The sequence below is a fragment of the Syzygium oleosum genome, unplaced genomic scaffold, assembly GCF_021117445.2.
Source record: "Syzygium oleosum isolate NSW1041296 unplaced genomic scaffold, Sole_v2.1 Sole_v2.01, whole genome shotgun sequence".
Taxonomy (NCBI): Eukaryota; Viridiplantae; Streptophyta; class Magnoliopsida; order Myrtales; family Myrtaceae; genus Syzygium; species Syzygium oleosum.
In genome coordinates, this window is record NW_026607485.1 from 26,795,392 (window position 1) to 26,902,956 (window position 107,565).

Sequence of the window (107,565 nt, forward strand, 5' to 3'; positions counted from 1 at the left end):
TAAAGAATGGAGGAAAACATTGTCCGGTTGTTATATCTATTATAATTTATTTTGAAGAAGTGTTCGAATTTCTATTGAGAGTGGTAGTGTTAAATTTATCGAAAAATTAAAAAACCTTGTGCGGGATTTGAAATCATAAATTATTTTTTAAGTTAAGCATTTTTAATACTTAAATACATGAAAGGTATAAATTTCGAGCTTAAATTACTAAGTATGCAAAAATTACGTGAGTCAAAGAATTGTCGGGGGTGCCACATTGATTGTCTTGTAATTTTCTGCATTTTTTTAATATTTATTCCACCAAAATTCACGTCTACACCAGCATTTAGAATAATCTAACAAATATAGTCTTCAACCCGTGGAATGTGCAAACATCTTCCTAATTTTTATAGTAATTCAGACCAAAAATCAAGGGACCGGGGTTTCTCATGTAAGAGCATTGCTCAAGTCAATCCATTTACCTCTCGAGCCTAGGGGGCTTGGAAGAGCCAAATGGACCGCCCGCCCATTCGTCCTTTGATCACCTCCAGCCCGTGGAGCATGTTGTATTCTCGAGCCCTAAAATTACTGAAGTTGCCAAGATCCTTCATCTCAAAGGTTGTACTCAAGGTAGCCTTAAGCAGTTCGATCCCCGTAAAGTCATCGTCATTTTTCATAATATCATCCACATAAAGGAGAAGAAAGACGGTGCTTTATGCAGAATATCATAAAAAGCAAGGCTGAGTCATGTGGATTGGAGATCAAAAAGCTTTTGCTACAAGAGAAGCTTTTTAGCACTGAACATTGCCATGGCATGGTACGGTCAAGATATACTGATATAGATAAACAAAAATTTAGCAAGAAGTTTTGTGTAATCTTAAGCATTTGCTCCTTAATATTTAAGGGTTGTCTGTCTTCATACGACTTACAATAGGCAAATGTCCTATCCAACTTTAATGATGTATTAGTGCTGATATGATCACACCTAGTACGACTTACAATAGGCAAATGTCCTATCCAACTTTAATGATGTATTAGTGCTGATATAATCGCACCTAGTGACACTTATGGTTTCCATCATTAAAGCAAAATAAATGGAAGACATGAGACGTTGAGCAATCAATCATGGTTCTGTAGCCATTTTGTCCCTTCAAATTTGAAATTTCTAACAATGGTTTTTCAAGGGACTTTGAGAAGGGAAAGGAATGTGCATTCGTCTTATATACAGTCCAGCATTTGCTCTTCCTATGAAAGGAAGAACTTTAAAAAAGAAATCACATATCGCAGTTTCTTTTATCAAGCTGTCTAACATGAGATTATATGGTGATGACACTCGATCGTCTGTTAATGTGGCGTTAGTAGTTTCCATCACAACTAATGGAGATACCTGATTACACTAACTGAATAAGTTTTAAAACTTTATTACACTTTTAGAAAATTTAGGTTTTGATTCACCGTAAGAAATTTGTCTTGTGGCGGAAAAATTAAAATTTGCCGCTAAAAGTACCCCGTAATGGCGGGATTGGTTTTTTGTCACTAGACTACGGAATCCTAAATACGAAATTGGAGTTCTCGTTGCCAAAATTAAAAGTACACTTTTAGCGACGAAATTAAGTTAGCCGTTAGAAGTCCTTTAAATCTTCTTCAAATTCAAGGCATCGAACCTGAAACTTCTTATCTTCTTCCGCCCACAGTCCGCCAACAAGAGTTCCAGAGCCACCGCCAGCCGAGGCCCAGACCACACCAGTTACGGCACCCCCACGCCACGAGGTCCAACAACATCGATCACCGACCGTAGTCATCACCCGCCTCACCAATTTTAGGTGTGCTTCTATCCTATAATTTTATACGGCACGCTACGAATTCTGCTCAATTCAGTTCCTCAATTTTTCACAATCATTATTATTAGAAAAGTTTATAAATTGCCGTCTAATATTATTATTACGACCAAACATGTCGACATCGTAAAGTCCATCCATTTACATAAATGATTGTGGTGGAAACAACTCGAGCCTCATTTACAGATGTGGTGGAAAAGTATGTATTGAAGTGATGAGTGACAGGAAAATTCTTGACTTTTTCGAGCTAGGACCACTGAGGAACTTTTGCATTTTAAGATGCATCTTATCCCACTATCGCCTTCGCCCTTTGCTAAATTATCTATCTTGTCGTCTTCTTTAAAAGTATGTTTGGATCGATCTCCATAATCTGGTGGCTCTCCGTTCAACTTGAGTTTTGTCGGAGCAAGCCTCATCGCAGCCAGTCCAGGGATTCAGGCATGTGGATCATGGGCTTCCACAAAATGTTTGATCCTAGAAATTATCAAATGAGTGTAGTATATGTACCGAATAAAATCTAGACTATCGAAAATGGTGGATCCGACGGAGCAAGTTCCCACGCAAGTCACATCGGATTCTACTGTTTAAGTTCATTTTTAGTACATATAATCGATTCCCTAAATAATTTCTCATTCAACTGGCACAGATAATGAGGTCAACGGAGGATAGGCCGACAAGACGAACGGATGATAGGTTGACATGGCAATAGAGCTGGGCTAATGAGGTTGTGAAATTCAGTTGGTGTTTGGAAAAAAAATCGTATGGTGATTTGAAGTAGGAGTGAACATGGGTGCTGGGAGAACCGGGAACCGTACCAAACCAGCCATAGGAACCGGTCTGATTCCAAGTTTCCACAATTATCGATCCGGTTTCCGGCTCCAAAAAAAGAGAGAGCACTATTGTGAGGTCTGCCTCCCGGTTCCTGGATAAAAACTAAATCATGAACTGATGGAGCGAAGATTATATATTGTGAGTAAAATATATATTGTAGTTCATTTGTATATCTAATGAGTGAATATTTCTTTAATTTCTCTTTTTTTTAGATATGGATTGTCTTAATGAGATTATTATCATTGGTAAATAGAGTTTATGAATTGAAGTAGAATATATATATGCGGTGAGGTATCTAATAATTAGTTTAATTAATAGTAATTTTAATTTAAAATTATAATTTAGTGATTAACTATATTTATTGTTTCTTTTGATTTCAGGTGGTTGGAATTTGGAGCAATTTTTCATGGATGATTGAGGATTCAAATTCTATAATTTAGGTTTTAAGTTACGTGTTTTCAATTTGTTACTTTTTTTATGTTACATGTTCATCTTTTATGAATTTTTGCCATTGATAAATGGGGATTTTTGTTGTTATGTTCACTTTCATTTTATTTAACTAAAAATGAAAAAATAAAAGAAGAAAAAATGAAACAAAAAAGAAGAAGAATTGGTCGGTTTCACGGTAGGTTCTGAGTTCCAAAAAGTGTGGAACCAATTCCAATAGGGTACGTTTTAAGTTTCAGATGAAATCACGCCTCCCTAATTTGAGGATGACAAAATATTCGAAATATACTAATGTATGAATTGAATGTGCCCTAAGAAGTTTGACTCTACATGCACAAAGGTCCATATAAGGATGATGTTAGCAACAAAACTTCTACTAGTGTAGAAGAAGGGTGTTGCTTCAGGAGGTGAATAACCCATTAAATGAGAAGTGTCTCCAAGAATTGTAAAGACTTTGTAGAAGGAGAACAAGCTTAGTGCCATAGAAGTTATGATGGACCTACATAAGATGAGCATATCGAAGAACGGGTTATCGACGAAAGTCCAGGGATATCGTGTAACAGAAATTGTCTATGAATGAAGTGGTGGTTCTACTATGAGCATCTATGTCTTGGAGGGAAGACCGAATCTCTTTGTCAATTTTATTTTATTTCAAATTGATATTTTATCCGGTATAATATTTAAATATTTAAATATTATATCATACTTTCATCTAACAGCTTAAATTTTTATTAAAATTACTAGCGATCCAACAAAATCTCACATTAAAGTTGGTCTCGGGTGTTGGAATAAAAATCAGACTAGAGAAGATTAGAACACTTTTACCATATGCTGTTGAAATAAGGTTAGATTTTCGATAAACAATGGGTGGGTATTTCATTGAATTTGTTATTCATTTTCATTTAGAAATACCCTATTTAAGGGATAAGTGCACTAAAAATCCTAAAACTTGTCACGAAAGTGCAATTGAGTCCTAAAACTTACAAAAAGTGCAATAATGTCCTAAAAACTTATCAAATTTGGTGCAATCGAGTTCTTTTGTTAACTCTATCCAACTTTGTTAACTCTTTTTAATATTTTCTTTCTTCTACGAGGCGATGGCATGGCTAAATCATGAAACATAAGACTAAAACAATATCATTTTGGTCCAAATATGATTTTTAATATAATTTTATTTAAATTAAATTTTAAAAATAAGCAAAATAAAAAAAAGAGAGAAAAAAAGGGCTTGTCGGCCATCCCCACCCTCGCCGGCCCTTCCTAGCGATGATGGGGTGGCGAGGCTGCCTGAATTTTCCCCTTTTTTATTTTTATATTTTAGCTTATTTTTTAAATTTAAGTTAAATAAAATTTATTTAAAAATCATATTTTGATCGAAACGACGTCGTTTTATCCACGTCGTCGTCATGTAAGATACAAAAAATAATAGCAAAAACCACGTCAATATTTTCTAATAGCCAAATTGGACAAGTTAACGGAAGAACTCGATTAAACCAATTTGACAAGTTTTAGGACTTAGATTGAACTTTTCGCAAGTTTTAGAACTCAATCGCACTTTTGTGACAAGTTTTAAGACTTCTGGTGCACTTATCTCCCTTTTTAATGAGCCAACTTCTTATTCATATACCAAAGGGATTGGCCCAAAGTGTCAAAGGGGTGAGACCTCAAGACCTTTCGGGCCATCAATTCGTACATCGATGCCACATTCATGTGATTATTTTCCTTAAGCCAGCATCGTCATTTTCAAAAGGGTATTCGTGCATTGAAATCATGTTTCTGTAACGAGCCTGAGAATTGTGTAATTGCACATTTTGAGTGTTTCGCACATCAAATGTTTAGTATGACCGATTGAAGCCAATTGAACTATCATGTGGATAGAATTTAAACATAGACTAAAAATATTCTAGCAAAAAATAACTTAGACTAAAAATAGTGCACCGGTTAAAATAGGATGTAGATAGAATAATTCGCCAAATAAATCGATACTGTGATTAAATTAGGCACTCTGTTGGGATGCACATGTGAGTTATGTTAAAAAAATCACACATCAGAGAAGTGGTGTGGTGTAGAGCAGTTATTATATCCTAGTTAGCCCATAACTCATGGGCATAAGTTTTTTAGTGAAAGTGGGTATGACTAGATATATTAACAGGCTCGAACTTAGACTTCCTCTTGGTGATTTCCCCAGGTAAAAGGTATCGGGCGTCTGCTGTGCGCTCCCTAACAAATTGGTATCTAGACATAATTTCCGGGTAGTAGGCATTGTGGTGTGACAATGTAGGTCAAGCTTACACGTGAGGGGGAGATTGTTAGGATGCACGTGTGAGTTATGTTGAAGAAATCCCACATCAGAGAATTGGTCTGGTGTAAAACAGTTAATATATTTTAGTTGGCCCATAACTTATTGGCTTAAGCTTTTGAGTGAAGGTGGGTCCACTAGATATGTTAACATCGTCGAACTTAGGCTCTCTCTTAGTGATCTCCCCGAGTGAAAAGTATTCGTGACATCTAGAAATTTTCATATTTGATAATAGTATTTATGACTAATTTCTATGACCAAATCGCTAGAAGTATGAGGTGTTAAAGTTCAGTTAATAGATTTCGACGTGCACATTCGTGCTGTAGGACGACAATACTTACTTTGCCGCCGAATTATTTGTAGAATAGGGCTAGTATGCTTCGAATTTCATATTTGATGATATTTAAGTTTTACATTTATTGAATTGAGATCTTCTAATTTTTAATATCTTTCATTGATGATTTTAGTGGATTCAAAATAATTTCGGACTCACCAAGGTTCAGAATCAATGTTCAAAACAAATATCGGTTTCCTAAATCTCTATTTCTCTTCAGTTGGCACGCCCATTTCTTTTTCCCTACCCAAAATTTTTAATCCTTACTTTGTTTTGAGACATTGAACTTAGTAGCTTTGACATCATGCATGACATCCTCAATTTTAACCATGGTCCATCAATACATGTGTGACTCATGCCTAAATTTCATTAATGCTTTGAGTGACTCATGCCTATAGTCATTGATGTATTGGTGATTCATAACACACTTGGCCAATGAAGAAAAGGTTCCCTCAAATATCTCCTCTTGTGGCCAATACCATCAAGCCATTTGCACCTTAGCTATTAGCATAGGGGCCACGTGATACAATTTCATTGGAACACTTACCCCTTCATTTATTAAGACAATTAATGCCCTAATTATGGCTAAATTCATCTCACCCTTTCCTTTCTTACCTTGATCAATGGAGAGATTTTAAAAGGAATGCAAGACCCCATTTCATCAAACTTCCAATCCTTGCTCATCAACCTCATTCCATTTACCTTCACCCACCAACTTCTTTTGGCAACTTTCATTTTCAATCCACTCGTATTTCTAAAGTTTCTAGCCCGCTCTTACGAGTTGGACAAGGTGACCAAAGCTTTAAACCGCTCAATTTTCTCAAAGTAAGCGAAAGCTCTAGGGACTAAGTTAGGTTATTCTACTTAATACTCTTGACTTGATTGTATGATAGTTGAGATTTTAGTTTGAATTCGAATGCTATGTGCAAAAAGTTCTCATGATCGGATGTTGAAAGATTATGTTTTGTTTGAATTGATTTTATAAGTTCTTACATGTTTTTGAAGCATTCTAGTGTATTACATAAGAATTGAGAGCATATTTGATGGGAAAAGTGTGAAAATGGAGGAGTTGTTAAATTGGAAGTGTTGAAAATAATTTAGAAAAACTTTTCTGAAAATATCAAGTCGTAGTAATGAAGTTGTTGATTTCTCTAGAAAGTTGCCGATAGTCGACAAGCCAACGATCTTACCGATATTATCGGTATCGCCGTGCCGAAGATTGTTCGAATTAGGCCATTAATTCGGTCCTTGAAACTAGTAAACCAAGGAGACCCACAACCGATTAAAGTTAATTCTCATATGTTCAAGGTCTACTAAGTGTTGTCGATTAATCACATGGTCGATCTTTGAGTTGTCGATGTTTATCTTGCCGATCAATTGAGTTATGGATGTTTATATTACTAATTCTCTAAAAATGTTATCATGACTTGCATGAAAATGAAAAGAGGTAAGTGTGTTATCATTACTTATGTAAGTGATGCATGGAAAAGACGTGACGATTGTATTTCGGTATTGATTTGTATAAGATGATGTCGTATACCGAATGTTGGTTGTGAGAATGACTATGCATAAAAGGATGTTGTTTGTTGGACGTTAATTGTGGAAATGATGTGAGTATCTCATATTGATTGTTGAACATACGCATGTGTATGAGAAATGTAAATAATGATGTGATAATGATCCGTCGTCTACGAGATCGTAGCGACGGTGCCCTATGAACCGGGATGCCTTGTTAGATATAAGGGATGCCTCGGAGTTGAGATGCCCCGCGAATTGGGATGCCTCATCAGATGTATGGAATGCCTCGTAAATTGAGATGCCCCGTGAATCGAGAAGACCCGCAAATCGAGATATGATGAAATAATGAACATGATGCATGCTCATGTTTATATGTACATTCATGATGATAAGATACTAGGTGATACTGGTGCATTATGATATGATATGTCATCCGCCTACAATCGAGTGAAAATATTATGTACTAGTATATGTCACGATGATAATAATAATAATAAAAATAATGCGTATGCTCATGCATTTAAGTGTGGTTTGATTGCTTGTGCATGTTAACGTCGGGTTGAGTGTGAAGGTGAATTCCTACCTTAGACTTAGAGGTTTCATTTACTGGGTTTCCGCTCATCCTTTATTTTTTAGTTTGTAGGATGGTCCTCCTTGACATGACCATGGAGGGGGCGAGATGTTATCAGAGGCCCTTAATCTCCTGACTTGATGGTGGCTCACTTTTGCGTTATTGTGGGTAGGGGTGTCAGAACCGAACCGGAAAACCAAACCGAGATACAAACCGAACCGAAAATTTCGTGCATTTCGGTTCGGTTTCGGTTTCGGTTCGGATCATCAAAATTAACCACTTTTTTTTTCAGTTCGGTTCGGATCGAACCGAACTGAAATAAACACTCTTCCTCTCGCCGAGACCATCCTCACGGCCCTCCACACTCTTCCTCTCGCCGCCGTCCCTGCTCTTCTTCTTCTTCCTCCCCATCGACTCGCTCGAGTCTCAAGCCTCGACCTTGCCATTGCCACCCCCGCCGCCGCTGTTGCTGGTGACGACACTCATCTCTCTCAAACCCTAAACGCGGAAAACCCCCCAAATCATCAAACCCCACGAGGAGGCCCAGGAACCCCACCGCCCCTACTCCAATTCGGAACCGCGAGGATCACAACCGCTAGACCTCGAGAGCGTTGAGCTTGTCGCCGCTGGTGCGGGGCACCTGAAGCGTCGCACAGCCGACCACAGAGCAGTGAACCCAACCGAACCGAACCGAACCGGGGGAGGGAGAGCTGAGATCACGAGATCCAGATCACGTCTCTCTCAAAGCAACAAGCCTCCAACAATTTGTCCAAGATTCGGCTCCTATAGGTCACCTCTCTCCCTCTCTCTCTCTGCTTCTCGATTTTCCTACTGATTGTTTTCCCTCTGATGGGTGTAATTGCTCTTCCCTTTTTCGCTTTTTGAATTCCGTTTGCCGCTGGTTGTCTTTGCATGATGATCGATGGGATCGGCGTGGATTTCTGTTTCTTGGCAAAGTGGGGGCCGTTCTTATGTATGCATTTTCTTACTGTAGGGATTTGAGAGGCGCGGAGAAGGTGTTTGTCGAAATGGCTGAGAGGGACGTCATTTCGTGGAATACTATTATTGGAGTCTTTTCGGTGAATGGTTTGTATGAGGAGGCGTTTGTGTTTTTCAACAACATGAATTCGAGGTCTGGTACGAGGCCTAATACGCTGAGTGTTATTAGTGTTTTGCCGGTATGCGTCGGGCTCGAGGATGAAGTCATGGCGTCTCAGATTCATGCTTACACAGTCAAGGTTGGGTTGGTTACAAATGTGACTGTTGGGAACGCGTTGGTGGATGCATATGCAAAGTGTGGGAATGCAGTGGCTTCGAGGCATTTCTTTGACGAGATGGTTGAGAAGAATGTAGTTTTGTGGAATGAGATCATAATGGGCTTTGCTTATGGGGAGCGCAATGTAGATGCTTTTGATCATAGATGTTTTTTATTAGATTTATTGCTTTATTATAATCGTGGCTTTCATACTTCATTTCCTCTGAGATTGCAAATGATTCGATAGATGTCTCTTGGTTCCAATAATGTTGGATAATGAACCAACAAGCGTGTAGAAGCTTGTAGTTGTTTGGTAAGATAAATGGTCTCTTTGTTAACCTGTACCAGGGCATCGAGAAGAAAACTGTGAAGTTGCAAGGAAGCGAGAAGGCAGTTGTTGCACGCCATGAAGCTAGTCATGCAGTGGTAGGCACTGTTGTAGCAAATCTGCTTCCTAGACAGCCACGGGTTGAGGTATATTCTAGCTATGACTTAGCTAGTCCTGGTCTTTTTGTCAAGGCCTTTGCTGTCATGAAAATTGCATGGTTATATGCGGTGCCTAAGAATTTGATTGTACTGCATATGCAGTGGGTTTTCTTTCTTACTATTGTTCAGTTTTTTCAAGCGAAGTTTTTAGGGAAAATTTAAAATGACATTATTCGGAATAGAGTTATAATTCCTAGATTATTTTTAATGGAATTGCAGTATTTGCCTTACCCAATATTTTGAGATCATGTTTTGCTGGTCACTAATGGGTTATATAGGCTGTATGTTTCTGTTTTTGCCCTTCGCCTTATCTTTTTTCTTTTCTTTATGGTACTTTAATGGCCACCCCTTCTATTAAGTATTTGCTTGTCATACAAAGTTTGTTAACTTGACACAGCCACTTGAATTATAATAATTTCAGGTTTTAATTGTCATAGATTGGTAGATGTCTACTTCAATGAGTGAATCTAGTGGCACAAATAGGAGGAGGACGAGATCTTCTGCGTGGGAACACTATAAAAGGACAGAAAACCCAGACAAAGCTGAATATTTATATTGCGGGGCTATTATTGGTTGTTCTACCTCTCAAGGGACTAGTGCGATGCGTAATCATTTAGGTAGATGTAAGGAATTTCCATATGCGAACGTTGAGAAAAGGCAAAACAGTGTCTCGGGTCAACTTGATGGGGTTGGTAGTTCTAGGTCATTTGGTCCATGGAAATTTGACCAAGAAACTAGTCGAAAAGACCTAGCAGCGATGTTCATCATTGGTGAATTACCCTTTAAGTTTGTGGAAAATGAGGCATTTCGGCAATTCGTGAGTAGGATCCAGCCGAAGTTGTCAATCCCCTCAAGGAACACATTGAGGGAGAACTGTTATAAGTTTTACTTGGAGGAAAGATGCAAATTGAAAAAATATTTTTTCGATACATCTCCAAGGGTTTGTCTCACAACGGACACGTGGACTTCTTGTCAAAATATGAGTTACATGTGTCTCACTGCTCATTTTGTTGATGGTGATTGGAAGTTGCAAAAGAAAATCTTGAATTTTTGTCAAATCCCGGGACATTCTGCTGAAATTATAGAAAAAGCAGTGGAGAAATGCTTGACTAGTTGGGGGATTAAATACGTTTTTTCTATAACCGTGGATAATGCGAGCTCAAATGACTTGGGTGTTCAATACTTGAAAAAAAGACTCCACTCTTGGAACACTCTAATTTTGTCGAGTGAGTTACTCCATGTGAGATGTTGTGCTCACATATTGAGTTTGATTGTGAGAGAGGGTTTGAAAGATATAGATGATTCTATTGTTAGAATACGCTCAGCTGTGCGTTATGTGAGGTCTTCTCCTGCGAGGTTGCAACGGTTTAAGGAGTGCATTGAGCTAGAAAACATCGAGTCCAAGAGTCTTGTATGTTTGGACATGGAGACTCGTTGGAACTCAACATACCTGATGTTGGAAGCAGCTTTGAAGTTTCAGAAGGCTTTTATCTTACTAGATATTCGGGATAGCAAGTTTGTTGAAGAGCTTTCCAAGGTGAGGGGGTTGCCTACTAGTGATGATTGGGAATATGCCTGTCAATTTCTTCCTTTCTTGAAGTTGTTCTATGATACGACTTTAAAAGTATCGGGTTGTTCTTATGTCACTAGTAATGATATGGCGAAAGATGTCTATGAGATTTTTATGATGATTGAGAGATATTGTGTGAATGAGGATAGGAGTTTGCAGGAAATGGCCAAGAGAATGAAGACCAAATTCAATAAGTATTTTGGCAATGTGAACAACATCAATCTAACATGGTTCATTGCATGCATACTTGACCCTCGACATAAGTGGGAGTATGTGAAATGGATGATTAATCAAGTTTATGAAAGCAAGCGGGCAGAAACTTTACGAGATAAAGTAACATCATCTCTAACGTCATTGTTCGAGCAATACCGCACCGGTATATGCCCCCAAAGCAATTTAAGGTCAAAGGGTACAAGGACAATGAACGTGTCAATGTCTCCTGTGGTTGGTGCGGACATTATGACTGCAATGTATCTTAGCCAAATGGGACAAGAATATTTGGAAGAAAAATCCGAATTAGATAAGTATTTGGAAGAAAGATGTGAACGCTATAGCGCCGACTTTGATATCTTAAATTGGTGGAAAGTCAATTCTTCGAGATATCTTATCCTCTCTTCCATTACTCGAGATATTTTGGCCGTGCCCATCTCAACTGTAGCATCAGAGGCTCCATTCAGCACAGGAGGTCGTGTACTTGACGTGTTTCGTAGCTCCTTGACCCCAAGCATGGTGGAGGCTCTTATATGTATGCAAGATTGGCTACGATCCACACCACTTTCACTTTCGATTGAGGAGGACTTAGAAGAACTCGAAAATTTTGAGTCAGGTGAGAAAAAATTATCGTGGAATATTTTATATCCTTTAATATTGCAATAGATACTTCAATTCTCATTTTTATTGTGAATTTAATGTAGAGTTGTCAACTGTGACCGCGGAGCTGAACTCGATATTGGTTTCCCTTGATGATTGACGAACAAAAGAGAAGTAGTCATCTCCTTGATGTGTAAAGAAAGCAAGTGAGTACTGGAGATTCTGTATTCTTTTTTGCAGCTAATCCATTATTCAATTATTTTTAAAAAAGGAAGGCTCAAAAACTGCACATTTCTAATTCATCAATTGAAAAACCAAATCTACAGTGGGGTTGCAGAAAATATTATCTCTCCTAGAGTCAGATGATGCCAATGTACGGATTCATGCTGTGAAGGTGGTGGCCAACCTTGCTGCTGAAGATGGATTTCCATCTTTCTCTTGAAACTTCTTATCAGATGTGAATTGAATGTCATCCCTTTCTCTGGGAGCATGTTTGTATCTTCTTAAGTAAATTTCTCAATCAATATGGCTGGGATGGATATTCGCCGAACTGATTGGGTTCTGAAAGACCCTTTTGTCTTTTTTTCCAGAACACGTGAATTGGTCTCTGCAGCTCACAATGATTGATGGTGGTTGTTTAAAGAGAGTTGACTGGCCTCACTGGAGGCCATAAATGTTCATGTAGGCCCGCCAATAATCTCCATCTTCAATAATTGCAGCTCTTCATTTCTCTATTCCAAATAATGCGATTGACGTGATGAAGTTAGGCGCACCGAAACTGGGGGGAGACTAGAGAAAGGATCGAAACGACCACCTGAAACTTTTGTTGTTCAGAGACACCTTAGCCAGCTTAGGGTATAGATTAGGATGGATGGCGCCAAATAGTCATCTGAGGAACAGGAGAAAGAAAAGATACAGCGACAAAGAATTCCCAAAAGCTTTTGAACAATGGACAGTTTTATCTGTTCTGCAAACAACTTTCAATTTTTATCACCATCAATCTCTTGCAATTAGTCATTTTGTACACATCATGTGGATGCAATTACAAGAAGAGCCATGTCAAGGGCGATATCAAAACAAGAATCCTCCCATGGCGCTATTGAACAAATCACCCGATATTACAACTCCCCAAGTAGAAAAGCAGAAAAATTCAACCTCGACTCAAGCAAAGACAATATCGCTCAAAATGCCGGCTATGTAGCAAAACTCAATACACTCTGTTGTTTATAGTGTGGTAGAGAGACTTCAGTTGTGGAGAAAACCATCTAAAATTATCATAAATACATTTTATTATCAAGAACTAGTAATTAAATATTAAACATCTTTTTATGTGAAATTATCATGCCAATTCATGCATATTATCAAAATTTTTCTGGTTTCTTTCTTCTTCTTCTTCTTAAATTAGCTATGCATAGATCAAACTAAGTATACATAATCTACTGAAGCCATTATCTTTTTCTACAACGTGATGAAATTTCTAGAGCTTTCTTAATTTTTTATCATAAAATTATCATAAATACATATTATTATCAAAAAATTATCATAAAAAAATTATCATGAAATTTTTTTCATAAAAACAGAAAACCGAGCCATGAATAAAAAAGCAAAAAAAAAACAAAAAAGAAGAAGAAACCGAAAACCGAACCGAACGAAATCGGCTTATCGGTTCGGTTCCAATTCGGTTTGGTTCCTATTTGGTTCGGTTCAAGGAGGCACCCTTAACGGTTCGGTTTTTCAAGAAAACCGAACCGAACCGAACCGTTTACACCCCTAATTGTGGGGGTAGTGTGCTAGTAGACCCAACTTTCTTCCCAGAACTATTTATTATGTTGTGTTAATAACTACTTATGTATGTATAAAGTTGAAGATATGTATATTATGAAACTCGTGCAATTTTCTTGTAAGGGATGTTGTGAAATATTTGTTGTGCTTCCGCATGCGTAATTATAATTATAAAAAAAAAGGAAAGGACACATGTCGCGCGTGACATTCTAGGGCATTACAATATCAGGTTTTTGCTGCGCGCTCCCTAACAAATTGGTATCTAGGCATAATTTCAAGGCAGTAGGCCGAGCTCACACATGAGGGGAAGATTGCTAAGATATACGTGTGAGTTGTGTTAAAGAAATCCCACATCAGAGAATTGATGTGATATAAAGCAATTAATATAACCTAGTTGGTTCATAACTCACTAGTTTAAGCTTGTGAATTTTAAGGGACATATATTCTTTGGTGTCTCAATCCAGGGGTAATCTTTCATCATTACTTAAAATTGAAATTCATCAATAAACACCACTCTCCACTTCTCTCCATTTTCTAAATGTAATTAGGCAAACAAAAATAGTAAAATGGTAATTACAGGCCCCGGTTGCGATAACGCGCATCGATTGTGGCCAAGATCGTGACCAAGTGCATCATGGGTCATGGCCCAAGGTTACAATCGAGGTAGTGACCGAGTGCATCGATTGTGGCCGAGGTGGTGGCTCACGGTGCAGCCGAGGTTGTGACCAAGATGGCCCAAGCTTTTTTATTGTAAAGGATCAGGACAACAAAATAAGTTTGGGAGGACACATTGAAGAAGTTGGAAAAAGTACCTCACAATGAAGTTGAGAAAAAGTTGAGGATAAGCTACAATGCTCTAGATCACTAGCAGAAGCAGATCTTTCTTGACATAGCATGTCTGTTTATTGGATTTGACAAGAGAATTGTAGTTTACTTATGGAAGGTAGGTCTAACTTGATATATTAACATGCTTGAACTTAGGCTCTCTTTTGGTGATTTCCCCGAGTGAAAAGTATCGAGTTTCTGTTGTGCACTCCCTAACAAATTGGTATCTATGCATAATTTCCGAGCAGTAGGGCGACTCACACACGAGAGGGAGATTGCTAGGATGCACGTGTAAGTTGTGTTAAAGAAATCACACATCAGAGAATTGGTGTGGTGTAGAGCAGTTAATATAACCTAGTTGGCTTATAACTCATTGGCTTAAGCTTTCGAGCGAAGATGAGTCCGACTAGATATGTTAATGGAGTTTTTTAGTGAAGGTGGGTCCGACTATATATGTTAACAGACTCGAACTTAAACTCCCTCTTCATGATATCCCCAAACGAAAGGTATTGGGCTTCTGCTGTGCATTCCCTAGCACACTCTGATCGAATTATCATGTTGAATGAGTTGTCATGTTGGTTGATGATTGAACTTGCATACATGTTGACTCAAAATGAATGCTGATTTTGAGGGAAAAAATTATCGATGTTGATTTGATCATTGCTTTGATTGATTTGCAAGCTCTTGTGATATTTAGGATCAGAACTCATTCCCTTAATTTTCATTCAAACTCGCGCGTGTTGGACCGGACTCGTTCCTTTGTTCCGTTAAACATTCAAACGTTTAAGGGGATGGATAGGTACACTTTAGAAAACTTGATTAGGAATTTTTTTTTTTGTCGGAAGATCAAGAATTTTGATCATCGCTACTCTACCCTCTTTTGTTTTAATTACTTAAGATAATTTTTTCCTCATTTTCACAGTTTTCACATGTTAATTGCGCACATGATATCTAAATGGAGCCATCCGAAACACTAGACTCAATCTTACCTCACCCGATGCAACACCAGATGAGCATATGTCATAAATGATATGTAAAACAAATTTCATGCATACTGTATCAAAATACCCAAACAAAATTAGCATAACAAAGCAGAAGTCGTTGATGCAATCAACTGAAGAAGTTCTTCCATTGTCATTTAAAGGTTTCTCGAGAGTCATTGGTAATTTCGGGACTCCAGTACATGCATAGTAGGTTCCGGTCTCCAAAAAATAGGAAACCTGTTCCAACGGGTAAGTTTCATATTGCAAGGTGGAATCTGTGCAGAACTGAAACCGCTCGCGCTCAATTTAAAGGTTTCTTAAGATCTTTTTCACGAAGCTCCAAATTTAGTTCCCTATGGAAGATCGAAGATTCATTTATGTTTAATGAACATCGCGGGATAATATTCTTGGTAAAAATACTCAAACTGGTGCCATTGAACCTTGGCATTAAATTACGAATCTGCCAGCACAATAAAGAAATCCAGACCTAGTCCCCGCCAAAAATGGAAAAAGGGGCCCACCATTCCCGCCAAATCAATCCCTCCTTTTCCCGCCAAATCTCTCCCTCCCTCCTTTCCTCTATCCTCCTCGCTTCTCTCTCTCTCTCTCTGTCTACCTGCAGCAGCGGCAGCAGCAGCAATGGAGACGCCCCGCGGCTCGGCGAAGCGGAAGCGCCCGACCTCGTCTCTCTTCGCCCCCCTCTTCAGCCTCTTCACCCGCTCCGAAGCTCCCGCCGCCGACCCTCGCCGCAAGCTCCCCCGGCGGAACCTCGACCTCCTCCTCCCCGACGACGCCGGCGGCGGAGGCGGCGGCGGCGAGGGCTCGTCTCGCGCCCTCCTCATCAAAGATCTCCGCAGCCGGCGCGTCTTCTCCCTCAGCCCGAAGCCGAAGTCGTGCGGCGGCGGCGGCGGCGGGGACCGGTTCGGTCCGGATCGCGGGGAGGGGAAGCTCGAGGAACCCGGCTCGCCGCCGCGCGGGGACGAGGGCGAGGGTGAGGCCGGTAAGGGCGATGTGGACGCGACTTTGTCTTCGATTATTAGGGAGTACTGCTCTGAGGAGGATGGTGGGATGGATTTGTACAAGGATGATGATGAGATGTCGGGAGAGGACGAAGGACTCGCACAGGCGGATTTTTGGGCCGAGCGCGGTGGAGCGAACGACGAGGAAAGCAATCGGATGCCCCCCGATTCGCCCGAGAAGGACGTCGCCGCCACTGAGACGGCGAAGGGATCGGACGATTCCGGCGACGACTGCGTCCAGACCACTCCCCCCGAAGCGACGGATGTAATCCTGAGCCCGGATGTGGAAGAAAGTGGAGGCAATTGCGAACTCCAGAGGGCAGATCCGCTTTCGGTTGAGCCGCCGCAGGAATCCTCCCAGGATGAAGGTTCTGGAGCTGAACTTAGTAAAGGAAACGACGACTCCGCTTCGAAGGGCGAACCGGTGAGATTCTAACATTTCTCTGACTCTTTAATCGTGTAGTTTACTGGGTCTGTTCTGTTCATACCAAAGAGAGAACCTGAGGTTTTAGATGATTCTTCTTGGGTCTTATTAATGATGGAGATTGAGTGAATGGGTTTCTTTAATAGGGTCTTAATCCGCGTTTTAAATTGAGAAGAAGAATATACAAGAGGCCTGGCTCGATCAGCTACAGGCGATTGCTCCCTTACTTGACAGACATGGCAATGGAAGATTCCTGTAATTCCTCTTTCCTCTCCTCTGAATTGCTCTTTGATTTGATTTCACCAGATGGGGACACTGAGTCTCCACATTGTGTATTGTATGGTTAGGCACTACTAGAGATTCCGGGAGTCAAAAGCATGAAAAGGGTATGGAAGAAAAGCCACCACACGCCTCTATCAGCTCTGGCTACAAAGATATTCCCATGGATGAATCTAGTAAGCATGGATCTGACAAACCTATGGCCACAACTGTTCCCCTGGTTATGCCAACAGTCGATATATCGAAGGATAGAAACTGTCCTGACACCCCTGCTATGGTGAACAAAGACTCGGGCAATCGAGTTATTGATGGCCAGATAGATATTGGAAAGCCTGAATTGATCATACAAGGCTCTACTCTCTGTGCCGATAGTAAAGTCGGAACTTATACTGATGTTGGAAAAGAAAAAGGAGAGGCGGAGGTAATTGATGGTAGGCTTTCTGGAATGGCTGATGATTTGAACAGTGTAAAATCAGTCTCATCTTTGTCTGAGGAGGAGAATATAGTTGATCAATGCTTCCATGAACAGAAGCATACGATGGATGGTGGAATGAAACGATTTCAGCTTATTTCTCCACCCAATTCCAGCAGCGGAGAAAATGGCAACTCAATTTTCGCAGAAACCAGAGGTAGTGATCGTGTTGTGGTTTTGAATCGGACGATTGATACAAATGAAGCAAGATTAATCCCCTCATCAGATTCAGGGATTTTTGGAGAACCAGGGGTAAATGAAACTGAAGGTAACAAAATTAAAATTGTTACGGCTAGTGCAAATGGGGTGCCACAGAATTCTCCTAGCAATACCAGTAACGTGGGCTACTCCATTCCTGACCAAAATAGCGGAAATTCTACAAAGAGCAAAATGGTGAGGCGCCATCTTTAACAGAAACTTTAGAATTCTCTACTACACGGGAGAAGAAAGTTCGCATCTAAAAGTTGAAAGGAGACGATATTCTTTGCAATTTTTTTTATCTCTTGCTTCCTGGCTAATATCGGTTATTGTGACGTTGGAACAGGTGCTAAATCCATGCTCGAGACTGAAGGTGTTCAAAAATCCAAATTCATTCAGTTACAAGAGGATGCTGCCCTATCTTATGGAAATTGCAAAAGATGACTCTTGTAATCACACGACCTCTGCTAATGTTTTTCTTCTGTATTACTTTATTTACATCAAAATATAATTCCCTTTAAACGTTCTGTAGGTACCCCAGGAAATGGTCAATGCTTGAAACTTCTGACTAGGTCTAAAGAGGAGTCTTCTTCACCACCTGTGCTCTCTGACTCTCAGAACTTTCCAACTGATAAGTGCAATGGTGATCGTGGTTCAGCTGATCTTAACATTAGCTCTCCAACATCAGTGGCACATGGTACTTGTTTGCAAAAGGATGAAGATATTCTTGCCGAACATGTCATACAAAGTACAGATAGCGAGTACGAATCTTCTTATGGTATTGTGAATGCGAGAGATGAAGGGCATCTGCAGGCAGCATCATCATATCCTATTGCTGTTCATCAATTGAAAGAGGATTCCCACACTATGTCACGTCAGTCATCTGAACATGTTGGGGGGTTACATGGAAATTCAACACCAGAACTTTCTTCTGATGCAAAAGAAACAGGAGCAGAGGGACCAATGCAACATCTTTCTCAAATTGGGGCTTCAGATCTGTACGGGTTTCCTGATGAAGCTTCAAGAAGGGGAATTTTGAAAAGAAATCCGCGAGGATGCCGTGGGCTGTGTAGTTGTTTGACCTGTGCTTCCTTCCGGCTCAATGCAGAAAGGGCATTTGAGTTCTCAAGGAACCAGATGAAGGATGCTGAAGAAATGACTTTTGATTTGATAGATCAACTATCTCAACTAAGGAGCATAGTGGAAAAAATCAACTGTGGTGCTAGCAATCTTGCTATGCTGCAGGTAAATCACCAAACTGATATGCCGAGTCTACTTTCATCCTATCATGTCTTACAGCTGCATTTAAGATGTATTATCTGGTGTAGCTTGATGTTTGATTTTTCATGGGTTATATCATCACATAGAATGTTCTTATGATCCACTCCATGATCCTTGTGTGTGCATGCTCATGTGCGTGTCCCCCCAACCATGTAACTATGCATGGTTTTATGGCAAAACGTTTGTGGAGTAGTTTTTCCAGTTTTTTATATGATTCTGTTGTGGATGCAATCAATTTAGTTCTTTCATTACATTTTTTTCTTTACTAAAGTACTTGTCGGAAGAACAATCATTAAACGAGATACGATCACGAATATCTCACAAGCACCTGGATGTCTTGAATCATGTAAATGAAGCTCCATTCTCGGTCATCTCAGGTGCTTGGCTTCGACAGAAAGGCATGAAGCTGGTTGTATTGCTAGTTTCTGTGTAGATCCTCAAATGTAATATGAGTATTTATGGTTTTTTGCGTTTCCTACTCATACCTCGTAAAAATGATAAATATGTCTTGTACATTTTGCTGAACGAGTCGTCATGGAAGCCTTTTAACTTTTTAGAAGTACCGAGAAAGATGGCTTTGGTCACAACAGTCGCATCTGAAATGCACATTGACAGTGCCAGAAGTATTTTTCTGCTTGTTTATAAGGTGGGAGAGACATCATTGTGTTAAAGGAATAGGAAGCTTGGTGGCTTGTCATTTCATTGTACTTGTTTGCTTGATCAGATGATTTTAATAAGGTATTAAGCTTCTGGTTTCTTTGTGCAATTCCCCTCTAATGTATGAAGATCATTCTAGGAATCTCAGGTAAGAGAAGCTTGTAGAAGAGCATCAGAAGCTGAAGAAGTAGCAAAACACCGCCTTTCTCAAATGAATGATGAACTCAATATCCACTGTAGAGCTGTTGTAAGTAGTAGTCTAAACCATACTCTTATTGTCTCGTGATTCTTCAAATTACCTAGTTCTGACAATTTATGAAACTGATCAAGTATTGTTGATCTCAATGGTGACAGCGCTTGCATCGCCCGAGGGTAATGTTCAATGACAGCACAGAAAACCAACTGCAAAGCAAAGGGTCTTGAGTAATGTCCTTGTTGATTCTGTTCTATTTGTGCAACACTAGTATCGTTTGAAGATGTTAGGAATTATTTGAAGTAGCAAGGTCAGAGATCTGATCGGGTCAACGTGAGTTGGGTGCGCTTTATGGAACCTGGAGATGAGGGATGATACTGGCTTTGACGTGGTCGGATGTAAAGATTTCCCATAGAATATGGTTGGAGCATTGAGGTGCACATTATGCAGTCTTATTTGGCCAAAGCACGATAGTACGGTTCAGGGGAACGAGTTTTAGATTCAGAGTATGTTAAAGCGAGGAACTTCCTGGGATACTGCTATCAAGAAGAGAATTTCCAAAATGATGAGTGTCCTGTAAGAAGAGATCCACTTCCGTGTATATTTTGTTGCCACGCTTTGACGACATTAACTAATAGGATATAATTATAAGATTGTTGCATATGAGTTTACAGATTGCCATTCTTGTTTTTCTGACCAGTTTCCTCTTAACCAGTAACACTGTACACATGTTCCCTTAGTACCAATTTAAATTGGTTTAATACCACAAAAAATACACGTGACAAATTTATTCCAAATAAGTGTACTTGTGATAAATTTACTTCAAATCAATATCCCAAACTAGTATATTGTGATAAATTTTTCTTCCGTAAGTTTCCGTTAAATCTTATCGTCAAATTGCTAAGTTAGACGACATGTGACTTGACTGGTGTATTAGTTTGAGATTTTACTTTTTGTTTGTATCAGTTTGTGACCTTTCGTGAGTATTAATTTAGTTTAACGGAAATTAATGGAGAATGAATTTTTCACAGGTGTACTAATTTGGAGATTTTAATGGTTGAAAAACTAATTTGAAGTAAATTTATCACAAATATATTAATTTAGGGTTTTTCGTGATATTATCCCGTTTAAATTATTCTTTTGACCGATTCAAGCACCATCAGTTTTCATGAGCAAGACACAGCTGTAATCACGCAAAATGGAAGAGGGAGTCGTTCTGGGACACCTTTGACAAGCCCACAGGCTAGGATCTTATGGAGTTCAGATCTTGCTCTCGTTCAAAATTTGTCCTATCTAGTCCTTGACGAGGGACTTTACTTTTACTGTATCTTGTTTCCAACTTGGTGTTTTCTACTTTTCATTCAAAGCATGGATCCGATTTGCTTCCCCCTGCATCACAATATTCCCCGAATTTTCTGCTACTGCGAGATTTACTACCATCCTTGCTGCTCGAGCTTCATCCTGACTAGTTCAAAAGAACCACAATTACCTCTATCAATCCCTTCTGGGGACCCCTCTTTATCGAGTTCGTTGTCTACCCTGCTAATTAAGAAGCGATACTCGAACAAGGCAGAACTTTTTAGGCTGCTGTGTTAAATCCCGTCTACTTTAATCTGAATTTTTTTTATCACGAACACTCAATAAAATGCATCTTTATATGAGCTGTCTACGATCGTATGACATGTTCTACAGGTGGACATATATGGTTATATTAAGACCGTGACAGTAATTGAATTTTTCACTATGCAGAAACTTCCTTTTATTTTGATGGTAAAGATCACTTCTAGATCTTATTATCTGTTTGCTTAATTGCGAGTGAGCAAAAGCATGGTTTTCAAATGCTCGTGAACTATTCTTGACAATCTTTCTTGCCCACCAAACGGCTTTAATTGAAAAGGGAAAAAGAAATGATATTCCTGTGCTTAGTCGTTTAATGCATCAAGTGTTGGATTGCACTGGGAGCCGCTTTGCATCAAGGAATGTCCGTCTTTCTTTCGATATTTGCTCTGAATATCACGTTCACGTGGATTATTTTCCAAAGCCGAGAGCTAATTGATTTTCAGGAATGCATGTTCGCAATGGTTACCAACTTGATTCATCCGGATGCCACCGTCAAAATCATAGAAATGTTTCGAAGACCGATGATTTTGCCAGCTTCTTGATCTCTGTGAGACCGTATTATATGAGACACTGAACAAGAAAAGAGAATGCAAAGTTTTATTACATAAAGTAGAACAACTGCTCCAAACATATCCTCATGTCACAACCGTGGCTTTACAGAGTCGGTGATATGGCAACATTCAATCCCCCCCAGCCTTCAACAAGAAACAATGTACAAAGGCCATTTATTATTATTTCCCCACCCCAGAATCAAGACATTACAAGCGAGTCGTGACTTGAACATGTGAAATGAAACAAAAGACTTGAACATGTGAAACGAAACAAAAGAATCCATTAACTATATACCGCCGAACAACCTTCCATTCGACCAAGTCGATTTCCCCCTTTCTTTTCTAGAATCGAGAGCGCTTGCATTCGACTGGGATGCCTTGAGGGAACCTACTGGTGTCCGCGCAGTAGTCGTAGATCATAAAGTACTTGTGGACCCACCTGAGCCGCCTGCGGCTGTTGGCGTCGAGCTCATTGGCCTGCCACGTGGTTCCGGAGGAGGAGGAGGGCCGCCTGATCTCGCAGGACGAGGAGGCCGAGGACCAGGTGCAGGCAGTGGCCTGGAAGTTCCTGTAGTACGCCGTGAAGGGCGCTTTCGACCAGTCCGTCTTGATCAGGCCTCCTCTCGTGGCCCAATCATCAGCATTCCAAAGGCTTGAGTATATCTTCATGGGCTGGTTCTTGGGGAAGGGCACACCAATTGACTCTGCATTCTTGAACACTCTAATCGGAGTGTTGTCCACCAAGAAGCTGAAAACCAGAAAGAGGGCATGTCAAAACATTGAGTTTGTCACAAAGTTAAATCGATTCAACTCACGATCCAATGTTTTTTTTTATTTCATATCAAGACGCGATCGATATACCGCTTTTAGCGACACTCACATTATGTGCTGGGGCTTCCAGATGACGGAGTACGTGTGGAAATTTCTGGTGGGGTCAAACCACAAGTAGAACTGTTGCTCTCTGTTGCCCTTCCCTTGAGTGAAGACGTTTGTGTGGAGGATATAAGGGTCGCCGCTCAAGTTCCCGAGGAACTCGAAATCGATCTCGTCGTGAGTCGGCCCTTGTGAAGACAGCTGCAATAGCAACAACAATCGGAGTAGCTCATGTCAATCCGTGCACCGTCTCGGAGAGTACGAAGATCCGTAAGCTATCGATAAGTCGCCATAAGATATGCAGGCAGATGATATCTATGGATGACTTGCTTTGAAATATATTTCACCTACTCATTGAATTTGCTTGGACTCAAAAAGGAATTGTTTTGGAATGTTTAAGAGATTTTATCTTTCTTTTTCATTGTAATAAATGGAGACACGGTATTCATGTGATGGACATGGTCCGATCTTTTTATCTGACAAAATTTCATCACCAAAACGTAGAGTTGTGCGTTTCAAATTGGTTCCAGCTTTCTCTTTCACCAGCTGCTTTTTGCCTTCTAAAGATGTCTCATGTGAGCCAAACCTTAATGATGTCAAAGCGCCAATATACACAGTCAAAAAACTATTCTTCCACTCAAAAAGATGCAGAAGAGAAAAAGAAGTCGTGGGCGATCATACGCTAGCTTGAAAGGTGTTGGTCTAGAACTACATAGTCTGGTAATCTAAATCAATCGCAAACCAAAACCGAAAGACAAAAAAAATTGTCATTTTTTTCCAGCTAAAACGACCTCGTACGTACGTGAAATTTGTTCCCTGCATAAAGTTCGCATGATACGATACAAACGATAAAGATACGTACGTAGTAAGCGGTAACGGTGCCGGCGGAGTTCCCGGCGACAAGCTTGAGCTGCATGTCGATCCGGCCAAACAGGTACTCCTTCTTGGACCGGAAGCCCGACCCCGACACCTTGTCGAGGGAGAGCGACAGGAGCTGACCCCCACCGAAGATCTTGGCCCGGTCGCCGCCACCCCACGTCACATCGAAGTCCTGGTAGAAGTTCCCGGCTCCTGCTTCAGCAGCAGCCATGAATAACAAGCTCACGAGCACCATGTAGGAAGCACAAGGACCTCCACCTCCATGAGCCATGATTGAACTAACACTTTGGCTTGAGAGAGAGAGAGAGAGATGGGTGATGTTGTGAGGCCTTTGGTAGGGCTTATGGGGGTATATAAATGCAAAGAATGGACGGGTTGATGTGAAATATAATAAAGCAAAAAGAAGGAATGGGATGGGAATGATGCTTGAGAGAGAGAGAGAGATCAAAAGAGACGCGTGAGGCATTAAGTTGGAGAGCCAAATTTTAAAAAAAGAGCTGGTGCCAGCTGAGCAAAATAATACCATCAAAGCTGGAAACTTTTGTTTTGTGGTGGTGTTGGTGTGGAGTGGTCTTTCCTCATGATTTCCTGGTTTTTGATTCCTAGGAAAAGCAAAAGGAAAACACAAGCGTTTGAATGCTCACAAGGTGTGGATGTTAAAAATCTAACACCAAAGGGTAACCTGAGTTGGTTGAGCATCCACATTAAATTGCGCCTCAAGAAATGCGGGCATAGATTCGAGTCCCGACGAAAAGCAAGTTCGCTCCTGAGCGACGCGATTGAAGAGCACTGTCGTGACTCGAGAAATCGGCTGCGCTCGATGAGAGACGGGTCTTACGATGCTTGACTTGTGCTGATGAGGGAACACGACGCGAGTTCACCGAGAGAAATTCGGCGTGCTTTTCGTCATGTAACGTTTCGGTGGCGACACGAAATGATATCTGCCTATCAACATGAATGCGACGACATAACACGACACGACACGAGTTATGTCGGCCGATGAAAAGATTCAAACAACCAACCTCATGAAAAAGTCGTAGATTTTCAATAACAAATTTAATCTCGTGACCATCTTACTATTTGTTCATCTCGTCGCCTCGAGATTATATTTTATCAACTATGACAAAAATCCCTCTCTTGATATGATCCTACATTAAGTAAAGGTTGGAGGCAATTCACATCGTGTCAGTCGATTTTAACTTGATTTGGAGTGATCATTTTCTGCAAATAATTGAGTATAGTCTTTTGAGATGATCTTATGGAGGGTGCATTATTTGATGTAACCTTTGTTTTGGTGGGTTCTATTCCTAGGGTTTTAATAGAAACCCGTTGTCTCATCATTTTGTTCCCAAACAATCACATGTAGGGCCCCTTTTTCCCTTGATTCAAAAAATAGGAGGTGGATGACAACCGGGTAAGGTATGGATGAAATATATGTTACAGAAAGCTTCAAAATTTCTCATGTTCCATTGGACCACCAATCATATGTGGCCTCGGCCATTCACGGCGCGCCACCTGGCAGAACGATATACGAGCCGCTCTCCGAGAAAGGAAATCGCCTATGTAATAATCGGAAAATCACTAACGCGTGTGGATCTATCTATACATTAGTGGGTTTGCATATGCGATAATCGAGAGAGAGCGACCGAAGAATAGTCGTCACGCTTCTTGCGATATCACCGGACGCACCCGTGTAGATGCGTGTTGAGTTTCCACCCGAGAAAAGAGAAAAAGGCAATGACACAGTTGGCTCAACATGTAAGCAAGATGATTCCCTCACTCAACAGAGATTTTTTACACGATGCTCGTGAGCAATTGGAGAGGACTAGAGATGGCAAAGTTGCCCCATTAACAAGGGTCCCGAGAGACCAGATGAGTCCATTGATGTCTTGTCGTTGAGCAGCGGGAGATTCCTCCCTTCCTATCCACTTTCCTTCGCCTTGGTTGCATTCAGAAACTCATCGCGACAGAAGGCAACGTCTTGTCTAAAGATGACCTCCAATGGAAAAAATAAAATAATTGCTCTCCATCGAAATGTCAATGAGTTTTCCTGTTGTCCTTGATCTCGTGTGTGTGTTGTCCCCTAGCTCTATCATTAGCTGCCTTTGGAGTGTGATGGGGTTTGCAATTTCGCTTCCAAAAGATGACGGAGGTACTTTGTAATTTCAAGGCACGCGGCGGAAATTCGATAGGGAAATCGCCGCGAGAAAGCTTGAGTCCGAGCCGGTTAATTCGTCCGGTCGGACGCACATTTACTCAAAAGTTCAAGCTAACAAGTCATGATCTTACTATGATGTATCAGTTGCTCCACACGGTAACAAATCTTCGATACAAGACTTTTCTGACATAACTCGCACGCTCACCCCGCAACAAAATCCTTAAACTCTTCGATCTCACGTTTTATTCGATATCTCGGCACGGCAATGGCCTAAAGAAAAGGGAAAGATATCTTGGTTTCACGTTTGTAAAAGAGTCGCTTTTGCCATCGTCGTCTAAACAAAAATTCAGTATGAGACAAGTGACTGTGCTTAAAAAGAAAAGAATCAGGGTTCAGAGAGAGAGAGAGAGAGAGGGACGAAAGGGTGGTTGAGACTTGAGAGAGAGTGTAGGGGAAAGGGTGGGCAATGAAGAGAACATCTAGCTACCGTCATAATTGATAACCCTCGCTTAGATTGTAATGAAATTGTTAACAAGACGCGAACGTTGAGATGTTACAAACAAAATTAATGGAAGAAAGTCGCGGATTTTGCAATCAAGGCTCCATCTGTTTCGCGGAAAATAAATGATTCAGAGAATATGTTTTTAAAAATGATCGCTCGTATCGCTTATAGAAATGAACGAACGAGACATATTTTCATCGTCCACTATAATGTTTATACATAGATTGTCGTCGATAGTGAAAACTTTTGTTATTTACTGCTTATTTCAAGCTATATAAGTGATAATATTAGGAAAATGATTCTTAAATCGTTCATTTTCCACGAAACTAAAGGAGCTTAAGGATAGAGATAAAATGGATGGGAAGCGGCTATTAACATGGAATTCAATACCTTCAAATGTCACTCGGCATAAATTGACTGAAAATACCATCCGATCGCTACGAAAGAATTAAAGAGCTTCGTTGGTGAGTGCCCTCGCAGTGCCCGTTAAGTAATAAAAATGAGGAAAGTCCTATAGTTTTACCTGGGCAAAAATACACCAGAAGTGCCACAACTTGTGTACGGAAATCACTTTGGTGTCATAATTTTTTTTCGGATCACTTTGGTGCCAACTTTTTTGAAAAACGATCATTTTAGTGCCAATGCTGACGTGGCTCGTCGGAAATCCGATGTGGCGCTGACACGGCTCGCTGGAGAGGTCCATGGCTCGCCGGAGAGGTCCAGTCAGCATTAAAAACCAAAAACGACTCCGTTTAGCCTGCTGACATGTACTTTTTTTAAAAAAATTATATTTATTTATTTAAAAAAAAGGTTGTAGCAGCGGCGAGGGCTCTCTCGCCGATGCTGCAACCTTTTTTTTAAATTATTATTATTTTTCTAAAAATTAAAAAATTCGAAAAAAAAAAAGCCACATAATTTTCACGTGTACAAGTCAGACCATTTTTTTTTAATATAAATGCCAGGTCAGCTTTTTGGCCGGAATCACTAAAGTGATCTATTTTCCTCCGACTTGGCAGCAAAGTGATCCGAAAAAAAGTTATGGCACCAAAATGATCGCCGTACACAAGTTATGGCACTTATAGTATACTTTTGCCGTTTTACCTGTAACGTTTCCTTCGGGTCACACGTAACAACAACTAAATAATCTCAAACCAAATGTGCTCAATAAGTGCTCGGAAGAAACTCGTTAATGGGAAGGAAAAAAACAAGAGCGGTCGGGGTTGCGTCTTTGACCGATTTCGTGTTGAAATAGGCACATCAAAGGCCAAGGTGGATCATAATCAAAGCTACGCGACAGCAGAAGAACAGATGAAACCCGTGAAGCACTCGAGAAATGGCCATTTTATCAAATTATATGAGCCCCTCTCTCTGTCTCTGGTCATTATATTTATGCCATCCACCATAAGAAGTTCTTCCTTATTCAAGCGAGAATTCCGTCCATCGAGTCCGTGTTGGAAACTTTACACCGACCCATCCACTGTTATCCACTGAGATCACTTGGACGATAACCGTAATTAATTTAAGACGGTCAAACTTTATTTTATGAAACTTAGCTAATTGGCGGTGGTGGAAGGAGACTATATGTACATAAAGATCTACACCCCACTCAAATGCAAGTCGGGGTGGACAGACATGCGAGACACGGATAGCACCGACTCTGATACCATGTTGGAAAGTTGAAGTGGAGGAAGATCATATGTATGTAAAGAGAATACAGAACCCATTGTCAAGAGATGTGAGATAATATTTCGACAAGATTTAAGAGATCAACAAGTTACTTTATGATACTTTCGGTTAATATATCTAAGGTAGTCTTTCCCATCGTCAAGGGGAAAAAAAAGTAAAAAGACAAAGGTTCGGATACTTTTATGAACATAAAAGAGAGTTTTGTTGTTAACCATGTTTTACTTTTAATTGCTTAAGTGGCCCATTCGGATACAAAATTGAAGCTCAAAACCTGCACCAACCCCATTCACTCAATAAAAAACAAACCCTAAAATCCATGGTAGAAATATAAAGGGCTCAGCCCCCAACAACTGCAGTTTTAAGATTGTAACGTGTCAGGGTCGATAAATAAATGGCGGGTGTCTCGATATACTTGTTAAGCATACTAAATACCGAATGTTTGTTATTTTAAGACTTTGAGAATAAGACGTTGAAAGCAAGTGTCCCGAACTGATTGTTAAGCATAGTAGACGCTACTTAAGCACGGCAATCAAGATTGGAGAAGTGAGCATGAGGTCTCTCTCTCGACCCGTCGTAATCATAGCTTCCGCCTTTTCCCCGTGTGATAATTAATCATATGAGTTCAAGCATCGATGCCTATAGATTCTTTGATCATTAGCTTTGTGTATAATATAATCTCGCGGTCTCTAAACAAATTTAAAGTAGCTTCATCAAGTAGAATATATTCCTGGGATTATTGAAAAGTCGATCAAAGGTGGTTGTGTAAAGCTATAATAAATCCTTCGTAGCTGCCCGAAAGCCGGCATGCAATGGAAAGGTTCTCTTGCGGCAGGAGAGATGGGCCAGTGGGAGCGAGTGGATGGCACTGTGAACACGGAAACAGGATTAGGATCACCACCATCTAAGTCCATCAACCGAACAGTGATTGGCGGTGCGAATCGCGCCGGTTGGAACCGAGCTAGCCCTCTAAATGTTGATTATCAGATCATCAAGGCTTTTCGCGGGACCATGCCATTTCATGCATGAGATGGAGCGAGCTCATATGCTCCAAACCGACGTGTGACTAGCGCATTTGGCCAACGATGGAAGACAGCCCTACTTCTGAGTGCGCCCGCCTGAGTTGTTCTTGTGTTTTGGCTTGTTGGGAGGGGAACTCCTTTTTTCCAATTGGAATTATCACAAACACATCCAGCCAATGATTTGAAACTCCTTACCAACAAGGGTTGTGGGTATCTGGTGTTGTAAAAATTTGAATGGCTTCGAATCAAGAGAGCAATCAAGTCGGACTTTGAGGCGTGATATCACTTTCCTTAAGGATTTATTTGCCCCACAATTGTTGCTAATGGTCACCGCAAAAATCCTCCATGATACAACAAAGTCTCAAAATGAGAATACTAGATAACAATTTAGTATTTCTCCGGGATCTCTCTAGGAAACAATTGAAAATGATGGCTGTAGTTTTTCGAAAGAAGACTTGAAAAATTGAATGATTTTCCTTCTTGCCAAAAACCGACATATATAGAAATCGGTCTTCATAGGCAACTCTTCACGAAAGGTTGCAAAGCTAACAAAGATATTCCTTCGGAAGAAGTTGCAAACCGAACAAATGCAACCCTTCGGAAAGGTTGAAAACGAACAAGTATAATCTCCAAAAGTTGTCTTGAAAAGACACATGTAAAATTCGGAATAAAATAAAATAAAAATATATATAAATAAAATTCCGAATTTTCATACTTTCGAAAATTATTTAATAAACAAAAAACAACCTTTCAACTAATAAAGATTAAGGAGATAACCTTACGAAATAAAATAAAAAATAAAGGGATCAGAGCTAATTAAACCGCGCAAATGGCCCACTTACCCAAAACTTTCCTATGTGGGATAAAGGAAAAAAGCATTGTTTTGTTTGTTTTACAAACAAACATCCAACATCTGGCATCCGGTAGGGTTGAGCGGTGATCATTGGGTAGGGCTGGCGCCCGAGCCTAAGTTACGATGTGCACCAAGAAAGGAGAGGCTTTTAGGTTTTGTTAACACACAGATTTCACATGCCACGTTAGGTTCGGGTGCTTCATGATCCTATTCAACTATTATAGGCCTGCACAAAATTTGCCTACAACAGGTTTACTTTTCACTAAATGCAACCTTTTGCTACCGAGCTACAAAATGATTTTTCCGTAAGAATCCGCCTACCCCGACACAAATTGTCTATCTTTGATTAAATTGAATAGATGAAATTCCACCATGTTTATGAAAACTAGCCCAAGATATCACCGGTCCGATAGAAAAGAGACCTTCTCGAGGGAAAATCTTAATTCCAATAAAGTAACATATATGCTTATCTACTCGTGGGTATCAGAGAGATATGATGCATGGCCCTGCCTAAAGTCATGATTGATTCAAATGCCATGAATGCATGGCAGTTCTTAGAGTATAGGGATTGATTCAAATACCCCCGTGAGGGTTGGTGAACGGATCCACTTATGTTAGTATATGGGACTCCACCGATTTTATCATTGCATGACAAAGGATAAAATCTATTGAGCTATGTATTGGTTGAGTAGTCTTTATAGGTATGGAGAATATATTCCTCTTGAGCAATGTCATGTCCTTCATCACTTTTTAACTAAAATTAGTGGCAAGGCAGCATATAGGAGAGACCCATCCCTATCTCCAATGCTTATAATTACATCTATATAACCACTACTTCTTGGCTCCACCCAAATGGATTTGTTTTCTATACACTCATTGTTGACAAGGGTATAGAATAAATTAGTCGTCGACGAATCCTTTTTAACAAAAAAATATCGACGGTTCTTCTATAATCTTGATCATGATAACTTTTTGGGAAATTTTCAATTTGGGCCCCAAAGTGAGCCAAAATTTTTTACCCCATTTTGAAAAAATGGGCTCACTTTGGGGCTCAAATTGAAAATTTCCCTAACTTTTTTACTTGACTAGAAGTAACTTCCTAGGTTTAACTAAATATTAAAGGGCTATAGTGATAAAGATTCCATTGGTGCAATGTATATAAGTGTTATTTGTTCTGATGATCAAGGATGACGATTGAACCATATTAATATGTACAATATTCATCGTCACAAAGCCTAAAGCTAGTTGAACAGGGAGCCTAACCCATGTATAGACAGCGCACATTTAGGAGCAAAATAATTAGCCAAAAGACAGGACAAAGCGAAATGATTTCTTAGAAGATTTTGTTAAGAGTAAAGTGACCACACGAGCTGTACAGAACACAGTGATTTTGACACAATAACAACCACGGGTTTACATGGAACATCTCCTCTGAGAAAGAGAGAGATGGACACAAACGACTACAAACTAATGAATGACTTCGCATCCAAAGTGCTGAATTTCAAAAAAATACAGCATTGGTCATTCATGGAAAAACTACATTTACATCATCAACTAATCGTCATCTTCATCAAAGTCGGAATCATTCGACTTCTCGCTCTCAGAATCGCTCACCACGTATGTTGTCTGCTTGCGGGTCACCCTCTGAGGCCTTCCTTTCGGAAGGGCCATTTCGAACACTTCTTCAGCTTCATCAGCGGTGGAACTATCTACTTTACTTTCCCTTCCCAACACGGAACTACTTTTCTTATTGAAAGGAGATGCCCTCGTCTTCCGTACTTTCTTTTCCGGCGAAACTCCAGTGCTCTCAGCTGGCTTTAACATCTCAGTCAAGAGCCGTTGGGTCGTTCCCCCAGCCTGTTGCTTGTTGGCTTGACCTTTCTTTGTTGCTGCAGGTGGCTTTGATGTCTTCGCAGCAGCAGTTGGTTTTCTGCCTCCTTTCTTCTTTGCCACCTCTGCTTCAGAGTCCACTATCTCGTAGTCGTCATCATCTCCACTGTCATTACTATTATCTTCCTCTGAAGTGTCCGAGAGGATAACCGAGGGCTTCTTCTTCGAGGCAGCCCTTTTGCTAGGTTCTTTTGCCTTGACTGGTGGTATATCAGGCACTTTATCCTCTAGGGCTGCATTGCACGAAGAATGTGTTATGCTAGAATCATAATGACCAAGTAAGTCCAGGCTACAGCAAAAGGATACAAGTCTCAAGTAAACTTTGGGCAAATATGGCACCTGTTCCGTAAAACATCGGGTGTTCCCTATTCACTGTCTCATGTAGCCACAGTATCTTTACGGATGGAATTGACTTTTAAGTCGAACAAATCAAAGTCACTCTGGGAAAAGCTCTTACCTGATGAATTATCTGGTGAAGATTCAAGGTTATATGCAGCAAGTCGTTCTTTTAAGTCGAGCAACTCAAAGTCCTCGTCGTCATCTGAAACTGAGGCACTCTTTCTAGGCTGTATAAATGAAAACAGATATGTGAATATCATCAAAGACAGTTGCCTTGATTTTAATTAAAAGGAAGAAACCAAACACACCTTTGGAGCTGGAGCTTTCCCAGCACCGGCACCGCGTTTTGGTTTCGCAACATCAGCAGCATTTTCTGAAAGAGAAACACATCTACTGTCAGTGACTCCATATAAATAATAATAATAATAATAATAATGCAAGCAGTTAAGTTATAACACCAATTCCATATTAACCTGCTTCCAATGCAATGGTTGATCCTTGAGTGACGTCTGCTTGAGCTTCTGAACTGTTAGCTTTAGTGGTATTCTTGCGAGGCTTTTTTGGTGCCTGTCTAGAGACTTTTGTGCCTACTCCATTTGTTTTGCTTCTAGCCTTTCTCGCTTCCTCTGCTTGGGCATCAATTTTTTCTTGCTCCTGCATAACGCAGCAGAAAGCATTAATCAAAACAGAAGTTAATGGAGTAATGTCAAGAGGGCATCGAAAATCATACATCAAGCTTTTCCTCTAGAGCAGCAAGATCTTTCAACCACAAATTCTCTGGAGTCGCTTTTCTCAGGGCATCAACCTCGTTAACAAGCTTATCCTTATCAGCACATAATTCCTGAACTTTCTCGAGGGTCAGTGTGCCAATTGCCATGGAAAGCAGATATTCGTAATCACTGGCTCTCACTCCTTTGGTAGTGGTCTCTGAGTTCTCTTCTGTTTCTTCTGAATCATCTGTTGACCCAGCCACTACTGTTTCAACTGTTTTAGTCGCCTTCCTAAAGGGAGCAAAGCCTTTTGCTTGCAGCTCTTGGAACAAATCTGCTCTCTTTCTATTGCTCACAATGATCTCTCCATGGACAACACCGAGAATAAACCTAACCTTATTGTCCAACATCGCTAACTTTAACTCCAAGTTTTCCAGCAAAATTTTCTGCGAGCGACATATATAAAAGTACTCATAATATGCTATTTTCAACCAAGTCACATAATAAAAGCCTGGGAGCACAAGTAAATAACTGAAACCATTTCATCGCTTTCACTGAGATTACCTTTCTTTTCTCATACGACACGAGCCTTAAGTGGAAAAACTCCTCTAGAACTGCAGAAAGAAAGATGATAAATTTAAAATGAAACATGGATTATAATGACATTTATAAGTTATAATCCTACTAAAATATGGTGGAGGACCTAAGCAGCAAAATTAGCATACTTTGTTCAGGGCCGTCATATTTCTTAATCACTCCATTTGAGTCAAACAGGTGCATGTTACTCGTGCTGATTGATGAGGTCAGCTTAAATTTCTTCAATAAACCCTCTTGCTTTGCTATCATCATGTTCTCCTCTGACAACATAACTTCAAAATGTACAGTTACATCGTCACTGTGCTGCCCAAATTCCTGCAATTGGCAATTACATTTTAGCGACGATGTTCAAAGACAAGATGTGATGCACTAGGTTTTTGAGAGCTCATTACCTTGACAAAAGGATCCTTTGTTTTCTCTTTCTCTCCAGTTGATAATGATTCCAAAAACTCCCTGTAATCCTGAGTCCATCGACGTATTGGAAGCTCTGTGATCCTCAGTGTGGTATCATTGACTTCCTCAATTATCCCACAAACAGTGTAGCTGACACCAGCTTCCTTGGTGGCAGTTTTCTCGATGGTTCCTCTAAATCCACGATACCAAGGATCCATCGGCTCCATCATTTCACCATTCAACAAACGTCTCAAGTTGGCAATAATATCTCTTGGATTGTAATTGGGGATGTAAGAACTCCATCCAGTTCCGATTCCTTCACTACCATTTACAAGAACCATAGGTAAGACAGGCATGTACCTGCATTACATGACCAGTATTAGTTAACACTTTCTTATTGGGTAAAACGAATAGCAAGGGTCCTATAATGAGTAATTACCAAGTCGGTTCAATAGATTGCCCATCTTCATTCAAGTAGTTCAGGAGGTTGTCATCATCCTTAGGGAAGAGGAACCGTGTAATTGGCGAAAGCTTTGTGTATATGTACCTAGGGCTAGCATGATCTTTTCCTCCCTGCCGAATTAACACGGTCCATGTAAGTGGAAAAAAAGAAATTGTAGACAAACTGATTATCTTCAGTGAAATATGAAATACTCTCACCATGTTGCGGGTCCCAAATTGGCCATTTGGCATGAGAACGTTTATGTTGTTGCTGCCAACATAATCCTGTGCCATTCCAATTATGGTACTAGCAAGACTTTGCTCGCCATGATGGTACGCTGAATGCTCGGATACATAACCAGAAAACTGGGCAATCTTTGCTTCTTTGATGAAATTCCTTTTAAATGAGCAGAAAAGAATTTTCCTTTGACCTGGCTTGAGGCCATCGACCATGGAAGGAATTGATCTTTGAAGATCAGCCATCGAAAACAATATCAGCTCCTTATTAACAAAGTCGCTGTACTTAATGAGCTTCTCCTTCTGATCAAGAAAAGTGCCAGGCTGCGGGAAACAAATCCATAATTCCATTAAGTCACATCTAAAAATGCAATAAGTACTTCATGTGCTTATGATTCAGACCGCACTTCCAACCTCGAACTGACGAAGCCAAGTCTTCCTTGCTTCGATCTTCTTCTTGCTAAAAGCAAGCTCAATTGCATCTCCGTCTTGGTCATCAACCCAGACAAAATCCTTCTTGTGCATTTCAAGATTTTGGAAGTATTGCTTCCCCTCTTTTGAGGTGCTTGTTCCCAACCCCTGCAGAAATCATTCAACTACTGATGTTACCCAGTACAAATACTTTGGCAATAACTGAGTTATACTTCAACAGTGTAGGCAAACCTTATAGTACTTGATTGACCACCCACTTGCATTGCCCCTCAAACTTTCCTTCCAAGACTCATATTCCGGCATTGTATAGAAACTTAATTCTCTTCCATTTTTATGAGTAGCCTGTAGTTACAATTAGAGAAGGCTTTAAGCTTTTTTCCCATCTACTAAGAACGGTTTAAATGATCGATTTAATTTAATCATCCCTACCTTGACAATTGGAGTGATAAATTCCACTAGGAAAGACGGAACTTTGAGCAAGGATGGCCAGAATGAATGAATGAAGTTAATTAAGAGGCCTTTAATGTGGGAACCATCATGATCCTGCAAATGTACATCCAGAATGCAATTTATACACAGTGACTATACCATGACAAGCATTGGCAGTAGTAGCACATGCTTGACAAAAAGATCATACAGAACAAAATTTATAGAATAGTGAAACCTGGTCTGTCATTATCATCAAATGACCATATCTTAACGATTTGACACTGTCATAATCCTTATTTTGCTGCAACCCAAGAATCTGCTTGATGAATTGTATCTCTTTGTTTTCCATTATTTGACTATGGCTGGCTTCCCTCACATTAAGTAATTTACCTCTCAAAGGAAACACACCATAACGATCTCGACCGACAACAGAAAGCCCAGCCATCTGCATCAACTCAGTTTGGTTAGCCAACTCTTTGAGAATGTTCAGCCACAATATTAAGAAGTAACATATCCAAAAGGTTCCAGCACTTACTGCAAGGGCCTTTGCTGAATCTCCTTCTGTCAAAATCAGGGTGCACTTATCAGAGTTTCTACCTCCAGCATCATTAGCATCCTCAAGCTTGGGAATCCCACGTACGTTCTCTCTCTTCGCCCCATCAGTTTTCTTCAGGTCTTTGCTCTGCTTGAAATTTGCCCATGAGAGGAGAGACTCAACAATTCCAGACTTTGCCACTGCATTATAGCAAGCATAAAGAAGAGCCGCCTAAAAATTAATCGATCAACTTCCTTAAATTCACTAAAGAGTGTCCAACCTTTTTGTAGGAACTTGTCAGATAGTTCACACTTGGACCCAAAGCTGCTCTGACGAAGTGTCAAAGTTTCCTTGGTTTGAGAGTCGAATGCAGGATTGTCAATGAGGGAATTGACAAAAACCCATAAATGGCTCTTAACGTTGTGGGCTTTGAGGTTGGCATTCTTGTTCTTCTTGTTCACAACACTCATAACATGGTTGGCAATCTGATTGGTCACATAATCAACATGTGTCCCTCCCTTAATTGTAGCTATCCCATTCACAAAGCTGACCTGTTGTAGGATTCACAATGTCAAATTCGTTCAGTAGCAGTAGCTCTATATTTGCCTGTTACGAAGAGAAATATTTCAAAGTACCTGTTGAAACTGTCCTTCGCTTAGGCTTACACAGACTTCCCACCGATCATTCACAGTCTCCTCAATCCTGATCCAATCAAGTAAATTTAGCATTCAGAATACCAATTCAAACTACAAAACGATTATAATCAGATGAAAAAATAAAGGAGAGAACCTTGGGAGGGAGCATTCTGGTCTATTTTTAGATGCAGATTTTAGACAGAGGCCGACATATTCGGCAAATGTTTTGACAGGAACCCTTTTCCCGTTCAACTCGACCTTCACCGTTTTTCCAAGACACCCAGCCATGTCAACGACGCGCTTTTTCATCAAAGCAACCACATCATCTTCAAGATGGGTCATGTTAAACTTTGCCAAGTCTGGTTTGAATGAGACCTTGGTCCAGTTTTCGCCCGCCTTGCAAGGCTTAATATCAGGTGCACCTTTTACTCCCATGTTCTTTGAGAAAACCTATGAATCATAGGAGCAGATCATTATAGGAGTTCAACCAAATTGATTCCACCAACCCAATAAAAATGGCAAGAACATTCCACCGAAAACCGAAATGAGTGTGCTTACTATCCTAAAACGAAGTAGCAACAACCTTGAGCAGAAACTACTGCAGGACGTCCTGAAAAAATAAAACAGCACCATTCTGACCAAACAAGGGCAGCTTAAACAGAGACAGCAACCTTCCCAACAGAGCAATGTACATAACTAACATCAAGAAATAAACCTGAAGGAATCCCACATCATGAAATCTAGAGGAAATGGTAACACAGGCGCATCCAAGACCCGAATAAACAGAAGCCTAACTAGTCTAGATAACGCAGGTTCTTCCACTTCATAGTACTTCATATCGTTTTTACCTGCTTGTACTTCAGGCCATTCTTGCCATCCGCCGTCTCAATGTCAAACTCCGTCGAGAATATGTTCGTGAGCTTAGCGCCATACCCATTTCTCCCTCCCGTCGTCTTCTTCACCGTGTCGTCGTAGTTGCTGCTGGTCAGCAAGTGCCCGAAGATCAACTCCGGCACGTAGACGTTCTCCTCCCGGTGCATCTCCACGGGCACGCCATCCCCGCTGTTGTACACGCTGACGAGGTTCCTCTCCGGGTCGATGGTCACCTTCAGGGAGTCCATCCTGGGGTCGCGCTGCTTGTTGTCGGCGGCGTTGACGAGGATCTCGTCGAAGATCTTGTAGAGGCCGGGGACGTAGGTGACGGGTCGGTGCACCATCTCGTCGCCCTCGTACACCCAGAGCGCCTGGGTGTGCTTCTCGACGGAGCCGATGTAGGTGTCGGGGCGGAGGAGGATGTGCTCCAGCTGGGACTTCTTCTGGTAGGTCTCCTCGACGGTCTTGCCCTTCCGCCCCCCCGCCGCCGCCGCCGCCGCCGGAGGAGCGGCGGTGTTGGCGATGTTGCTGGTCTGCAGGGGGAGCGTCTGGGCCATGGGTGCTGCGGCGATTGAGAGGGTCTCGAACCGGGGCAGGAAGAAATGATGGTTTTACCGTTTTAGAGAGAGAGAGACAGAGATTGAGTTTGAATTTTGAACTGAGGCGCCTTTGCTTTTCGGTTCTTGTAGTTTCGCTTATTACTCTACAGTACTTAAAACTTTGGCTAAATAAGCAATGATGTCCATGAACTTTTAAATTTGCTCAATGTGATCCTAAATTTTAGTCCAATGTGTAATGCCATCCATGAACTTTCGATTTGTTCATTGTGGTCCATGGACTTTTGGTGTCTGTTCAATTAAGTCCCCAGATTATATAAAAATGTTCAATATTGTCACTGAATTTGAATTAGTAGAAGGATGACACCGAACACATTTTCGTACAGTCCAAGAACTAAATTGAACAAGTACCAAAAGTCCATGGGTCACATTGAACAAATTAAAAGTTTAGGAACGACGTTACATACTAAGTTAAAGTTCAAGGACTATATTAAACGAACTTAAAGTTTAAGGACTATATTGCACATTTTGACAAATTTAGGAACCATTTATGTCATTATCCCTTTTTTTTTATATTGAACTTTTTTTCTCTTTTTCTTTTCTTCTTTCACTTTTTCTAAATCTTGCTATTCATATAATCAGATTTTATTTTTTGATTCTAAAAGTATGCGGATGTATATTCACTCACAATTCTTTTCATAGCTTTTTTTCTAAAAAATTTTGAAAAAGTATTTTAAATTTCGACACGCGCTAGATGGAAAAACGAGCATGATATCGATTAAAAAAACACTCGAGTGCTTCCATTTCGCTCGTTGCTATTTCAGTTAATCGCTCGATCGAGCGGACTCGAGAGTACGGAACTTGGGTATGGGATTTAAGGACATCGCGAACATTCGGTATTCAGCACGCCAAACAATTCTTCTTCTTTATTGTTTGGTAATGATATTCATCCTATTTATCGAGTATGCGTACATTGCGAGAAAGAACAACCAAAATCGAAAGTATGCAGTTGGTTGTTTGATGTAATTCTTTTTGGGTGACGCTAATTCCACCCCCCTTAAAATAGCTTAAGCCGCACACCTTTAAATTGAATCGTCTGAAATGCCTATGAAAGATAAACATGCATATTCCCCTACCCCTTTTCTCTCCTCTTTCTTTTGCTCTCTTATCGGACAACTTTCGTGCCTCCATCTCTACTCTAAGGCTCCGTTCGTTTGGCGAAAAATATTTTTCAGGAAAACATTTTCCGGGTTTTCCGGTGTTCGGGGGCGGAAAACATTTTCCCCCGGAAAACATTTTCCCCTCAATGAGGGAAAACATGACCAAATTGGCGGAAAATGATTTCCGCTTCTCAAAAAGAGGAAATCATTTTCCGCCAAACTCCTCCTTCCCCCCTCCGGTTGCCGCCGCTGCCCCCTCGAATGTCGGTCACCGCTGCCGATAGCCGGTCGCCACCACCGGCCGCCGCCAATCGCCGCCGCCGGTCGCCGACCACCGCCGGTCGCCACCGGTCGCCAGCCCCCTCCACCGATTGCCGGCGGCCGGCGAAAAATATTTTCCGAAACTTTTTCATATTGGTCGCCGAACACCGGAAAATTATGTTCCGGGAAAACAGTTTCCAGGAAAATGACTTCCGGGAAAACATTTTCCAAAAACACAATATTTTCCGCCAAACAAACGGAGCCTAAAACTTACCAAATGATACACAAACAGTTCCAAAATTGCATGAAATCGCCTACGTTTGCATGATGCGCGGTGTCCTCTCCCATGGCGGAGCAGATTGAAACGGACTCATAAATGGCAAATTCCATTTGGTTAGGAGAGAAATGTGAAATTCGGGAATGATTTTTTTAGAGAGAACGATTTCTTGTTTTGGATTTGGAAAAAGATGGCTAATCATCAAATGTCATGCTAATTATCGCGAAATAAATTATTAGAGAGAGATTAAACTTATATTTGCAGTGACGTGTGGGAGTTGCACTTTAGGTGTATATAAGCTACCTACTATACTTCCATGATAGTTTGATTCCTTAAAAGTTTGTATGGCCCATTCCTCTTTCTTTTAATTCTCTTTTGCCTCAACATACTAGCTAGTATAGATGTTTATTTTTGCACCTTTTTTCCTTGCAACTTCTATCTTTGCTAACCCAATTGAAAAAGGAACTTTTGGTCGGTTTTAGAATTTGTCGCCGTAGAGTTTTTGGCAGTTTCAGTTTTTCTTTCTGCATTGAGCGTCAGCACAAATCAAATCTCCTTCACTTAAGGGAACGATGAATGTGTTTGTGTTTGCCCTCCACAAAAAAATAAAAAAGAAAGCTACAGTTTTGAGAGAAAAGGGCTTCGTTTTTAAAATAGAGGCGCTTTTGTCGATTGAATAAGAATTGTGTGAATTAAGTCCGTATCCTCGATCTATGTAGACGGCATTGACCCATAACAGTTTGCACGCAGTTTGTGGGATTTGAATGGGGGATATGCAGTTCTTTAATTGAAAATCTCCTATCGCCCCCAACTAAATACATCAACCTAGGAGTTTAAAAAGAAGAAGACAACAGGGGCTGGAGCAGCATTCATTGTGCAAACATCGCGCTCATCCAGTTCAGCTAGAGGCATCAACATAAAAACAGATGTATCAAAGTCTGTGTATCTGAGTAGGGAGATTCAATTTCACTTTCTACTTTAAGATAACTATTTAAATAGTTATCTCTGAACGCCGCATTCTTCACAAATTTGAAATCCTTATCCTCTCTCTATATATTTTCTTTGCAAATTATTTAAGAACAAGTCTATTTTATGAACTCCTCGCATGAGCCATATGTTGGTGACATTTAAAAAGAGGAAGTCAACGATTGTAAACGTTCATGTTGAGGGTTTTGTAGACCCATCAAACGGGTGGATCGAGTAAAAAAAGTTCGATCCAAATTGACCCATTTTAATCTGCTTTGACTCATCCCTATGTAAATCTAGTGACATATATCCAATCCATATTACTAAAACACTTTTAATATATAGCTCAATTAAGGAAAACTCGTACCTAAAATGAGGTGAAAACATGGAGTGAGCAAGTGTGAAATCAAGTGAGGGCGAGAGTCATAGAGATGAGGTGGGTTTAAGTAAGTCGTGGACCTATTTAGCGCCCATATTATTTAGGTTATAATATTCCAAACCAATTTATAACCCATTTACTAAATAAAACTAGCCTATATAATAACTCAGTCCTTTAAATATGAGTTTATAAATGGGTTTATGATCCGTTTTGACAAGTTTAGGGCTTCGTAATCGTTGTGATATTCTCAAATAATATAAAAATGAGACTAGACATAAGAGTTGTCGAAGGAAGGAAAATAAGAGATAATGACTTTGCAAAATAACTATTGGCCTTGTATTATAGGGGCCAAGTAGGCCTTATGGTTTACTTTCCATCTGGGGATATTGGCCAACCTCTCTCTGTTCACGTTTCAAAACCCACGTTTTGCATATCCCCAATTTTGAAAAACGATCTCTATGCCCTTATGCACACCAGAAATTTTCACCCGAAAAATAAACCCAATGTCGAGGATTGGAAATTCGGAAAAGAAAATGACAACTAGGTAGATTTTTCTAGGGGCGAGAGATGTAACTTGAAATCCAATGCGCAAAGTGAGGAGGACGATCGGAAGTTTCGACATGTGACAGAGAATAATCAAGATGGCAAGGGAAGCCGGGGATGTTATTTCTAATTTCTATCCATCCTCTAATCAGAGAATAAAGAGCCCTCGCGCCAAAGCTTGTGGCGGTGCTTGACCGCCGCGATGGGGCCCTCGATGTAGCGCGGCGGTGGGCAGACGAGTCGCGAGCGAGCTTAAGGGCAGAGAGCGGCGGACCGTGAGGGAGAGCAGAAGAAGTGGAGGGGGGTGCAAAAGGATCATAAAGAGAACCGAAGCGTTTTCCTCTAAAGATCCGATTGGCCCGAACCAGGAAGTTCATTTTCGAAGCACGGCAGCCTGACCCGGGATAGCTAGACCCCGAGAATACCGGGCCCGATCCCGGTTCTCGGGGGTCGCGGGGTATTTTCCCAGAGCCCTACACATGATAAATGAATCTTTTACAAATCTTGTTCATACCTACAAAATTAATTTGAAAACGATGCGACGCAATTTATACGACGTGGGCTATGGCCTATGGCGTCGCTATCTTTGCCTGGAAAAAATTAAACCGCTGGGGGCTCCTCCATGGTCCCCAGTGTAAAAAGAACATCGTAGGGGTCACCAACACTATGATATGATTGCGATCTTATATGGTACAGATGAAAGATTGCCTTAAAAAAGCTATTTTGCAAAGCCCCTGAGCTGGAGAAAGTTACCCCCCAACTCTCCCTAAAGTCCAGATTTATCTAGTTTTGATTCTTGTCGTAATTTTCTATGCAAGTTGCTATTCGAAGCGTTCGTGCAGTATGGTATCTTCCTTGAGAATCACAGCATCAATTACTATGTGGGACGATGGGGATCGATTGTTAAGAGTGCGAATGGTAACCATTCTGCTCCAGAAATCAAATTCTTGTTAGAAATTGATTTCTGGAATTCTTGCCAGAAATTGATTTCTGAAGGAGAAATCTGTTTGGTAAAACATGATTAATTCTGCTCCAGAAATTGATTTCTAGAACAAAAATATGTTTTGATTTGTTAATTTTTTTTGCACCTAAAAAAATTTAAATTTTACTCAAAGTGGGTGGCCACAGGTATTATAAGCCATTCTGTAAAGTTTTGAAATTTTTGATTTTTTTAAATTTTTTTGGGCACCTAAAATAATTTAAATTTCACTCAAAGTGAGTGGCCACAGGTTTTCTAAGCCATTTTGTGAAGTTTTGAATTTTTTTATTTTTCTGGGCACCTCAAAAAATTTAAATTTTACTCAAAGTGGGTGGCTACAGATATTCTAAGCCATTCTGTGAAGTTTTGAAATTTTTTATTATTTTTTATTTTTTTGGGCACCTTAAAAAATTTAAATTTCATTCAAAGTGGGTGGCCACAGGTATTTTAAGCCATTTTGTGAAGTTTTGAAAATTTTTATTATTTTATTATTTTTTGGGCATCTCAAAAAATTTAAATTTCACTCAAAGTAGGTGGCCACAGGTATTTTAAGCCATTTTGTGAAGTTTTGAAATTTTTGATTTTTTTTTGGCACCTCCAAAAATTTAAATTTCACTTAAAGTGGGTGGCCACATGTGTTTTAAGCTATTCTGTGAAGTTTTGAAATTTATGATTTTTTTTTATTTTTTTAAAAAAAATTCACCAAATTTCATATTTTCCCGAAATCTGACTTTTTTTATTTTCTGGAAATTTTTATGAATCTTTCTAGAATTTTTCAATTTTTATGTATTTTCTGAAAAAAAATTTGTGAGAAAATAGAGAGAATGCATTCCGGAATCAAAAAGCTACAAAAAGTAGCTTCTCTTTTTCTTGCCAAAAACTCATTCCGGAATCAAAAATGCATTCTGGAATCAATAATGCATTCTGGAATCAAATATTTTTAACAAACGCATTTTTATTCCAGAATGCAAAAATCGCTCTACAATGCATTCCGGAAATTTTTTAACAAACGCCATTCTGCTCCGGAATGCATTCCGGAACAGAATTTTTATTCCGGAATGCATTCCATGCGCACCCTAAGGTACCATCGAACACTCCAGATTGATCTTAGTCTCTATGTTTCTCACCGGTCAAAATGCGGTACAAGATTTAGAGCCTATTTGGTTCAGCATTTGAATACTGCTTTGGAGCTCTAAAGTCCCTTGAACAAATACAAAATTGTTTGACAAATTTTTTGGAATGCTTTGAGGATATGCAATTAGCTTGGAAAGGGCCTTTAGCTTAATGGAATCCATGAGGAGCATTGGAAAGTTGCATTTTCGGAATGCAATCGAGCGCTGTTCATCGCGCATTGTTCATCATCTTCCCAAATAGCTGGTCCGGCGACCGCCGCCTGAGGGCTAGCGCCCCGGCTACCACCGCCTGGGGGTTGCGCGACCCCAGCGACCCAGGTAACGCCTAAAGTCCGGTGACCCCAGGCGGCGGTCGTCGGGATCGTGCGACCCCTAGGCAATCGCCGCCTAAGGTCGCGTGACCCAGACTCACCTAAGATCGTGTGACCTCAGGCCGCCTCGCCTAATGTCAGGCGAGGCTGGCCGTCGGTGGTTGGCCGGCAACCAGATCTGGCCAGCGGTGGTGGGCAGTTGGCCAACCTTTTTTTTTTTTTTTACATATCAGCAAAAGTCTTTTACAAATAATTTTTACCAAACGGCATTTAGGCCAAAGTTACTTTCAAATGTGATTTTAAAATACACATTACCAAATACTACTTGCATTTCGAAAAACCCTTTTAACTCAAAGGCCTTTACATTTTGCCAAAGGCATTCCCCCTAAAGCCGAACTAAAAAGGCCCTTACTTTTCGGGATACCACCCCGATATAGGAAAGGGATGTTGGTCGAGCAAGGCAAAAGATTCGCGTGGAAGAGATGTAATATGACAAGTTTCGGAACATCAGTGTGACTCGCTATGATACGGGAGTTTTTGTAAGGTTGTGGCCATTGAAAACTCCATGGTTTCAATTATTAATTAAAAGTCCAATTGAGGATGTCCGGTAGCCAATTAAATCGTTGAGTTCGATTTCGAGTTAAAAGCAAATGGATTCTAACCTGTCCTGAAGTCACAAATGACGTTGCAAATTTCGAATTAACTAAATAATGCGCAAACGTCAGCTTGGAAACTAACACCGAAAAGCACACGAATTTTATTAGAGTGGAACACATGACTCGCGTTCTCGATGGTCTTGTTTGCTCGGCGACCGCAACCAAACACGAGCTGAGCGGAGAAAGAGACAAAATATGCAACGAGTTAAATATGCAATTGCATCATCAAAATGCAAAGGTTGACTCAGGGAGGTCGATAAATCTATCTGATCTACGTATACATACACGTATTATATATATAGTGTATAGATAAATAATGCGCGAATATTGTGTAGTCAAACGAACTCGAAGCGATGCGCTAGCGGGGGGGGGGACCATATGCTGAAGTGCGCCTCCGTTGCCGTCCTTGTCTCTCTACATCATTTCATCTTTCGACCCTACCAAATAAACGATGTGGGACTGTTCGCACGCTGTCTCTCGCTCTCTCTGACCGACTTTTCTCCGGCACGACCAAAAACAAATGACTCTTGCCTTGTCTTTTCCTCCCTCGAAGTCGTCCTTGGATTACTACTTTTCTTCCCGTTTCCCTTCCCTCAGTCCATCTCTCTCTCTCTCTCTCTCTCTCTCTCGCTCTCGCTGCATCTTTTCACTTGCAACTGCAAACATGGAGAGTCAAGAGCAAAGAAAGGATCACTCTTCCTCAGGTTCTCTGCCTCGTTGCTTCTTCCCCCCCTCTCATAATTTGCTTCCCACTCGGCGAAGTCTTGATCTTTGAGGCATCCTGGCTTCGTGGTCTTTTCCCTTTTGCTGCAAGATGCGCCATTTTTTGGTCCCCATTTCTTGTTTTTCCAGTTTGGGTCTCGACCCTGGAAGGGGTTTTTTAGACGGCGCGTATCCTGCTTTTTCTTGGTTGGTTCTTGGCTGTTGAGGGTTCTGTTGTTCTCATTCTTGTTTGGCTTCCTGTTTTTGCAGGGCACGAGGGCCATGGCGTGCATTTGTGCCACAAATGCGGATGGCCGTTTCCGAACCCTCACCCGAGTGCTAGGCACAGGCGCGCTCACAGGCGGGTCTGTGGAAAGCTTGAAGGGTATAAGGTGGTTGGTTCTGATGAGAACCCCCATTTGAATGTTTCGGATGACGAGCGTTCTGACGACGACCACAAAACCCCAAGTGAGCCTCTTTGTTCTCACTTGCCGTGTCTTTTGGGCTTCGTTGACGTGACTTAATTGAGGTCGGGTGTGGTTTTCTGTCTTTTTTCCCCTCCCCTTTGTGTGGGATCCAAGGTAGTGTGTGTTTGGTCAGAAAATATGTGACTAGATGCAACGATTACAATGTCGTGAAGCCAGAGTGCTCACTACAGGAAATAGGAACAGTAAGGTTTGGTGTTGAAGTTGTTTCTTCAAACGCCAAGTTTTTTGTTTGGAAGTGTTGCTTTGTTAAAGCTAATTAGATGTGTCGTTTTGCCACTAAATGTGAGAAGAAAAACTGTTTTGGAATTTCATAGGAATAAATGTGCTGGGAAGATGCTAATTTTTGAACACCCTTCCTTAGTAAAGGCACCAGTGTTTGAACATGATTTGTTCCTCCAGGCCCAAAAGTTGAAGAGGGAAGTCAAGTCGAACTGGGTAAAGGTGCAACTGCTGAAAGATCGATTTCCGTGGAGGAGGAAGTGTTTTCAGATGCAGTTATGAACTTTCCAGATGGTGGATTGAGTACACAGAGTGAAGGTCTTTTGCATGATGATGAGTCAGTTTGCATTTCCAGAAAGATATCTGACAATAATGCTACTGTGGAAGTTTCGGGTGAAAGTGCAACTACAGGTGGGCTTTTAGGTGTAGAGGAATTGTAATTGATACGAGCTGATTTGTTGATATTTTTTTTAAATCGGGAATTTCTGCTTTTTGATAGCTCGGTAAATTTGCTTTGGGGGATTTTAGATTGAAATTAAAGACTTCATTTTGGAGTTTATGGGTTTTGCAAACATTAGTGGGTCATGAGGGATCTTTGAAGGAAGTCTAATGCTCCTGCCTTCCTCTGAGTATACTCTTTCCATATATAGGTCGTTTTATCTTCTTGAAGAATAAAGAAACATAGACTTACTGTTTCTGCCTCCAAGGCTCCATGGCTGCTGATAAATGAAGAGCTTGGAGTAGATGAATTTAGCTGGGGGAAGAATTTAGATGGTTATCTTCCTTATTAAATCTATTATGGCTCCTGAATTTCCGATCTTGTGACAGATTCTTGTCTTTTAGTGTCATGTTGATGCCAAACAGCATATGGTCAAAACTGGGGCTATCTCTGTATGAGCTATGCACACATATAGTTTGCCGAAAGTCCTTGTTTTTAGCACTTTTCCTTCTGTGTTTTTCTGGAGCTTTTGGAATTTTCTCTTGTTCCTTTAGGAGCTTTTTATGATGGTTCAACCGTTATACTAATGAATCCTCCTGACCATGCTTTACTTTTCCGCTTTGTTTCTCTGATATTAAAGGAGTTGTGTTCATAATCTCATTTATTATTTTCAATGGACAGAAGTTATTCCACAAGATCCCCATTTGGCGGGCAGCAGCACCGAGGAAAAAGTTGCAGCTTCTGGGGTTACGAATGAGAAGTTAAGCAGTGAAAATAACATTCAAGATCTGTTTACTAGTCCTGCCATATCTGAGCAGGATCAACCTGCTGAGAAATTCTCTGATTTGCTGAATGATAAACGAAATGGATCTGTACCTGATTCCTCACTTCTACAATTTGAAGCTCCCATGGAGTCATCGGCCGAAGTTAAAACAATGACTGATGGGGAGGCAGTAAAAGCATTTTCCGAAGACAATATTTCACAGGAGACTGATGTTAAGTTCGATAAGGGAATAATAGGCTCTCAAGTACCATGTAAAGATGAGAAAGAAATATCTTGTGTAATGCCAAGTGATGGAGGCTTTCATTTGGGGAAGTCCGGTGACATTTTGTTCTCTGAGGTATCTCCAAGTGGTCTTGCCCCAGACTTGTCTTCTGAGCAACTGGATGTTTCTGCTGATATGCCCCAGGAAACACCGGACAAAGCACAAGAACTAGAGCTAAGTATTCCTGTAGATCCCGTCGACAGTCATACTAAAACTTTGGGAGAGACTGGAAACTTCCATGTGCTGACTATACCTAAAGATATACCTATAATAGAACATGCCGAGAAGTTCATTGAAGACTTTAAGGATCGTAAAGGAATCAAAGTTATGCAAACTGATGACTTAGGTTCAGTTCCAACAATTGGCCAGAAGGAAGATGACGCAGTTCCTGTTTCTGAGGATTTTTCCAGTCCAAACTTAAAAGTACAGGAGGAAGTTGCAGAGGTTTCTTCAGACATATATATTTCAGAGACCGGTTCAGCACGGGAACTTGAGATTCTTAAGCCTGTGGATGAAGATGCACCTCTTCAGAGCGATGTGATTTTATATCAAGACAGCGTCAACACTCGTGAAAGTCAAGGGCTCAACGAAGTAGAGACAGCTAAAGAAGCATTAGCAACTGCAGTGGAGGAAAGCGATGTGGCTTTGAAAACCGAAAAGATGGAACCAAAGGACGTAGTTAATAGCTCATCGGAAATTGAAGTTGCTGCAGATGATGTGAAATCATCATCTGACCTGCATGCGGTGATTGCTCTGGTGGATACTGAAGTTTGTGAAACGAGTGGCATGTCAGGTGAAATCAATAGTACTAACAATGTTATTGCTATAATTGAGACACCACGTACTGTTGGAGATGCCGAGATAAAACGAAATATGGATGAGAGCTTTGTAGAGAGCCAAATAATTCCTGAATCAACTGGGAAACAGAGTATTGTCCAAGATGACATGATTAACAGTGAAGCTGATGTTTGTCGTGATCAGAGGAACCATGTGAAGGAAAACCTTGATGTTGTGGGGACGGATGTTGCGGAAGGACATGTTCTGGGAAATAGCATAACGAAAGAAAATGCAGCTGAATCCACTTCCACAGGTAGCCTTCAGGGATGCGAGGATACAGCAGAAAATAACATTCATCGGCGGGAAACTAAGTCAGAAATCGTGAACAGAACATCAAATACCCGAGAAGGTGCGAAGGAAGGCGAAAAAAGTGGCGAGGGTGAAATACAAGGAGCATGTGATACTGAAGTGAGCACATCAGTGCATGAATTATCTCATGACGGGGATACCAGAATCAAGGAACTTACATCTGAAAAGCATTACAGGAAAGATAATCTGCTTTCTACTGCCATAGCAAATACAGTCACCAGCGATATCACTGTTCCTGGACATAGTTCTCCTTTGCAAGATGAAAGCGACAAGAAATTTGTTGAACAGCAGGCTGCTGGATCTGTACATGACGCATCGGTAGATTCAAGTAGTCGAGCGGATAGCTTAGAAGGCAACTGGGGATCTGTTTCAGGTATTTACTACATCTTTAAAATGCGATGAGCAAGCCTTTTAAAAGCTTTTCACTAATGCTTCGGTTGTGTATGGGTATGGCGTATGTTACAATACAAATTAGAGATCTACATTGGGCGAACTTTGTACTTGGGTTTCGGCAGTAAACAAGTAAATCAAGTTATCCTATTTGGTTATTAGCGATTGCTTTCTCGTGATCTTTAGAGGCGGCACATCGAACCTTCTCAATATATGGTCATATGTCTATATTGTGGTTGGCATTTTAGCAACAAATGCTGTCTTGATAAATGAAATTCTGACAAAGATGCTAGCAGGATGCATGTGCATGCGCTTCGGTTCTGGCAATCTCGCTGGAACAGGTGTGCACAGCTCTTAGGCAATTGATTTGACAGCGTTTCTGTTTGAATTGCTCATGTTTGGCATATTTCCAAGTTATTGTTGCTTTTCCAATTTTGGAAAAACAAAAGAAAGTACATTCCGAGGCTAAAGCTCTTGCTCAGCTTTGCCACCCTGCTTAATTTTTTCTGAAGAGTAAAATCTTTTCTTTTGCGAGTTAGTTCTTACCTAATTGTTATTCTTTATTTGAATTATGGGTCAGTGCTTTCCACTCAGTCAGATCCACCAGTTGCCGTGGAGCCTGATGTTTTTCCACCAAAAGAGCCCCAATCAATGACAGATGCTGCAAAATCAAACCTGAAGCTGAAAAAAATTGAGTCAGGTGGAAAAAATTCGGAGAAAACAGATGTCTTTGAGCCACCATCCTTCATGACACTGGTCGAACCCACCAATAATCAGAATCCTGCAATTTCCGTGCAAAACAATGACCAATCAAAATCTGCCTCTGAGCAAGCTGGTTGGTTCCCGTCCCTCCCACGTACAGCGAATGATTCTCAAGGAAGGAAGAAGAACGAAGAGATCATCGCCAAAGTCACTAACTGGAGTGCCGGGAAACAACACTCCCCTCTGAAGAGCCTCTTGGTGGAAGCTAACCGAGAGAGCAAGCTGAAGTCAGCGAGCCCGAAAGAGAGTTCAGCTCCCATAGTTGCGAAAGATGACCACGCAGCGAAAGATAATGATAAGAATATCGCGTCGGTGACGACAGTGAGCTCGATTTTAGGTTCTTCTAAAGCTGCCAATTCGGGGGCTGCCGTGAAAGAAACGGACCAAGAATGGAACTCTCCTGCGAGATATCCGACTGACATCAAGAGAGAAAAGAGGAAGGTCAAGGGAAGGCCGTACTGGGCGCAGTTTGTTTGCTGCTCTTCCGTGAATTAGACATCTCGACAGGTTAGCTCATCGAGTAAGGATCTTCACGAGGCATTGCTTCTTGTGTTATCATCCTAGGAAAGTGTAGTGCTATATTAAACTTCATCGAATTTGCACGCTACTGTTGAGTATAGCTTGTTTCTGGGTCACTGTATATTGCATTCTGGTCAATCTTGATGGATAAATGTGTTCTTAGTATATGATGTCGGTGGATAGACATGTCACGAGTTGCTGTGTATGGTAACTGAGAACTAGAGGAGCATGAAAGCTCGACGGTGCATAATGTGCGGCGGCAATATACTCTTCCTCGTGCGTGTGCATTAAAAGTTTGAGGTCTGTGTTGTTTCTTTTCTTTGCGTAGCGTGATACCAGATTATTGATGCTTGATCTTGATCGTGTGAAAGCTCTGGGTACTCGATCTCCCCATTTCAATTTTCTCTTTCTTATCGGCTCGAGTTTGTGTTTTCAAGTCTCTTTGTTTCACAATTTATAGCTAAATTCTTCCTTTTTTATTCTCCAATGAGATTGAGATCACTCTCAGTTTCCGAAGTTTGATTCTGTTTTGGCTGGAAAGTCAAAGTTTGCTTGAAGATCACGAGTCATTTTATACCCATGTAGCGTTTGGAGCAGTCCTAGGATGGGACCAAGTATAAATCCAGATTTAGACTTAGATGAGATCATCCCCACCTAGAAGCTGGGATAGATGGGTTTGCCATTTTCTGGAAAAGCTTAGGGGCTTGACGAGGGCCGGCAATGATCACGGTGACGATCGAGGGGGTCTTGTTCTCAGGCAACTACCCTCATGGCCGTGATTGCATGAGATATCGTCTCTCTCATGCAGGAATCTATGTAGACACGGTGGTCACCGTTGCAGGCCCCCGATTGGCGATGGGTGTTGTGTGGCGATCGCAGTCTGCGCGCATTAGAAAGGTCTTAGTTATAATTCGTTCCGATATCGTGTTCACCAAACAATTAACTGCCATTTATTATCAATTACTGCACAGAGAGACAACATCTGAAAAATCCTATTCTGTTCCCATCAATGTTAGTCCTACGAAACCTTTCATCGACTATGCGAAACAAGACCGCAACTCGGAGATCGACCGTCATGATCCAGTTCCTAATCCACACGAACGGGATTAATCGTATTACTAATTGCAGATGTTTGTCTTTCCTCCGGCCAACAACCGGAGATGTTATGTCGTTGCATGAACATGTCGCCAATCCAAATGTATGTGATCATCAAATCATGTGCAAAGGCTTAACAAGCATTTTGGCGTTTTTGGTAAGGTTTACCTCATCAAGAAAGGGTGTTTCTACCTCCCTAAGCTACAAAGTCTTGTTTAATGTCTTGGAGACTGGACTACCCAAGGGCCCCTGTTACTAGGGATAACTGAATTGACATGCATACAATAGGTTTGGGACTGATTAGATAATTTCTCCTTTTTTGGTCCAGCACCATATAAACCATATGGTCGTTGTGGCTATGGCTGGGGATATGCGGCCGATCCATCATTTTTAATTTTTAGAATTTTGTAGGAAATCACCGGAAAAAAAAACACTAATTTCCAATATTTGGGAATATGCTAGCTCCAGAAAATGTACGAAAAAAAATCCTCCTCCAGGTCGGTTTTCCTCAGGGAAAGGCAAAAGTTGATCATAAGGAACTTTCTCTCCTAAATAGGAAAGAAATCTTTTCGTTTCTTTACTCCAACCTCAAAGGATCTTTTCTTGCTCTTTAAATTTCCTGAAAGGACAGACCCTGTGACCCCATTGTTCACTTACAGTCACAACTGAGGTTGATGAGACAATTTGAATCAGCGGATCACGCCATTGCAGCAGTCATCAGTGGTAGCAGCAGTTCCTGAGGTTACAGAGGAGAGTTTTGTGCACATCGCGGTGAGTTTTTCTTTTGGACGTCTGCGTGCCTGTTGGTGTCAAAGGCCATTGAGCTTGATTCACACTCTTTATTTTTTTTTTCCAACTCCATATGATCTGGGTTTAGGATTATGAGATGGAGAGACGAAAGCCGAACTCGCTATGCGTCTTGTTCGTGTAGTTCGCCTTATGCAACTCGAGTTGCAGAATGAATGTGACGCTTAGGAGCCATAGTGATGCAGATACATAGATCGCAAAAAAGTTGGTTTGTGCTTTTAAGTTGAGGAACATGTATGAAAGAGTGCTCCAACTGCGAGATGCAAGATATAATGATTTATTCAGGAATGTTCGCATGGTCGAATTGTTTCCGAGCGGTCCCGACGATGAAGAATCAGGTCCCAAACCTGGCTAAAACCAGTAGCCGATGGCAATGGACCAACCGGTGCATATGGTTACCGGCGACGGATAAAGGAGTCTGAGGTTTGGCGCGAGTTTTGATTGGCAGTCGTGATAGTCACGATAGAGCTTGATTGCACATGAAATCAGGCTCAGAATCGTGATTAAACGATCGGATTTGTTAGTAATAAATGGCACTAACCGCAGTCGTTAGGGGATCCAAGGACTAAGCTGATTAAATATTGAATTAAGTGGCGATCGAAGTGTCAGGTGTACTTAAATCTGTCTAGTTCTTGGATTATTTTGATGGTCACTACGGACAAAGTCGATCCTTGCCCATCCAATCTCTCCAATTGTTTATGCTCATATCCTCACGCTTCCTTGTAATTCCACAAGCAGGGATAGGTTATTCCACCCCAAGATCAGTACAAGGAAACATGGACAAGCCCAAAGTAGCATGTGAATCCAAAGAACCTCATTCAAGTTGTGCAGAGCAGCCTCAACTCAAAACATCCTCTCCAGACGATGGCGCGAAGGTCAAATCAAGCAAGCGTAGTTGGAGAAAGATTGGAGACACCATTTTGAAGGCGTTGAATTTGAGCGCGAAGACGGAGAAAGCGGGCGCTGAACGAGAAATGGTCTGTAGAGACACAAATTCACAGTTGAAAAGAAAGAGAAGAGAGGAGCGCAAAGTCAAGTCGAGACCGCGCCACCCAGAAACAAGATGTACATGTGCTTCTGTAGGAATAGCAGAAAACAGCAGGACAAGGAGGTTGGAAGAATGGGAATCACAACTGCATCAGTACAATCTCCTGTCATGGTGAAACTCAGTTGGTTAAGAAACAGTAGCTTTGTGGCTGGCTCGCTAGGGTCAAGGAAAACTTTTTCGAGGAATTCGAGGGGGTTTTCTTCTGTTTTCCGTTACAAATCGTCAATCTAACAAAACAGACTATACCAATGTATTATGTCCAGAATTTGACATGTTTCTAATTACCAACCACCAATTCCTAATGCGGAATCATCTATCCTCTCGCTAGAGACAGCCAAAGTTTTGGACGGTCGAAGATCATATCCAATGTAGACTACAATTCATGTCTACAATGGCAACTGTGGAGGAGGTTACGAGATAAACGAGATCGACTGATACTTTGTAGGAATTGTTTATCCCCTGGATGGATGTAATCCTAATGCATATTTGCACTCTACGTGATCTACAAAAGATGAAGTGAGAACTCCAACATGGGAGTTCTCATAGTAACATCTACTGAGGGAGTTTTGAGGACATGTAATTGAGCTTAATTCGCATAGTAAAGTATATACTGCGTGCATACTATGATTATGATTATGATTATTTCGAATAGAACCACAACATCTAAATCCTAAAGAGGGTATCAGGACTCAGTTTTGAAGGAAAGAGAAGGCTTTGGTTTGGACAATAAAAACCCACTTATTGCTATCAGTAACAAAAAAAGACTAAAGAAAGGAAAAGTGAGGGACCAAAAATAAGAAATAAAAAGAACATTCACGCATATCCACCTTTGCATGGTATCTTCTTTGATGATGGATTGGCCGAATAAGTTGCCCCTTCATTGAGGATATCCATACTCATCCTCCGGTCACTGGATGTTTTATGTATCTCCTCCAAAGGTTTTATTATCAAGGAGTTTTTGTAGTTCAGATGTGTAGTGACTTATAGATGGTGGTGTGCTTTCATTTGAAACTTTTAATGTAGTATCTTTGTATATTGAAAAGAGATGATACTGCAGTATAATCGGATCTCTAGGAGTTTCTCGTACCATCATCTGCTGCTGTTGACCTGAAATACATTTCTATCTCATCCAGCAATCTCTCGTTGCCGATTTGAAGTCCTCCATATACCTCTGCTCGTTGTGAATCAGATGTAATCAGATCAACGAGAAAATCGATAGTTGCTTCCGTGTCATCGTCAACGGCAATAACCTTCTTTGGACATTTCTCTTTGCTTTCATCTTTCGTGTTTTCACCATATATGTGAGTCCTGCATTCCTGCATAATATAAGATTTATCAACTTATGGGTACTGCATTACCTTTCCTCGCAATCTTAAAACTGTAGTTGAAATTGACTTTCACTGTCCACACAAGTTGTGTAAATCTAGCCATCCAGAGGAGAGGATGAAAAATGTAAAGACCGGAAATAAGGAAGCTACTCAGACGCAGGTGAGTACCAAGCTCATGGGAACATGCCAAGGGGAAAGTAACACTAGTAGCAGAGCAAGATGAAAAGGAAATAAAGTACCTGAAGCAGCCTGTTTAGGTTAGCCACATGATCTGCACACAGGAGCTGAGAGTTCAACAGCTCACGCAATAGGAGGAAAATCTCTGCACTCAAGTCACTGCCTGTGAGGTTTCCAAGTATACCAGTCAAGAAGGTATCGTTAAACACGGACCGCATCCATTCTGGAACTTTAGGTAGCTTCAGCAGTGCTACAGATACAATAACAGCAGCCTTGTGATGATTGGTGGGAGATTTAGACGCTAAAGACGGAGCTGCCAGAGATATTACCAACTCTTCCAAAATCAATCTGCACCACATACTTCTCCTGTTGAATATTTCTGCTACTTCTTCCCACTTCAAGATCATTGCAAGGCAAAGGCTACTGTTTATCGCCACTCTGGTATCATTGTACAAAAGCAAGCCTTCAAATACAGCCATCAGCGACATCCAGTATTTATCCGTGCATAGGTCCTCATGCTTGCCGTCTCTCTGTTCGGATAACCTAATAAACAACTCCAGCAGACAGTATGAAGCGACGAGCTTGACAAGAGGAGGTCCGAAATGCATCAGCCTGCACAAGTCATGGCACTTGATGCTTAAGAAAGGACGCGACTCCATGCATGTTGTTTGACCAATCAGATTATCCCAGTCCACTGCATTCGGTAAAACGGCATGCATGCTAAGAAAGGTATGTGTCAGTACTTTTTCTTAAGAAGGAATTCCAATTTGGGACATCCAATCAAATAGCTAACCTTTTCTTTGATAAACTAAAAAGTTCAGACAGCTAACCTTTTAAAAGCAAAATAGTGCAATAAAAGCACATGTATCAAAGTTTCTCCAGCCTTTGTTCCCTCATCAATGTTATGCATTGCTGGTCCATTCGGACAGGCCACATGAATAGCACTGGACAAGGTCGATGCCAATGAAGTGTTGAGAAGAACGATTTTTGAAGCCTCCACTAGTGCTCCATTTGTTGAGTGGTGCAAAACCAAGCACAAAATGCCAAGAATCAAGCAACAGGTGGAGCACTTTCCTATGTCACCCGAGTAAATCAAGTGATCCATCAACTATATGAAAAAAACAAAATGGAATCAGCTACCCTGCATTAATAGTGAGATCTGGGGCAGAACTTATACTTGGTGGAGTTATCTAGACAGTCACCTTCATAGCAACTGCAACCCAGGTTTCATTGTCAGCAAGAGCATCTGAATCAACCGAACTCAATATGTTGAAAATAAAGATTGCCATGGCTGTGTATACCTCTGAGGATGGGCTTGAATTGTTATAGAAGTTATGAATTGCCTTTGCTATTCCATTCAAGCATAATTTGTTAGAAGCCTCAGGAAAGATACGTGTGACATCTGCCATGAGATTCAATACTGAAGTCAAGTCATTCTCTTGGTTATTTTCCATAACAACCTCTTCAAATATGTACACAAAAAGTTTTGCAGCATAATTGTCTTCTGCTGCCACCAATTCTGCAATCGATTGCACATCCAGATCACGACCCTTTTTCCCATGGACAATTAATGGGTTGTCAGAAGTGGGACTAATTCTGCAGAACTTCAAGATCTGACAAGACAGTGATTCACAGAGTTTCTCTTGTTGAAACAACCATTTAAGCGATGTAGGATGAATTCTGGTAGACAGCAGATCCCATTCACTTTTGGTGACTAGTTGTATAAAGAGCCTCTCAGCTTCTGGACTATATGGCATTTGGTAGCTCATCTTGGCAAGACCCCTATACAGGCTATATAGAGCAACTAGTTGAACAACAGTCGATGAACTCATAGAAGTGCGTGTTAGATCACACCCATTGACGAGGATATATTGTTCAATGGAAGCTAACACTACTTTATCAGCTGCAAGCCTGCCAAAGATGCTTATGTTAAGTACGATATAGGAATTTATGGACTACACTAATAATCACTAGACATATTAAACCGCACATCATATCCCCATATACAAGAATTCAGGATAGGGAGGCTAAATACCTTTCATCGAACAAAGAACTGCAATACAAAATTTGCAGGGCCGCAGATTGACAAAAGGATAGCTGCAGATTATGGGAGCTCTGTTGCCCTAGCAGAAACAGCAAATCATTTGGATCAGATGGAAGGTAAGACACAGCATCCCTAATGTTCTGCCCACAATCATTTCCAAGTAGAACTTCAACAAGTGAACTCATCATCAAATATATTCGGCTTTTCATCCTCTCTGTTGGATATAAAGCTAAACAGCTGAATGAGAAGGTGAACCAAGAACTGGAGATCATGTTCTCTGCGAATTCGTTGGTTTGGTCATCATAGCTGTGAATAAGTATTGCATGAAAAATATCAAGAACGCACAGGACAGTCTCCTCCTCCTCTTCTCCTTTGATGGATTTCCATAGCCAAGGCAATAGCCATTTTCTACATATATCAATGACACAATGTTGCAATCCATTCTTGTTGGAGTTGTCAACTGGGTAACCTCCATAACCATAAGCAAAGGCCTCTTTCAGTAGAAGCAAGGAATGCAGAAGCAGGTCTGTATGCTCTCTGGTAGCACTTAGACAAGCTAAAATGGCATCTTTTGATGACTCTTGAATGCATGTTGTTAGATTTAAGACATCATGAGAAGATGGGGAATTCATCATACTCATCAAGATAGAGCATACCAGCATGAATGATTCTGAAAGCATGCCTGTTTCACCATCATTATATCTTCTAAGCATCCTTGCCAAAATAACAGCTAGTTGCTCACTTTGTGAAGTTGATGCCACTCCGGGGCAGTTAGAAATGCAGCTAAAAATGAGCTTCAGTAGCTGAAGCTGACTGGGATGAAAAGGCACTTCAGCAACATAAGCAAAGACAGGAATTAGAGAGGCAAAGCCAACTGCAAGCCTCTGTGTAAAAGCTTGTCCAGCACTTGACAGGAGATCAAGAACTCTAAGGCAAGAGCTGACCACAGGATCCTTGCATTCTATTTATCAATGAACAACATCAATCCTTTGTCACGAGAATGAGAATTTCCTACTATAGAGGATTAAGGTATTTAAGGAAGTATACTTTTAGTTAATTCATAAAAGAAGATAAAAGACATTCAAATATCCCAAGACTGTGAAATGATTCTTTTCTTGAACCTGGAAATACCAGAGACCGAGAGTGTTGTTTTCTCACAAGAAACGACCAAGCAATCTAGCTTGGGTTTCTAGAGGATCTCCCAATATATTGATCAGAAGAACTTATAAAGTACACGAAATGAACAAATGGCTACTTTCACCCACATAAACATGCCAGAAGGCCATAGGTATCAAATTCATGATTAGGAAAGCTAATTGCTAATGCCTTTTTCTCTTGTATGACAAATGACACAGCAATCATCGAGTAAAGGATTACTTGCCTGATAACCTGAGAATTTCGAATACATAATCCGCAATATTTGCTTCCACCAAAAGTTGAAACTGCTTCACTGAATTTAGTTCACCTAAATAATAGGCAATTAACTCTAATGTGCTCATTTGGACTTGGCCATCTGATGAAAGCAATGGACCTTTGATGGCCTCTGAAAATAAGGTGCAGAGGGGAGAGATATCTGATAAATCATCTGTAACTTGTTCGAGACTATCGGCTTCAACAGAACTCAAGTTGCTCATATAATCATCATATGGATCTTTGAGAAATCCTCTCTGAACCAGCATCGACAAAAGTGCTAACCAAGAAAAATGAAATTAGCGGTGGATGATTAATGTTCACGTGTATTGGGATTCTGCTAATATAGATGATGATGCAAATGAATTGTTTCAATCAAAAGATAAACTGTCAATCTAATGATAGATAAGCATCTCTCCCAGTTGCCAAACCTCACATATAGGCACAACCCAAAACATAGCGATTTTAACACACTTCCAAGTAATACAGAAGTTGACAAACCTACACAGTTCAGGCGAACATCATCACTTTGGGTCTTCAAGAGGACATCCAACGACAGACGTATGAGCTTGGGACTGCAAGCAACAAAAGGATCACTTTTGTCACCATCCCCAAATTCCCGCTGGAGGACCGACAACTTGTACAGCACAAATAATATCTCCCCCTGGATATCATCACTGCATGGACGGACAAAATGAGCACAATACTCACGATGTCTGAATATCGTATGTGTGAGAGTATGTATGGAGTCCTGATCTCTCATCGTATGTTGCTTGTTACCTCGGCAGTTGAAGACCATCCATAAGATGAACAACAAGGGCATGTCTATCTTTGATCGAAACATAAATATCGGTCGTCCCATGGTTTAGAAGGATACCAAAGCAGTGGAGCTGCAATTGAGGGACACGATGACATTAGAAGAAGCTCGAAATTCTGTCCAATTGCTACCCTAGTGCCCAATGCAGAACATCTTACATTGAAGCAACCTTATCTTTCTGGAAAACAAGTCATCACAAACAGAAGGGACCAAAGCGCACACACAGATGAACAAAGAGGAAAGGGAGATGTGAATTGAAAAACTAGCAAATGGTTTCACCAGAACAGAAGGATCCAAAATTTCACCAATGAGAACTGAATTGAACAATCACCCTTCCTTTTCATCATTCTCTCATTACGCGCCAAAAGAACCGAACAGCATCGAACATCAAAGTCGCGAAGTCGCGCCTTACCACATGAACCTGGCGTCGACTCCACCCCAGCGCGCGAGAACAGAGCAGGTCCGAAACCCTGGCCGCAAACTCACCAGCCAATCCCAATTCACCGCCGGAATGCGACAGAAGGACGATCATCAGGTCGATGATCTGGCGAGCGATCGGCTCGTCGTCGGAGGCCGAGAGCGCCCGGACGAGAGGGGAGGGGAGGAGGTGGGCGTGGGAGGCGAGGAGGGACCGGAGGAAGGGAGGGTCCGAGAGGGCACGGGAGAGCTGGGAGAGGGCGTAGGAGACGTGGACGGTGGGGGCGGGAGGGGCGGCGGCGAGGAGGAGGTTGGAGAGGCAGAGCAAGCAGATGCCGCCGCCTTGCCGGGTTCTGAGGTTCAGCGACGGCCTGTGGCCTTGCGAGCAGGAGCCCGGAGGCGGCCGCCATGAATCCTCCGTTCCTCCTTCTTCATCTTCATCTTCTTCATGTTCAACTTCTTCTTCTTCTTCGACTTCGTCTGCGAGCTCGGAATCTGGTTCTTGCGAATCACCGAAGAACATCGTCGTTCAGTCAGAGAGAGAGAGAGAGAGAGTATGAGAGAGAGAGAGTATGAATTTGAATTTAGGCGCGAGGATGCAGCCTTATATAGCTTTTTCTAACAAGCAAATTTTCGTTTATTTTTTTCGAATTTTTTTTTCGAATATTGATTTGAGTAGCAATGGGTGCCGGTGGTGCTTCTCATTTGAATTTTTCGATTAACTAAAACAATTGTAATTACCGATTCTATAAGGACAATAATATATATCGAGTGGCACACGAGGATTTGAGATTGATTTCATAATCGATTTTGAAGTAGGAAAAAAAGAACTTTAGTAGGAGATACTTTAATCTTTCTCTCGGTTTGGTATAATGTTATGTCGAGGGATCTTCACTTTTTAGGCACCGGAGTTCGCGTACTCGTGTATTGATGGGTTGTATCTTGTTCGGTCGGTTCACTGTTGATGACATTATTCTTTGTTTAATTATTTGATCAAATATTGAAAATATAGGAAAAATACTAGTAAGTGAAGGAAAAAAAGTTAAAGAAAATCATAGAAAGCTCATGAAAGAAAAAAAAAAGAAGAAGGAAAAGAAGGGTTCACGCTTACGCTTTCGCATCACAAATCCATAAGATTTTAAGAATTAGAAAATAAATCAAACTCAAAATTAGCAATCCCAATGGGACAAATACCCCCAAAAATAAATAAATAGATAGATTTCCCAACTTCCAAGTTCCCAAGAAAATTCCCAATGTCTAAACCAACCTCTTACACATGAAATAAACCATAATATAGAGAATGAGTCTTTAACATCCACACTTACATCTTAAACCCTATTCAATGTTTGGGCCCTTTGTGACCTTTGGTCATCAATTAATTGGGCCAATTTGAATTTCGATCCCATTCTCTTATATTTTGGTTTTTTCGAGTGCCGATATAAAAGATATGTTCGGCTTTGACTAAAAAACGACAGAGGGTATGAAAAATGGCAGAGGGTCGAGCTGTTCCCGATTGAACCGGCCAGTATGGTGTCATTGTAGAAACATTGGTTATAAATAATAAATACATAATAAGTGCTCGTTATGCAGTTAAGGCCTAAAACTGTAGTCCACTTTACCTTTATCTTTGAACTTTTCATTTTCTAAGTTAAGTATCGGAAGGTTCTCAGGAGAAAAAGCGGCGGACGATCTCATTTCTTTAAAGTAGTACACAAATCCAACCGGAGAAGACCGTTTCGCGTGGACTGGCCTAGATGAAATTGTGGATCAGAAAATAACACGTTTATGAGATAGCTCATGCAATTTACATATTATATTTATTTCTGGCAATTTCCTTGATAGTTGATACACAAAGATTAGGAATTTCACATAAGACTTTTATATACATGAATGTTAATTTAATTACTCTTATCAGTTAATTGGAACTGGAGAAGATTTTTATGTTCTTTAGTTAGTAAAGGTTGGAGAGAAGAAAAAAATCTGGGAATGACGGGTGGGGCCGGCAGTAGCCCCAAAATAAAGAAGAGAAAGTGATCGAAGCAGATAATAATAATTTTCCATAATCAATTTCTTACCCAAAAAAAATTATAATTTACCTACACAGAACTTTCTATTGAAAGAAATAAACCATGCAATGCGTAGCCATGTCACGAAAGAAAGAAAAGGAAAATTATGTATAGACTTAAGTTATGCGATATGCGGTAGATAATTTTAGTCATATGCAATTCACTTAATCAGTGAAGATACAAAATTTAACTAACCAACATATATTTTTGTAGGGATAATTACGTAAATAGCCCATGAACTTTGGCTCACTGTGAAATGTTGTTCCTAAATTTTTAATTTGTTCAATGTGATCCCTGAACTTTTGCTAAATATGCAATGTCGTCCATGAACTTTTAATTTGTTCGATATAATCCTTAAACTTTTGTTAACTTAGTCCCTAAACTACATGAAAATATCTAATGTTATCATTTCATCAATTCAAGTTTAAAGATAATATCGAACATTTTCATATAGTTGAGAAACTAAATTAAACATGTACCAAATGTTCAATGACCACATTAAATAAATTAAAAGTTCATAAGCTACATTGAATAAATTAAAAGTTGAAGGACAACATTGCGCATCGAGTCAAAAGTAGAGACTATTCGTGCCATTTTCCCATATTTTTTATATGTATAGGGCGCCAAATAACAAATCACATTTTTCTTACAGGAAAATAGTTAACTTGAAGAAAGAGAATAGAATAGAATAGAATTTACGCATAACTTTAGGGATCCCATCATAATTTTCTACCACTTTTTTTTTTTTTCGGTCAGAGTCCTAATTTCCTACTTGACGAAGAATGTTTAGGCTGTGAATGATAACCATTTTATTTCTCTAATTTTGTTCCAGAAATAGGTTTGAAACAGAAATCCGTTTGGTAATGCAATTTTAATTTCTATTTCTGGAACAGAAATCAGAAGTTAAAATTTTTTGATTTTTTATTTCTGGAACAGAAATGAGAAGTTAAAATTCTTCTCATCGCTCATCCTCGTTACTAGTCGGTCGCCCACTCGCCGCCCACTTACAGGCGCCTGCCGCCTGCCACCACCCGCCTCCAGTCGACACCCCCCGCCGCCCGCCGTCTATCGGCCACCGTCTCCTGCCACCTTGCGCCCTCCTCTTGCCGTCGCCCAAATCCCCCCGCCGCCCGAATCCCATCGCCGGCCACCATCTCCCGCCGGCCACCGTGAGTCATCACCCGCCGTCCACTGACCATCGTCCAAATCCCCCCGCCGCCCGAATCCCATCTCCGGCCACCATCTCCCGCAGGCCACCGTGAGTCACCGCCCGCCGTCCACTGACCATCGTCTCTCGCCACCGGCCGCCCTCCTCCCGCTGCCACCTGAATCCCATCGCCGACCACCGTCTCCCGCCGGCCACCGTGGATCGCCACCCGCCGTCCATCGGCCGGCCCGTCGGCCGCCCTCCTCCTGCCGCTACTCGCCTCCCACCGCCGGCCTCCCTCCTTCCGCGCCCATTGCTCCCGCCTTCGCCGCCGCCTCCTCCCGTAGCCACTGTCGTGGGCCGCCACCCACCTTCCACCACCGGCCACCGTGGGCCATCGCCCGCCGACCATCGGCCACCTTCTCCTGCCGCTGGCCGCCGCCTCCCCCCACCGTCCACCGCCCAACGTCCACTCGCCAGCCACCCGAGATGAAGAAATTTTGTGCCGTTATTAAACAAATTTCTGTTTCTGGAACAGAAATTTTGTGTCGTTATCAAACATATTTTTTTGTTCAGAAACTCCTTTAGGAACAGAAATAGAAAAATCAATTTCTATCCATAAATTGATTTATGTAAACAGAATGAGTGCCGTTCGCAGCCTTCTTATTATTATTATTATTATTATTCCTTTCGTTGCAACGGAGAAAACGCCCTTCTGGTTTTTTCCATGGGAGACTCGCTCCAAACTCGAGCAAAAAAGATGGTCCCGACTCACTGAGTCAGGCCACTCGGATCCGTCTTCTCCGGAGCGAGATCGATCCTTCTGGAACTGTCCCGCGAATTCCGACCTTAGAACTCTCTAGACGCCTCCTCGCTCTCCCATAAAACCCCACCTCCCTCCCCCCTCTCCCATGGCTCATCAACGTCGCGAAAGAAGCCGAAGGACCTCTGCATTTCGAGAATTCCGGCGTCCGCTTTCCCCTGTTTGCTGAGCGCGTCCGAAGCCACCGCCCGCCATGGACGACGACTTCGAGTTCCCCACCTTCGGCGGCGTCGGCGGCGTCGGCGGCGGCGGCGGCGGCGATAACGGCGGCGACATGGACATGGACATCGACGTCACCGGGGATGAACCGGTGAGCCCCGCCCTCAAGGTCGGCGAGGAGAGGGAGATCGGGAAGGCGGGGCTCAGGAAGAAGCTCGTCAAGGAAGGCCAAGGGTGGGAGACCCCGAGCTCCGGCGACGAGGTCGAAGGTGCTGTCCGTTCTCGCTTTCCTCGGTTCGGCTGATGGGATCGGATCGGATGGATTGGCTTTCTTTTTTCGTGGTGCGGTGCGGTGCTGATGGTGTCTCCCTCTCTGTGCAGTTCATTACACGGGGACGCTGCTCGACGGGACCAAGTTCGACTCGAGCCGCGACCGCGGGACGCCATTCAAGTTCAAGCTCGGTCGAGGTACGCTCTTCTCTTCTCCGGCATTTCGCTCTTACCTGAACTGATCGCTTCTTCCGTTGAGATGGATGAATGCCCGCGAGCTGTTGTGTCGTGGGGGTGGAATTGAATTGGTGACACTATGGAAGTGCGCACTCTCTCAGGACCATTCTTAGGATCCAATTGCAAGAACTGCACTAGTTGATGGGCTAAATATGGACTTATTTCTTTCCTTTTTAACGTACGCTACATGTGGGTTCTTCCAAGAAACGAATTTTGAATTCTTGCTGCATGAGAAAATTTCGATTTGGATTTACATTAGAGATTACTTGCTGATCTTAACACAAAGGTGATTAAACTTACATTTGATTAAGAAAAGTGACGGTGATTAACGAAAATTACTGACACATAGGTTGCAAAACGATACGGGGTGTAAAAGAAAGTCGCGATCAATTGAATATTTTGCTAACAGTAACACAGGAAATTTAGTGTGAATTTTGGTAGATTACTATTATTGCGGAATACTATAAACCATGAGATTCGAATAACTTACGACCAAAAGAAAGTCAGGAAAGGATATTTTACAAAAAATTAGCGAAATACTGTTACGCACGCCAAAGGGAAGCTACAATTAATTAGATAATCCACTAATAATAGGAAAATAAATTTACTATGAACTTAGGTAGATTACTGTGTTTGTGGAATATTACGGATTATATGACCTACGGAAATTACGAGGATGAGTCACTTGTGTCCTCTAAAGAATGCCTAAAGAAAATTACGAAATGCCAAAGGAAAGCTATGGTTAATGAGATGGGATCCAATCCCCTTTTTTCTCTTGTGGGACTGTAGAAGGACCTCATGTGCTTTACTAGAACTATTCGTTAAGAAGATGCGCTCTTTTTGTCTGCTGGATGTGATTCCAAGAGCCGAATGAGAATGAATACTACACAGAAGAGTCAAGCAATTAGTTTTTTTTTTCCTTTGCAAAATAATGTACTAGCAGACAACTAATGAATAAACGACTAACGGGATGTCTGGGATGAAAACACCTAGCACGGATGTTGACGAACTAATTAGTTCAATGAACGTTCTACAAGTTCGAAACTAAAAAAATAAAGAACTTTGATGATTCAAATGATTTTGAGATGTTTTCAATAACTACTGATTATCGACATTGGAACATGATAAAATCCCATCTAATCAAATTATTGTGCCATCGTCGTACCATTGTCTCTTCTTCTAGTTTCGTTGTAATTTGCATGTAAATACTATTCTTTAGAGTTCTAACTTGGTGGTCCCTTCCTTCTGTTTGATAGTGAGATTAAACAGGAAAGATGACATATAGCTACATTAAGATTTTGTTGCAAGCAAATTGTGGTTTTGAAGTACATGATCTTTTCATTTCTATGGTATGAGAGTACTAACAATAGTGAATAAAATGTGTAAAGAAAAGGCTGATAATGCTGGCCTTACTAATCGTTGGCCTGTGATGGGATTTTGGTGCCTCTTAGAACAAACTAGATTTTTTCTTCTTCTTCACTTAGTGGTGATTGCTATGATTGTCAATGTCATAGTGTGTTTAATAACGTTTTAAGGGCAATTTGCTTCTATTGAAGCCACTATGCACTCAATCTTCAAAAGGCAACTGATTCCCATTTGAGCTATATCTAAGCCTAGACAAACAAGCAGAAAAGGTGCTCCTTTTATTGAAAAAGCCATTTGAATTGTCTTGATTGTGGTTGGTTATATGGTTATTAAGTCAATTTCCATTTGCAGCTTGAAGGTAATGCATTAAGTATCATTGCAATGGAGTTAATTATTGATTAGGCTTGTGGCCATTTTGTGCCTTTGTGCAGTTTGCACCCCAGCAAACTTCAATTGACTTCTACAGTCGGCCACTGAAAGTGAAAACAACTTCTAAAACCTTCACTGGACTTAACGCTGATCTTCTATACACTCATGTTTTCTTTTAATGTTCCAGGAATAACGTGTTATAATAGTCTGAAATGAATTTTTAACACACCTAAATTTTATTGTGCTGGACCAGGTCAAGTGATCAAGGGATGGGATGAAGGGATCAAGACTATGAAGAAGGGTGAGAATGCCATATTCACCATCCCTTCGGAACTAGCCTATGGTGAATCGGGATCCCCTCCCACCATTCCTCCTAATGCCACTCTTCAATTTGATGTGGAGTTGCTCTCATGGACTAGTGTGAAAGATATATCCAAGGATGGAGGGATACTGAAGAAAGTTCTTGTGGAAGGAGAGAAGTGGGAGAATCCCAAGGACCTAGATGAGGTTTTTGGTATGCCCCCTGAAAGCTCATAATTTCCCCATTGCGGAGGTGGTTTTGTGACATATCGTGTATTGATTTTCTGTTCTATTTGTATCAGTTAAATATGAAGCAAGCCTCGAAGATGGGACACTCATTTCGAAATCAGATGGAGTGGAGTTCACTGTGGGAGATGGTATGCTTTCTGTCCGCACAAAATTTTCTTTCCAAGATACTCTTTGAAGCATAATTTTTATGTCGACTTTGGGCATCTTGTAGGATATTTCTGCCCTGCTTTGGCTAAGGCCGTAAAGACAATGAAGAAAGGAGAGAAGGCTTTGCTGACTGTGATGCCACAATGTAAGTTCAAGGCAATTACTTTTCCCGCTTTTATGCTTAGTTTGGATATGGGGATGATGTTGACTGTTCAACTTATACAGATGCATTTGGGGAGACTGGCAGACCGGCTTCTGGGGATGAGGTCGCTGTTCCCCCTAATGCTAGCCTCCAAATTATGCTTGAGCTAGTCTCTTGGAAGACTGTTTCTGATGTAACCAAAGACAAGAAGGTCTTGAAGAAAACTTTGAAGGAAGGAGAGGGGTATGAGCGCCCGAACGACGGGGCAGTTGTTCAAGGTAATATTCATGAGACCAGTCATTTTACGAAGCTCTGAGCCTACTGGCTTTGTTGGACATGAATTCTAAACTTACCAATGTAATTGCCAGTGAGACTGTGCGGTAAACTGCATGATGGAACGGTCTTTGTGAAGAAGGGAGACGAGGAGCCTTTCGAGTTCAAAATAGACGAGGGTATAGTGTTGCCATTTTAGATTGTGAAACCTTTTCTCCTCTGCTCTGCATCTTAATTTTCAGTCTTGTCGTCCTTGTCTCTCTTCTCCATATAGCTGATGTCGTCTCTTGATTCAGAACAAGTGATCGATGGACTTGACAGAGCTGTCAAAAACATGAAGAAAGGTGAAGTGGCATTGGTGACAATTCAGCCGGAGTATGCCTTTGGCCTGACCGAATCTCAACAAGATCTGGCTGTTGTTCCTGCCAATTCCACTGTGTCTTATGAGGTCGAGCTGCTATCATTCGTTAAGGTTGGTGTGAATCTCAACTGATGAAATGATACCGTGATAACTTCTTGTTGAGGAGGGACAACCTCTAATTGTACATTTGTTTTTCTCTCTGCAGGAGAAAGAATCATGGGAGATGAACAATCAGGAGAAGATTGATACTGCAGCAAGGAAGAAGGAAGAGGGGAACGCTTCGTTTAAGGCTGGAAAATATGAAAGGGCTTCAAGGAGATATGAGAAGGTATGGATGCGAATTCAACAGTTGGTATCTGAGAAACTGTAAGAAGTTTCTTATGAGTTCAAGTGCATGCAACGACTTTCTTTAACAGGCAGTGAAGTATATCGAATATGATTCATCATTTAGTGACGAGGAGAAGCAGCAGGCAAAGACCCTAAAGATCACCTGCAACCTTAACAATGCAGCTTGCAAATTGAAACTTAAAGACTTCAAGGAGGCAGAGAAATTGTGCACTAAGGTGCAGCATTTAGATTGCTTTGAACTTCACTCTCTGGTTCTCCAGTGAGTTGTTGGTCAATTGCTTCACAAGTCTTGTGAATGGCCTTTTATGTTGACAGGTATTGGAAGCTGACGGTGGAAATGTTAAGGCACTCTACCGGAGGGCTCAGGCTTACATACAACTTGTTGATTTGGATCTTGCAGAGCAGGACATAAAAAAGGCATTAGAGATTGAACCTAACAACAGGTGTTTCTCTTCTCTATTTAATATCAGCTGTTGATGGTACAGAATTTCCATCGTATCATTAGTCCTAGGATCAAGTGTGCACCTCACAAGCACGTGACTAGTTGCATGCACAACACAAGGTAATATGGGAACACAAGCTATGCATTGCATTGCAGAGTACTCACTTAGAAAATAACATTTTGCTCCAATTGAATAGCATGATGACACTCGTAGATGAAAAGGCACTATAGCATGGTGTTTGGTTCTCGAAGGTTACTATATCAACCTATAGGATAGTTCTGCTGGATGAATGATGCTACATTTGTTTGTTAATTGGAGATTTTGTGGTAATGGTCAATGAACTTGTGCTTAACTGGGGCTAGGGATGTGAAACTCGAGTACAAGATACTGAAGGAGAAAGTGAGGGAATATAACAAGAGAGATGCTCAGTTCTATGGAAATATGTTTGCCAAGATGAACAGACTGGAGCATGCAACAACAGCGGTACGTCCTCTGTCACTTCTGAATCTAGCGTTTGGCCGGGTTCTGTTGCTACTCGTGGTCCTAGTGTTGCTGCTTCTTGGTCTGATGCAGGGCATGGTGGCAAAGCACGGGGCAGCGCCTATGACGATAGATAGCAAAGCGTAAATTGTATGCCGTGAATAGCTAATGGTGATGTATGTTTGGAACCGCTTTAATAATATGGACCACATCAGCGAGCTGTGCATGACATACTGTATTTTGGATTTGACCATCATTGCGTTTTGTTAAAAATAATAGCTGGAGTGTATGCTGTGAATAGCTTATGGTGATGTATGTTTGGACGTGTTTTAATATGTACCCGCATCAGCTAGCTCTGTACTACTTAATTCACACTACATAAATGACTATCGACTTGAAACTCTCTTGGTTCGTGCATGACATAGATTATTTTGGATTTGACGTTCATCACATTTTGTCGAAAATAAGTAATATTTATGGGTTTTTAAGGTAATTACTAATGTGCCAAAAGGAAGGTTAGTTGTAACAGGAAAAATTGCAATAATCATATGGATCAAGCATGTAAACTCCAGCAACAGTATGCTAGTGAAAATGTCACGGCGTCTTTGGAAGGTTCACTGTTTCAAAGACATGGCAATTTGGGTGGAACACTGGTTTGGTGTAGAACGTGCCTCTATTTCAAGTCAATTTCTGACAGGAATTTGAACTTCCTCTGCAAAAATATGTAGGTTAAAACTGTCAGTCTCCTGGACGACGTATTGCCCTAAAACATGGTTTGCCTTACCGTATCTGAAATTTATACGCTGTACATCTATAGGAGGAGAATACTGTGACGGTACATAGTAATTAGGGTGGATATATCTCGTATTCGAAAACTAGCAGTTTGCCTTGTTAATCCTTTAGGGCCCAAATAACTCAATTTTCTCCCGTGAACTATTTGTGTCAATGGATTCGTTCGATCCAAAACTTGAGATAATGGGTGTAATCTCAAAAAAGATTCATAAGTGGTTGTTAATGGAGTTGAAGTTACCAAATTTTGAGAAGTCGGTATCAATTTATGCCTAATTGTTCCACATATAGTTCCTCTAACCACATTTTCTAAATACAGACTGGGTTTTCTTCTTTCTATCTGATTGTTGGTGAGACTGTGAAACTATAATCGCGAAACTGAATGAATTTGTTTCTGGGAAATGGTCAGAGAGGAATGCGTAGATATGGAAAAGTCCATTTCATACAACCCTGTTGATCAGGTAATGTCTGAAGAAGACAACCTTCATGTTCCAAGCGCGAAAAAGTGCGAAGCTCGAGATCTCTGGCTACAGTTTTTGAATGCTTCATATGCCGAAAGGATATTTTTCAGGGGAATTTGTGTCGGTAGGTTGATCATGGGTCTGACAGCCCATTAGACCCGCTCAGAGTAGACTCGTCCAAGGTCGGTCATCTTGTGACAAAATAGTCCGTTTTCTGAAATTATGGATAATAGTCCAGCTACCTAGTATGGATTAAGGCTTGAGCCTTTAGTACTATCTGATAGGGTCTTAGAATATGGTCCCTAACTTGTACTTGGGATGTGCACGCCGGGTTTGAAATGCTTCCGACTTCCAGACTTTACATTGATACTAGAGACCTTGATTTTATGTGATTTCAGTGAAAAAAAATCCTGGGAAAGCAATTTTGACTTGTTATATTACAAATTTGGATACTAATTGGGAAGGTTTCAATGAAATTGCATACTATATGTTTAATGAAGTCAAGAAATATAATTTTTCTTAAACTTGGTTTCTCGTGGGCGTTGTGTTCGTCGTCGTCTGCCATGAAAGTTGGCAAGCGCCTTGCAGGGCTGTGCGTCTCTGAGGTCGCCAGATCCCAATCGAGGGTTGCTATCGGGCTAGATGGCCTCCGGCTAGATTTGGTCGGGGTTGCGATCTCAAACCTGATCTGGTCGAGGTTGTGCGACTCAAGGATAAATTCCAATGGCACTGCGTGACCTCAAGCTAGATTCTGACGATGGCCGCAAGCGAAATTTCTTCTTAGGGTTGTGGTTGCGACCACTATTACTTATCTCTTCCGATCAATAATTATCTATGTCTCTCTTTCACACACACACAACCACACAAATCTGGAAGTGATCTATAGCAACGGCGATGTCCACCGTCCATATATAATGCGGCGGAGATGGTGTCGGCAAAGCCCAGGTACGCTGCTGAGCTGAGTGCTCAATAGGCAGCTAAGTTATGGGGGTAAACATTGGAAAATATGATAGTTAGCAAGGGCAAAACTGGAAAGCCGAAAAGATCATTAATCTACTCTACCGGCCTTACAAAAATGTAGAAAGAAAAGTGATGGTAGTAGTTTCAGTAGAAAAGAGACAATTTACTCAATACTTTCCTCATATTAAATGATAACAAATCCAATTTGTATCAAAACCCAAGATGAAAATGTTAGAGGGTATTTAATATAAGAGTAGATCTTTAAAAAAATATTTCATCTCAGTTATCGTTCAGACATTGAGATTATTCGAAATGTAAAATTTTCAGAGGGTATTCTTTTTCTGGGGAAGACAAAGATATAAAAAGATTTGGGATTTGATAGGATTTTAGCTCCGGCCAATGTCGAGGCAAGATACAATGGACAAGACTCGGATCTGCAAACAGTGCATTTTGAGAAGATCTTTCAATTGGATATGGAGGGCCCATCTGTGGACACTAGCAGTAAATGACAATCATGGTGATCTTGGGAGTTAGAGAGATCATTTATGTCTGTGGCCTGGCCTTGGAGATGTCGAGTGGGACGAGAAGCAACTCTCAAGTGGGGGGTTGGGTGGGGGGGGGGGGGTCACCAAGCAGAAGTCCCCATTGGCCTACTCGGCTGTTCATCTTAGGAGCCCGAAGCAGACACCCCCACAAGCGCTTGTTTCTTGGCAATCCGTCAAGCCATGGAGACCGCGGAACAAAAGCTGCTCGGTTTGTCTTCTCTGACATGATTCTTGGCCCTGGCTAGCTCCTTGTGGACCAATTGCTAACCCCCTCTCTCTCTCTCTCTCTCTCTCTCTCTCTCTCTCTCTCTCATGCTGTTCTCTGTTTAGGCTTGGGATGGAACGAAGGAGCAAAGGCAGCAACACCCGAAACCCTAGCCACTCGTTCTGTCATCATCGGTGTGCGTTCGACGGGGATGATATTAAATTATGCAGGCGATGTTTGCTGTGTACCCTCCAAAGCAGTTGAGGCCCAGGGCAATTTAATGTGGTGGTACGGGCTTTGAAAGTGACAAGCACATGAACCCCAAGCATTTTTTCTCTGCCCAAGGGGGAGAAGTATCGGCAAGAAGTCGGGATTGTGCTTAGAAAGTGTTGCCGAATGCCAAGCAGTGGAGGGTGAACAAAGATTGAAGGATAGGTCCTCTTGTTTGGTTTTTTTGCTCCTTTTTTCCGACAGGAAACTCACAAATCCGCCATACTTTGTTTAAATGAAAAGGGAGCGAGATTCGCGTCATTTGTGTGGCATCCCTGAATTAATTCGCTGAAGTATTATCCGCTCTGGCCCCACATAACGAGCCTCACGATTTTGTTATTTGGCATACAAGTGGGCACCTTCCCAAAAGGTCATTGATCCTGGGAGTGCTCTCACCTGAGCACGCTTAAATTTTGGGATCTAAAGCTAAACATTACCTTTACATCAAAATGTCCATCAGTGAGTTAATTCCAATTACCAAATATAAATTCCAGAATCACTCTCTCCTTGTTCGGTGTACAATTCGATTTATTCTTGTCACTTTCGCCATCCTAGAAGCCCACCAGGAGCTGCTCCTTGTCCAGGTCCTCTTACCCTGGTGAGCACTCCCGGCCCTTATCATACCGGGTCATTGCAGAGCTACTGGCTCCAGCGGTGTTCGTCCCGAGCCACACACCTACTGCAGGGGGTCCCATTCTGATACCGTATTGTTCATTCCTGAATTAACTCATGGATGCGCCTTTTGACGTAACTGCAATACTTATATTTGGAATTCTAAAGTTAAGCGTGCTCATGTAAGAGTACTCTCAGGATGGATAACCTGCCGAGAAAGTGCTCGTCTATACGCTAAAGGACTAAACCGTGAGGCTTGGTACTAGATCGGCCAAAATATATCATACCTCAATGAATTAATTTATGGATGTCACCATTTATTTCTCTAGACTAAATTTGACTTACCAGTGTCTAAGAATTGCGGAACATGTTCAAGTGATTGGAGAACATCCAAATCTCCACGACCGATTATGCCACTTGATCCTCCGCCATCCTTCGCTTGTGCCTGGAGGTGACTTGTGATCGGAGACGACCACGGCGGAGACGTAAATTGTATTCCTTTGGTCGAAATAACGCACGTCGGTCTGAATCACGTGTTATGGTGTTGAACTTTTCTCTTGTGTCAGTATTTCCCACACCTTTTGTCAGATCTTTAGTTAGCCATCCTCTGCTGACAAATTCTCAGGAGCTACTCTGTCACTTTTAATCATCAATTTCTAATGTGAACGGATATTTCTTATCTAGCTCCTACTCGAATCATGGAATATCTACATCGGCCAATTTCATTTGTCATGAAGACATTACCTCATCTTAATCTATTATCAAGACGACTCGTAATTGTTTAAGCATCGTTTCTCCAAAAATACCTTTAGCGCTTGAAGAGTCTCACCCGTGTGATGAAGCAATCTTAAGCCGGGAAATTACCCAATCAGTCATAAACATATTGTACGGATTCCGGTTTAGTCATCAACTTTTCAATTTTACCAATTTAGTCCTCAATTTTTGCGTAAAATTCTAATGTAATCGTTTTAGTCAATTTTCCAATGGTGGACGTCCTATATGACATATTGCCACGTCAGCGATTTCTGGTTAAAATTGACCGGAATGATTACATTGGAAGTTTGCGCAAATGTTTAAAATTAAATTGGCAAAATTAAAAATTTAGGACTAAATTGGCATCCGTTCAATAGGTTTAGAACTGATTAGACAATCTCCCTCAGCCCGTGACACTTTATCTTCTTTTCTCTTAGTTTTTTCCTGATGTGGCATCTATGTGGTGTCACATAAGTGTCATGTGTCCACGTACAAAGGAAATTAACAAAAAAATTTCAAAGTAAAATTTTTTGTCCACTCGAAATTAACGTGGACTACAAAAAGACTCAAGTGACCAATTGAAATAACTTTTAGGACTTGATTGACCCAAATCAATAGAGTACGGAATACTTGGTAGCAGATTACATGCAAGCTTTGACAATATTTTGCGGACCTGCACTTTGATTGAAGAAGATCAAGAGTTCTCATCACTTTTGAGAAGAAATGAAGTACATCTTCATTTTTTGGTACGGCGGTTAGGTGATATTTGGGTTAGTTCTTGTGCATCTCGATCGGTAAACGCCCTCTCATGCGATCTTAATGATGCACTTCCCCAAAATAGCATAGTGCATTTAGGATATTACTTTTGGAGTGCTCCGAACAAGACTTGAATCCGACACCATAAGGAGAGGCGCAAATTTTCGCTTAGATCTAGTGAGGACACACCATATAACAGATTTGAAATTTCAGCCGTCTTCTCAATCTTTAGACCAGAGCTTCCAGATTTTTTGTCGTTTCCGTTAAAAACACTACATTGCGCCTTTTTTGAGTCACTAAGGCTCTTAATGCTCGGACTGTCAAGGGTGTGTCCAAGCCCCGATAATGCCAATAAAGAAGCTTCATTTGTACCCGGTGACTTATTAGGATTAGCCACCAAAGCTTATTATCTGGGTCCCTTTGTAATCAGAATCGAGGTTTCTAAAAGCTGAGCATCTTCTGGGAGATTAGATTTACTTCAATGCAAAGTTGAAATTGGGCACATTTATAAGAGTAGAAATTATCGATTAATAGTTAGTCTTGATTTCACATTTTCGTACGATGGTTGATGAAATATGATGAAAGTAATTGGGCACACATGGACCAAAATTGATCATTCCCAAAAGTACGAGGAGCAAGGGTGTAATTTCTTTTTGGAGTTTGCACGTGTAGGCGTTCCGTGTCAATAGCCAATGCTGACTAAGCAATTTATGAGAATTTTTATCGAAAATATTAATGGAATGACTCGTATTGTCACGAAACCCCCAAAACTATAAGAACAAAACATGTAATATCACCTTGTTTTAACGTGGAGTGTCTGAGTATTTTGATTGAAAGAAACTTTATCTATCTAGGATTTTAATAAAAGTAAATACCAAAATTGAAATAAGAAAAGTGTACCGAAAATCCTAAAACAGATAGAGAGAATGCAATCAAGCTCTAAAACATTTCGATTGGTGCAATAAATTTTTACCTAAACGATATCTTGAATCGCTCCGATCGCACTCGGACTCGCCTAGTTGACAACCTTAAGTTGCATCAATGGATGAGGACTTGACGAAGCTTTGTAGTCAAGATTTAGGACTTATTTGCATCGAGGAAGAAAAAAAACTCACTATCCCAAAAATGGAAAAAGAAGAAGAGAAAACCCTAATTTCAACACCATCTTTTCCGGTAGCAGCCTGAGCATCAAAAAAGGTTATGGTGAGTAGAGCAAGAATAAAGAACACACGGCCTTCGCTGTCATTAGGTACGTGGTAAAGCGCAAAGACAGCAGAAAGTTTCCTCAAAGCTCACTTTGGATTCCAGCTAATACAAAGAGTAGAGGAGTGACCCGTCATTCTCAGGATGGTATTGGACTTAAGACGCCATTTTGTCCCTACTAAACCCAGCTGGTTTCCAAGCCAAACGAATCTAAATCTCCCCACAAGTTACGGGATATTTCTCTTTCTTTTCTCACGCTATGTCATCCGCATCATGGGGCCCCGTAGTGGATTTCCACCTTTTCTTTCCAGTAAAAAATTCGATGGGGGAACAGAAGCGGCGTCGTTCTCAGTGCCACTGTGCTTGTTTGGTTGCTGAGAAGGTAGGCGAAAAAGATGGGGCGGGGGGGGGGGGGGGATTTGGAAGTTTATCAGACCCTTCATGATGATGGTGGTGGTGGTGGTGGTGGTGATGGGAGGAGGAAGAAAAGTTTGATTGCTAGATTGCTTCCTTCATTTTCTCCGCCTTTCCCGCGGTCAAGATCGAGCAGAGTCAAGTCGAGTCGAGCGGGGTTATTCGAAGGACGGACGAGACAAGGATCGCAGACCATGTGAAAAATTTATTCGTCGCGCATCGTGAGGCTGATCGGTTGATGAGAATGCAGAGAAAAAGCTGTACCTAAATTGTAATTCAGGCTTTGACCATAGATGCATGCTCTTTGTGGACCTTAGGAGAAATTATTGCGAGACATCTCTTCTTTCTTCCTTGACTTGGAAGATGCATGCACTGCCGATGTTCATGATCTTATTTTGTCAGACACTCGAGCGAAAACTTTGATTCAGATAGCACAAATCACGGGATGTGTTATCAATGTCAAGTTCAGCACCTGTTCAATATTACCGTTGTTCAGGCTTACAAACACAATGCGATTTCTCGAAGCTGGTATTGCGGTCGAGCAAGCGAAAGCCCGACGACAAAATTACCGGTCGAATCGCTGAATAAACAAATTGCAGCATTATAGAAATGGCGAGGTAACACTAGAGGCCGAAACAAATGATTGTATCGGATACAAGATCCCAATTAGTTCTAGTGTCAACAATCTTGGAAAGAATTCTTCAAAGAATGACTAAGCAATTACTGAAATCAAGAATATGTCTGTACATACATAGGCCTCTCTCCCTCTCTCTCGCTCTCTCTCTCTCTCTCTCTCTCTCTCTCTCTGTGAGGGCCCCCTGTCAATTGTCGGACTCGTACCGTTCGTTAACGCCGGGAACTACAACTCGATTTTCATCTGAGCAGGGGCCAGGGAGCCTGAAATTTTGCATCAAGTGTCAATAACAAAGTTGGATTTCCTTTTCGATATATGGAAGCTCGATTTGCATCAAATTCATAGATCCACGTACCTTGTTCTATTCTCTGAGGCTCATTTTGGCCGAGACCCATTTGGACTACACTTTGAAGGTCATCCTCCCATAGAGCTGGGGCCTGAAGATAAATGCAACACTATAATTTTGAGATCCTACAAACTTTAATACATAAAATCAATGTTTGTGTTGAATTTCAATTACCGGAGCGGGAGCTTCGCCGTAATTGGCCACAAGAGGCAAGTTCAAGCTGGCATTTCTGTGAATTCCGGAATTCAAAAGATTCACTGGAAATTGGGTATCCATGTTGTTGGAATCGACACTCGGCATCGGCATTAGTCCTTGCGGGGGCTCATAACCATATGACATGGATCCGGACGAATCGATTGGATAGAGAGAATTCAGTAACGGGTCTCGAGAGTGCAAGATCTGCAAGTTAAAAACGCGTCAGTGTAAGTCGATTTGTTTGAATTTCGATGAATGATAACATCGCAATTGGACTAGTAGCGAGACAGCCCCGTTTAGCTTACTTCTTTTGACAGGAAAGCTTCCAGATTGAAATCCATCCTGGGGTTCAGAGTCGACAACTTCATGGAGAGAACCTGCGAGGAGAAGCGAACCGAATCAAACACCCGACTTTTTGAATGTTACAGTTACAAATCTGGATGAGTCGAGCCCGAGTCGCGTTTTTATACATACCTCGACCTGACGTTGCAAGGACTGCACGTAGTTAATGATCTCATCGAGCATCATAGCTTTCCCGGTCACCTGAAATTCGTAAGGTCGAAAAGCTTCTCCATCACATTCTCCTTTTTTCGCATTCCTAGGAAAAATATATTAGCAAGATGAAAGTGGAAATGCGCACCTTGTTACAGCCAGGCACGAGATCCTGAAGAGCCTTCATCCTCAGACTTATTTTCTCTCTCCTGACCTGTCGGAAAGTGAAAAGGAGCGACAAAATGGAATCAGCAATCATTGGTCGAATGTCAGCTAGGATCAGTAAAAGGGGAAACTAACTGAACAGATGAAGCTAGTACCCTTTCAGCAAGGCTATGGCTGTCAGTGGCTTGACCCCTTCTTGCTCTCACATGGATATAGTCCTTGGGCGGCTCCGGAGGCTTCGAATCCTCATTCCTCTGTTTCTGGTTCCCGTTCGCCGCGTCTATCTCGTCGCCATCGGCCTCGGCGGGTTTGATTTTCTTCGTGATCGGCTCTTCGTTCTCTGTCGCAACCTGCAAAATGCAATCTCTCTGTAAATTTCCATCACAAGATCATGTGAAAGAGAGTATTTCCAAGGAGAGTACAACTTCAAGAAACAGGATCATCTTACCGCAGGATCTTTAGCAGATTGTGGAGAAGCGACCGATTCTCGCGCTTTTCCTTTTGGGATCGATTTCCTCTTCCTTGAATTCACGTCGATTTGTCCCTTGGCACGCATCTCTCCGTGCGTGACCTGTTCGGAGATCGAAGACCCCTCGCGGGAATCCCCCATTTCTACATTTTCAGGGGTCGGAGCAGAGATTCCTGACTGGAGGAAGCTTCTTTCAGTCCCTCCTTGTGCACAGATTTGAGATCCGACGTTAGTCTTCAGTGAGTGACTGCTCGGAACTCTGCAAAATCTCCCCGAATCGAGCTTATTGCCCTGTTTCACCGGGAATTCCAATGCATTCAACCCGAGGCCACCGTTTTGATTGGAGACATTCACATTCCTAGGGCCGAAGCAAGAGAACCTTGCCGCCCTCTCGGCAAACCCGGGATCGGCCATGACCGGCACGAAAGTCGGGTGCCCCGGGAAATGGCCTCCAGGGGCTGGGAAGCCGCCGCGGACGAGCTGATCCGCCATCGAGAGGCTGAGCGGGGGGGGCGAGTTCAGCGGGGTGTTGTAGCAGGAAGTGTTGGTGGCGCTGTTGTTGTAGGACCCCGGGGAGGCCTGGGGAGAATCGCAGATGCTGCCGAGCCTCCCGATCAGCTCCCGGATCATGACGGAGTCGCCCTCGCCGGCGTGGGGCGCGATGGGGGACGACACCATGGAGCTCAGGGCCGACTCAAAGGGATCGCCCTGATCCAGGGAGTCGTCCCAGCTGGCGACGAAGAAGCAGTTGCGGAGCTGGTCATTGGGGTGCATTCCAAGGCCGAAGGTGGATGAATTCTGAGTCAGTGGGGTGGAACTTCCTTCCATTTCTTCTTCTGGGGATTGCTATGAGCCTAGAGAAAGAAGGGTATCAGTTAAAGCAGAGGATTGAGGGAGGAGGAGAAGGAGAAGAAGAAGACCATTGAGGGTGGGGGGTTGAGTATTGTGCTGGGACATATAGAGGGGTGGAGCAAAGAGAAAATATAGGTGACAAGGACAAGCAATGATAGTGTTGGAGTTCTTGTATGTCACTCAAATGGGAGAGAGAGAGAGGAGAGAAGGAGATGGTAATGGTTGTGTGGGAAAAGAGAGAGAGAGAGAGAGAGAGAGAGAGAGAGAGAGATAGAGATGTGGAAAGTGGTGGTGAAGGGAGGAAGATAAAGAAAGACGGTGTTTGTTTGACTTTTTGACTTAAAAAAACAATGTGGAAGAAAGAGGGAGTTTTTGTTTATACCTCAAGGGAGTGAAAATTTGATTCATCTCACCTAGTAAAGTTGAGATATTGCTTAGAGCTCAAAAAAGACAAAAATAAAAAAAACTAGAGTTTGGATTAAGTAGGCAAAATTGATGCCTTAATTCTAGGCTAGCGTAGCTAATGGTGCGTGCTCTCCTTTTCCTTCTCGCAAGGTTGGGGAGGGGGTGGGGACGGGGGTGACGCTCGGAGCAATATCAAATATTTCGATACGGTTGCAAATGATATTATTTATTGAGAACTTGTTATAACGTGTCGGATGGTGTCGGTTTCGAGCTTATTGTGTTGTAGGGTTCGAATGAAAAACCACGAAGCCTGAAAAACCCTGATCGGCCTGAAATTTCGAGGCCGCAAATGGCTAGTCCCGTCTTATGGCATGTTTTATTTTTCTGTTTTGGGGGCCAAATGAAGCCCCGAAATGGTCTAGCGCGGCCCCCGAATATTAAATTGTTATCAGAATTTATATATTTGTAATGAAATGTATATGAAAACTATTTGCTATTTTCTATTGCATAGTAGAAAAAACACACAATTCTTCAGTTGAACTTGTTGATTGTTTAAATTATTGAAATAGGAAATAATGATATGGGGAAAAAATAAATGATCAAACATTAAATGGGCAAAATAACTGGTTCAATATAGAGAAATGGCCCGAAACATGTCAAAAAAGTATATGATAATTTAAATAAGTTAACCCAAGGGTTTTATTATATGGTATAAGAGTGAGACCCCCTTCAATTGGTACGTGGTTTGATGACGAACCATGCGGAAGCTAGTGGACTAGTGACGATCCGGTCAAACGAAGGCGAGGAGCGATTGTTAGGGCAAGAGGGCTCGGACGAAGCACAACTCCTAGTAAGCTTCGAGGTAGTGAATGAGGCAAGAATGAACTAAATTATACATCAAACAGGGGGAGAGTGTTCAGAAATTATATATGTTGAATTGTAATTAACTCATGAGAGACGTTTTTTTGATGTAGCAGCATTGTTTGATATTGAAATTATCAGGTGAGAGAACTACCAATATGTGTGTGATCCATGGAAAAATACTTATAGGTAAGCGAAAGGATAAAATCATTAGACCAGTATGGGATGAATCAAAATGAACAATATCTCAAGAGAGATCATTCGTGGGTGTCACACAAACACCTCCAACCTTCGGCCCCATGGAAACAAGTGTTTAAATGAGCTTTCCGAATTATACTTTCGAGTCTTGTAACTCCACCCGAATTGAAAGTTATGCTCCGTTGAAGTCCAAACATGAGACTTTGCTCTCTTTTATCAAATTTGCATATTTTAACGTAATTTTATCTTCATTATTAATAGTTGTATTTAGAACTCGGAAATTTGATAATGAATATATTTTATGAACTTTTAAAAATAAAATGAATTCAAGCTTTCTTCTAAACCAGCATGGATCGAACTGAATAATTTCCATCTGGGCCTTTTTTCATTTTCATGGACCAGGCCTATTGATTTTTTTGGTAAATTAAATGAGTTTTACATAGCATCCAGCAATGCATGTGAGTGGGAATAATTTCTTAAGATACTCATGGTAACGAGACCATTTGGCATATGATAAAAACTTCTTAGGTAAAAACCCAATTAATAATGGATTAATATTACAAAAAATCTCAAACTGGTATATCTGTAACAAACTTACCAAAAAATAATTTTTTGACCATAAAAAACTCAAAACTGGTATATATGTGACAAATTTATCTCCATTAGTTTCCGTTAAATTTTACCGTCAAGGTTCTTATTTGAGAAAATGAGGGCACTTCAAGCCTTTATTTAAAATTTTCTCAAAGCCTTCTCATGCACACTTTCTCCAACCTTTTTAGATAAAATATGTAGCTTCTACTTCTCAATCACTCAACTCGGGATTTGATAACAATTTCGATTACCAAATTTCAAAGATCGAGGTCACTGGGGTGCATTTGTTTTAGTTCATTTCAAGTAAAAAAAAAAGTTGCTTAATGACTTTCATATGTGCTTCTAAAATATTACTTGAACTCCACAAAATAATGGCGAATTATGCGCGAACCAATATGTTATGTTTAAAAAAAAAATTGTGTGTCGGATAATGTAAAAAATTAAAACTAAATGTTATTTTCAATTGGGCAGCTCCTTAATTGAGACACTAACTATACATGAGATCTTCGTCGGACCTTAAAGTTTCAATAGATAGACCTATCAACGAGCAGGATTGATGTCAAATGTACCATTGATTGTTGCACTTGATTACTGTCTTAACCTTGTAAACTATCCGAGAAGTATTAACACTCGTAATTCCAGTTTTGCAAATGGTCACATAATATCCACTTTGTCTGATCCCACGTTCATTGCTATATTTAGTCAACATATGCATTTTCAAAAAAGGAAACTTAAACTCCCTAGGGTTGACACAATTGGTTGAGACTCGGGGAAATTTTCAGCTTAATAATTCAAGGTCTCATGTTTGAATCTCATCATTTGCATGTAAACAGCCTAGTATCAGGGTCATTAGAATAGACCAAAGATCCAAACTTAACCGGTTCACGAAACTTGCAAAGTGTTTCATGGGCCTCTAAATAGTCGAGCCTCTACACTCTTGCCTTGTATTATAAAAAAAGACACCCTAAGAGGATCATGTATAGTATTTTAAACGTTGTTATGCAAGAAAGGAAGAGTACATGATAGTATACCTACACTGAGACGTACAATGCGGTATAGTAAAAGTATTATTATTTATTACGCATGGGAAATGAAAGTTGACATGAAGAATGATGAACATTAGTAGATAGGAAATTAATGCTTTGTTTGGAAAGATAGGGGCGGGGGGGAGGAAAATGAGAGTGAGAGAATGTAAATGCATCGGTGGTGCTAACGAGATAGGAAATTCAAAATAGTGGATTTTGTTGAAACTTATTTTCATTTTCATCTCTTCCTAAACAAATTTGCTTCAAAAAATTTCAAGATAACCACAATTTTAAGTTGTAAATTTTATGCTTTTATTGTAATTTTTAATCTAGTGAATATCAAGTGAAATTTATCCAAGTAATAATATAAGCCATCCTTCAAAATATGAGTATTATTAATGTAATAAGATATGTTTCTCTTTGTGACTTAATTTCAATTTAAATTAACAAATTATCTATCTAATGTGCTTTCTCTTTAATTGTAGTCTTTCAAATTTAGAATCAATGAGACGAGTCAAAAGCAGTAAATGCTTTAGAAGAATATAAGGATTTTTCCACATATTTTATGAATCGGATACATTTAAAAAATATATTAGAAGACACTTTTCCTTTACTATGAAATTTAAGTTTAATAAATGACAAAACTTTGAGGCTGACAAATTACTAAGTTGCTACCCCTCAATCGCATACTGGCTATGCGACTCGCCACATCGTAATCACAAAGGTAAAAATTAAGTGCCATGTGGTAAGCACTTGCACAAAATATTCTCCCGATTAAAAAATTTTAACTGCACAAAAATAGATAAATTTGCTTACGTACAAACAAAGGAATGGAAAAATTTGAATTCGCAAGTAAGTCATTATTGTCCCCTAATGAAGCTATGTTAACCGTGGCTTGTGTCGTCAGCTTTTAGATTGGTCGGTCAGATTATACAATCCACGTTCGTACCTTTTGGCGATGGATGAGCACATGCAAAGTTAGAGCCAAAGAATTAGAAGACTCTCTCCTCCCCCACCATTCTTTCCTTTTCTTTGCCTCGCAAGTATTATCGTTCAAAACCCTTTGAACACGCGATTAATTCTTATTAAACGGAAGTCCTCTTATCGTAACCACACATCGGGCTTCTAGGACAATCCTGAAAGAACGAGCGAGCGTAACGATTCGAACCCAGATCTCGAAAATGATGTCGGAAGGCGAAACCGCCTGCCGGTTGGATTACCGCCGATCCTTGGTGTGATTTGATGCACGCTGTTTTTGAAATGCCTTTCGAATTAGTTTTTGTTTTTCCACAGCTTTGTTTGACTCTTTTTCTTAATAAGGGAATCGAAAGTGGTGCAGAGAGCCCCATCCAGCGATGACTTGCCGTATATCAAAAGCCTATTTTTTTTGCTTTTACAAGTTAAGCGACGACTGATCTAACACTCCAACAGATGCAGCACTCTATCTAGAATTAAGTAAATTATGTGACTTGCAAGTAAAAGAGGAATCTTCAACTAACGGGGAATAACTTAAACATGTAGAATTTGTCTGTTCTGTAATGGGTAAATTTTGCAGGCCATAGTCCGTGAAATTGTAGGTAGGTTTTCTTTCCGGTTTTAAGTGTTGATTCAACCAATGTGATCATGTTCATTTTGACAATAATCATGTGTAATCATGTGAAACAGGAGAGACATTTTTCTTTGAAAATATTTACATCGGCTATGGTTGCGATGAGTTGAAATAATATGCCTTTGACAATCGAAAGAAAAATGATCGTAATAGAAGAAAGGATAAATATCATAAAAAATCCCAAAGCCAGCATATCCGTGTCACATCAATCTCAAACTGGTTTTCATGTCACAAAAAAATCTCAAACTAAGACATCCATGACAAATTTACCATCGGTTAGTTTCTGTCCAACATTCCCATTAATTGTTGACGTGAAACCACACGGTTTCACGTGGCAAAAAACTTGGATGATAGGCGTGTGACGTGAATTTGACGTGGAAATTCAACATAAATGGATTTCTTAACGATGTCGTTTTTGGGAAATCAAATCTAAAGAAAATGAGCTGAGATTTGGAATTATGACAATATTGAATTTGCTCCTCCTGTCTCTCCTAAAACACCAAAATCTTTGGAAAAAATTAGAGCAAAATCAGAGATTTTAGCAGATTTTCAAAACATAAGGGAGCTCTTAGGGAAAAATTGGGAGATTTTAGTAGATTTTTCAATCTAAAGTTTTATTGATTCGCGATTTTACGTGTTATCAAAATTAGTTTTGCATAAATGTCACATGTGTGTACCAGTTTGAAATTTTTTGTGACATGAAAATTAGTTTATGTAAATGTGACACGAATGTTATTGTTTGAGATTTTTAGTAGTATTAATCTGGAATAAAATTGCCCATTCGATTTTAGAAATAAAGTTAACAAATGGAGTTGATAACTCACAAGTTGTAGGGTAGACATTAACAAATCACCTCATGTACTTCATGGCATTTTTTCTAGCTGGAATTTTTTGCTCACGCGACCGTGATTTTTCAAATGATTTGTAGCTTGACTTAAAACTATAATCTTTGGCCCCAAAAAAATGTGGAGCGTATCTTGTCTATTTATTCTAACTTATGATATTTGGGCAGGAATAGCTGGCCTTGTAATCAGAGTTGTGGTCAAATGAGAATTGATAATCATAAAACTTGCAGTTTGTGCAATCCTCCTTGACAAACTTGCAATCCGATTCCCACCATCACATTGAAAAACACCACATGTTTACACATACAGGGGATTTGAAAAGTCGGTAAATAAAAGACAGCAAACAGAGTTGCGGATTGGATAGGTACGTCCCATCGTTTAAATTCTTTACCCCTATCTTGATTAGCCGATCCTCTCTAACCCCTTTGGGATTTATTGTGCTTTGATGCCCCAGCGTTGGGCGTTTTGTCTGATAACTCCTGATTATCGCAACTTTTTCGACAAAAAAAGAAGAAGGACAGCAGTTAGGGAAAAAATGTACTTAATTAATTAAATTGGAATACAATGTATCTTATGCAATAAAGGCCTTTTAGAGTGGAATTTTATCCAGAAAACCAATTTTCGCAGACAATGACAAATACGGAATTGATTTTAAATTGGCATTTATTTGATGGTCATTTCTCACAGTCGAAAATAAACAAATCTTTCCATACCTCTTCAGAATGAATTTCAAAAGACGAAAAACGAATCGCAAAGACAGAATTAATATTATGGATTTTCACTTTTTCGAGTTCTGTTTAGTTTCTTTGCTCATCAGATCCAAACACACTGGTGTTACCCATCGAGCTCGAGACAAATCTGCATCATTTGCCCATCGAAGTCAACTGCTTTGGCGATTGCAATGCAAACAACGCACAGTACAACTGCTACCCACTTCAGCTCACGAACGTAAAGCAGATTGATCTTTGTTGTGTCCCTTCCGTGAATTATGAAGAGCAGATGCTTCTTTACCTTCGGTCTTGTCTTAACCTTTGATGGGATGCACTGCTTCGAACTTAGTTTATTTTGTCGTTGATTTCTACTGTTCTTCGAGTGGAGCAGTTAACGAGATTAAACGAATGTTTTATAATAGAAACGACAAGATCCACCAACTACTGTTTCAGACGGCCAGTTCAGACCTCTCTCTCTCTCTCTCTCTCTCTCTCTCTCTCTCTCTCTCTCTCTCTCTCTCTCTCTCTCTCTCTGACAGTGAATAACCTTAAACAATTTCGAGGACAATGGACATTGATAATACACGATGCTTCTTTGGAAGTTTTTGGAGCAACCCTTACTTATTTTTCTTAATACCACAAAAAAGCCCAAATTGATACACTCATGATAAATTTACCCCAAACTAATTTTCTAGCACCAAAAATCCTAAACTGATACACATATGACAATTTACCATCCGTTAGTTTTCGTTAAATTTTACCATCAAATTGTTGAGTTGGATGATACGTAACAGTTAAGGTGTACCGGTTTGGATTTTTACCCTCCGTTTATCACAGGTGTACTAGTTTATAGTTTTTCGTGGTATTGATCCAATTTAACGGAAACTAATGAAGAATAAATTTATCACAAATATAGTAATTTGGGGTTTTTGATAGTAAAACAATTAGTTTGGGATAAATTTGCTACAGATGTACCAGTTTGAGATTTTTCATGATATTAACCATTCTCTTTAACTGTCTTCTTGTTTGTGTAGTAGCACTAGTCTCTCATGACTCAAAGATTATAACATTTTCATTGAAAGTGTTTGCCACTAACAATGGTAACAGAAGGTTGCATGATGTAGTGAAAATTACTTGCACTTGGTCGTGGGAGAACACAGATTTAGCACGTCGATCTGGGGTCTTTTTTCATGATTTCTCTTTTTAATATTAGGGCCAATATATTAGAAGAATCCGGCGGCTACAATTTCTTGGATTATCTATTTGAATTTACTTGTGTCCACTTTTTGCTTTTTAACAACTGCATACATGAACTAACCAAGACCAAAAAAGTACCTAAAAAGAATAACATATAAAGATACTAAGGTCTTATTTGTGTTGGGAGAACTACCTATGTGATTTGAAGATGAAATAATATTCTGTGAGAGATAATATGTGGGTTTGATAGTGCAGACAAATTATTCTACTCATACATAAGTTCCTATGCATATGATGTTAACTACGTGTTAGGATGTTCGTGCTAGTGGAAAGCTTCATTAATCTGCAAATGGACAAAGATGCTAAGTGGAAAGTGTTAGAGCCGGAAGCCCCTTTTATGATGTCGGTGAACAAGCGGGTGACGCGATCATCTAGTCTCGGAGGGACCACTTTGTAGAGGAATTAAGCTCGTGCTATAGACGGAGTGGACTATGCTCCACGAATCTGGAAGCGAGGATCCAGCTCTTTATGAATTATATTCCCATTCAAATCGGTGTTTAGTAGCCAATTTCAGAATTTGGAATCCATGGAGAAAGGTTTCGGAGAAGTCGAATGGGGATCGTCATTTTCGGCTAAGTAGAAGAGGTGTCGGGTAAGTTTGCGGAGGCAACTTAGTCTATTTCGAGCAAAGTTCAGTCCCTTATGGAGCGGCATCTCATTCGTAAGATGCTATCGAAGGTTTCAATGGTTTCCCTATTTGACTCCAGCTTTGATTTTGGGCTCTTAGGGCTAGTAGAGCGGAGCGATTCGAGTGGAAGGACCGAAACCCTACAAATTTGCTTCGCAATCTCTTCCGCCATTAACTTTCTTTATATTTCTATCGACGGATGATATTTGCTCCATATTGCTTGCTCCGCCTACAGTTTCAATTGAATTTTAACCGGAAATTCCGACGAAATGATTCAATTGTCAGCAAAGAATCGAACTAGAATTGAAAAGTATGAGGACCAAAAGCAAAATCCTCTCGAACTAGAGAGACCGAAAGGTTCGATTCCCTCCTAATTCTATAAGATTTCAGGGCAGTGAATATTTCTCCGATCGAATTATGTAATCATGCTCATGACTTGAAAATCCATGGCTATAGCCATGGAGGTCGTATGTCCAATTCACAAACCATACTCTTCCCTTCTTCACCTTCATCTCCGACCAACTTGTTATGTTTAATCTCAAGGTTGAATTTGCCAAAGATTCCTCTCCAAGTGTCGGCAGAGGAAATTAGTTTATCAAACCCATAATAATTTTTCCCTCTCCTCTTTTTTTCTCCCTTGAAAAATAAAAACAAAAAATTCTAATTAAATTACGGGTCTATTATGCACGAGCTTTCTTCGTCTTCATCCTCACCTGACCCTCAATCATTGACCCGCACATTCACATGCAGACCTTCTCGCACATTTGACCGGCGACTCGATCCTTCCGAGGACACACGTCGCATCCCCATTGGGCACAGGATCGAAGCCCCTAAGTTAAACCCTCTTTTTTAAATTTATTTTCTCTCACTTTTGAAAAACATCACGCCTGACAAACTGCTCTTCTGTGCATGGCTAAATTTTCAGATTTTCTGTTCGTCCTATCATAAATTAGGTTTCGCACAAAATGTCAAAAAAAAAAGAAAAAAAAATGCGTTCCCCAAAATAATTTCGAAGTTAATAATGATTTATACTGCAGAAGGGTGAATGATTGGGGTTGGCGAACCTCCAAGTTTTTATTTTTTTTTAAAATTTTCTGATGATTGGTATTTTTTTAAATTGGGGTTTTGTCAGAGATTTATCTTATTTTTCTGACAAGATGTTTTGAAGTTTCCGTAGTTTTATCTTATTTTTTTCTGTCGGCGGAAAAACCAAAAAAATAGCTCGCATTAGTTTATTTGTCTGGTAAGATTATACTTTGGATCTGGAAAACATTAGTTGTGCGATTTAGTGGCAGCCAAATAACACACACACACACACACACACACACACATGTGTGTGTGTTTTTGGATTTTTATCAATATTCAGTTAATTGTAACTTGGCCTGATGGTGTCATAAAATTTAGGGTTTACTTTTCTGGGCTTCTGGAAAGTCAAAAGGTAATTTTTTTTATTTCCCCGTTAAAATTTAAAGTATTTTCTCAATGTAAAAAATTCATAAAAAATGTGTGAATCTGCATCTCTGTATGAGATCGTTTTTAAAAGATTTTTAGTATTTCCATTGTAGAAAGGTCAAAGTGGGTACGCCCGTTGTAAAGGAAAAAAAGTTCAATGGAAAAAAAAACGCTTCAAATATAATTTTTAATTTAAAAAAAATTAGTATGTGAGAGGGAGGAGGTATTTTACGAAATATTTATATCATGTGATAGTGACTTGTTATGTAATAATTCAATCAAAATGAGATACATAACACGGGTGGCACCGAGTAGGATATATCATGTGATTGATGATGAATGATCCATAACACTTTGCCATGACTATTACGTGGTATGACTGTGAACACTTAAACAAATTAACCCTGTACATCTAAGTGTATCTTGAAAACTCGAAAAAGCCAATACCCTTGAAACAAATCTACCATATGGCCAATAAAGTAGTTAAATTCTGGAAAATTTTGTAAAACTTTTACTCTTGTCCTTTAAGTTCTCTTTTTATCAATTTGTTCCTTACGAGAATTCAATTTCTATAATTGACTAAATTTCTTCAATTTTTGCAGTCCTTAGCCAAACTCTTTCTATTGATTGCTTTAAAGCGGTTTTCAAGGGATAATACCAATATGAATTTCGTAAACACGAATAGGACACTATAAATATCATAACTTTCACACAACGCTTACTTAAATGTCATAATTTTTCAATCGACCATTTGAGTGCCATAACTTTTTAGTCAATTACTTGAATACTATAACTTTTAGAAAACATCCACCCCAAGTTCCATAACTTTTAATACAACGTCAAGTTTTCAGGTAAAGGAAATCGCTGACATAATTTAAGTGGAAGTTTTTAAAAGTTATGGTACTCAAGTGATCGATTTCAGACAAAAAAAATGATCGATAAAAAAATTTATAACACCAAAGTGAGGATAGTATGAAATTTATAATAATATCGGTATCATTTTCCCTTGTTAAACGTATTTTTCTCTCCATGGGCTTTTGTCAATGCCCAATAGGCTTTTCTCATCCCTTTTGTGAGGTGTGTGCACATTTTAGGCTTACATACGAGGGAATTGGGTTAACCTGGATTGGGCTTTAAACAAATAACTCATTCACGACAGCCCAGTTTTTTCAAGTTCCTGTCTTCCTCTTGAGCTTACCTTGTGGTTGTCCCTTCCACACCATCACTATTGGTGAGCACGCCTATCATCACCCAAGTCACAATAATTCGTGATTTCAACCCCTTGACCCTTGACTTCATGCTTGTGAAATATAGTCCAGTACCACTAGGCCAACATCAATGCTGATCTCTCAACCTCTCTCATGGTGGACGATTTGACGTGGAAGCATCCGATTCAATGGAATAATCCTTAAGTTCCAACTTGTTATTATCAACTAATCCAACATAATCAATGTTCATTCAATCAAAGGCAGATTTTGGTCATAATTTGCTTCGATGGGTCATGAATGAAGTTATCAATGTGTAGATATTGGCCAAGTTATTGATTAAGGAGTTGTCGATTCTTCCTTGTTAATCAAGTATTGAGTTACCAATTCACCAGAATAGTTGCAGTTCTCAAAGACATCGATGGGAGGTTATTTTGAGCAATGTCCTTGAATATTTGTTGATGAATTTTAAGTCCAAGTTTTACGAGTCTTAATTCTAATGTCGGTTCCAAGAGTCAAATTTCTAGTTCTTAGTACTTTAATTACTTTATAGTTCTCATGTTTTTAATATTTGGGTAGCCCCAATGTCTTTAATTTTTGGGTAGTTCCCATGTCTTTAATGTTTGTCTATTTTCTATGTCTTAATTCCTCTATAAATGGAGGAGAGTTCTCAAGTGAAACGCAGAATTGATGAATATATGCCATTTGATTGAATTTATATCCGAATCTTTATCCAACATCGTTGGTGGTGAATGAAACATTTCTTTATCCTTGGCCGGGAGTAATCCTTTACGTCTTGGTAGTAAGCTGGCATTATTTCAGTTCTTTTATCGGCTGGTGGCTTGTGCTTTTACGCTTTGGTGGTAAATATTCCTTATCCAACTGTTTACACCAAAATCGGCATGGATGTCACGTCGGTTTAATGTCAAAATCCGATGGACAATGGAGCTCAGTCGTAGTACGTTTGGATAAAATTCGGGAATGTAGTAAGCGTGAGTGGCACCATGTCCCGAACTCTGTGACTGGAGAGAATCGGTAATTTTACCGAAACATGAAAAGTTTACATTTCGGGAAATGTTGAAGCTACCGAAAATCGGCAAGATCACGACCCAGCCACGTGAATCGTGACAACAGGAAGTTATGAGCAAGAAGTGGAGATAGTAAACACGAGCAGATCGTGGGAGATCATTTATCCAAATTGGAAGTTATCCTAGCAGTTGAGATCAAGTTTTGGTGGACAATGAAATTGGAAAACGTGGGTAGATAAGGCAGTTATTGAAAGCGCCAAAATTCAAAGTTCGAAAACAAAGAAGTAACCGACAAGCAGTTACAGGGTAGGAGGAGGTATATGTACTCAGAGGAAAGAAGAAGAGGACACCCACACAAGAATGCAAAAACACTCAAGTTTATATGCACTTTAGTTTCATTTGCACTTTTACTTCCTGCGTTTACAGCTTCCTGTAGCTTTAGTTAACCTTCAAGCCCTTTACCGCTTTCGTAGGAGTATTGTAACGTAGCTTGGAACTCTGTTGATCCCAGATCCATTTTCAATCCACTCAATTTCTACCCGCTTCCACATAACCTAGCACTATACTCTGTTTTTTTCGCCACGATATTCCTAGAAATCAAGCCACATAACCTACTTTAATAAAAACCGAAAATCACAGTTTCGGTGAAGGATATTCCTCGTCGCAAAAATAGCGAACATCTTTTTGGCACGCCCGGTGGGACCTGCGTGGTAAGATTTGGAGAAATGGTGAGAACTAGGCAATCTGAAGGAATACCAGTTGGCAATATCAACAATCCAGTTGATGAAGCACGTTTTGAACATTCTGCAGCAAATCAAGTAGAGGAGAATGCCGACATTCCTCGACAATTAACTGAAGAACAAGCCCGTGTGTTGGCACCAGATAACACCTTGGTAGCCACGATAAGAAGGATGTTTGAGGAGCAGCAGAACGATCTTACCAATCATATGGTGCGACATGTAACTGATGTGATAAAGCCCATGGTGATCAATGCTATAAATGAGGTAATATCGCGTCCCACTTCATCTTCTCAAATTCCACCCTTTTATGTAAATCCTCCGGGGACAACATCATTCCCACCAACATCGGGACCTCTTCATGTTAGATATAATGGTAGTGGGGGATCAAATTCTCAACCTCCTGTTAGAATTATACCAAGGCCAGAGAATCCTACCCCTATAAACCTTGTGAATGGTGTGAGTGCTTATAATTTCCCTCAAAATGCCTCAAATGAGGTTAATTTGATTAATCCTGTGACCACTAATGCACCATCAGGGACGAATGTACCTCTACCAGTGAATATGCCTAATATTGACCATATCAGACCACCTGCGCCTCAACCATATCCTCATGTGATAGAAAATCCTCTTTATAGACCACCACTGCCTGTTAATTTCAACGTAGAGCAGCAAGGGGTGAATCGACCGCAACAGTTCGATCCTAGAGGTCAAGATCCTTGGGTAGGCCAGCAAAATTTAAGACCATGGAACCCAGATAGAGTTGCAGAATTGGTAATGCAACAATTGGGAGCAGAAAGAGGAATGCCAAGGCCAGTGTATAGGAAACCACATCCCGATTGGGTTGACAATATACCATATCCGAGGGGTTTCAAGATGCCAGATTTTGCTGTATTTACAGGAGAAGAAGATCAGTCAACTGTGGAACATGTGGGTCGATTCTTAGCACAATGTGGAGAAGCCGGAACTAATGAGTATTTAAGGTTCAGATTGTTCCTACTGTCTTTGTCAAAAACAACGTTTACTTGGTATACGAATCTACATGCGAATTCTATTCAGACATGGACGGAGATGGAAAGGCAGTTCCATTCTCAATTTTACCGAACAGTACCAGAAGTAACGGTAGCCGATTTGGCCAGGATGTATCAATATAGTACCGAAACGGTAGATCAGTTTATTGCACGTTTCAAGAAATCCAGAAACCGATGTTTAACGTCACTTACCGAAAAGGAGTTCATGGATTTGGCTTTTAATGGCTTGAGGTTCAACCTTAAAGAAAGATTTGAAGGACAAGCATTTGATGATCTCTTTCAGTTGAACGCACGGGTTTCCAAGTACGAACACTTGTTGAAGGAGAAAGATAAGAAGCCAAACAAGGATAATCGGCATACAGTGGCATTTGCTGAAAATACCGAACAAGGTGATATAGCCGAAGAGGAGAATGAAATAGCCGTAGCAACTATGGTGCTTGAAAAACCGTATGTGTGCCCAGCACTAAAGCCAGCCAGGATGAGAGATGCATCCAAGTTCAAGGCTAAGGAGACAAATAACTATTCCTTCGACATCTACAAGTTGGATGAAATATTTGATCTGTTATTGAAGGATGGAGTGATCAAGTTATCTGAAGGGCAAATAATTCCGCCAAAGGAGGAAATGACAGATAAGATGTATTGCAAGTGGCATCACTCTACAACCCATGATACGGTGAATTGCATTGTATTTAGGAAGACTATTCAAGAAGCAATTCGCCAAGGCAAAATTAAGTTTGTTGAAGACAAAGGCAAGGCCCCAATGGAAGTGGATACAGATCCTTTCCCGAACATGATTAGTATGGTTAACATACGAGATATGACAGGTGACAATAACAAGCAACTTTGCGCTCGTTGTCACCAAGAGTTAATTCACCAGGATCGGGAAATACCCAAGTTCCAATACATGAGAGGAACAAGGGGGAGATATCGATCGGAATCGTTTGTCCGCAGAACAAGTAAACCACAGGTAAAATCTAAGATTGTTGCTACCGAAAGTTGTACGGTACAAGCTAGAGATCAGGAAGTTCAATCAAGACAAACAACACATGTTCCCGAAAGAAAAGATGTTAGTCATAGATGTGAGAGGAAGGAATATCACTATGGTTCGTCACAATCAGCTTTCCCACTTCGGGAATCAACCACTCAGGTTCATGAAGAAAAAGAAACATTACCCAAGCCCGCAAAGAAAAAGAATTTGTGGCAACGATATAAAGAAGGTGATCCTAAAGTCGGATTGCTTGGACAACCTAGTGGGAAGTTTGACTATGTGGTCTATTACGGAGATACGGATGATTATGCACCTCCGTCATTACCAATTGTGCCGACTGGCTGGGGAGATGAGTTTGATGATCCACCACCGTCAAATTCCCAAGAGATCCACAAGCGAAAAACAGTTAAAGTGCCACACAATCCTCCCGAAGGAAAATGGTCGACAGTTAAATCGCCAGGACAAGCATCTTACAGAACCATCAAGAGGCGTTTTCAGCGGATGAAAAACAGGCAAAGGAATTTCCAAGATAGCCGAGTTAAAAGTATAGTAAAGCAGGATTTACCTTTCACATCTGTTAGTAAGAAAGGTAATTGGGTCTGGAAGAGAAACCCTGATCAAAAAGATCAAATTAAATCAGAGCCAGGGGATTCGGGAAATAGTTCTCAAGTTGAGATGAAAAAAGAAGAAGTTTCACAAGCTCCTCAGACAGTTAATTTTGGGCAGTTCACTGTAGCTCTCAATCCAAGACATCAAGGAAAGGTGGGGCAAAAGGACTTGGGTCCTAAATGGTCACGAGGAAATGACAGGAGTTACCGAATTGGCTACCCCAAAATGTCAAAGAAATATGATCATCCATTACGGATAAATATGATCCATGCTAAACTTCCAGCGGAATATGGAACTGATTTGGTAGTGGAAGAAGATACCGAACACATTTCGGAAAAGGAAATAGCCATGGCAGAATTCCAGTTTCCCAACAAGGAAGCCATTAAGTTTGATAAGGTACCTTCTGAAAAAGCAAAGCATCTAAGATCCTTGGTTATTTCAGGAAAGGTCAATGGTAGGTCTGTCGGTAAAATTTTCGTAGATGCTGGAGCCACTTTGAACCTCGTATCTTACAAGTACTTCAAGAAATTAGGGAAGGATGATGATGACATTATCCCTTCCAATGTTCAGCTGGCAGATTTTCTTGGGGAAGTTACCGAAGTCAATGGGGCAATAGTGCTGGATTTGATTATAGGGTCCAAGTCGTCCAAAACGACTTTCTTTGTGATAGAGTCTGATGGTTCATATAATCTGCTGCTCGGAAGAGATTGGATACACTCTAATCAGTGCGTACCTTCAACTTTGTATCAAGTCTTGGCATTTTGGAATGGCGAGAAAGTGGAGTATGTTGAGGCAGATTCGGGATATGTTTCAATCGGGTGGACGGATATTTGCCGAAAATATCGAGACTATGCATATGAAGGTTATGCTGTTGAAACACCAGGGACAGATCCACAGTCCCTTGCTTATTGCCGCTTCGGGGATGCGAAAGCCGAATGGATCCCTAAGTCAAGCTTGGCATTGGAAGAATTACATACTCTATATGGAAAGCGAGTCAGTATTGCAAGAAGTTTGTGAAAAGTATTTTGTATATTTGGCGGAAATGGCACATCAAAAGGGTGAAGCCTCAGATTGTATAGATGAATGGGAAGATCCACTGGTCAAAGAAGACAGGACAATGGAGGCTCAAGATCCATTGTTAGAAGTTGATATAGGGGAGCCTGGTCGTTTCCGCCCGATATATGTGAGTGCTTTTTTACAATGGGGCATGAAAGAAAAGTTGGTTAATCTAATCAAAGAATATAAGGATTGTTTTGCATGGGACTATAATGAAATGCCTGGTTTATCAAGAGACATTGTAGAACATCGTCTTCCAATCAAGAAAGGATTTCGTCCGCATAAGCAGCTAGCAAGAAGGTTTGCTCCAGATGTGGTGGATAAAGTCAAAGAGGAAATAGAAAGGCTACTGAAAGCAAGATTTATTGAAACAACCAGGTATGTAGAGTGGCTTTCAAATATTGTCCTTGTGAAAAAGAAGAATGGGAAGCTGAGAGTTTGTATTGACTTTCGGGATCTGAATAATGCCACTCCAAAGGATGAATACCAAATGCCTATGGCAGATATGTTAGTAGACTCAGCATCGGGAAATGAGATGTTATTCCTGATGGATGGTCATTCGGGTTATAACCAAATATTTATAGCTAAGGAAGATGTCCCGAAAACAGCATTTAGATGTCCTGGTGCAATCGGGACTTTTCAGTGGGTGGTTATGCCTTTTGGACTAAAGAATGCAGGAGCTACGTATCAGAGGGCAATGAATTTGATTTTTCATGATATGATTGGCAAATTCTTAGATGTTTATATTGATGACGTGGTGGTTAAATCAGCTCAAAAAGATCATCTGGATTATCTCGAGCAAGCATTTATTAGGACAAGGAAATACAAATTGAAGATGAATCCAACCAAGTGTGCCTTTGGAATACAAGCAGGAAATTTCTTGGGATTTTTGGTCAATCAGAGGGGAATCGAAGTTGACAAGAACAAAACAAAGGCTATTATGGAGCTTTCTCACCCTACGTCAAAGAAACAACTACAGATGGTGATCGGGAAAATAAATTTTCTAAGAAGATTCATTGCCAATTTGTCCGATAAAATGGAGCCGATGACACGCCTTAGCGTCTCAAAAAGCAGGATGAATTTATATGGGAAGAAAAACAACGAAGGCGTTTGATTCGATCAAAGCTTATCTAATGAATCCGCTTCGTATTAATGCCGCTGATGTGCAAACCACCGAAATTGTACTTATCGCCTACCGATATAACTATCGGGAGTATGTTGGCTCAAGAAAATGAGAATGGGAAAGAACAAGCGGTATATTATTTGAGCAGGGTGTTAACTGATGTTGAAAAAAGATATACCGCAATTGAAAAATTATGTCTATCTTTATACTTTGCTTGTATGAAGTTAAGGCATTATTTGTCGCCAACTACGATACATGTGATCGGTAAAACCGATATAATAAAATATATGCTATCCCGACTGTTATAAAAGGGCGTATAGCAAAGTGGGTCTTTATCCTGTCCGAGTTTGATTTGATATATGTGCCGATCAAAGCAGTAAAAGGCCAGGCCATTGTTGATTTTCTTACCGAATATCCATGTTTACAAATGGAAGAAAATGAACAAAGTCTCGATCAGTGCTACCATGGACTATGTATTTTGATGGATCGCGTGCTAAGAGCATGGTGGAGCCTGGATTGGTAATAATTTCTCCCGATGGGAAACTTACAAGGTGCGTCTGTAAGTTAAATTTTGAATGTTCAAATAATCAAGCCGAATATGAAGCATTGATTATCGGATTGGGAATACTGATTGAGTTGAAAGCACAGTTTATCAAAGTATTCGGTGATTCACAATTAGTGGTAAAGCAATTAAGGGGAGAATACCAGTGTCTGAATGAGAATTTGATTGGTTATTACTATCTAGCTAAAAAGCAATTAGAGCAGTTCAGGGAGTACGACATAGCCCATGTTAAAAGAGATGCAAATTTTGAGGCTAACGAGTTGGCTCAAATAACTTCTGGATACCGAATATCAAAAGAGCTAGCTGACAACACAACCACCATAATACTGTCGGTACCTAATATTGAACAAAGAAAGATACCGATAGCAGTTAGCGAGGTAGTCCAAAAAGAGGATTGGAAGCAAAGTATCATCGAGTATTTGAAGAATCCAGATTCAAGAGATCGAAAGCTGAGAAGACAAGCCCAGAAATATGTCGTATTAGGAGAAGAATTATACCGAAAATCCTCAGATGGATTGCTTTTGCGTTGTCTTGATGAAGATAATGCAAAATTGGTTATGGCAGAAACACATGAAGGCGTGTGTGGAGCTCATCAAGCAGGAATCAAGATGAGATGGCTGTTAAAAAGGTATGGATATTTTTGGCCAGCAATGATGCAGGATTGTATTAATTATGCCAAAGCATGTCTTTCATGTCAAAAACATGGACCGTTGCAACATGTACCTGCTATGGAGCTCCATTCTATTATAAAGCCGTGGCCATTTAAAGGATGGGCAATGGATATAATTGGTAAGATCTACCCACCCTCTTCTCATAAGCACAGTTATATTTTGTTAGCCACAGATTATTTTACGAAGTGGGTGGAGGCCATTCCATACAAGAGTATAACACAAAAAGACCGTGATCAAATTTATGGAAGAAAATATAATTCATCGATTCGGTTTGCCTGAATCAATTACGCCGATCAAGGTACGTGTTCACCGGAAGTGAGGTAAAGGAATTTGCACGGTCAAGAGGAATCAAAATGATTTATTCCACACCATACTATCCTCAGGCAAATGGACAAGCTGAGGCTACTAACAAGGTTGTTATTGGTCTTATCAAGAAACATCTAGAAGAAAATCCAAAGGAATGTGATACTTTGTTGTCAAGAGTATTGTGGGCATACCGAACGTCACGAAGATCAAGTACAGGTATCAGCCCTTATATGCTTACATATGGACAAGAGGCAGTTTTACCAATGGAAATAACAGTGCAATCTTTAAGAGTCCAATTACAGAGTGAAATGCTGCCTGAAGATTATAAAGATTGGATGCATATAAATATGGATGAACTAGATGAGGTTCGTGCGGCTTCTTTGGATCAATTGATCGCACAAAAGAGAAGAGTAGCTAGAGCTTTTAACAAAAGAGTTAAAGTTAAGCAGTTTGTGGTGGGGGATCTAGTATGGAAAGCGATACTGCCTTTTAATCTCCAAAATAGAGAATTCGGTAAATGGTCATCAAATTGGGAAGGACCCTATTTAGTTACCGAAGTGCTGAGTGGGAATGCATACAGGTTGATGAATGTCAATGGAAAAGAACTATCACGTTCCATAAATGGGAAATTCCTAAAGAAATATCATCCATCAATCTGGGAAACATAAGGAAATTTATTCATCTACTAGAAGTCAAAATATATTCTGATCTTGGTTACAAAGATTTGCAGATCCTTAACAAGTTTGAGATTTTGGGTTACAAGATTAGAATGTAAGGCAAGATTCGGGTGAAGTTCAGAAAATTGTTCTTCAAGATACTTCAGGTGACGAGAATGGAAGCGGACAACTTCAAACTTTTCCCAAGCTTCTCGAAGCAACTGTCTGTACCTGTTTGAAGAAACTTCAACCATGGATCTAACTCGAAAGATTTCATCTCTGACCATTCTTTGTTCTACACAACGATGATTCAAAAAGAAAGTAAGGAGTCGACGTGCCATATCAACATCATCTTTGGCCTGAGTACAAGACTCCTGGGTTTGAGCATATTCAGCCTTAGAATCTTGCAATCGGGAGAACTCCTTTTCAATATGAAGTTGAAGAGCATCAGCTTCCACAACAACAGGTTCCAAATTCCAAATTTCCCTCACATTATGTTTGAATGCATCAAAGTTATCAGGGAATAAAGAACATAGCTCCCAGACTAGATCCAGAAAGGTAGAATCTGCGGACAGAAATACTTTGGATCTGAAAAAGTCTATCAGGTTGGTAACTTCTACCTTATGATTGTTGTTCAATAATAAAGCATGGTGTCCTTGGGACAGCAGTTCGTGTAGTCGTCTCCATAAGGATCGATCACCTATAGAGAACGAGGCAAGTTGTCACGTTAAAGGGAATGAAGAATGGTCGTCAAAGGTCAGGTAGAAAGTTTACCTTCATAAGTATTACGACTATTCCGTGATCGAGACCAAAGAAGCAGCCGAGATGAAGAACCATGTGAAGACATCATGAACTGAATTGTGAGTTTGCAGAGAATCTGTGGCAAGCTTGAACAGTTATAAAGGGAGCAGATCGTGGAGGATGATGTGTCAGAATTTTCTCGGAGAGACGGGATGGAGATGGAATTTGAATCATGTATGTGGATAAGCAGTTATTAAGTTGGTAACCAATAAGTTCAGAGAGAATGAATGATAGGAAAGATAAACATTTGATCTTTCAGTTACTCAAGTTACAGTGGAGCAGTTATCTTTGAGTTGATTCAGATATCCAAAAGAACCAGACAGAGATAAAGAGTGATATTCGGATAGAACGTTTGAGTTACCGATTGCTAAAATATACAGCGTTGGGAATTTGCTTTATCGGGATATCTTACATTTGAATATACATCGTCGGGAATTTGTTTTATCGGGATATTCCACATTGGAATATACAAAGATCGGGAATTTGCTCGTCGGGGTATTTTACAATTAAGCAAATGCAAAGAAGACCAAGAATGGAATCCAAAGAAATGGTTTTAACATTTTATCTCCAATTAGCCAATAGGGTTTTGGCTTCAGTTACAAAGTCTCTTAATCTAAGTTCTAGCCCGTAGTTTTCATCCATAATCTCTGCCATTTTCTTCTCATGAACCTTAACTAACCCAATAGTATTATCAAACTCTTTCTCCAATTCCCTACATTTCTGCATCTTGCGTCTAAGTGTGGGAGAAAAGTCTGAGACTGTGAATTTCTGGTCTATAATTTGAGCATCCACCATCCTCAGCTCTGCTTCAAGCTCTGCTTTTCTGGCCTCCAAGCTTTGAAGTTTGCTTGCTTCAACTTTAAAATGATTATAGAAGAGACGAGCATCTTCGCGCTTGTTGGCTAATTCATCCTGGATTGCCAGTCCTCGGCTTTCTCCAAAGAGAAGATGGGGAAGATGATCAAGATTGACTCTGATTTTAGTCACAGCGTCTACAAAGTCAACAGCGAAGAGATCAATTTTGTCTTGGAAAGAATCCGACAAAATAAAGGATGGATGGCCAGAGCATATTTCCTGGAAAAGATTCCTCGCTTGGCGTTCTTTGTTAGAGTCAATGATCAACTTTCCATAACCAGGCTCTAATAGGTTTAAGAGCTGTTCCCATTTAGCTCTAGCCACTTCTCTAGGAACTTCGGCAAGCATTGACAAAGTTGAAGGCCTTGAGGAATCATCAGTCATTGAAGAACTGGGATGGGTACCTGCCAATATTCTTTCCAACTCCTCCCGTTCTGCTAAAGAGAAAATTTCTATCTGAGCAGATGGGTTGGGCACAGCAGAGGATGTTGAAGGAGGTAAACCAGTGATGATCTGAGAAGTTGGTGGCACTTGCACACTCAAAGGGTCCTGAGACGTCGTTTCTTCAGGCGTTGGAATTTCTTGAGGTGCAGAAACAGGTATGTCAGAAGCTGCAGCAGTAACATATATATATATATATATATATATATATATATATATATATATATATATATATCAGATAACTGAATAGAAATTTCGAGTCAAATACAGGGCAATAACATTTACCAGTAAAAGTTAGAGGAAGATTTTCTTCAGGTTCTATGACATTGGTAGGAATATCCTGCGTTGGTATACATTCTTGGGGATTTGAAACAGGAGTTTGATCTTGAATCAACTCAGCAGTGACTTCTATCAAAGAAGCAGGAATTACTGGTGAAGGATTTGGGGCTGATATGATAAGAGCCTTGCTAGGAGAAGCAACACTGGATGGATTAGTCTTGGAGGTATCTGGATTAATCAAAAGATATACAGGTTAGTGCTAATATGCACATTGCTAGTCTCCATAAATAGAGCAAGAGAAGTACCTTTTGGTGGGCGCGGTTTCATCATAGCTCGAAGTGTGAGCTCTGAAGATTGATCAGATGTTGGAGGATTTTCTGGAGATTCTGAGGAACGAATAGTTACTTTTCTAAAGCCGCGTTTTGCTGGTGCTTTCTTTGGGGCAATAGAGTCCGAAGCCTTTCTTTTCTTGTTCACTGCGAGAGTATGATATTAAATATGAGGCTGAAATCAAGCAAAACATATATTGACAATGAAATTACCTTTGGAAGGTTCTATTGACTTGGTTGGAGACTTATTCACAGCCTCAATTGCTTTTGGTGCTATAGGAGGAACAGCATCTCTTATTTTTGAAAAAATCAGATCCAGAGGATCTGAAAACACAGTCTTTTGATAATCTTTCCACCAAATGTCAAAATCGGCTGAAGAATAATCGGAGTAGCCAGTGAATTCAATGACACGAGACAATCGGTAGATACTCCGTATCAACGTGGTCAGCTCATTAAAAGGTTGATCATCCTTCAGCTTGCAAGTTAATTTATCAAAAGAAGCAACAGAGAAAGTGTAAAGAGCGGGAACAGGAACTCCTTGAATTAACCCAAGTTGCCTGGCACAGTATTGGGGAGAATAGATTTCAAAGCCAGCAGCAAACCTGCCTTTTGTCGAAAATCTCACAGGGAGATCAACAGAAGTCAAGACAGATTGCCAAAAATCACTTTTGTTCTTCTGAAAGGCAGGAAGGTAAGATTTGAATTGAGGGGTAAAGAAAGGAGAGAAGGAATGTGAATTCTCCTCAGTGGAATAAAGTTGAGAAATAAAGTACCGAAAACAGGAGGATGGTGTTTTAGGAACAGAGACCAGTTTCCTGCTCAAAGTTTGGCAGATTAGTTGGTCAGGAATAGAGACCGAGAGAGGCTGGATAACTTGATCTTTGGAAAACCAAGTGGGGAAATAGAAGGTTGCCCATGCTTGAAGAAGCCAAAGGGGACCACCAAAAATGCCACTAACTTCATCTGAAGCAGTGGAAGAAGAGGCATGGGCTAAACCCCGATAGAGTAAGGCCAACAGTGTCTTGCCTAAAGAAAGCCGGGTCCCTGAAGCTAAAGCAGAAGCAACAGCAACAAAATCATTCGAGACCCTAACTATAGGGTGGCAGAAAAGGAATTTACAGAGCCAGTATAAAAGAAAAGCAGTGTGCTCCTCATCGGTAACTGCATTTTCCTTTTTAAAGTAGTTTTTCATGAATGTCCCGTAGGCCATTTCGATCGATAATTTGCCGAGCGGCGAATGAGAGTCTAGAGACAGTGGTAGATGGGTCTCGTACCCAAAAGAGAGAGCCCAAGAAGGGCAAAGTGTACATCAAGCAAAGTTACCGACATAGGAGAAAAAGGGAAAAAGAAGCAGTTGGTCGAAGATGACCAAAAACAGGACAACGCGCCAATCAGTTCCCGATTCACATGGTAGTCGAAGCAACTAAGACGCAAAGCATCGTGGATGGAAAGGGTATTCCAAAGAGAACCCTTAGAAGGAAGAAGACGAAGGTACCATTGATAGAACTCAGAATCAAAATCAGAGAAAGCCCTAAGGCGAGAAGGACGAGAATACCACTGGTACGCCAAAATAGATGACTCATGGACGGGAAGTACCTCAATCTGATGACGAGGGAAGCGGTTTGACAGGCATTGTGGAACGAAAAAGTGATTGTGAGCAGCAGGGCCAATGATATAAGAATCTTCAAAATCATTCTGTACAGAGAACAGATGAGATCCTTCTTTGAAATTATCAGAATCCCGGAATAGATAATATTGGTCGAGGGCATCTGATGCAGAAAAGGAGAAAGTTTGGTCCTTGGAAGCTTTGGAAGCCATGGATTTTAGTAGAGTGTCGGAAAAGATTGCAGAGATTCAAAAAGGTGAAGATGAAGAAGAACGAAAAAGGAACGATTTTTATAGAAAGTGTTTTGGAGACGAAAAGGTAGGGGCGCGAAGCAAGGTGATGAAGCGATGTCAAGAATAGGTACTATTTCTTTGATATTTAAAAGAATTAAAAGTTCTTTTAATTCTTTTAAAAGGGGGCATTTGTTTACACCAAAATCGGCATGGATGTCACGTCGGTTTAATGTCAAAATCCGATGGACAATGGAGCTCAGTCGTAGTACGTTTGGATAAAATTCGGGAATGTAGTAAGCGTGAGTGGCACCATGTCCCGAACTCTGTGACCGGAGAGAATCGGTAATTTTACCGAAACATGAAAAGTTTACATTTCGGGAAATGTTGAAGCTACCGAAAATCGGCAAGATCACGACCCAGCCACGTGAATCGTGACAACAGGAAGTTATGAGCAAGAAGTGGAGATAGTAAACACGAGCAGATCGTGGGAGATCATTTATCCAAATTGGAAGTTATCCCAGCAGTTGAGATCAAGTTTTGGTGGACAATGAAATTGGAAAACGTGGGTAGATAAGGCAGTTATTGAAAGCGCCAAAATTCAAAGTTCGAAAACAAAAAAGTAACCGACAAGCAGTTACAGGGTAGGAGGAGGTATATGTACTCAGAGGAAAGAAGAAGAGGACACCCACACAAGAATGCAAAAACACTCAAGTTTATATGCACTTTAGTTTCATTTGCACTTTTACTTCCTGCGTTTACAGCTTCCTGTAGTTTTAGTTAACCTTCAAGCCCTTTACCGCTTTCGTAGGAGTATTGTAACGTAGCTTGGAACTCTGTTGATCCCAGATCCATTTTCAATCCACTCAATTTCTACCCGCTTCCACATAACCCAGCACTATACTCTGTTTTTTTCGCCACGATATTCCTAGAAATCAAGCCACATAATCTACTTTAATAAAAACCGAAAATCACAGTTTCGGTGAAGGATATTCCTCGTCGCAAAACGAGCGAACACCAACCCATCTCAATACACCCGTCCATACACATAATCTATCAAACCCCTAGATATGGAATCACTCGTCCCACACACTCATCACGATTGGTAATCAGGCAATCAGCCTGGTGGGGTCAAGTTTTGAGTTTGACAATCGATAGAATGAACGAAGGACAAAATTAAAGCAATAACTTAACAGATTGGTTGCTGGTGGGATGTCTAAATCTGCGAAATTCGGCTAAAAAATTTCTGTTTACAGTGACAGTTACGATAATTTGGACTGTTGCTCATTTGATTATCGGTACCTTCATATACTCAAACACTATCTCTAATTTTGACTACACGTTCTTCAATCCTTCAGAGATATAATGAATGAATTGGAACGGGCAAGATTCTGTTTATGTTGGCGTAAAAACAGCAGACAGGCGCCCGAGTAGTCATATCGGCAAAAATCTGCAAAACTCAATTAAGAAACAGGACAAGCCAAGTTAGTCGAAAGAAAGCAATCGCATCACGCGTAGAAAAGCCAGAAGGAAAGGAATAGCCCCAAGGCAAGTGCAGAAGTTTCAAATCGGTGAATAGAACAAAACCCTGCATAGCTGGCGATACGATTGACCAAATTACAAGCCCTTCTTTCCATCAACGTCGACAGATTCGGAAACTGCGGAAGGCGAAGACAAGACTTGTGAGCGGATTGAGAACAGTTCACAGAGGTCGGAACCACTGTTAGTCAAAGCTTGGCCAACCCAAGCACCCAAGCTGAGGGGACAACGGTGCATGTTTTCTTCCTTTAACTCGAGACCTTACTCTCGCAATATGTCTTTTACCCACCGCACGATTAGTCACATCACACATTGATTGGTGGCAACATGGCTAGACTTACTGTCTAGGCCTATCAAGCGTATCCACTAGTCACTCGGTTCGACGAGCCCATTCCCATTAGGTTTATAACTGTTGACCACTACAATTTTTTTCACAGAGGTCTTTTTGACATATTTTCAAGAAATATTTTATTAGTTGAGATTTGTGATGGAAAAGAGAAATGTAGTATTTTGTATGTTACCAAATGAAAAGTACAAATCCCATATATATATATATATATATATATATATATATATATATATCTAGGGTAAGAAGACAATCAAACTTAATTACAATTAACCTAATCTCAAAAATAGTAATCCTACACCTCTCTCTCTCTCTCTCTCTCTCTCTCTCTCTCTCTCTCTCTCTCTCTCTCTATAACATTATCCTGCAAACTCTAGGTGAGTTGAAAGAAATCAACTCAACTTTGGAGAAAAGATTAAGAAAACGTCCGGGTGGATTTGTCTTGGTGAAGACATAAGCAATCTGTTCCATGGATGAAGGTGGGACAAGTTAAACAATGTCACGAAGAATGTGATATTGGATGAAATGACAATATATTTCAATGTGTTGATGCGTTCATAATAAAAATCATTATTTGCTATTTGAATGGCACTCGATCGTTACAATGAACGACTATCTTATATGATGACGCACTCCTATGTTTTCTAGAAGCCATTGCAACCATAATAATTTTGATGTCTTATTAGTAAGAGCTCGATATTCTGCTTTTGCACTAGAACGAGCGACACTAGTTTGTTTTTACTATATCATGAAATAAGTGAGTTGCTCAAAACGAAACTATAGCCCGTAGCGAAGTGACGATCTTGAGGTCACTAGCCTAGTTTTTTTTTTGCTAAATCGAACCTTCCATTGCATCAGAAAAGTACAATATTACACAGAAGAGTTAGAGCCCACATCAACACGTTAAATTAAAGAAGACTCCGCTAACACTAAGTTAGCATAAGAATAAGCTGTCCATTTCAAGATAGAATGATTAAAAAAGTGAAGGCCGTGAAATATCGTACCCATGATGTATTAAAGAACTCGAAGGACTGTGGTAAAATGAGTCAGTCGTATGAGGCAAGATCATGTACTAACTGACAATATGAACAGTATTGGCGATGTCGGGTTGAGTAAAAGTGAGACACGTAAGACCGTTGACCAGCCATCGATAAAGTGTAGGATTCAAAAGAGGTGCACAATCTTTGGCATCAAATTTGAGATTGGTCTCCATAGGAGTTGTGTTGACCTTGTTGTCAATGAGTCTAGCTTAAGAAAGAAGATCAATAGTATATTTTGCTCAAGAAAGATTATGACTAGACAAATTTGAATTGACCTCCAAGCCTAAAAAGTAGCCGAGTCACCCGAGTCTAGCTCGAGAAAGAAGATCGATAGTATATTATGTTCAGGGATCACATTGTCTATTGAGCCAAAATTCAGAGATTATTTTTGTTATTTTCCCTATAATGTACGTGTCAACATTTATATATTATAAAAATCTCAGTGGGTTAATATTAATAAAAAAGTCAAAGTGCATGCATTGCAAAATTTGGATTAAAAAATCACTTTAGTCAAGCTTAATTACTCTTAGTTAGTACATATGATTGATAAATAGACTTAATTTTCTTTTATATATCAATTTGGAAAATTTAATATTTTCTCGATTTAACATCAATACTTATTCCCAAGTTTCTAACTTCATTTTTAATTCCAGTTTATCTTATATATATTTTTAATACCGTGAAAAATCAATGCAGACTGAGTTGCGATTTTTCAAGATAAAGATATTGAATTTGCTTTTTGGAATTGATAATCTATGCATTTACCTTTTTCTATAGTCTTGTAGCAATTGCAATTCAACAGCTATAAATTTTGCGGAACTCAATAGTAATCTATTTTTTTTCCCCTCTTTTTCTCCTTAATTTGATTGTATTCTCTAGAAATCTAATATTCTTATGGGTCATTTTAACAAATTTTGTCCTCACATGCTATTTTTCTTAAGAATTAGGTTTTCAGTAAATAAGGTGAAGATGAGAGAGGAAGATGATGTGCAAGTGGCAAACTTCAATTTGACAGAGTGAATCCTCCTCTTTTGTATCAGCATAGTTTACGTGACAGCAAAGACATCATGGGCTCATGGGACCAACTTACCGAGGACAAGTTTGGATCCTTGGGTTTGGTAACGTTTCCTCACCAAATCGTGGAATTTCTCCGTGAGGAATCTACGGCGCCGTGTTTTAGATCCGGGCAGCTGGACCCGTCTCTCCATCCCCAATTCTTCCTGGGTTATTCTCTTTCTTCCTGTGGGAGGACAGAATACTCTCTGTTTTGGACATTCCGATGTTCGAATGGAGCCTTTTAAGGACCTGATCAGTCCAAAAGTAACGAATCCTTCACTTTTCTATCAGCACAGTTTACATGACAGCAAAACATCAGGGGCTAGTGGACTTGCCTAATCTCCTGTAGAGAGAGATAGAGAGAGAGGAGCTCTTTGTTTTGGACTGTCCTAGAATCGAGATAGAGAGAGA

At 40.6% G+C, this 107,565-nt stretch overlaps 8 protein-coding genes and 2 long non-coding RNA genes across 10 annotated transcripts; 6 read left to right on the forward strand and 4 right to left on the reverse strand.

The window, feature by feature from the left end:
• The first annotated feature begins 8,845 nt into the window (after positions 1–8,845).
• Positions 8,846–9,482, forward strand: LOC115686307 (pentatricopeptide repeat-containing protein At4g21065-like). Its single transcript, XM_056308387.1, has 2 exons — positions 8,846–9,239; positions 9,421–9,482. The coding sequence occupies exons 1-2, from the start codon at positions 8,846–8,848 to the stop codon at positions 9,480–9,482; spliced, it is 456 nt and encodes a 151-aa protein (XP_056164362.1).
• A 68-nt stretch (positions 9,483–9,550) lies between these two features.
• On the forward strand, positions 9,551–12,477 carry LOC130138011 (uncharacterized). The gene is made up of 2 exons (XR_008816442.1): positions 9,551–9,659; positions 12,265–12,477. It is a non-coding gene; the product is annotated as an uncharacterized LOC130138011 (long non-coding RNA).
• A 3,650-nt stretch (positions 12,478–16,127) lies between these two features.
• LOC115686331 (uncharacterized) lies at positions 16,128–20,750 on the forward strand. The gene is made up of 7 exons (XM_030611583.2): positions 16,128–16,971; positions 17,118–17,226; positions 17,319–18,115; positions 18,267–18,369; positions 18,453–19,165; positions 19,998–20,105; positions 20,213–20,750. The coding sequence occupies exons 1-7, from the start codon at positions 16,168–16,170 to the stop codon at positions 20,279–20,281; spliced, it is 2,703 nt and encodes a 900-aa protein (XP_030467443.2). The 5' UTR covers positions 16,128–16,167; the 3' UTR covers positions 20,282–20,750.
• A 1,728-nt stretch (positions 20,751–22,478) lies between these two features.
• Positions 22,479–24,303, reverse strand: LOC115686295 (xyloglucan endotransglucosylase/hydrolase 2-like). Its single transcript, XM_030611528.2, has 3 exons — positions 23,958–24,303; positions 23,103–23,296; positions 22,479–22,970 (listed from the first exon to the last, which is right to left on the reverse strand). Exons 1-3 carry the CDS (start codon positions 24,243–24,245, stop codon positions 22,565–22,567), a joined length of 888 nt encoding a protein of 295 aa, XP_030467388.2. The 5' UTR covers positions 24,246–24,303; the 3' UTR covers positions 22,479–22,564.
• A 7,202-nt stretch (positions 24,304–31,505) lies between these two features.
• Positions 31,506–38,305, reverse strand: LOC115686296 (DNA topoisomerase 2-like). Its single transcript, XM_030611529.2, has 19 exons — positions 37,679–38,305; positions 36,985–37,280; positions 36,831–36,897; positions 36,476–36,746; positions 36,196–36,395; positions 35,896–36,105; positions 35,661–35,774; positions 35,463–35,573; positions 35,214–35,378; positions 34,782–35,123; positions 34,561–34,694; positions 34,121–34,481; positions 33,857–34,043; positions 33,696–33,745; positions 33,152–33,577; positions 32,895–33,075; positions 32,730–32,794; positions 32,540–32,648; positions 31,506–32,315 (listed from the first exon to the last, which is right to left on the reverse strand). The coding sequence occupies exons 1-19, from the start codon at positions 38,258–38,260 to the stop codon at positions 31,747–31,749; spliced, it is 4,440 nt and encodes a 1,479-aa protein (XP_030467389.2). The 5' UTR covers positions 38,261–38,305; the 3' UTR covers positions 31,506–31,746.
• Positions 38,306–45,495: 7,190 nt separating this feature from the next.
• On the forward strand, positions 45,496–50,801 carry LOC115686261 (uncharacterized). Its single transcript, XM_030611484.2, has 5 exons — positions 45,496–45,629; positions 45,898–46,095; positions 46,515–46,745; positions 47,455–49,338; positions 49,936–50,801. Exons 1-5 carry the CDS (start codon positions 45,590–45,592, stop codon positions 50,610–50,612), a joined length of 3,030 nt encoding a protein of 1,009 aa, XP_030467344.1. The 5' UTR covers positions 45,496–45,589; the 3' UTR covers positions 50,613–50,801.
• A 3,478-nt stretch (positions 50,802–54,279) lies between these two features.
• LOC115686305 (protein PUTATIVE RECOMBINATION INITIATION DEFECT 1) lies at positions 54,280–60,367 on the reverse strand. Its single transcript, XM_030611541.2, has 9 exons — positions 59,775–60,367; positions 59,326–59,435; positions 59,047–59,222; positions 58,517–58,825; positions 57,127–58,096; positions 56,294–57,002; positions 55,922–56,199; positions 55,154–55,811; positions 54,280–54,902 (listed from the first exon to the last, which is right to left on the reverse strand). Exons 1-9 carry the CDS (start codon positions 60,300–60,302, stop codon positions 54,657–54,659), a joined length of 3,984 nt encoding a protein of 1,327 aa, XP_030467401.2. The 5' UTR covers positions 60,303–60,367; the 3' UTR covers positions 54,280–54,656.
• A 3,626-nt stretch (positions 60,368–63,993) lies between these two features.
• LOC115686263 (peptidyl-prolyl cis-trans isomerase FKBP62-like) lies at positions 63,994–69,358 on the forward strand. The gene is made up of 13 exons (XM_030611488.2): positions 63,994–64,243; positions 64,356–64,442; positions 66,469–66,729; positions 66,818–66,892; positions 66,976–67,056; positions 67,137–67,331; positions 67,422–67,505; positions 67,623–67,798; positions 67,893–68,015; positions 68,104–68,250; positions 68,351–68,478; positions 68,841–68,961; positions 69,052–69,358. The coding sequence occupies exons 1-13, from the start codon at positions 64,009–64,011 to the stop codon at positions 69,103–69,105; spliced, it is 1,767 nt and encodes a 588-aa protein (XP_030467348.1). The 5' UTR covers positions 63,994–64,008; the 3' UTR covers positions 69,106–69,358.
• Positions 69,359–71,791: 2,433 nt separating this feature from the next.
• LOC130138001 (uncharacterized) lies at positions 71,792–72,474 on the forward strand. Its single transcript, XR_008816430.1, has 2 exons — positions 71,792–71,921; positions 72,044–72,474. It is a non-coding gene; the product is annotated as an uncharacterized LOC130138001 (long non-coding RNA).
• Positions 72,475–76,507: 4,033 nt separating this feature from the next.
• Positions 76,508–79,262, reverse strand: LOC115686327 (transcription factor bHLH62). Its single transcript, XM_030611578.2, has 8 exons — positions 78,207–79,262; positions 77,914–78,108; positions 77,742–77,807; positions 77,576–77,644; positions 77,407–77,478; positions 77,081–77,305; positions 76,916–76,997; positions 76,508–76,823 (listed from the first exon to the last, which is right to left on the reverse strand). The coding sequence occupies exons 1-8, from the start codon at positions 79,053–79,055 to the stop codon at positions 76,786–76,788; spliced, it is 1,596 nt and encodes a 531-aa protein (XP_030467438.1). The 5' UTR covers positions 79,056–79,262; the 3' UTR covers positions 76,508–76,785.
• Positions 79,263–107,565: the final 28,303 nt, after the last annotated feature.

Coding starts and splice junctions, on each gene's coding strand:
- LOC115686307 (XM_056308387.1), top strand. CDS start 8,846: ATGGCTGAGAGGGACGTCATTTCGTGGAATACTATTATTGGAGTCTTT. Junction 9,240..9,420: donor AGATGCTTTTGATCATAGAT/GTTTTTTATTAG, acceptor AACCTGTACCAG/GGCATCGAGAAGAAAACTGT.
- LOC115686331 (XM_030611583.2), top strand. CDS start 16,168: ATGGAGACGCCCCGCGGCTCGGCGAAGCGGAAGCGCCCGACCTCGTCT. Junction 18,116..18,266: donor ATTCTACAAAGAGCAAAATG/GTGAGGCGCCAT, acceptor ACGTTGGAACAG/GTGCTAAATCCATGCTCGAG. Junction 19,166..19,997: donor GCAATCTTGCTATGCTGCAG/GTAAATCACCAA, acceptor AGATCATTCTAG/GAATCTCAGGTAAGAGAAGC.
- LOC115686295 (XM_030611528.2), bottom strand. CDS start 24,245: ATGGCTCATGGAGGTGGAGGTCCTTGTGCTTCCTACATGGTGCTCGTG. Junction 23,297..23,957: donor GCACCGTTACCGCTTACTAC/GTACGTATCTTT, acceptor TTGCTATTGCAG/CTGTCTTCACAAGGGCCGAC. Junction 22,971..23,102: donor TGGAAGCCCCAGCACATAAT/GTGAGTGTCGCT, acceptor TCTGGTTTTCAG/CTTCTTGGTGGACAACACTC.
- LOC115686296 (XM_030611529.2), bottom strand. CDS start 38,260: ATGGCCCAGACGCTCCCCCTGCAGACCAGCAACATCGCCAACACCGCC. Junction 36,747..36,830: donor GCGAAGGACAGTTTCAACAG/GTACTTTGAAAT, acceptor ATCCTACAACAG/GTCAGCTTTGTGAATGGGAT. Junction 32,649..32,729: donor GGAAAGCTCCAGCTCCAAAG/GTGTGTTTGGTT, acceptor TCATTTATACAG/CCTAGAAAGAGTGCCTCAGT.
- LOC115686261 (XM_030611484.2), top strand. CDS start 45,590: ATGGAGAGTCAAGAGCAAAGAAAGGATCACTCTTCCTCAG. Junction 45,630..45,897: donor AAAGGATCACTCTTCCTCAG/GTTCTCTGCCTC, acceptor CTGTTTTTGCAG/GGCACGAGGGCCATGGCGTG. Junction 49,339..49,935: donor CAACTGGGGATCTGTTTCAG/GTATTTACTACA, acceptor ATTATGGGTCAG/TGCTTTCCACTCAGTCAGAT.
- LOC115686305 (XM_030611541.2), bottom strand. CDS start 60,302: ATGTTCTTCGGTGATTCGCAAGAACCAGATTCCGAGCTCGCAGACGAA. Junction 59,436..59,774: donor GTCGACGCCAGGTTCATGTG/GTAAGGCGCGAC, acceptor CCTCAATTGCAG/CTCCACTGCTTTGGTATCCT. Junction 57,003..57,126: donor AGTTCTTTGTTCGATGAAAG/GTATTTAGCCTC, acceptor CATCTTTGGCAG/GCTTGCAGCTGATAAAGTAG.
- LOC115686263 (XM_030611488.2), top strand. CDS start 64,009: ATGGACGACGACTTCGAGTTCCCCACCTTCGGCGGCGTCGGCGGCGTC. Junction 67,332..67,421: donor CGACGGGGCAGTTGTTCAAG/GTAATATTCATG, acceptor TGTAATTGCCAG/TGAGACTGTGCGGTAAACTG. Junction 68,251..68,350: donor CAGAGAAATTGTGCACTAAG/GTGCAGCATTTA, acceptor TTATGTTGACAG/GTATTGGAAGCTGACGGTGG.
- LOC115686327 (XM_030611578.2), bottom strand. CDS start 79,055: ATGGAAGGAAGTTCCACCCCACTGACTCAGAATTCATCCACCTTCGGC. Junction 78,109..78,206: donor AATCTGCTAAAGATCCTGCG/GTAAGATGATCC, acceptor TGCATTTTGCAG/GTTGCGACAGAGAACGAAGA. Junction 77,479..77,575: donor CCTTGCAACGTCAGGTCGAG/GTATGTATAAAA, acceptor TTCTCCTCGCAG/GTTCTCTCCATGAAGTTGTC.